Source organism: Harpia harpyja, chromosome 16 (genome assembly GCF_026419915.1).
Source record: "Harpia harpyja isolate bHarHar1 chromosome 16, bHarHar1 primary haplotype, whole genome shotgun sequence".
In the NCBI taxonomy this organism is placed as follows: Eukaryota; Metazoa; Chordata; class Aves; order Accipitriformes; family Accipitridae; genus Harpia; species Harpia harpyja.
Genome location: NC_068955.1, coordinates 17,250,754 through 17,379,844, shown reverse-complemented (window position 1 = coordinate 17,379,844; position 129,091 = coordinate 17,250,754). Strand labels below are relative to the sequence as shown.

The following is a 129,091-nucleotide window of genomic DNA, read 5'->3' as shown; positions in this document are numbered from 1 at the left end:
TCTTTATCAGGACTGTGGACACCATTAAACATCTTAACAGCTTTGGCTTTCATTCATTAAAAAATAAGGTATGCTGCTTCTTTTTTGCTTCTATAGTTACACAAGTATATGTCTCAAGATGGGCAATGTTCAGTTAATGGGATTACTCACATACTTAATAGGAGCTTCACTACTTTGAAAGATTGGACAAAAATAACCTTTTAGTATGGCAAATTCCAAGACTCTCCAGTCTTCCTACCTTGGAAGTCCTGCCCTCTGGGTTTGGGGTTTTAGATGGGAAAAAGGCTGTTCTGCTTTTAGAGGAGAGACTGGAAACATGAAGTACCATACAAAGTTCTGAATAAACTGAAAGAAAAACTAAAATGTAAGAAGTTAAATGCATGCTAGAAGTTGTGTTCATACTGCTGATATCAAACAGATATATGATCTTGGCTCAGAAAAGAAAATGCAGAGGGAGGTCATGAAGTCCATGCGATCATGAAATAAAGCTGGGGAAGTGGGGTGGGGGCAGGAGTAGATGTTTAAAGTACCTATCCACACTTTGTAGTCATCCTGCAAGATGAGAGAAAATTCCCTTCTCATTTCTCTCCACAGGATGAGAGAGTCATGACTGGCCTCACCAGCTGTGCTTCTGGCTCATTTTAAATTCACACTACGAGGACATATCTCACTTCTGAGACTTTATAGCAATGGCCTCTAAAATGCAGATTGCTGGCTAAATTTAGTTACATGATTAAAAACAAATCTAACTCATCTCTACCCAGCAAACAGAACTGCTGCATTCAAGGTTCAATAGAGGACTTAACTCATCATCTAAAAAAAAAAAAGTCCTAACAAAAAGAAGAAAAAAAAAAAAGAGAAAATCAAAGCACAATTTAGTGATGCCCCTAAAAAAAGCAGGATGCATAAAAGATTATAACCAGCTATGGAAAACTATCTGCAAATGCATCCTAGTATACCGTAGGGTTTTTGTTCTGTACTTCTGCAAATAAATTCTGCACTGTGCTACTACAGCAGTATGAGTCATACACTTATACTGACATTCTATATTTATATCTCCATGCCCTTCTGCACTGTTATATGCTTTCTTCCATATAGGCCTCCCTAACCTGGAATTTCCTTTCTCCTGCAGTTCAGGATCTCTTCCTCTAACATTGCCCAGAAAACTGAATAGATATTTCTTTCTAAGCACTTATTCTATTCTTTCTGGACACCATTTTGAAAAGCAACATCCTTGAACTATTATAATACAAGGGCATATGCTTTTATTTGTTCACAATTATTTTCTTGTGTGTTATTTCCTACTCTTTGTCTGTAAACAGTCTGCTCAGGCATTTATCCCCTTTGAGGCAAGGCTTGGGTTTTGTTTCATTAGACTTAACACAGTACAGTGCTACAGAAAATTTTATTCGGAGATTACAAATTACAATATATCCATGTTTTCTAGATCATTTTATGAAAAACATTACCTATAGCTCCAATCTTGCAAATATTAGTGTGAATCTGCCTAATTTGGAGAATGCAAGTGATCCTGATACTCTCAATATCCCATTGCCATCTAAGCCTATTTAAGAAGGAACAGGCATCTGTCTACAAGAGATAAGCAAAGTGAAGGTAATTAAGTTCCCAGTGCTAATATTTACCTTGTCAAAATACTTGAGGGCATGCTGTGGAAAGACAGACACAGAAATATCACAAGAAATGCTCTGGAATGGCAGTCTGAAGAAGAACTGGGCTTTTTTGCTGTTGTCCACAAGATGCATTCCCAAGAATAAATATTCAGAGACCATTTGCACAGAGGATTTCACTAGATAACAAGCCTCAGACATGCATGATTCTGAAAAGTCACAATACCTACAAAGAAGTAGGAAGCATTATAAAAACAAGAGCATTAGATGACCAATCCTGGGACTTGGTAAGTGGCTTTAACTTCTCAGCAGCTCCAGAAGCAGCCAAGTTCTACATCCAATGGAGTTCTACCCTAACTATGAGCTGTTTCTTAAGAAACAAAGTACATAGAACAGAACAGTATCACAACACCAACGATGGCACCTCCAGAGCCTCCCAGGAGATCACCCTCGCTTGTTCAGAGTCAGAACCATTAGAACAGCAACTACAATTGACTAAGACAGAGTGGGCTGTTCACCTCAAATAACGAGCAGCTGTAACTGCAGCATTCTCACTGACAGGAGGAACAAACAGTCTAGAAGAGGATAGGAAGGAAAATTCATGCCCTTTGAAGTCAAGAGATGAATAATTAGCAATAAGGCAATGTATTCCCTCTGGATTATTATTCCCATTCTTCCCTACCCCCAAGAAAGACTGAGTTTAAGGAGAGGAGCGGGGGGGAGAACCCACACAAGATTCCACCACGAACCATGTATGGGCAAGATTCTTAAACATCAAGGAGACTGCAGGTAGAGAGGGGACAAAGGTGTAAATACTTGCGTAATAGGGAAAGTATCTAAATGCCATTTATCCCCCCCAAAAATTCCATCATCTACAAGAGCATGTTATCCAGCTAGCAGAGTTCCCTTTGACTCCTGCCTTCTTGTTCCAGCTCAGACCTCTGACTCATTAGAATCCACATATTAAGAGACTGTGAGATGTTTTCAGCATTTCAGAGCTACAGGACACAGAGCAAGGCAAAAGTTTAGATCTGGAAGTCTAAAAATTCAGAAACATTTTAGAAATGTTACTACCTATGTAAACTACAATGCAAATCGCACCTGTAAAGAAATCTGAAATTCCCTGCGAAGAGGGAATTATACTATAGTGAGGTTTACTTCTGATGTCTACCAAATGAAGCAATAGCTGTCCACAACCACCTCTGTATAGCTATAGCATCTGTATTTGCTTGCAGTGCCAGCACATCTATGTTTACAGATTACCTAAGTATGTACATGAACAGGGTTGTAATGTAAGTATTGATGTTCTATGCTGCCTGTTATTAAGAGGGGTTTAGGTTTGAAAGTGAGAGAGGGGAGAAATAAGAAGAGAACTTTTCTCCTTGGGAGTAAGGAGGGAGCAGCAATGAAGATAAGAACCAAAAAGCTCCTGGCTCTTCATGGCCTTCTTTTCCCTGACACTAAAAGGATGTTGATTGAAAGAAGCAGTTACCCCTCCCATTCATGCTTCACAGAATACAATAAGATAGGACAGCTTGTAAAGATACCATGAGTTTTCTCCTGCTCGACAGCAGGTGGCCACATGGGGAAGAGTCATTTCTTTGCTCAGAAGTGAAAAGCTTAAAAATCAGACACTCAGAAAAACAATTTTTACGTGTCAAGTTTGTGTCTACAGAGGATCAGTTCACTGCAAGGACCTGAATCCCAAGGGCATGGGGTGACCTGATTTTGACAAATACTGCTCCAACACGGCTCTGGTGGATTAGAGAAACTTTAAATAACTACCCTAGATTTTTAAATCTCATACATCAGCAGTTCATTATGTTTCAACTATTAGCTTCTGCCTGTGTGCATGCCCATGGTGTTTTGGGTTTGTTTGGTGGGGTTTTTTTAATCTCTAGCAAAGTGAGCAAGCAAGAGGAGACAAGCACAAAAGGATTTAACATCCTCCTTAGTATTACGTGACTCGTCAGGATGATTCTTCAAACCAGATGAACTTCTAGTAATCCATGCTGCCAGCCTTATATTGTCCCCATCGCCTGACCTTCTCTTCTAGCAGTTTTATGCTCCATTTTCTTTAAATGAACTGCTTCAGCTCTAGTCAGCTGTGTCGCTAGCAGGCGCAAGCCAGAAAGGAAACTTTTGTGTACAGGCAAATTCCTACAAAACAACCATCATCTGTTACAAGGGTCTAAAACCCAAGATGAGAAATGCCAAACTGATTTTCAGTTGGCTTACTATTTTGGGGTGAAAAGGACAAGGAGGAAGACATATGCTTAAAGGAGTTTCTGTATATATACTTTGGGCAGCTTTGTAAAGGTAAGTTTTTTAGAAATTCTAGAAAAATAAATTTCCTATATTCATGATAGATAGATCTTAGCAAAACTGACATAAAGCACTGTCCCTGAATAGATCTTTGTCTTCACAATGTTTGGTACTTTTTTTTTTTTTTTTTTAAATTAAATGACACTGAGTACAAGTGAGAATGCATTACCTAAGGACACGCCACCCTCCTAGGGTTTCTCTTCTGCATGAATCAGATGCTAATACCTTCTTATCATCCAGCTCTTGGTCCCAAAAAAGGTAACTTATAACTATTGTGATTATTTTATTCTTATTACATACTGTGTTCCTCGTAATACTGGACAGGGAAGAAAGCAGACCTGAACCAAACAAGCTCTTAAATCCAGCAGAACATCCCCAAAACCTAAATTGCATCCTAAGGGACATAGATAAATGCAATTCCCCTTCATCTGCAGATCTCAGTCTCAGCTGTTTGGGATCCACACAGAATATATGTACCTACACTGAGAGACAGTCTTTGCATTGAAGTTGAAATAGGAACTACAAAAAACAGAGCGAGTTGCACCTGAGTTTTCAACTACCATGCCACAAACCGGGCTTGAAATAGCTCTTTCTATTCCTATACAAAAGAGGACTTAAACACCACAAGCGTGCAAAAAAGTTTGCAAACTCCCTCTTCAAAATTTTCCTTGAGGTAGGAATGATTTGTTTATTCTTCAGTGCCATTGAGACTGAGCCTCGCTTACCAACAAGAGCTTGCTGCACAGCCACCAGAGGCCAGCTCTGGGTCATGCCTCTCTGAGTAGGGACATCCAGTGCCTACTGACAGCTGTTCCTGTTCAGTGGACTTCCTCAAGTTTGTTGGTTTGGCCCTCTTTAGCTTTTGGTTGCAAGCTTCTCAAGGTAGCAGGTTAAATCTTGCTACATGGTGTTAGTACCCTCACAGTCTGTGAGGGTGATGCTTCCATGCATATAATTATTAAAAAAAAAAAAAAAAAAAAAGTATCCAAAATATACTGCCAAAAAGAAAACTGCTTTGGAGATCAACACCAACATAATTCAAAGTTAAACATTCCTACTATATAGTAGGAATTAATCATAAGGTTTGGATTTCAACAATATTTATAAGCAAAGGAATATTTTTCATGGGCCATATTAAAAAATCATTAATCTTTTATTTAAGGAAATCAAGCCACAGAGCAGCACAGGAAAAAAAAAAAAAGAAAGAAAACGGATTTTGCTTAAGGAACACAACAAATGTTAAAGGATATCAGTTGCTAACCACATTTGTGTATGTACTAGACTCAAGTGCTAAAACACAGACGTCAGTTATGGTATTTTCAGAGCACTCAAAAATCCAGCTAAATCAGCTGAATGCTTACAAATACACAAAAATTAAAACCCCACGTGCTAGAAAATACCCCATTGCACATACTTTGTGTTTAGACAGAGATACAACTTCATGTTAGGATAGCACAGAGTCATTCTTAGCACTCAAACATGGACAATGTAACAAGTACACATGGCCAACTGAAATTTTTCATCACAAACTGGTGTTAGATTGTTTTACAGCTCCTCACAACAGGGATAATTTAAAGAATAAAAGCCACCAGTCTAGCTACCACATAAAACAAGTGGATGCACTCTCCTGGCAGATGTCATTATACTTCCCAAGTATCAAAGAAGGGGAAAAAGCCCTTCTACAAGACTACAAATCTGGTACGCAAAATTCACAGCTGTTGATGTATCTCCTGTATCCTATAGTATCTCACCTCAAATCCACTATTTGAAAAGTACCTCAAGGTAACCATGAAAAGAACAAGTCAGATAGGCTTTGTGGGTCTTTTTTTCCTGTTTGTTTTTTGTTTCTTAAGAAAAAGTCTCGAAAGGTACTGTTTTTCAGAAGCACTCAACTGCCACTAAGCTCTTAAAAAGCACATTATCTATGTTCAAATACTAAGATTCATTAGTAAGCATTAAGCCTGAATAATTAATTACTAAACAGGAAATGTAATTTAAAGGCTATGAAAACAAGCATTTAACAGTCTTAAAATGCTGCTAAGGTTAAATGAGATCTCTAGATCAATGCACATACATGCACAGATCATGTACACACAGGCAGCTTCTTTCAAAAGTTGAGCTTGGTAATGCTTACCTTAGTAAACACTTAGCTTAAAATGAAATTATTTGAAAAGGCAATAGCCATTTCTCTCGCACATGTGTCCAAAGACCAACAAAACTAAGAGGGCAGAGTAAATATACATTGTGTTTGGCAATCGATTGCCATACAGATTAGTTCAACTATTATGTAATGATTGGTTTCAGCTTCCAGCCTTTTATTCTATGCAAAGCGACTGCAAAGCACTTCTACCTTACTAAGTATTCGAACTGTTCATCTGAGACCAAGCTATATCCACTTTGCATAACTGCAAAATTTGTGAAGTGCAAATTCTCACCATTTGCCTGTTTCACACCAATTCTTTACACTACTAAGGACTTTGAGTTGCCAAAGTTTCAATCAATCCCATCATCATTCCACTACATGCAACGATGTCATGTGATGTAATAACATTCAACACTCAAAATGAGTTTTTTGCCCTCCCTCAGATCTCCCAGCTGGAAGGGTGTGTAGGGAGGAACCCCCTTACCCAATCTTCCAGTCCATGCTTTTTGCTGAATAACAGAGCCTGATAAAGCAGCATCACTGTGGATAGCTGCTGGGACCCACAGCACATGGGAGTCTAGAAGTTGAATTGAAAGGTGGGAGGCAGAAAGGAGGTGACTCAAGTTACATAGTCTCTGGCACAGTCTGTCAGAACAGCAACCAAACAACAGTGATCTTGTCAGTTACTTATTCCACATTTGGATCTTTCTCTAGTAATACCTATGAATGTGGAACTTGGAGGCAGCTTATGACAGAAGTTAACAGAGCAGTGAATTTTCTCTTGCCTCTACCTTTGCTTCTTTTCAGCTTCACATAGGTGACTTGACAGAGACGTTAGTACAATGTGAATGAAGCGATTTCAGCATGATTCAGGAGAAATGGTTTAACATAACAAAACAGAAATAGTTCAACAAAAGAGCAAGTGGCTCAGTGCCAACAGTTACAGCTACAAGTACACAGAAGAACCAGAAAGACAAGGACACTTATGGTCAAATTCTTCCTCTTCAAAGGAAATTTGTACTAGCTTTGTGCTCTGGTTACACAATAGTTGTGAAAGGGGAGGGGTTTCCAGGAAAATTATCATCATTGCAATTGCAACAGTTTAATTTGCTGTAAGGGAAAAAGAATAAGGGAAAGTAAAAACCCAAGAAATAGCTCATAGCCAACAAGCTGCCCTTCTCAGCCCCCCAAAATTACAACTCTTCTTGCAAATCAGCTCTAGTGGTATAGGATATTGAAAACAGAACAAACACCACATTTACAGGTTTCCTGTATACAAGCACCATAAGAAGGTATCATTTCATAACACAAAAGGAAGCTACCACTGCCAGGAGTCCAGGTGAAAGCCTTTCAGCAGAAACAGAACCCAGATATGGCCCACACATCATAATCAAGAAGATATTTTTTGTTTTCCAATAGGAATGGTAGGGAATACAGACAACCAAAGCCACTGTCACACAAGTAATTACCTTTTTGTGATCAGCTAAGCCTGTCTTCAAATGGCTAGGGATCAGGGTTTCCCTTTTAGCCTTTGAATTCTTTCATAAATACAAGTTAATCTACAATCTACAGTTCTCAGCCTGTTCTTCTTGGTATCCTCCACTGCTTTCTACTGTCCATGTGTTGTCAGTGAGGTCCCATTAGAACTTTCTTCCCTATAATCTTCCACATACTTCCTAATGTATCTGACCTTGTTTATTACATTTGCTAAATATATGGCTAGCCATCAACTGTAGCAATCTAACCACAGAAACAAAAGAAAACAAACAAAAAGTGGGGAAAAAAAAAAGAAAGAAAAAAGAGATTAATGAATCCCTCATCTCACACACTGATGACCTGCACAAAATCTATACCACATGCACATTTTAAAGGTTCATTTTTTCTGAAAGCTTTTTAAAGATCAAAGTTCCTTCAAGTTAGGACAGATACTCACATTACTTAGGTCCACAACAATCACTATTTCCAACAGCAAAAGAGAGGACATGGCACAAAAAAAACCAGCAGAGAAATTCAATACAATATAGTCCCTCTTCCCACACATGTGGTCTATGTTAGAAAAGCCCCAGAGTGCAATGTTGAATGATGACTCATTCTCCAAACTCCTCCCATCATGAAGTACTTACTATAAAAGACACCTGGACAGGACTAAGCAAGCATGAAAGGAAGTCATGGCCAGGATAACCTGGATAAGACTAGCCTTATGCACTGTATCTTCTCCTTCTACTGTGGGAGAGGCATTCTATAGGCTGCCACACACATAAGATAAGCAGAAAAGATCTGCAACATTTGTCACAGCTGTTTTCCTCCTGTTTTATAATTCTTGCTAAAAACACTCAGCATTTATCATGAGCTAAATTTAACAAAAATCCATTTAAATCCTACTCTCCATAGACAATCTGAAGCTCCATTTGCCAATATACTCACAGTATAGCTTACAAGGGGAATTTCAAATATTGAGATAAGTTTCTTTGCCCTTAATGCCAATCACTGATATTTTACAATATTCATTCAAATATCAACACTTCAATCAAAATTAGTGACAGCTTAGCATCTTCCTGACACCTCTCTCTTCACATATAAAAGATATAATATGGCATGGCATGCACAACTATTTACTGACCAACTGAAAGTTACTAAGAACAGGGACAGGCAAAAGAGGGACGGTGACCAAAGAAACAACACAATTACTCAAAAGATGTTGTTAGCAAGCGTCTGTGAAAAATCTTTGCATATGATTAACTCTAAACACTTGATACTAACCTTTCAGAACGTACCTTCAGTTCACATTGAACCTAGCCTCCTCCTCAGCAATCAAACCACAGAAAGAATTTCTTCGAGACTTTTAGTAAAGTCATGTAGAAGTAACTCCCAGCAGGGAGCAGCAGAAATAAGACTGTAGAATCACAAAGCAATATACAGAGACACACACACTCTCTCTAGCTTTGTAAGTTTAAAAATAAAGCCAAGGAATGATGCCAGCCCATGAAGCCAAAGAAAATGCCAATCCCTTCTAGCTATTTACAGCTATCTAGAACTCAAATCCATAGTTTTGAAAATAAAACCCACAGTGCTTTACTGTTCAGTGAGCTAAAAATTCATTAACTTGGTAACAAAAGCTGATACTGTAAAGCATGAAAAAACAAGAGACTGTATAAGCCAGAGCCAGCCCACAGGTTTTGTTTATTCAGTTCTTGTTAAGGGAAGAACAAAATATATAAGAAACATATTTGTGTTGTAAGACAGAACTAAACAAGAGGGGCTGACACACAGAGTAGGATGTAACAGAAGGCTCCCACTGTGCTGGTGAGCCATAGCTGCTGGAGACAAAGTCTGCTGTGCCTCAAGAGAGCACACAGAAGATCCACCACTTACTGAGATCTACCTTCTGGCAGAAAATCTTCCCTGAGATTCAGTGGCAATTTGGCAGTTAAAAGAACAATCTTCTATAGTAGCCCTGGCAAGATCCCACCCCCCTGTCCTCCTCAAAGACAATGTGTTGTAGGATTTGGCTGCTTAAGTGTCATTTGCAGAAACCTTCCATAAATAAACTGTCTGTAAATTTCAGTTCCTTCCTGCTTGAGGAAAGAATTCCCATCAAAACCCTGGGAACAGATAACAGCATAATAAACTTAAGTTGCTGAGGAGTAAGGCTCTTCAGGTCACTAGCTTAGGTTTTCTGGGTTTCCTTGGTTTTTCCTTTCCAGTATAATATACTTGAAAAATTCAAGTTAATTCTTGATTTAGTCTACCAGACTGACCATATCCCTGATCCCATGAACAAAATAAGGTCCAAAACAAGCAAAGCAAGGAGATCTACTCACATGAAAACACACCAAACTTCAACCTCCATAGTACAAAGATAGTACTAACATTTTCTGCAGGCTGATATACCTGCTCAACCTGTCTCAACTGCCAAGGCAAAGTAAAGCACAGCATGTTCTACCAGGTCCCTCAATTAAAATGAAGATGTTTAATCTAGGCAACCCAATAGCACAAGATCACAGAGGAGACAAAGGATCTTGCTGTACCTTGCTGAAGGCAAGAAGGTTAAATGTTGATAAATACTGGGGAAAGGAGGGTGTTGTACCCCAACTCCAGAACTGCCCATTTCCAAAGTTAATTCTTACAAGAGTCTTCCCTTCCACTGAAGGTTCCTTCTTGAGGACTGGCTGAATCTTTATACACCAGGCCTCACAAAACCCTCAAAGTTGGGGCTATGGAGACACAGACTGGGCCATCCTTGAACAAGAAGTAGGAAAAGTGATGCCAGGAACAGGAAAACAGAGCTTCCACAAGGCACTGATGCTTTTCATTCTTGGCTGTTTTTCCCAAGCACCTATAAAAAGACTGATGCCATGGAATTTCCTCAACTCAGGGTAGAGGGGAGAGGGAAATCAAGGTTTGTTCCCATCAGCAAAGAGTATAGAGGATTCAAAACAATTGTTCCTATCGGCAAAGCAGACGTGATGACCAAATTGCAACAACAGAAATCGACCTCGTTGGAGCAGAATTCTGGATTACTGAAGGAAATGGTTCAAGGACATGTGAGGAATCTGGACATCTGCCTTCAAAGCTCTCAAAAGGGCAAGACTAACCTAAAGAGGCACTCCTTCCAGTGAGGACGTTCCTTCCTCAAACAGGAAGAAAAAGGTATCATAGGGCTGCCCAAACTGTAGTGCTTGAGAACAAAAAAAAATGTTTGTGCACAAATTCATTAGCTTTACTGTGTCTTCCTCAAAGTTTTTGCATTAATGGGATGATTCATGACTGGAAAGGAACTTTCTGCCAAAAGAAAAGATTCCTTTCATATAAATTACTTAACAAAAGTCAACTCTCCACATTGATGTATTCACAGAAAATAAATAGCAAATTGCCACAAATTTCTAGAACACTTTATAGTTTATACACATGTATTTTGCAAAGCCTAAGTACTTATTTACCTATGTGTCTCTATGGAAAAAACGTAAAATAAATCCAATTCAGAATATGAACTCAACATACATAAGATTAAGCTACGTTAAAGACCTTGAACTGTCTTAAACACTAATTCCACACCTGTAAAATTTTACATGTATCCATACAATGTCAAGTGAATGCTCCTTTTTACTTTATGTATGTGCTCTCCCAGACACCTTTCAATTTTCAGAGTATCCACAGGGTGGAAACTTGCCACAAATTTCACCCCAAATCCTGGAAGAGCTAGTACATTCCCTGTCCCCCAGCAGGTCACCAGACAGGAACAGATCTCCCAAGTAACATACTACCCAGTTCCCATTAACCCCTACTTCAGCGGCTTGTACAAACTTCACTTAAACATAACTGTCATGAAAGTTGAAACAGCAATGAGATGGATGTGTGATGTAACAAGAAGCCAGCTTTGAAAACAATACAGAATATAAGGCAATTTCCATATGAATCTAGAATCTTAATCTTGTTATTGCACACTAAATTTCCCACAGATCCCATATTAACTTCTGCAAAGCTTTAATTCCTGAATTTTGGTCCCCAAGCTTGTGCATTTCCTTCCCTCCCCTTTCCATGCTCTATGCTTTATAATCAAATGCAAGACCTTCAAGACAGGCCCTGAAGTTTTAAAATTTGCCAGCCAAAACCAGCTGCATCTAAAGTCTTTTTCTTAATGTAACCAAAAGTTCCACTATCAGTCAGATCATGAGATGCATATGTTGTAAACCAACCATATCACCAGTGTAAACTCAGAAAGTGATGACAACTGAAAACACATTCAATACATGCACTAAAAACTTATTTCATGATCTACTTATTCTCTCTCAAGCTTCACAGTTTTCAGGGGCCAAAGTTATATTCTGCACATTCTAACTTCAGCAATTTTGGTACTTAATAGACCTTCCCACTTGGGTCCTGTAAGTGCTCCTAAAACACCCCAGACCAAATACAAAAAGTGCTACAAGGGCTTAATGCTGGCAACATTTTCCTGTTAGATTCCATTCATTATCTCAATTCAGGCTTCAGCTTGTCTCTCTCTTGTTCACTTTGCCATTTTTCTTTTTTGTCTTAAGCTGGAGTCTCAGCATTGGAACAAACTATCAACAACAGAGGCGAACCTTCCACTTTCTCAAAGTATCCTAGCAGAGCTGCCAAATCTGCTTGGACTCAAGTGAAAAGAATACCGGCCCACTCATCCCGGTATATGTGCAAACTGGGTGACTACAGTGGTTCCAGTGGCACTCTAATTCAGTCACTGGACCTGCAACCTAAAAAAAGAAAAAACAAAAAAAACACCCTACCATCAGGTGAATGTTTTCTAGAGGTTACATTTCTGTCGAGCAAAAATTACTGGGCTTAACACTGGGACATAGAGGTGGAATTCAACAGCACACTTTGGAATAACTCATAAGATCTCCCGTGGCAGCTATTTCTGCTGCTAATTTCTATGCATCTTCAACTGACATTCTTTGTTGCTTTTTCTTATAGTGCACAACAATGACCATTTATTACGACAGCAAGGAACGTAACAGGAAGGCTCTGAAGCATAAGCTCCCATTGCTTCATAACATCAAGCTACAGCATCATAAGAAGCAGGTAAGAACAACCATACACCACAAAACCACAGAAAAGCAAGCGCATTTACCAGATTTTAGTTAGAGTTTACTTAGCCCAAGATAGATGGACAAATGCTTTTCTTTCTTAAACAGTCATTTTGCAGGTTCTGCTTCAAAGGGGTTCAGGGTTTTCTATCAATTTGCAGTTTTTTATTTAGCTCATTTCTAGTATTTTACCTGTTTTACCAAAACCCAGCATCCTACCAAATGAAATACAGCTACCTTACATTAAAAAGAATGTCAGGGGCTCCAGTTTCAAACTGTTTGAGTGTCAGCTATAGTGCCTAAAAAGAGGAAAGGAAAGTCCCCATAAAACAGATGCCTTACTGGTATCACAGATAAGCATTTAAAAAAAAAAATATATATATATATATCTATCATCAGTATTTGCTGTCCTAGGGAGCTGCTGAAAAATTCAAGGCAAAGTAAGTATGCGTTCCCATATGAGGAAGGCTGCCAGTCTTGATTGAAAAGAAAACGGGAAAGGACCTCTAGTGGGCTGAAACTGCACTCCCCGGGTGCCAGACAGCAACCTCCTTCCACTTCACCTCCCTGCACTTACACCACAGCTACTGCTTCACTTGCCAGCAAAGCCTGATAGTTTTACCTAGTGACTGGCATCAGAGAAAGCACGTACTTATAAGCGCAATTACAGCAGTAAGCCTCCTTTTCAGGCTAGCTAATTAGAAACATTCCCTTGGTCTGCTCTCAGTGTTTGGAGGGACGCATTTTCATTTGCTTCAGAAAAAAATGGAAATCGGTTCTATTTTACCATGTAGGTCACTAACATGTCAGACCACTTCAGAGTGGTTTTGTGTGGCCTAAAGGACATAACATCAGGGACAATCAAAGACACACAAATTCAGATGCACATCTGGAATGAGGATTCAGAATATTAGTCAGACTGTCAAGGCATTTTGTTCTTCCAACACTTTTTAGCTGTAAGCAGTTCTGCACAGGCAGCAGAAATACCATTTAAACTGCATTTTTAAGGTAACTCCAGGGTAAAAGAGCTTGCAATTCTTTATCTGAGCTCAAACAAGGCATAATTTCATGTGACGGTACATGAAAAATAGATCAGTGAACGTATTCAGAATACTTAGATAATAAAGCAGGTCAGATTAAGAAAGCTTATTTATTAGGCATCCCAGCTAAAAAGAAAATAACTCTTTTGAATTGAAGTTCATGATTCACCTCTAAGTCTTTAAAAGCCTTCTCTTGCTATATTTAGGTTTGTCTTCAAGTCAGATCAGTTCTATCATTTCCCAAAGTAGACTAATTTACATCTTCAGCGTTATAGGCCACAACTTAGCTCTCTTTTAAATGATCCAGGCAATAACTTCTCTTTCAGCAATTGCCCTCAAAGGGTTTGTATCAACTTGAGAAAGACCATGAATTAAAGTTGACATTGTTAAGCAGAGCGATGCAAGACAGCTGCTCATTATTATTCAAAAATATCACCACCTATACTGCAGTGGTGCTCCTTGTGCCATTAAGCAGCATGCTGGAAAGGAAGCAAACCATTTTACAGAGCAGTTGCCTGAAGAGCATAATACTTGCACTTGGAGTCTAAGGCCAGAAGAATGCATCTGGTCTGTCCTTCACATAGAGCAATAACAGTACTGCCCTGTCATAATTGAAAAGCATGCCTGAAAGTCACTTGATACAAGCATTCATGCAGAAAATAACAACTAAACCAAAGACACTAACAAGTTCATCTCTTACCACCAGAGACCTGATCAAAAAGCAACCAGGGTCTCTCAACCTTAATCTTTTTGGACCAACCATCATCGACTAGGACCATCACTAGTAGCAGAATAAAATAACTTATTTTGAAAGAGTACTGGTGGTGCCACAAAGCCTAATTGTGTTTCTCTCCTCTGTAGAAATCAGTAACCAAGGCAGAAAAAGAGTTGTCTGTCTTGAAGGATTTTGTGAGTGATTTTACAGAAAGATTGCATACAATGGAAATAGTCCAAAAGAAACCTCTATGATTAAAAAGAATAAAGAATTGGAGCTGACAAGGATCATTTAAGGATGAGAATGAAAAACACAACATCCTATGAAAACATTGCTTAACGTCTTTAAGTCAAGCAATTAATTTCTCAGGAATTAATTTCTTGAATCTGAACTCTTTATGACAGAAACAGCAAATGAAAAGAGAGTTGACAAACTCTTAAGAGAAATGACAGGAAACAGGACTTTCAAAACAGTCACTGAAAGAGGTAGAATATAACATATGAAAGAGATGTGGGTATTATAGTGATTTCAGATGCAATTAAAATCCCTTTTAAGGACAGAGTGGGGAAGAAATGAAAAAAAAGTTGTGTGTTTTGCTTTAGGTTACAATGCAAAATTCTGCCAACAGCATGAAGGAAAAACTAAGTGAGTCTTTTAAAACAGGCTAGTTTATATAAGAGGGAAAGCTTAATACAGAAGAAGCAAATATTTATGCCGTGTTCCTTCTTTTCTGATAACAAAGTTGGTAACTTGCTTGGACTCACTTTTAAAGTGTCAAACCCCTGCATCCATGAAACTGCCCACTATTCCTCCAGATGGTTGCTTTTAACAACATCACTGTCTCATTTACTTTTCAGTGTTCCATTAGTTCTGCAGTCAAGCACTGTTCATCTGGCAAATAAAGATCAAAATGTCATTTTGAAACAGCAGAATTTGTGAATTTCTGCATGAACAGAGTGTCCAGCTTTTATCCACCCAGTTTCTTCCTATGTCTATCCAATGAGAAAAGTTTTAATTTACTGCCAAGACAGCTGCAGTTATGAATGTTTTATTATTACTACTCTGACCAGGATTAATGTCCTGGGGAAAAAAAAAAAACCACAAACATAACTCTAAGTATTTGTAATGGCCTCTTAAAATTCCACTACCTTCTGTGGAAAACACATGATTTCAAATACAGTACCATAAATGTTGAACTATTAAATTTTGCATTATGGTTGGACTATTAATTAGAAAAAACTTATCCATTCTTTCATGGAGCAAAATCCCTATACACTGCAATGTCTTTCCAAAGTATGTTCCTACCTTCCACAATGAACAGAGAGAAGCATCATCCTACAATATCCCTTCCTTGCATTTTCCTGTGTCCAAAAATCACTCTATTTTGCTTCCTTTCCACTAATTGTGGAACTCTCCAGAGTAAAGTGAGCAGGAATTGTTTATATCGGTGGTCTCCAAAGTGGAGTGCATGCAGCCCAGGGGATGCACAAGACAATCCACTGGAGGGCAGGAAGAAAATAATAAATTAATTAATTAACATTTTAATTTATTAATAAATTAATAATGGTTTTAATTTAGTTAATAAAATAATAATTTAAGTAGTGTTTATTTCATCTTTATCTCATCCTTTTTAAAGTTTCGATTGTGCATGTTTTAGAGCTTGCGCAACACTACAGTAGTACATGTCTATAATTTATAAATAAATAAGTATAAATATATTGGGAGTGGGTTCTTAAAAAAAATAATTTTACTGATGGGGCTGCACAATCAATAAAGTTTGGAGACAGCTGGTTTATGTGACTTCAGCACCAGGAAACTGAAGCAGCATTTCCTCCTTTGCCAGAAGGAGGTAAAAATAATGGAGGAAGAACGGCACACAGGGAAAAGTTTTCAAGTGGGCTGCATTTTTCAGTTACTTAGTTGCAAGTTTAATCACAGGCAGGGAGTGATTTTTCAGAAACAGCTAAGTGCTCATCTAACACTATGTCTAGTAGTTGAGCAACCCTTGAAAATCCCATGAGATTCTGATTGGCATCTAGAGGCTGCCAAAGGCCATTCAAAATCTTATTCTGGATGACTTAGGTTCAGGTCCATTGACTTTCAAAGAGATTTAAAATCTAAATACATAAAATTCAGTTTCAGCAATAACTTATGCCACTGCATCACTTGGCCAGTTTTCTAATGCAGATGTAAAGTCAGCCTATTTTTATTTAAATTACTTTCAAACACTCATGACAAAAAAAATCTCTGCTAGTCACTTGACACACTTTTTTTTCTTCTTCTTAAAAATCACCTACTAAAACAGTCACTTCATTTCTGTGATGGCCACAGATAAGTATCAATTAAGTGAAACTTTAAAGTTACTAAAACTTTGGACAAGTTTTACTTAGTGGGTATGCATTATTAAGAAATAGTGAAGCAAGGCAAACCATGTTGTCAAGACTCTCTTTTTAAAAATTAGGTTATCCTGACTAATGTCTTTTTTTCAACCATTTCTGTTCCAGTGAAAATGACGCTAAGCACTTTATTCAATAATTACACATTTTGAGATAAATTCCTTTACTCCACCTGAAAAGTTTCCAAGCAGCACGTAGCATTGATTACAGCTCTGAAATTTTCAGTATAGCATCCTCTAAAAATCAGAGTTCAAATATTTCTTTTAAATAGCTAAGAGTGCAGCTAGAGTAATGCAGTTTTTCTACATGACATTTCTCTCATGTACTTTGATGTCAAACAATGAATGCTATGAAACAAAACACTTAACCAATTTGTTTTTCTAGTCATGCATCGCATCCCTCCAAATTCTAGCACCAAGAGTTCACAGTATACGGTAATTAAAACAGACACTTTTCTCACAGAGCAAGGGACACGACTGCATAACTGTTTCAGGATTTACAGCACCAATTTAATAGAACATTTCAGCACATGCTGACCTTTGGGCATCTAAGAACTCCATTTAAATAAAACTACCCATGCTGAAGGCCAAGCACTCTTTGAACCAGTCCCCATAATTACAGAACCCAGTAAATACCAGTAACAGATCTGTGGTCCCTTCTGCAGTTTTCCTAACAAACAGGTTGTATCCTGACAGACCACTAGGCTCTTCCATCCCCAATGTGACTCTCGGAAAAACGCTTTCACCTGCTCTTCATTTCCTCACCAGGCAGTTTATACAAGGCAAAAGCAGAAATGCATGTATGCTACCCCTGCCAATATAACTCTGGCTGTTCTGTTTGTTCTTTGGAAGACTTTCATCCTCCTGTTAGTCTTAACTATCACACCACACTGTGCAACAGAAGCAAATAGCACAGACTGTTCACACGTGAACACCACAAAACAGTTTCAGATGTCTGTCTTACCTTTCTATCTCGTCTACCTTCCCCTCCTGCTTTTGTGTTTCACAACAGAACAACAATACAAGTGCATTCAGATGACCTTAATCAGATCAACCATCCTTTAACGCATGAATGTCATTACTGCATAACCTTCCTCTTATCTCTCCCTAGGAAAGAATCTAACCTTACAGCCCTCTGCATGTGGCAAGCTTTCACACTGTCCTCACTGGAAAGGTTCCCAGGAAGGTACAGCTTCAACATTAAATCTTCTTCCATTCCATCTTCAGGGGATGCTCTTCAAATTTAATGATGCCTTTTTTTACCTGTCTTTTCGAAACATTTTCTGGGTTTGACCACAAACACACACACATACAAGCCAGCTTATTTTAATTTATTGACTTTCTTCTGAACACATGATTTTATTTGTCCTTAAAACACTTTACTAAAGAAAAGCAGCACAAAAAGCTAGGCTCACTCAAAGTACAGGAAGGTTAGAACAGTTGTGCAAAGCCATGTAATTTATTTCACTTACTGCAATGAGACCATGTCTTCTCAGATGGGATGGCAGAACCAGAGGTTTCTTGGCTATGCCTGTTCTTAAGATCCTCAGCTAACACTCAGGTAAGCTGGGAATGGTACATGTCTATCCCGCATGCCTTTCAGACAGACACTTGCTAGGATTATCTTCCCCTCTGCCTAATTCCTGTGCCCTGAATGAGAGTTTTGCCCATATCTTCCTGCCAAATATAGTCATGTATCTTGGAAGCTGCAGCCATATTTTCCTGCATCTCTATTTTCTGAAGTAAGTTTTCCACCTTCTTTTCTCTCCAAAGAAGATGTCATAACTCACCCAGTAGAATGATCTTTAGAAGCTCATACGTATGCTGGTATACCAGCAACCTGATGATGCAGAGAGGCTGCATCCCTCCAGTGTGTACATGCAGATGCTACTGCATTTATGAAAATGCTATGCCCTCCGATCTATAAGCACAATACTACTTCAGGGACAGAAGCCAAAGGATGTCTGTCCTCACCATTTTCAGGAGACAACCGCTGCTCAGGTGAAACTGCAAAACTCTGCATCCAACCAGTATCAGTGAGAAAGAACACTGCATGCAATAAAGACAATTTACTGCTTTGGTCCCAGAAGTTACTGTTTTTTAGACATCCTACCTGTTCGTGCCACCAAGTGGGTCCAGCCACTCCAAACTGCTCCAATCTTTTCATGTGAGAAAAACTCAGTCTCAATCTTCTTGGGCTCCGCAATAAAGATCTCTTTGCTCACTAGCTGCCCATGTTTGTTGCTACCCCAGACATACAGGTGTCCTTCATCTACAATAGACAGAGAGGTAACATTTGTTGAAAAGTGATATACATAGAACACCACCAGACACAGGCTCTGTCTCAACTCAGTGATGCTGAGGAAAGAATAACATTTCATTCAATTTCTGTGTTCACTGTATGCTTTTTCCTACCATTCTTTACCACATGTGCGCACAGTGTAACTAGGATATCACAAATTTGCAAGGGCCTTAACAACACAGCCTGGTTTTTGAGGGCTACATGACTCCCTGAAACAACCAGAGCTTTAAGGTCAAACTGCCTAGACCTCATTTCTACTGTGAGCCTCTCAAAGATGACAAAGATGTTTACAGCAAAGGCTAATTTTTATTAGAAAACTAACCGCAGTAGTCAACTTCTCCAAGAAAAAAAAAAAAATCAAAGTATCTTGGGGACACTCACTGAGCAGTCCCACTCAGTCCACTCTGTTCTTACAGGCGAGCTTTTACCTCCACCCCAAAGCTTTGATTTAGTCCAGTAAATAACTTTCTGATTTGCAGCAAATAATTTAACTCCTCTCCAGTACCTGGGACTCTTCAAAGCCTGGCTGGCTGCTCCTGCTCTGGATTACAGTCTCCCAGCCTCTCTACGAGAGCTACAGGCTCCTAGCTCTGCTCCTGCCTTCTTCAGCTTGAGCAAATTCAGTAAATCCCCCAAAGCAGAGACAGTCTAATGCTCCTTGTCTCACCTTGCACAGTCATTTCCTGAAGTAATTGGACACATAGCTGTGAACATACAGCTAAAGCAGGTACCACCCACCACAAGGCAAAATTAAAATCATGCCTCAAAACAATGCTAGACAACTAGTGAGAGTCCTCTGTAAATAACCACTGGTCTTCCCCACCCCTTTTCCAGAATAGACATTTGTGCAAGTGCACAGTCCAGGATTACACCCACAGGGATAATTATCTTTACAGAAACATCCACATTGCTTCATATGTTTCACTGGTGCAAGCTGGAGTTGCTCACAGCCTAACAACCAATTGACAGTAACAAGATGACTGTGGAAATGAGTCCTTCTGCAGATATTACATATCATTAGTTTCATCTTTTCACCATAAAATCATTCCGCCCAGGTGCTAGGCCTCCGCATCAAAACAAAAAAACAAAACAAAAAAAAAAAAAAAACCAACCCACAAGAAACACTTAACAGAACATGAGCTGCATCAGGCCTCCCTAAGTCCTTTGCCACCCTGTACAAGCTGCAAGCATAAGAAATAAATCTTGCACACATGAAGTACGTGATCATGGGCCCAGAAAGACTGGAAGCCATATCATTTCCAACATGGAATTGTCAGAGCACACGTCCACAACACTCAAGGCTTCTGAAGTCTCAGGTCAGCACCAAACTCTTTAAAAGCAGCATGATAGGAGTAAATCTTTCAGAGGGAATAAAAGAAAAAGTAGGACTTAGGCTACAACTTATTTAGTGATCACAGTTTGGTAACAGTAACAGAAGGAATGAGCCAGGAGAATTCCACTGTACTACTGCTGTTGAAAAACAAGAGCAAAGGGCTGGGGGAAGCCAGTACTCGTTAAGTTACACATTATTGACAGTCATCTGCAGGACTTCCCATGTTCCTCATTAAAACAACACAACTGAAATGGAGAAACAAATCAAGCAATTGTTTTATTCGAATTCTCCACTAAAATTGATAAATTCTTTCCCAGAGTGAAGTACATACACCTTCTGGAGAGAAAAAAGAGGTCACGGAAACAGTTTGTTTCAACAAAGAAAAACATTATGGTCATTCATGTTTCCACAACTAAATGCACTGCCTCTGTCACCTCCTTTTCTTCTTCAGGAGGTGCATTTGCTTTATCCTGGGAAATGTCATATGCTCAACCCTCACCTCATTTCTTGAGTAGGCTTTAACAAAAACTTAAATACTAAGACTTAGCACCATATTCCCATCATTGGAGGGTTCAGGCCGGTTTGGATACAGGTAGACTACCATCCTTTTTTAAAGGAACTGCCATTCATGTTTTCAACAACCCACTTCAACAGCTGTGTCAAAAACCTGCCTGATTGTAGGTGTTTGGTATCCTACCAGCAGGTGGCTCATGAAAGAGAGCCAAAGAAAATTGCATCACAGTGTGACAGATTCCTAGAAGAAAATCTCCATTTAAATACTACACCCTGAAGTAGTATCTTTACTATATCAAGTATCTTTAAAATAAAAAGTATATTTTAAGCAATAACGAGTATCTTGCAGGATGAAGGACAGCAATAGCATCATATTATTAAAATCTTTGGCACTTATTTTGTTAATCTAGGTCCCCCTGCTGCCAAGTAGACTGCTCTCTTAAATAAAAAGCAAAAGCATGAAAGAATAATCTGTTCACACCCTAAATACAGAGTGCTAATTAGCTAAAGTAGGTTCTGTTTGTCCTTACAGTTCTTCTTCACTAATCGCATATACACTTTGCATCTCAGAATTCAATATAATTTACATCTTGGAGCATCCCCCCATACAACTAAATCTCTGTAGATCTGCATAAGCAAATACTCCAGTGCTCCCTTAATGATGACAGAGGTACCAGATGGCTGCATATTTGCTAAGAACTTGTTCCTATAGTTTGGCAAAGACTTGTCTTCGTAAGGTTCAATATATTTTCCACAGTTCAAAACTGTAAGATTACAGCACGAAGAGCTATTCTGTTTCCCCTTCTCCCAGTCTGCCAAGAAAAAAAAAAAACCACTTTATTAGACTTTCATTACTGGATACTTAATACTCCAGCATGGGAGCACTGCCTGAAGATCAAAGAACAAATGGCAGACATTATGGAAGTGCCTAAGTGATTAAAGCAACTTCCTACTGCTTTAAATAAGCCTTGTGCTCTTACGTTACCTCACACAGATCTGCACAGTTATATTAGAGCCACCTAAGATAACTCCAGACCATCGCACATCCCTGCACAGCACAGCCCCATGCAGAGGCATTAGCTCACATAGCAGAAGCAGGATAGCCACTGGTTCCAGCACCCAACCATCCAGAGTTACCCAATGGGGCATCATCCTGCAGCTCCAGAGACTTACCCAACCATGTGCTTCCACAAATCCTTTCAGAGTGTCTAACCATTAAAAAGCCCAGACCCTTACTTAGTCATAATGGCTAAGTCTCACCTGACCCCAAGAAAAAACACATGTAATTCAGAAAATTCAAAACCTGAATGCAGCTCTTAAAAAAAAGATAGTTCTCAGAATCTAAAACTATTACAAAACAATTAACCAGCACTAACAGGCCAGATCAAATTTTACCAGTCTAACCAAAATTGACAGATGTTTCCAAAGCACAAAAACCTTTATAGGCCGAGACAAGGAATTTCACTTTTGTACCTAAGGCCTACCTGTGAGTGACACCGAATGATAGGAGCTTGCAGCAACTGTCTTCACCTTTACATCTTCCAGGCCTAGAGAAAAATTAGTCTCATAAAATTTGTACAGCAGGTATAATTTCATGCATAAACATGGATACAAGAGTAACAGGATGATGATAAATTTTGTAAAACCCTCTGCTTTTGGGCCATAGACATTGCAAGACTATCCTTTTCTCCCATAGATTATGATCTTGTACGCTCATTCTATCCTTCAGATACTGCACTACATGTTTATAATACCAAGTGGCTTTATAATAAAAGGATGCTACATATCACTCCAAATTATATTTCTGCTCTATCCACCTTTACAAAGGAATCAGATTCCTAGATTACCTGGTATTTCACAGGGTTCTTTTGCTGTCAGGAACAGGGGAAGGATTTTTCCTTGGTTTGCACGCTTTGCCCAAGACGCCATGCCAGTTCCCCACTGAAGCACCAAACCACTCTCTTTCCAGAGTAAACACAAATAGAAGAGATTAACACACATCAACCAACAACAAAATCACTTAACTCATTAATTAGTTTTAAAGGTACATTCACTTCATTTTAACTGATTCAAATTACACTTTAAAAGATCTTTATGCCAGAAACATATGGATAACCCTGGTGAAGTCATCAAGCAACAAACAGTTGCAATTTAATTATACAGGTAAGAAAACTAAGAAGATACTAAGCAACCTGCATCAGCTCTGAGGCCTATATTAGGACATTATTGAGGACTCAGTAACAGAAGTCCCATAGCTGTAGCACCTCCAGAAGGGATACAGTTTACTTATTACTATAAGTTCATTGCACTTTCTCTGCCCTTTCCTTCTCTTCATGCTAATTTGTTTGTGCAGTCCAGCGCACACTGAGGGAGTGAAGTCACTTGTCTTCTCCTCAGGAGCTTTCAAAGACTTGACCTAGCTCTGAAACAAGATGTTCACCGAATGCAGAGCTCAGGGAAGTTTAATTCCCAGTATTCTTACAAGCACCAGAGGTCCCACTCTTCTTCCAAGCATCTCCTTTGCATCTTCAGCTAGACTCCACTACCTGGAATCCATACTAAAGTTCATGCAAAACTAAACCAAATAAAAGAGCACATATAGTTTGTTGTTCCTCAATTTTAATACAACCATGCCACTTGGAAGGTTTACAGTTAGTCCGTGAACAAACTCAAAGTCTCTAAGAGCAGCAGGAGAAATATTTAGACGTTATGACCCTCTCAAGTATACACACAGCAGACAGTGGGAGAAAAGAGTCAGAGGACCAGGTTTTTGAAGGTGTGTGAGTGAAATCAACTCCAATTATATCCTTTCCCTCCTCCCTCAAGAAAAGAAACGTTTCATTCTTGTGATTTTTCCAGGTGTCAATTTCAATTCCATCATTAAAAAAGCCACATGTCATGTGCAGTTCCATTTTGAAACATCTTATACAAACCTAAATCCATTACTTTTCATATTATAACAAATTCAAAATCCTAAGAAGATATTTTGATTGACCAGAAATATTTTTTCCACAAAAAGGCTACATTTATATTCTGTTTCAGAATAGGAGAAAAGAAATCAGTAAGTTTTCCACCCATCAGAAAATTAACTTGTTAATAAACTCACTCTGAGTTCTTGGAGAACAGTTCTTCACCACCAGTTTCCAGCAAGATGTTTCTAGCATATTTATTATTTATGTTAATTTTTACCAAAATCTTAGTAGAAGACTTACAGGAGTATTTTCCCTGTGATATTTAAAATAAACAGAAGCTAAAATAAATTTCATCTTCTTTCCCTCTCTCTCCCCCTCCAAGCTATTAAAACTCCATTTTCATTTGTTACTGAAATGATATTAAAATTATGACATATTTACCTGTAGCAGCAAGGGCATGTCTCAGTCCTGCAGCAACATCGACCACCTTCTCTTTGAGAGACTACTCAAATAAAAGAAAAATATATTTTAGTTGCTTTTTGCATTCAGTGCCTCTGAAAGCAAAATACACCAAACGGACAGAAGTAGAACACTATGAAAATAGTTCTCACAATTCCAGCCTGCATGTCACAATGCATACCAACATTTTGTATCATAAAGGAAGTAAATTTTGGCCAACAAAAATTAGTGGAAACATCTTCAAAAAAAAAAAAAAATCAAGCAAAGCAACTGGATGTACAGCTTTGTGGCAATAAATAAAAAGCCACAGTCAAAATCTTCACATGAAAGAAGGAACCTTGGCGATACAAATATGTTTATTTCTTAATTTTAACTCAGTGTTCCTCAAGAATTACACCAAAACCTCCACAGCAAATACCAGCAACAAGCAGTAACAATTTCCATCAAGCTGTTCAGTCTAACCAAGTTCTGCAGTCACAAACAATACTACTGATAGTACCACCTATACCACTGAAGGTTGCCCAACATGATCATCCAAAGACAACTATATCACCAAGTCATGCGTGCATAAAATTAGTGAGTTAAGTTTTGTCCTGGTTTCAGCTGGGATAGAGTTAATTGTCTTCCTAGTAGCTGGTACAGTGCTATGTTTTGAGTTCAATATGCGAAGAATGTTGATAACACTGATGTTTGCAGTTGTTGCTCAGTAGTGTTTATTCTAAAGTCAAGGATTTTTCAGCTTCTCAAGCCCAGCCAGCGAGAAAGCTGGAGGGGCACAAGAAGTTGGCACAGGACACAGCCAGGGCACCTGACCCAAACTGGCCAATGGGGTATTCCAGACCATGTGACGTCCCATCTAGTATAGGAACTGGGGGGAGTGGGGGCGGGGAATCGCCGCTCGCGGACTAGCTGGGTGTCGGTCGGCGGGTGGTGAGCAATTGCACTGCGCATCATTTGTACATTCCAATCCTTTTATTATTACTGTTGTCATTTTATCAGTGTTATCATTATTAGTTTCTTCTTTTCTGTTCTATTAAACCATTCTTATCTCAACCCACGAGTTTTACTTCTTTCACCAATTTTCTCCCCCACCCCACTGGGTGGGGGGGGAGTGAGTGAGAGGCTGCATGGTGCTTAGTTGCTGGCTGGGGTTAAACCAAGACAAGTTTGCACAAGGTACTTCGATTCTGGCACTTCTCCACTTCCAAGTACTCTGCGAATTTATTATTCTTCTTACAGATGTAACACTACTTAAAATAGATGGCATCAAGCCCAAGCATTTAACAGGATACAAACCAAAAGAGAAAATATTCCAGATGAATGAATGGTCTACATGGTCAGGGAGGTGACAGATTCAGATTAGCACTGTCAATGCTACCATTTTGAAGGCACCATACTGGAATGATGTTCCCAGGAAACACCAAGGATACAGAAACATCAGGTGAGTTAATCCCTGTTCACTAGGGGTTACCTAGGGAATCAGCTGTCCTTCTTCTCCTACATTAAGAAAGCAACAAAGGAGTATCTGGCATAAGCCATGAGGCTAAATTTCTTGTCTGAGAATCCTTCCTGCTCTGAAGTTATTGCTTTCATTAGACATGACAGGTCATGTGGATGGAAGAGTTTCATTAGTGTTCTCCAAACAAGAAACTACAGTGTAAATTAGGGATTAATTAGAATTCCTGTGAGAAGTTTATTTAAACTGTTAGGCTTATAGCCAACAACAGGAAACTTTTGTGATGTTACAAAAGTCTCAGTATCTACCTGTCAAAACATTTTAAAGCAATTAATCTGGAGCTATTCTGAGCTCCCCACCAACACTCAGCAGCACCTCACCTGCAAATATCACCATAGACTTCCACACGACTTACAGGAACAACATGAGTCAGAGTCCAGCCTTCAGCATTTACAACTGAAGGTACTGAACAACAGAGAAATTGCCATCTAACTTTTGCATCCTATTTCCTTGGAAGCTCATATTGTTTGGTAAATACTGGAGGTTAGATAAGAAGCAAGTCAGTGTATTTGTCAGGTCCTTTACATGTAAAAGTAAAAATCACTTTAATCTCAAAAGTGATAAAATAAAAGTTTATTCCCTCAGGTCTAGTTTTCCTACAGCTACATACTTTCTCAAACTACTATTATTTCAGGGGTGACCAAACTTACTTTTATCTAATTGTTTTTACAGCCAAGAAATAATACTATAGTCCTCATTTCAGGGGAAGAAACTCTGACAGTTATAAATACGCTCAAAAAAGCAACATACCTAAAAAACAGACCTGCTGCACAAAAAGCACAAGAGCAATAGATGAAAAGAATTGTGATAGCTAACTTTGTTGAACTCCATCATGCAGGTTTTTTTTTTTAGGGGTGGATTATTGTTGGTTTGGTTTGTTTTGCTTTGAACTATTAAGCACAAACCTCCAACAAGGTATAGTGAAGGCACATACTCTTCACATAGCAAAACATATCTAGTATCTTACAAACTTGAGGCAAAGCTTCAGTTGGAGTAAATTTGCTGTTTCACTACCTTTAGTATCACTTTATATCATATGAGCATCAGACTCATTCTGCAGATGTTATCAAACTACATTACGAAATGTTATAATACCTAGTGAAATAGATGACTTTCTGTTAGAAGTGGGCAACTTCTTCATACAACAAGAAAAGCAGCCTTAGCTTCTCATTTCTGGGTCAATGACCATCTTTGGTCCTTTACTTTGTTTACTGTAACAGGGTCTATAGAAGAGTCTGGCTTAAAGCCCACTGAGGTCAGACAACCTTTTAAGTTGTTGGAAGCAATATAAAGTACAGAGCTCTAAAGCACAATTCCTTTTAAATCTTTACCTCAATCTTTTGTGGAATCAAGCACGGACCTGAAATTTGAGGAACTCCTAATTGTCCAAAAGAGTTAGACCCACAGGATAGAACTAGGCCAGATCCTGCAAAATGAAGTGTTAGAGCCCAATCAGTAAATCCATGAGCAAAACCAAAGCACTGTAACATTCTAACAAGCAAAATATCACAGACGAGTAGCTCAAAAAAGGACCTAACACATCCCATTCCAAAGCCCCTGAGGCCATAGGCTTCTGGTCTTACACACCATGTTCAGTGAAGGTCTGAAGTTCACTGGGATACAAGGAACATGGAGCAATTTAGTTTGCAAGGCAAGTAGCTTAAAACCTGTGAGGGCCGGTGCATTGCACAAGCAATAGCAATGTGGAACTTTCAGCGTGTTCTCTACATCAAGATATTTCTTCAGCTCTTAAGAGAGATAGATTTACCTACTAATATGATTGTAAAATCCCAGCCACAGGCAACTTGTTTTACACAAAAGCCAGACAGGACAGTGCACAAAGTAAAACGCAGTACATCCTCTGTATGATTCAATCCCAACTGCCCATCTTTGTTATGGCCACATACAAAGAGTTCTCCCGCACCTGGAAGGAAAAACAAAACAAAAAAATCATGTTCCATTTCACAGACTAAAAAGACAAGTGTACATCCATGAGATCCTGTGACAAATAAGGACAGTGATTTTGTGTCATTTTAGGCACTGCAATCAAGCTAAAAAGAAAGATAAACAGTTATTTCTGATGTATCAGAAACATCTCTGAATAAGTACAGTTATGGAGAGTTGTGTTTGTCAAGGGAGACAATCCATACAGTAAGACACAGGCACCTCTCACTAAGATGCATGATGAAGTTTTTTTATCACATTCCCATCTGTCTGTATTCCTTCTTTCCCATAATTAGCCGTGGCATACAGCAGAACCTTTCAAAGACCAGATGCTATCTTCTGCTCCTTACCTTAAAACTTCTCAAGATTGAATAACCTCCAGCTTGACTCCTCCCTCCCACCCACCCCCATCTTCAATACAGAAGAATTGGCTGCTTTGTATGAAAAGCTGTTATATGAAACAAGTTAAGAAACAGTCCTCACATAGCCATAAAGTAACCACACAAGATAAGCAAAACAGGAATTTCCCCAATTTCCCCAAAAAAACGAGTTAATTGGCACAGGAGGGACCTGTTTTGCAACTAAGAATTGTACTTGCTCAGAAACAGAAGCCACAGATAGGTGGCAACACCAAATCAACAGGGAAAACAGAAAAAAAAGTGTTTAGAAGTCATACACTCCTTGCAAGTGCAACGTTTTTACCAGTGATAACTGCAGAATGTCCCCCTCCACCAGTAATGCTTTTAATGTCTTGACATTTGCAGGAAACATCTTTCAGTGACTGAGGTACCAGCACATCCTCTTTATGACCAAGACCAAGCTGTCCATAGCTGTTTGCACCCTTCAAATACACACAGAAAAATAACACATTTTTTTTAAACAGTTAACAAAAATAAAGATACACATCCGCTCCTAAGAGCAAACAAGCTTAGCGGGGACATGTCACAGGTTAACCTGCCAGTATTTGCTCCTGAAAATCCCCAAAAATGGCAACCTTCATTCTTACTGCTGTCACACAGGACCTCCAGAATTACCAGCCAGGACTGTCCTAAATTTGCTGTCATGAAGGCTGCCCTTGCAACCCCAGTATTTTAAGAAACATACTGGAATATATCTTGATAAAACTTTAACTGCAGGCTAACAGTTACTAAGGAGGAAAGCCTCATTATCAGGATGATTACCACCTGTTTAATTTTAACACTAATGATTCCCACTCATCACTAAGATCTCACTCATGCCAATGCTTTCTGGCAGTCCACCTCCAGAACAAGATCGGAAAGACATGCTAGCTTGTTCTGGAACCTAAACAAGTAAAGCAGAAACACTTATTCCTCGTTAACTAAGCCTTTTAACTTAAAGTGGTCAAAATTAAAATATACCAATCATTATAAATTTGTAAGTACAAAACTATAGCCACTAAACTGATCATAGAAAGCAACCACTGACAACACAGTAACATCAGGGAATTTCTTAGCCAATTTAAGCTCTATTAAGCATCCAACAGTTTGGACTGCAACCTTCATTCACAAAGGTGGATTCAGTAACTTTCCTGGCCCACATACTGCAGTAACAGCAACACTCAACACCCACATTGCTCCCAGCTGGTGATCCCCAGGGGAGACTTGCCCTACCTCACCCATGCTCCTCCTGCCTATCTGCTCTCCATTTGCTCCCCCCACCCCTAGATGCAGCAACCAGTGTATTTAGCCCACATTTAGCGACACTTTGTACCTACAGAAACAACGACATTTTAGACAAAAGCAGCAGGCTGCTCGCCTCAGCCCATAGTTAACAGGTAGATGAGATGTCAGGATCCGAGCTCAACAGGCAGATCAAGTTGTTGTCTCACAGTCACTACTAGTGGCAGACAGTTTTAGAGCCCGCTACTACTCAACAGATGTAATTCTTTTTAGAAGGCCTGTCACAAGCTCTCATTTTAGCCTGTAACTTGCAATGAATTTTCAAGTCTTCAAAACCAGGCAAGCTGAGATAAGGTGCAGAAAGAAAACAGCTGCCTGAGGAACCGAGAGCCACACATGTCTGTCCCTGCGCTAACATACCTATCTTCATTTACCCTTCCAAGGCTGATGGGTTACTGCCAAACATGACCACCGCAGAGCAAAACGAGCTAACAAGGAAAAGAAATACCCACTTAGTGGCTCTTGGACCTTCTTTGCTCCTCAGGTAAAATCACGGTTCTGATGAACCACAAAAAAAAAAAAAGTCTTATTTCTTCGGAAGAGCTCAGGATTTCACCCCAGGTTACGCACTTAAAGCGAAACGCGCTTCCACCCGCCTCCCACGCCTGGGTGGCGGCAGCAGGTGAGCAACGCCCCGGCCCCGCGGGGCCCAAACCAAGGCACAGCTCAGCCCCGGCGGGACGCCCCTGGGCGGGAGGAAGCCGCGGGGCTACAAGCCGTCAGCTTCCCGGCTTTCGCGCGAAGCGGCAAAGAGCCGATGAACTGCGATGAGGGCGACTCACCACAACTCTACCACAGCATTTTTATTTTTTCGGGGAGGGGGGGAACCCTGGCCCGCCCTTCCCCAGGGAAGCGAGGCGAGGGCCGCCGGCAGCGCACACGGCCCCGGCCCCCCCGAGCCCCGAGCAGCCGGGCTCCGCGTCCCGCCTGTCGCCCCCTGAGGGGGCCGCGCCTCCATCTCGCGGCCGCGGAGCAGAAGGAGGCCCCAGCTCCCCCCGGCCTCCCTCGCCGCGCCGTGCCCACTCACCCACGCGAAGAGCACGGGCTCCATGGCACAGCGGCCCCTAGCCCTTCCCGCCGCGCCGCAGGCCGGGGAGGAAGAGGCGGGCCGGGGCCGGGCTGCGGCGGGGCCCCGCCTCACCCCGATACGCCGCGCACCGCGGGGGGGTGTCTGTGGGGAGCGCGGCCGTGAGCCCAGGGCGGCCCTTGGGCGAACGTCGGCCTTCGCCTGACGGGGTCCGTCCTGTCAGGGGCGGGAAGGGCGCGGAGCACCGGTTGACCCGCTGAAAGCCCTCGGGAGCGTCTGGGGGGGGGGCGGCTATGGCAAAGAGCTGCCCGTCCTGATGGCCTCCCCCGGCCGCCAGTTACCTGTACTCCACCGGCAAGCTCCAGCTCTGGCTGCCGCTTTCACGAAAAACTCCCCAAAAGCCCAAGCGCCCGGTCCTGCCGGCGCTGACAGAGCCCTACGGATGGCGGGACGAGTACCCGCCGGGGTCAGGGCCTGTGGAACTCCTCCTCAACACTCACCCGTTCCAACAGGGGAAAAAAGACGAAGCCTTTAAAAAATGAGGGGAAAACAAGTCACTCCTCAGGTAAATATGTGCAGTTCTGAATGGAATTAAATCACACACATGGAATACCTGAACCACAGCACAAAACATACAAACCCTTGGTCAGAAGTGAGTGCTTCGTGTTTATTGCTACAGTGCTGAAGTAAAGGGGTTTTTGCTTTTAATAATTACCAACAAGTCATTTATTTCATTGACATTTAAAGCCTCCACGATAGTTTAAAATATTTAAATTATTACTGTTCTACATAGCCAGAAGGTTTGGATGTGTGAAGCCAAACATACGTGTTGCTAACGCCATGGAAATGCATCTGCTCTGTATTACTTTTAGCAGTTTACTTAATTTTTTGCTACACAAGTGCAAATAAAAATACAATTGCTGTTTTTCCAAAATATTCAAAATTAGGTGCTGATTTATCAAGTATAAAGTTTCCTACTTGAAATGTATACATAGTTCAAACAGAGTTGAAGTAACACATCTATATTTCAACAACACAACACCAACATTTTTAAAAATGCAGCTGAATATTAACTGTTATCACAGAAGACTACAAAATAGATCCTCCCTTACTACTCACTCATAAGAAGGTTTCTTCTTTAGAAAGACCAAGCTCCTAAAATCTATTATAAAGTGTAATGTAAGCCATAAATGTTGTAGAACATATTTCTAGGTCTTAAATGTTCTTTAAGAAAAAAAAGTTATAGTAGGTTATAGTCACAGAAAAAATGATCTAGACTTGATTTAAACAGTGAACATACTTGGAAAGATTGGGCCAGTGATTGCTTATGGAACAGATGTGGCCTGCTAGAAAGTATATGAAATTCAAACTGATTTTCAAGCAGAGAGGTTAATGGAAGTCCTTTCAAGTTCTCAAAATCCTGGACTAGCATCTCCAGTGTATTTAAGATTTCAGACCATTTTTCCAGCAACCTTCACAGCTGCAAATTCTGGATTTCCTAACAAGCTCTGCCTATGAAGAATCAGTGCCTAGGGTGCTATTAAATACACTCTGCACATCACAGATCTTCCATTCAAATGTATCATATCCTGTACACATATTCATTTCATTAGCAGGGTTGGCAGAAAGAGCAGCCAGCACAGCTTTGTACAGCTATGCAGGATGCTTGAAACTATGGAGCTCTGAAAATGGTGAAGTTTGCTACTATGCAATACAGACAATTCAGCAGGACACTGCTTCCAAACGCTTGTACAGTGCTCCTTGGAATTAGATACACTTTACACTACAAGGTAGTTTGTTGCATTCATAGCCACAGAATTCCTATGAAATGCTTGGGCCTTTCAATTATCATTTGCTTGATAGGGAATGAAGGTGTTCAGGCCTAGAAAAGAAGAAACAAAATATATCTTTGTGCAGCTTATGCAGGTCAGTAAAGTGACCGAGCAATCAATGGAATACTTATTCTTACAAAAAGCAGACTAGACTATGAACTTTGGCTGTTATTTTAAACTTTGGGGTTATTTTAGAACCTATGAAACTCTTTTGAATATTAAATTGTAATTTGGAAATGGTTTTAGGCTTTGTGCTAAGGCAGTACCTGATGGCTTGCTATATTTTTTGCTAAATTAATTCAATCAGGAAAAAGGCAAATGGTATTTCTGTAAGGAAAGGTCTTCCCTCAGGTGCAATATCAAGGACAGCAACAAAAACCCTGCCTCTGAGCTGACAGCAAATCTCTTAAAATAAACAGAATTAGGATTTCATGCAACAGCCCTGTATCTCTGCACTATACTAGAAGCACGCCAAACAGCACATTTGCAATTCTTTGGGGGCAAGAATGATCCCTTTGAAAGCAAGATTTGACCCCTCAATTTCATCATGGTGAACCTCCAGCTATTTGTGTCCTGATGCCTGTATTGTAATCATTCAATTTTTAAACTTGGTAGCACAGACTTAGAAGCACTGATTACTATAGCTTCTACGCTATGAAGTGTGCAATGCTATAAAATCAGTAGCATAGACTACTAGAGTCAGAAACAGACATTTCCCTGTGGTGAATTATTCCATTATTGCCTCATAAGCCACCTTCTGCAGCACCTGATCCCAGCCCTGATCCACAGTCTAGCAATTTCTCTACTGCCCCACCAGCTTCTCAAAGGCAACTCCAGGCCTTTTTTATCCAAGGGAGATGGAGGAATACATTCTGCAGGGGACTTCACACAGAGAAACAAGATAAAGTTATTATCCTTATGGGCCATTCACTCTTCCATTTGTAAAGGAGAGAGTTCTGCATACAACACATTACATGCCTAGAAAGAAATCAGTAGGGAAAAGAAAAGACTGGCCAAGTGCACCACACTGCTTGACAGGGGTGTTAAACTTCCAGCTGCTTCCCCATCTTGCTGAGGGCATCGCTGACAATGTCCAGCTCATGACGTAGTTCATTCACCACACTGGCAATGCTCTTCATGTCTTTCAGGATCTGCACACTTTGAGTATATGGATTGTACTTCACACCAAACGGGCGCTTGATGGTTTTTGCAAACTCTCTATTCAAGTAAAAAAGAGAGTGAGTTATAAACAAAACACAAATGCATCCTCTGTATGCAGTCAGTATCAATAACCACTTTGCCAAATTACTTACTTTCTTTAAAATGGTTGTAATTGTTATATAGTTCATCACCTTTCCCACCCAGTGCATGGAAGACCAAGCAAATACTAATCTCAGTTTTCCAACCCCATGAAAGATAATTATAAAACTGTGATAAGAATGAAAGGGTTTGGTGCTGCTACTGAGAGATGCTTGAAATCAAACCTGCTTTTATAAAACAGGGACAAAAATCTGTACCTCATCTTTTCCTTTGCTTCTTCAAAACTTTCAGAAACAAAGTAAACCTCCTGGAAAGTTGTAATGAGGCATTCTTGCTTGCAGGTGACCTTTGGATCAAAAGGCTTGACTTTGGCACTGCCAGAGAGTGAGTGCTGGTAACATAATACGTTATCATGCGTCAGAAGAACATCACCACCCAAAGAATCCATGAGGAAGATGGCATGAGGTAGAGTGAATAAAAAAAAGATTAAGTGAGGCCATATTTAGTGCATTGCTGCTTAAAATTTTTATCTGCAGATGAACAGTGGTTAAAGCTTAACAAACGGAATAACTGAACAGTCATATTCTGCCAATTTGGGTCAAAAAAGGGATACCTCAGACACAAGGCTCATGTGTAAACAAGAGCAATATTTTCAGAATCTGGTTAAACCAGCAGAGCTTTATTCTGAAAATAGTTACTTGGAACCTAATGTTAAGAAATACCAGTCATCTAATGCTTCCTGTGAGACATGGGAGCTGCTCAGCATATATCCAAAAGCAGACTGTCCAGTAATTATTCCCACAGTGAATTTGCTTGAAGTCTAGTAGGTATCTAGGAGTTTTCAAAAGAAATTATACTTCATAAAAAACAGGGCAAAACAGTGACAATAATCACATACAAACAAAGAAAAGATACAAATAAGCAGTAGACATCTTACCTTGAGCTCACTAATCGAAGAGAGCAAGCCAGCCCCATAAACTCGTAGCTGTCCCTCTTGCTTGCACAAGCCAAACTCTACAGTGAAGAAGTAGCACTGAAACAGAGAAGGGCGTAAAATAATTCAGCATTCAGCAAAGATGCCGTAGTGAACTAGATGGGGGCATTTCTATTTGTAGTAGTGTCAAACAGTTGCAAATGTCAGACAGTCATCTCTTGGTTATCCTTCTCAGATATTTAAAGAGGACGGAAGCCAGAAAGAAAGGGTGAAAAACCACAGGATGGCATGTTTCTCATAAGAAAGATTGATATTATAGATTACCCAGCTAGGCTAGAAGCTGTTAATGTCAGTAGGAACATTGAGAGGTAAATCTGTTTTGAGAAATATTGTCACAACAGGACAGCTTCAGCTTAAAAGAAACACTGGATAGGGAGGAGCTCTGTGAGTGAGTGAAAACATCAGCCCACTACAGTTTGTTTCTCATTTGCTTAGTGGCTTGTAAAATTAAAGATGTTTAGTTTGCTGGATTTCAGGATTTCTGCAGGTATAGGTGAAGAATGCTATTTTCACAGATGGCTTAGTTCTGCTCCCACTGAAGGTAGTAGAAAATTTACCACTAGCTACACCAGGTGCAGGAAAAAAAATTCCTGCAAACCAGTTCTTTCATAACTGGCATCAATTATTTTTCATCTAAATTTAATTTTCATCTTCAAATATTTTTGCCAAAGCATCCAGAAACTGATATCCAGGAAATAAGATTAATTTATATTATGTGAATTTCTTGGCTGAAAAGTATCTAAGTGCTAGTGCTCACCACACTCAGTGAAAACACCGTATCATTTCAATTCATTCTACACATTAAAGAAATGGATTACTCTTAAAATCATTGAATCATGTTCCCAGAAGTAAGAAGATTTTGTCTGGAAGAAACAGACCATAGAATTTCCATCTGGAAGAAGTGATCTACCACCAGAAGTTGCACCCTTACTTGACAGCCAAGTGAAGAAAAATACCAATCATATCAACCCTAAAATATATCTTTTTTCCTAGCATGGAAAATTGTTATATGCTCTAAAAGCCAAGGACCAGTGAAACACATAGGTCTAGCAGCTGGCGTGGCTAATTTTGACATGATTTTCCAAATGTATTCAATGGAGTAGAATCAGCCTAGTAAGCTTTCAGTGGGATCACGAGGGACTCAAACACTCACTGTTGCCAGTTTTTGGACAGCCTCATCTGATGCCCCAAGTGATGCAAGACCAATTTCCTGAGAGAACTGAGCAAAACTGGGTTCAGCCAAAAGCGGGACATGGCCTAGGAGCTCGTGGCAGGTATCACTGGAAAAAGAAAACAAAGAAATCTCATGATCTGTCTTTGTGGTAGAGTGAAAAAGTAGCACCACTGAACAGATGCAAAGTCTTGTGTTAAACTATTTAATATCCAAAAGACAGAAAAGTGTCAATCGTGTCTGGCTGAAACCAACTGAGCACATCATACTAACTCTACATAAATACATAAGCTCAGATTTTCAAATGAAGCTGTCTAAAATTAAGATCCAAGCTCCACATTTGTGAGGCAATTGAATATTAAACTAACTCTGCACACAATGACATCTGTGAGAGCTCTCCAATAACATGCTGTATTTTGAAAATCCTGTACTTATGAAGGTGGTACTTGAGCATGCTAAAACTTCATTACATTCAGCATGAAGGCTGAGTCTTCAGCACCTTAAAAATAAGTTTTCTTGCTGGTGTTCTTGAACAGCTTATCAGTAGCTTGGCTCTGGGCAGTGAGATTCAAAACTCACTCGCTCTCAAATTCTACCCCAAGATTAAATGACTCACGGCTCTGGTGTATAGAGAGGGTCCGAGCTGTGTCTAACATATTGAGTGCAGTGAAAAACTCTGAATGCTAATCCTGCCAAGAAGTCTCTGGGTGACAGATATCCAGCAACGGGGCGAATGGTGAAACCCGTGCGCTCTGAAAAGGAACGGAGAAATTGTACATTAATTTAGCGTAGAACTGCACAATGTTGTTACCTTTCCTGCTACAACTAGGGTAAAAGCCTTGGCTCAAGAGCACGTAGGAAAATTAGGCACAGTTCAAAAAATTAGGCCTAAGCTTGAGAATGACCAACATTTAGCAGAAATGTCGCTACCTCTGTGTCAGTGGATTTCCTACAATTTCATGCCTAGAGCCAACACAATACAACTAGGTATGTCTTTAGCCAAACCTAACAGTCTCTTCAGAAGTAGCATTGCCCCTCAAATGTCACTCTTTGTATAAAGCCTCTTAAAGGACCGGAATGAATACAAGCAAAAATGACCAAGGTTGTTTTCTTGTGCCTACAAAATAGCAGTGTGATTTGCAATGGACCTTAGTTCCTTTTTGTGTAAGAAAATTAGCACGTTACCTTTCAGGAAGCGGGACACATCTTCCAGCTGAGGGATATTGTCCTCCCTGTACCCACAGTATTTGGTAAGCAAGGGTAAGTTTTTAAGGTACTCTTTGCAGGCATGAGTTGGGTAAAGCCTGTTAAGCTCTCGGTACACAGTCCCCCAAGTCTTGATCTCCTCCTCTGTGAATTCAATCTTGGGAATTGGGTCACCACTACAAGGAGAAGAGGAAGAAAGGACATTCCTTGGTAAATGGTTAATAATGGATGACTCATTTACCTACTATTATTATTTAAAATCTATACAGGTGTAACACCTGGTCAGGGCACATTAGGCACTGTCAAATACAGAGTGAGATCTGGTCTATACCCTGGAAATCTTTTAGTCTAAGGGCTTGCTCTCTTTTCCACCTAAATCAACTGACAGGGATCTTTGCATTGTCCTCACTGGAGCCTGAAATCTTCCATTCTGTAAAGGGTTTCTTAGGTGTCTAATGCTGAGAGTAACATTTAAAATACCTGCATAACCTTTGCACCTTCAGGAGCTGAAAACACATCCTTTTCCCTGTTGGACTTCCCTGTCTGCAATTACTTTCTATTATCTTGTTGATTTGTTTTAGAAAAAAAGAATTCCTTAAATTAACACCACATTGTGTGGAAGCAGCTAAATGTACACATTAGGTAAAAATCATACTTCTATGCAGAGGAGACAAGCGTCTGTCTGAAAATATTAATTGTAGTCCATCTTTCTTATTTAGCCCTCAGGATCTTGATTAAAATGGATTATAGCAAGGGTGTGACCTAAAGCCCACTGAAAGCAATGGGAGTGTTACACTGAGCTTCCACTGCCAGCCAGGTAACCAGCATGGCAGATGCTTTCCCAAAGGAACCTCTGTTAGCCACACATTAACAATAACTGGCTCTGTGCTGTGGTAACCAGTTGCATTAATACCCAGTGCAACAGAGCTCTAGATACCCACCATTTCTAGGTCATTTCCAACTGAGGAACTTGGCATCTAAATTCGAGCAGGCAACAGCAACATGAAAATCATGTTTAGAAAGAATTTACGGCACTGGGCTATGAAACTCTTACTGCTTTAAGAGCTCCCTCCCCCAAGCAACATCTCTAAAGACAGAAGCTCTTCAAGTTTCTTTTCACAGAAAACTTCTTATCTACACATCACATGCACTAGTTTGAGCCAGGAAAGAAAATTCAAGTATTAACATTTGCCCAAAGAGTTTACAGTCAGTGGTCAGTGGGCTTTATATTGGGTTTTGCCTCCCCTCCCTCTCCTTTGCAAAGGACACCAGTCTGCCCTAGTCAAGCCAGTATGCCCTGGCACAGGCAGCTGTGCAACATGCGTTGTCCACCCTCTTCCTTTGTTGCACCCATTTCCAGAGAATCGGGGAGGGACTGCAGAGTCCAAATGCACCATGCTGCAGGAAGCCCATGCTGGCATCGCTGCCCATCTGAGGATCAGCACTGCCGCAGATGCCATAATGACCAAGCAACCACGGCCCCAAACTGATCAGAGGCCCAGGAAGCTCTAAGATGGCCTAGATCTACCTTTTAATCCTGTCTTACATCTCCCTTCTTTTTACCCCTCCAGCTCCAATTCCCGAGCCAAGCATATCTTGGCAAGATCCGAGCCCAGGGAAGGTGAGCCCCTGCCAGTCCACTCTGCTATTATTTCAAGGCACCCAGAAGGCTTATTCTGGAAGAAGTCAAGCTTACTGTTTGTAGTTCATAGCCAGGTCTGCAAAATACTTTCGCCTCTTGCGATAGACATTGTCTTTGAAACCCTGGCAGGGGGAAGGAGAAAAACAAAGTTAAATGAGTTTCCAGGCTGTTGTAAATAATTTAAAACAAGACACTTGAAAGTTCTTCAGTTGGGAAATACAAAAGTATGCTGTGTAAGAATGAGAGGGCAGGGCAGGAACATCATAGCTGTAGTCTGAAATGTTTAGTAACTGTGAACTAAGCAAATACTGCAATTCAAAGTAAGAATCAGCAGTTTTATGCATGTAACTATTTATTCAGTAGACAAGAATTCAGTTTAGTCATATCAGTATTTATACAAACTTTGTTACTTGCTTGATTATTCTAAATTACAGAACAAATTGCCCATTTGCACTGCCCAAGTACCATTTGTCTGGTCCAATTATAGTAAGGAAGAAAAAAAGAAGAGAAATGAAGCCTGCCTCACAACAGTTTTTTTGTTTGGTTGGGTTTTTTGTTTGTTTTTTCAGTTTGCATGCAACCACTCAGGACCCAGACCAGGAGTCCTCGCACAAGTAAGCCTTGCAGAAAAGCACAGGAGCTGAATTCAGCGGTGGCCTTGCCTGAACTAGGAAAAAGACATGAAACCCCCAAGAGAAGGTGCTCAGACCCACAGAGGCACCATTGAGGGGAAGGAGAGGGAGGAGGAAAAGCTGCAATTTTTTTAAAGTAAACTCCACAGAGTATGTTTTCAGTAAGGATTGGGTGTAGGGAGGAAAAAATACTTACTGGATGGTCAGCATCCAAATCGGACCCGTACATCAGCACTCGGTTTGCACACTTATCCAAATCTGAGATCTTCTTTGGAAACCAGGGAACATTCTCCATGTCTAGGAAATGCATGGAATCCACAAAGTTATTAATAACGCCAAGCATGCTGAGGGAGGAAACGCTACTTTCAAGTATGGCTATGGCGGTTACAAGCGCAATCTATAAATTAAAAGGGCATGAATAAGACAAGGGAGTCCACTGCCTATCTGGCACCAGCCTACAGCTCACACTTCCTCCTCTGTCACTGCCACAGCCTGCCTACAGAGTACAGCCAGCTTCAAAGTGTCCAGGGGAGGAAACGGTTAATATGGGTTTTCTGTGGCCCTTAACTGTTATTACTGTTAGAATAGCACCTAGAGGCTGTCACTGAGACAAGACCTCCTTGTGCACACTGCTGTGGATCTTCTAGAGTACAAAGTGTGCAAAGGAGTAGATTTGCAAAGTGATTTGCCTGTGGTCCCTGGGCAGAGTGGGAGCAGGTTTGAGTCCTCCCATCCTGCTTTACTGACCATGGGAAATAAACATCGCTCTGTGGTTATGTACTTCAGAAGCATCCAGCTCTGCTGAGGGGTTTGTGGGTGAAGAGGAAGAGAAGGAGGCCCTACAGCCTTAGAGAGACACTTCATTACAGTTTTGCTACTGACTACTTTTTTTTTTTTTTTTTTAGCCTCAGAGAGTTTTTAACCAAGCTCTTGAGCGGTTAATACATTGGTTTTCTGCCCTGATGCTCTTCAATTTTCTTAAGAAGGACAGGGGGAGTGTTTAGATTGAAATTGCCCTTACTTAGGGCTAAAGTAAGACATTTTTATCCAAGAACACCAGATCTCACCTTCCCCTAGCTACGCCTAGCCAAGCACAGTGGCTGAGAAATACATGGGACCGACTTCCTGCTGCCCTGAACTTTAGGCATCTCTTTAAATAGAAGCAAAGGTAAACAGGATGTTAAGCATCCTAAAGTTAAAAGGCACTCTTTCACACTAATATAAGTAACAGGTTATGATGAAAAGTGGTTAAAAAAAAAAAAATTTAACTCAAGAGCTACATGAGGAAATTGCAGAATCCATCTCTCACTTTCACCAGTGTCTGAACTGAACTGAGATCTGTTAGTATTATACCTCTGTCATCATGGTGTACAGTCCCTAGGCAAGCCCTGTATTCAGACTGTGCCTACATGCCAGCCTGCTTTGGCCTGCGTGGGTGCAGGGACTCCCATTGATGCCAGTTGGGCTGCACTGAGAAGGGATGGGAGCACAGATAACGGACATGCAATTTGCACCAGCCTGAAACAGTCTGTATTCCTAGGTGACGCCAGCCAACGCAGCCCTGTTCATATCAACCAAACTGCACTCATTCACAACACAGAAGCATAAACCTGGTAGCTGCTGATTGAAAACACTACAGAAATGCAGATGCGGACACCATAAAAAGATTTCAAACCAACACATTGAGAAGTGCATTTTTATCAGAACTGCCTCTTGTACTTACCATCTTCTTGGACATTGAAATGCTCTGTCAGGCTCATAGAGACAACATTGACGTGGGATTTCAGGACCTGAAATATCTCATTCAGTTGTTCCCTGTTACTGTCACAGTCCACAAAGATCTCAAACTCAGAATTTCGTCTCCTGGACTTCCGTGACTCAATGTGTACCAGATTTACATGCTTCTCCTGTTTTGTAAGAAGTAATGTTTTCAAATAGATTGACTAAAACCAGTTGACTAAAAACTAAAATTTGTTTTTCAAACGAATGTTCTACTGCCATGGACTATTCACCACCTTTGCGAAGCTATTTTAGTTAATTGGATCTCTTGACAGCAGTTTGCTTATTGGGGGGGGCAATGATTTGATTTTTAAAAGCCTCCCATTCAGAAGACAATGAAAGAGAACCTGTGTTCTTTCAATTTCATTTGCATTCAGGAAGCACAGAAAGGCACAGTCAGGAGGTTTAAATTCATAGGCCTTTTTCTTTCATCCCTCCCATAGGAAGCTGATTAGTAACTGGGTCTGAGGAAATTCACCAAAATGCCAATCAAGTCACTGTATAATTATCACACAAGCAAGCAAGGGATTTAAAAGCAGTAGTTTTCAGGGTGTAAATTTCACTTTTTTTTTAAGAATTATTTAATCATATGTCCTGTATCAGGAACATAGAGAAAGCCCCAGGCTAAGACATGCAGGGCCAGATGACAGAGCACAGCAGCACTGCACATATTGCTTGCGCAATACCTGCCCAGCAATCGAAGGAGTGCAGCTATGCAATTGCAGTTCCTCTGTCACTCTCAGTCTGGCTATGCAGGGTGACAAGGGCACCAGACTCAACCCAGCGTGGGTCAGCACCCCAAGTGTCTACCTGCCATCGGCAACAGCTTCAGACCCACCTCTTATGTGCAGTAGAAACAATGAGTGCCAATCTTCTTTTCATGAGGGGAAAAGACAAAACTCCCTCAGTCTTTAGTCAGTGCAGATGATACGTTTTGTGAGGATTTTTAGCCAGCTAGCATCTAATTTCCGAGGCATAAATTTGCCTTCGTGGGTAATTTTGGGTGCAAAGTGGGAGCCAGGCCAGGAATCACGTCTTTAATAAATGGATGCAATTAATTCTAGTGTGTTCCAAAACTATCCTTACAATTTAAAAATACAAAGCTACTATAGCAATGCAATTATTACATACCTGAAAGAGTTTTAATGCTTTTACAAGTCCTCCAACTTCATTCTTCAAGGAAAAAATGATGGCTGTTCTTCCTCTTTCAGATGCATGGTATTCATTCTCTTTATTATCTTCAATCATCATGTAATTTGACTTATTTAACTAAATGCAAACAAACAAAAAAATTTTTTTTGTCTGATCAACCACAAAAGGAAAGTTGCCAATTAAGTCATTACACAATAACAGGCATAAAGTTAAGCACACATAGAATCTGTGAGAGCTGAGGATGAAATACTGAGATTTCATTTTTTCAGTTACGATGATTTTACAGACATCTCTAGTCATTCTCTAGGATGTGGAAAATGTTTTCAAAGCATAGTTTATAATTAGCGTTAGTATTTCGGAAGGGGGGAGCTATAAGACATCAGCAGAAATAATAAGTTGAACAAAATACTTGTTAGCAAATTCAATGAACATTGGTAAAGGGAAGAATCCAAAACCCACTGGATATAGGTAGGAAAAGATGGATCAGGATTTAGCCGATCAGAACTGAAAAATCATTGCCTTTCTCTCACTACATAACTGTAAAGCACTGCTTTTACAGAGAAAGGAGTTAAAATGTTACGCTGACCAGAATCTGTTGACTATAGAGACAGGCCCGCTCTGATCAACCCCAGCAAAGCTATTCCATCTGTCAGGTCCCCCAATTCACATGCCAAACCCCTATCATAATCACCCAAATCACACACTAAAAAATTTTTCAGACAACCAACACTGTAGGACCACGTGGTTTTGTACCTTACTAGTGATCACACTCCTGACTATGTTGAAATTGGTGGGTATCACATACCATATTCTTAGCTACATGTAGCCAGGCCATAAATAGAGATAATATCAGAACAATTAAGAATGAGGAAAATGCAAAGTAAAGAAGAAATACAAGGCTTAAAAGCAGAGGCTGTGTTTCATACGTCTTCAAATCTTGCAAAAAGAAACAAAAAAGGTGAGGTTTCTAAAGGAACCAGTGAGAAAGAGGAGAGGAACAATGAAGGCACATTATTGCTATTTGGAATTATTTTTTGATCTGACACAGCTTTTAAAGATATGACTATCTGGTGACATTTTTGGGAATGGAAAGAGCAAAAATGAAAATGCAATCAAAACACAGCAGTTCCATTGATTGCCTTCTACAGTCTCTCCAGCTTTAACCTCTTTAAAATGGATAATGCTGAACAGCTAAATATTTCTATCTATAATAGATAAGTTTAAAAATAAAAAACAGATTTTACCTGTCCGCTATCAAAACATTCCCATTTACCTTTCAGATCAAGAAGGTAATCTGCCTAACAAAATAATGAAATTAGTTTCATTTTAAATTGAGTATTTTACAACAAGGCACATGTTTCGTGCTGCTCTAAGAAACGTTTCAAGCAGGTTACTGGATGTGAGCTCTTTGGGGTGCTGAAGCGGTAACCCATGGAAGAGGTCTTGCTCCAAGCCCACTGATGCTAATGGAAATGTCTGGATTTCTGACTGGGTCCCCACCTCTAACAAGTTGTCACTATATGATGAGCCTAGACAGCAGTGTGAGTCCATCACACTGTTTCTGATCCAGTAAAGCCACTGATCTCCATCAGCCTGAGTCCAGACATCAAATTCTTTGCTGAAAGTGGGGGACAGGGCCCAATCCAGGTTCTGCTGAGCAGCCTGCAGGTTTCGCAGCTCACTTCAGCGAGTGTCAGATCAGGATCACAAGAGCCAGGAACAGGCACTGAGCAAGGGTACTCCAAGCAGAAAAGAAAAAGCTAATAACTCCACAGTTACATATAGATTATTGGCTGTTTTCTCAAGTGCAGAGATCACCATTTGTGTGAGCCAAATCCTATTCAGACAATACTTCTACAGAAGAAGCTGGATGCAAAGAAGTCTCCATTACAAATAGAGTTAGATGACAGTCTTTGAAGGCAAAAACTGTTGGGCTGGTTTATATGTACAGTTTAAACGCAGCATGTTGGCTTGATTCCACATTCAGCATCATTGACTTAAGACAAGATCAGCTCATGAGATTTGGCATAGTTGCATGCAATATTATAAGGTGTACAGCTAGGACAAACTACATGCATTGAACACGTTCTTATTTTGTATTTTGCTAGTTCAACTAACATTGTGTTTAGGATCAGCTGACAATATTTATAGAGTAATATGTTTAAGAGACCAATGAATAAAATACAACAAAATACAGTGTGTTCTTACATCAAGTTCTAAAAATGACCTCTAATTTAGGAATTTGAAAAAGCTGCAGAAAAGAAATTCAGATGCCTACAATGCCAAACACACACCACTTACGTCTTTAACCCTAAACCACCATTAATCTTTGGCTTTTGATTAAAAAATGGACTGAAAACAGGTCTGTGTTAATGCAGCAACCATTTTAGTGCAAGACAACAAGTGATAATGGTAATGCAAAAACAATTCCTCTCCTCCAACAGCTGCACCTTCACTTTCATTTTATTCTGTATCAGTAACTCAGCTGTAATCCAATCTGACACTCTTCCTTTGCATGGTAACACATTTGAGCTTTTTGGAGGGTGAGGGGGGGAATTAATATTGCATTGATGCTTGTTATTAATGATGCAAATTATTAACTGATTTGCCATGAACCTGACTCAAGTCCTAATGAAACTACACAAGCACAAGAATGCTCTAACACCCTTATTTAGATAGATATCTAGGCGTCTTCTGGTTAAAGATCGCTCCTTTTGGAGCCCATAGCAATTACCTTCCCTTTCTTCCCCTCCCCAAAGAATATTCTCTGCGAGATAGATATTTGAGGGTGTATATTTTGTGCTTTAGTTCTTTATATTAATGGATAGTCAAGATTTAAAATTATCCAAATATACTCATCTAAAGGAAATTACATTTTAAAGCCATAAATAAAGACCAAAAAATCTTTTCCAAAAATGTATTTGATACAGATTGCCATTAATTGTACTTGATAAAAAGTCTCAACAGGCGTTTTATATCCTCCTCCCTCTTTAAGTAGCTGCTTACTTCCTCACTGTCCTTCTGACACACTTCTTAGTAGGGAAAGATGAAGACATCTCATGAGTGACCATGACTAGATGTCACATTACAGGGGAATTTTTTGGCCACACCAAAGGTCTTCCTTAGATTTAGTTCTCAGACACCAAACTGAAAGCTGTGCTGAATGGTTTATTTCGTTTCCAAAGATCCGAGGGGTATGGCAAAACAATCTTTTGTGAAACTTCACTCCATTACAGTCAGCGTTCTTGTTTTCACAACAAATTTTACTGACTTCATAAACTGCACAGTATCAATAACTGCAGCCAACACATAAGTGCTGGTTTTATCTGGTCTTCTCTGACATACTGAGCATATTCCCACTGTAACATGAAATAATCCAGGAGTGGATTTTTCCAGGAGATGGATACACACAGACACACACACCCCCCCTTTGTCTCCTAAGTGATGATGCACCAGAAGTTACTTTGGTTCTACCTTAATTTCATCTGCTGGCATTTGAATTTTACCACTTTTTTCCCCCCCTTCTGTCCAGAAACGGAAGCATACTCCCTCCCACCCCAAGCCCAGCCGCACCGAGCGCTCCCACCAGTACCAGAGGAGCAGCATCTCAGGGCCACTACCGCTCTCCAAGCAACCGGGGCCAGAAAGCTCCCCTTTTCCCTCCAAACCCACCGCTCCGACAACCGCACGGGCGAGGCGGCAGAGCCGTAACTTCAGAGAAGCACCATTTTTCCCGCAAGCCGGGACCGGGCCCCCTCCCTTCCCTCCCCTTCCCTCCCCTCCCCTCCCTTGCAGCTCTGCTCCCGGGGCCGCTCAGCCCCGAACCGAGCCCGCAGCTCCCCGGTGCCCCGGCCCGGCCCCCCTCACCTGGCCGGGGCCCTCCCGCGGGCCGGGCGCCGCCTCCAGCGAGCCGCCGCGGCGGGGCGCGGGGTGCATGGCCGGGACCGGGACCGATCTCGGCACCGGCGGCCGCTTTATGGAGGGGGCGAGAGCCGCCCCTAATAGCCCTCCGCGGGGGCGGAGGAGCCGGCGGGAGGGAGGGAGGCGGGGGGAAGCGCTGCCCGGCCCAGCTGAGGAAGGGGCTCGTTAACCTTCTTAATAATACCCGCGGAAAGCTAGTTGTTCAAACGCCTTTTGCGGAGCGGGGATGCTCAGATGCAGCCACCAACCGCCCGCCATCTCTGCACCCCAGAAACACCCGCACAAAAGAGGTGCTTTTCCTCCTTGGTCACCCACGCAAGGCAGTCAGAGATGACCGACTTTTTGTGGTAACTTTGTGGGTTTTGCAGCTAACGCGAATTTGCACCCCACAGGGCTGAAGGGAGCGAGCATTTGGACGGAGGGGGCCTGTCTACTTCCACCGTGGCCACACAGCCTCCTCCCAACGCCTGTCCGCTCCTTGCAAATTGATATGTACGCTGCCTGTGTTAAAGGAAGGCATGCTGCATAAGAAATGAGAGGTGGTGAGCGATGGGTCCGAAGCAGAGGGTAAATAGGCAAAGTTGCCTGCAAGGCGATGGCTTAGCTACTGGGAATCAGCGGGCCAGGCAAGGAGCTCCCCTAAATGCTCCACAAGGCTGCTGCCAAAGTGTGTAGTGCAGGTTGTAGTCTCAAAGAGAAACACCACAGATAGGTGTATCGAGTTCTTCACTAAAAGTAACAGTACGTTTGTTGCTGTGAAAATACATTGCAGCACATTACTTCTTTTCTAAAAAACTCCTGCACATACAGGAAGAATTACTACATTTCAGTTAGCAGGAAACAATGTATTTTCATATCTTATGTATAGTTCATTTATTGTCTGTATAGATCTAGACATACATTTATGTTTTAGAAACTATCATGGTTTTTAGACTCCAATAAGCCTAGTCCTCACTGTCTCCTCTCAGGTCAGACTTGGTAACAACATTAAGATAAGGGGATTTGTGCTACACAGCAGGAGAAGCCAAAACATTTCCCAGGAACATAATCCTTTGGAGGCTTTAGGGGCCTGGGGGAGGAGAGATTGATTATTTTGTGTTGGGCATAGGGCTGTCCAAAACCAAAGATTCTGGTCTTTTGTTCAGTTCCTTACAAACCTACCTTTCAGAGAAATGCTCAAAATCACCAATGACTGGTTTTACCCTAATTTACTCAAGCGTCTGAAAAATCTCCAGTATTTTTCTCTTCAGTGGCTAAAATATTGAAACCTTGATTCCAGCTAGATCTCTCAGACACTGGTGTAACACAAATGATAAATTGTACTGATGAAGACAATATGCAGGCTAACATCTAACCAAGGCAGACATGGTCACACTGGTACCAACATCTCCAATGATGTCAGTATCTTCCATCTTCCTAGAAGACATTGAACTTTAAACAATCCTCTTTCTAAGAGGACTGAGGGTAACTAGCTCTGCCCTTCAGACACAGCACGGAATTGAAAGAGTACGGCTATAAGTGATGACATAGCTGGAAAAGCCAGTTTGTTCCAGTTTGCTAATGGCATATATTTTGTGATGAGATGCTTCAATTTTCCCTTCATAAAGAAAATGCAGTATTTATTCACTCTATGCCTTAGCTCTACAACAGACATTTCACTTCCGTCTTGCAGAATAGATCTCCCCATCAAACAAGCTGACTCAAAAAGCAAACAATTCATAGGATCTTTGCCCAGAATCTTAAGCATATGAGAGCCTGATATTAATAATGAATCCGTGAATATGGGCACAGTAAGATATTTATGATAGAATATGACTAATCTGTCAGTTTTCCCTAGCTCAAATGCAGCAATAAGAACTAACATGTCATTCTCCATATGATTTTTTTTTTTTTAATTACTCACCAGGTAGCCCTCTGGAAGCTCTTCCATTGCAGGTAAGCATCTTTTATTTGGAAATCTGAGCTCAGGCTGGGTTTCCAGTACTTCCTGATAGCAACCAGGTTGAAATTTCCATGCTTTCTTTTCAGTCAAAATGTTGTGCTCAAGTTTGATAACATTTGAAAGAAAACACAAGACACAATTAATTCTCACTCACATTTCCTGAGGCATCAGAAGACAGCTGAGTTCAGGTCACTTTAACTGTGAATGAAGGATTTTTTTTTTTTTTTTTTTTTACTGTTACTTAGATCTACCTTTCCCTCTCCTTCAAAGGGTATAAGCTTTCACAAGATACATTCAGAAAGCCAGTTTATTCTTGGTGTATACATACAGATTATTCTAGTGTTAAGGGGCATGGATGTCCTTCCCTACAGTCCAGACCTGTAAAGATGCTCAAAGAAGAATGAGTCACCCAAGCACTTGTGAAAACCCACTTTGGAGCCTCTCTCCCCAGGAGACAACAGAAGCAGTGGTTTGGTTAGCAGCTACGGGTACATGAAGACACGAAGCATGGGGAAGGGCACAGGACAGTCCTAGGGGCCACACCAAGACACAAGATGGTGAAGCCGAGCTCAGCAGAAGCACACAAGCTTCACAGACCACAAGAACCACAGAGGGGATATAAACTGAGCTGCCAGCTATGCCAGATTTAAGGGCACTTCCTACCTCCAAGGCCCCAGTCTGATAAACAGACAGGAGCATCCCTGCCTCCCATCCTCGCCCTGTCATTTCCAATTTGAGCAGGAGCTTTCTGGGATACTGGTCATCCCTCTCCTCATACCTAACACTGCAGAGCACACGGTCAGCTTGGCCTATAACTGCTGATACAATGCAAGCAGTAAAGTAACAGCAAAGGAAATTTAACCTAATATTAAATTAATTAGTTACATAAAGAGATAACCAGGGTGCCCAGAATTTTGGGGAGCAGATTGAAGCTGATTCACTGGTTTAGTAAGAAGTGCTTGTTCACCACAGCCAATGCCTTGTAGTCTGAAAGAGCAGAACCACAAAGCATGAACTGACTTGATTATAGCCTGTAATCACTGGGTGCTCACTGGAGCCTGCTCTGCTCCTCTCCACGCAAGGTTTCCAGCTCCTGTGAATCTGCAGATGGTTTTATAGGAGAACTGTTTAAAAGGTTTGATCCAAAAGCTGAATCTTCACAGTTTTAAGGTTGCAGGGTTTCAGAAAACCATCACTCTGTCACAAGCACAACTGCTGCTTTGGGTTTTCACAGACGGCGGGACTCTTCTACCTTCTCCCAAAACTTGGCAGCATATCCTACCATTTAAGAATGGTGGCTTGGGCTCCTCACCACAGAAAAGAGCAATATGGCACAGCAAAACTACTAGCAGTCAGGTATGGAGTGCAATGTAAACAGGACAGCAACATGCACAGGTGCTACTCCACTCATCCTGGGATGAGGCGGCACAAGCAAAGACTGACCCAGAAAATGTCTGAATTGTCACAGAGTTGGTCTGCAGGAGCACTAAGGCAGAGAGAGGCCAAAAGTTTTCAGTGGGATGTCAGCAGTCTACACAGACCCTGAGGTGGGAAGGAGTTGTGAAGGACAAGGAGACAACCTGGGGCATTGACACCATAGGGAAACAGGCCTCTCCTTATCTCATGAGAGATAAGGCAATACAGTGATTTTTTTTTTTTTTTTTTTAAAAGCCCACAGGAGATTTCTCACATATAGCCTCTCCTACAGACAAAGCCCTCCAGACAGATAATCAGCACCTGAGGATCAACTACAGGTCTGACCCTGATCAAAAGTGGGTCAAGCTGATCACACGTTTTGCAAGACAGCGCTTTGCCACGTGTGGCTGCTGCAAAACCTGTTGCATTGGCACAGAGCATCTGTGATAGCACTCACCACAAAGGCTATGAGAGCTGGCTTTCAATTACATTATTGCCTCATAATTCCTCATTAAATGAATCCTCCTCTTCTCAGTAGTCTTCAGATGCAAGTGAGAGGGTGGTGTCAGACTGAGAAGTCCCATATTTTCTGGGCCGTAGCTCCAGGAATGTCAAGTGGCTCCAGAAGAGGCCACAACTTTAATACTGTTTCCCAGCTGCTAACTCAGAGATGACTCTTCTCCTCTAGGTTTTTTTTTTTGGGGGGGGTCTGTTTTGTTCTTCAAAGCAGGAACTTGACAGCAGAGTTTGCAACCAGACAGTGGTGCTGACACTTCTGGGTACACATTTCTAGATAAATGTTCCAGGAATTTTTAGGCTGAAAAGTATTAAAAACAAACTGTCACACCTCCAGATCTTCCCCTCCCTAGAGAGCCCCACAGTAAAGGGACTCACTTTCCACTGTCTGTGAAACAGAACAACATAAACCTTCTGCCCTACGTCTCCTTTTCATCCCATTCTGAGAAAGTTTGCTGTCCACGGATCATAGGTAAACTCAACTAACCTGGCACATAGCACAAGTCTTGTATCCACCAACACTTTGAGGAAGCTGGTCTGGGGAGGGGGTGGTGCAGAGGGGAAGACAGAAAAAAGAAAAATCAATGTAGTACAGGGGCTCCCACGTGCTCCAGTGCTGGGGGAGAGACAGAGTCAGAGGGTGATTTTGTTCAACTGGCGACAACTGATGAGGCAAGAACCATGGAAAGGCAGGTTGGGAACGATCCACAGGGATATTAATCTTCTGCTGAAAGATAAGATTATCTACCTGAACACAGCAAGACTGAAGGAGAGAATCAGTCAGCCCTAAAGTCTTCTCATTCCCGTCAAGGTCGTCAGTGTGAATTACCCCTTCTCCCCGCATGGTAGGAGAAAGTGCTCTAATCTCCAATGAAGTAATTTCACAACATCACTTTGGGATAAAAACCTCCTCGGCCATACCTTGGACTTCATTTGGCCCAGCCATCTGCCTTTCCAACCAGGAGCATTTGCCTAAGGCAATGTGGCGCCTTAAAGCTTTTCCAGAAAAAGATATGAAGTGTTAAATCCCTGAAAAAAACAGGTTTAGTACGACTTAATACTAAGTCCACTCTAATCATAATTACCTTCTCCAGAACAGACTACTGCAAATTCTAATCACAGCCTTCTGCCTTTCTGTTAATTAACTGCTGCAGACAAGTTATGCCTTTAAGAATCACATGGCACTCAGGCAAGCACTATGGAAGTTGCAGGGAAGAGTGAAGATGAACATCATGGACCCGTTTGAAACAGCTTGTTTTCCAGTATAGGTTTTACAGATCTTCCTCATATTCTGCTTGTGTTTTATGGATGCCCTCATATACTGATGCCTGAAAAACTGCTGGTCTGAAAATCTGACTCATTTTCTTCTATTGATTTTTAATATTTATGAAGCATTGATCATAACAACACCTAAGCAGCAGCACTTGCTTCCATTCACTTTCTAATCTTTATTCTCCCAACCTTTGACTTCTGTCACTTAAAGGAGTTAACCTATCATTGTGGTTTAGGTCATTTACCTAAATGTTGGGAGTTAAACAGCTCCAAATCCAAAAGCTTTTCAAATTTTCTAAAAATGTATGGATCTGAAATCCCTGGCTTTCAACAAGGGAATTCTTCCATTTGCTCCCTTATTCTGTGAACAATCGTTCTTCCAACAAACACTTCCCAGGCCAATTCACCCAACCTTTCACCAGCGTGAGGCTACGACAGTGTCATGTGCTGTGCTCAGAGCAACCACCAAGAAAGGTCTTGAAGTCTTGGTGCAATAACTCAGCTACTGGGAAGGGGACCGCATCCCCATGAAGGTGGTTTAGCAGTCAGTTAACTCTCCGTGTTACTGAATAGTTGTTGAATAATAAAGCATTTGATTCATAAGCAGTTAATAAGCAACAAAGGAAAAGGGGGAATTTAAATTACTCAATTATTGAAAACACTTACAAATATCTTTTTCCAATAAAAACTGCAAGAACCAATCAGGCAAATTACCCACTCGGTGTGATTCAGCCATCTGTAGTATCGATAGCCTTTAAGCACCCTTATTTTGAAAAGCCAGAGATGCTGTGTAAATCTACTGAAGAACATCTAGCCAACAGACCATTCACTGTTTGTATATTTGCTTTGGACTGTTTAAAGAAATAAAATTAGCCCTTTCATCTGAGGCAGGTAATATTTTTCTTTTCATAAAAGCTAAATAAAATCATGACTGACATGAGTTACATGCTGCTCTGAGCAAACAAGGTATAGTTTTTCCTAACAACATTTTTGCAAGCTTTTTATGAAAGGTTAGTTAAGACACTGCTGGGGCAAGGGTGAAACCACGCTCTGATTTATTTTCACCAGCAAATATGATACCACAAATTTAATATCAGCTACATTTCAAACAAACAGAACTGTTGTCTGATTGGGAACCAAAGTCCTGAACGAGCTCTCTGCTCCAACTACTCTGGAGTTAGTGGGTACAGAAGTGCCAATTACAGCTTGCTTTTTTTTTTTTTTCTTATCTGCTCAGCGTTGGCCAAGTCACCTCAAGTTAAATCTGCAGGAAGCAACAGAGCTCTGGTTCTGCATCAGTTGGCAAAAATTCCCCATGTTACTACAGCAAACAGGATTTAGCCCAGAAACAACAATCAACCAGGGGTGGGGAAAGCCAAGTAGAAAACTTGACAAACTGATCTACATACTGCCTGGAAATACAGTGCAGCTTAGAGAGGACAAGGAAATACTGCATTTCCATTAGCACAACCTGAGTCTTACAAATGCTGTTCTGCTTGGGCTTGTGCACCAATCCTGCTCTCCTGGCAGGATGGTCAAATGACTACCCGGACGGTAAAGCAGAAGGGTCAGGCACTCACATCCCTCCTGCAGGATTTGGCAGCCCTGCTCACAGCTGCTGGTGCGAAGATGACAGCCAGGCAGGTGGGCAGTACTGCTGCGCCTGAGCAAGGGGAGCAGGGCAAGCCTGGGGGTGGCACCCAGGTGCAGCCAACAGATCTCCAGACAAGTGTGTAGTGGCAAGCAGGTCTGAGGTCAAGATGGGAAGCCAAGTCAGCAAGCTGGGATCAGCAAGGGACATCACCAGGCTCAGCACCCCTGCTGCACAGCTCAGGCAAGGGTGAAGGGGAGGCTCACAGCTGTTTTCACAGCTGTCTGAGCCGAGGTTACACAGCTGCACAGCACCAATCCTGGCCATCAGCCCCAAAGCCCTGGCAAGGGGAGAGAGGCTGAGAAGCAACTTGGTGCTGAGGGCTCTGGCACCAAAGCTGCCATTGCTATGACCTGCAGAGAGCTCAAAGTACTGGGTGCAAAATGCTTAACCTGAATATGAAAGACAAAGCATCCAAAAAGAGGAGAACAGTGTCTGAGAGCCATAGGCAACCTCAGCCACCAGCACTGAAAATAGCCACTCTTAGCATTCAGATTAACATGAGATCCAAAGCCAGGGATTGCTTCTGACCAGGTCCCGATGCTTCTCCATCCCTTAAGCAGAAAGTGTAGCAGAAGTGGACTCCACTCATTAAGGAACCACCCTGCTAGCACTATCTCTACTACATTATCATTTCTATTTAAAAATCTCAATAATTATCCAGTTCTTTCACATCATAGGCAAACACAAAGCAAAATAGTCAAATGCATAAATAAGCCTGCTGATAAGAGAAGTGACTGAGTGTTAACCTAGCCTGCTGGCCTAATTAGTAAACAGCAGCATAATTTGCATTCAAAGTGAGGTGGAACAAGCTAACAAAGGAGAAAGCTTTGTACTTGCTAATGGTATGAGTAAGCACAGTTCAGAAAGCGATTCAGCAGACTTTGATCCACTTAGAAAGGAGAACAAGAGCTCTTTAGGCACGTCTGACAACACAGCCTTACCATGATGTGCGCCAGTAACCAGCCTCTGCCATATTCATATTCATTTAGGAAGTTTATCTGACGTTAGATTTGTTGAACATAAGAAGCAGAAAGACCGTGTTCTATATATTTCATACACCTTAAAAATAGCAAGGCCAAGGGAAATCAAGAGCTGACTCTAAGGTCCAAATAATCACAGAAGACATCACGTCTGCCTGTTACAGCAGGGTTTTTGTAGCCGTTTCACCTCCTTGCTGTAAATGATCAGCCTTTCTGAAACAGTGGATGTGGCCAGATTTTTCATTCCTAGCTGATCTGTTATGTTCCATCAGTGTTTCAAAGTGAAATGAGCTTGGAGGACCATCTCAGTCTGCGGACTCTAGACACCCCCATCCGCTGAAATCCGGGTGTTCTCACAGCAAAACAGACTATTGCGGGCAGATTCTGGTCTAGACACTGACACCGACCACTGGTCAGCATTAACAAAGAAAATTAAATCACAGTTACTTTCTGCTGTAACAATGAAAACCAGCAAGCAATGTAAACACATCAGTTCACAGTAGGGACTTTAAACACACCCAGCAACTGTAAAATATTCAGCCTCAGAGCTGTAAAACATGTAATTTCCAAGACTGGCAAAAGCTGTTCATCTCGCCATGTTCTCATGACAGACGTTTTTCCCCCTCAGTTTCTTTTATCTTATTAGATTTTAGCTCCCATTATAGTTAAGACAATTTTGCAATGGGGCAAAATTAATTAGTTTGCATCAAAGAAAGCCTCCTTGAAACGTAACACTAATGAGTTTTATCTGCCTGATTAGAGGGCTTTGCTTTTAGTAACACTTGGTGCAAATTTTTGTTTCGGAGAAATACAACATTATAAGAATATTCAAGGCTAAAAGCATTAGCTAAACAGTAACCAGGATAATGGATAAAGCATTAGGGTGGTAAACTGTGAGCAGACGTATAACTGAATATTGACAAGACAACGCAAGCGTAGACCAGAACAGGTTACTGAAGATTTAACAAAGATGTGTTTGTGCAAGCAGAGCTGGGTACAACTTGCAACAGTATATTTAGTGAACTAACGCTACACCTCCTGTCTATTCACAATGCTTTTAGGAATTACATGGAAAAGAGCTAGGAATGGGAAAAGAGAGTACTTGTTTTTAGAAAGAAAAGATGGAAAAAAAGTTCATTCTGGATGAGTCAAACTAATTCTTTATATCTGGCAAACTACCTGGACAAAATATTTGCTGATTTTTAAATCTGTTTTTAGTCAAGAACAAATAGTGTTTAATCAACTTTGGTTTTGATGGATGGGAGAATTGCTCCAGAGGACAAAGGGGATTAAATAGATTTAGTATTTCTTGCTTTTATAAAGCTTTTTCACCCCACCCACTTTCTCTTACCCTATTAGTACAAACAATTAAGAAAATATGGTCTAGAATTAATTTCCTGATAGGCAGATACAAATTCACCTGAAAAATCACATGGTAAAAGTAGTTACCAGAGATTTGCTGGTAAATTGGGCATAGCACACCATTAATGACATCTGCATAGACACATGCTGTGTCATTTGCAAATGACAAACACATGACATAAGCGCATGTAGTAGATTATAAGGGAACTGTCCTGTGATTACATCTCCCTCCATAAACCTCTCCAGCACATACACAAGACTAGAGATGAAGACGCGGTGTTAGGAGAGGGCAGGCCTAAGCTGCTGCCAGGAACAGCTCCATTTGAGAGGGAGAAAGCCCACGTTTGGACAAGGATGTGCTTTTACACAACGCTCTCTATCTGTGTCCAGAGAAAGAAATCACTTGAAATTTGTGACTATGCTCTCAAAAACACACAGGCAGACAGTTGAGCAGTACAACTGAACAGGCAGTCACTTCTGGCTGGCAGAAAACACTTAATCCAGCTCTGCTGCTGAATCGCATCACAAGGCACCAGGGGGTTGTGCAGCTTAAGGCGGTTAAATACAAAAAGCCCCCAGATAAGCTGAGAACTGAATTCAAACCTCTTTTATCTCTTTCCTCTGTTTTGATAAGGTTTCAACTCGAACATTAAGACTTTTTGTCAAAATTATCTTGACCTGCAATGAGTAACACTGAAACCTTGACGTTTTTATCCTTTTGCCAACCTAAACCAGGAATTTAAATAAAAACTCCCCTCATTTCAAACACCCATGCGTCTTCTTCCTCTGATGCCATGCACATACTGCACCTGTGCATAATATTTCTCCTGCTGGCCTTCTGCAACAGGTCAACAAAAACAACAAAGATGACTGCACCTGTTATTCATAAGCTTTTTGTTATCTCTTGGAAGAAGCAAAAGGGCCCAGAGCATATGCGGGAGGGGAAAAGCTTTGTTTAATTTAATTAAGTTCACTTCTTTCAAGTCCAAGTAAACTCAGGGATCAGCAGAATGACTGGTTAATTAAATCATGGCAGCAGTTCCTTTACCCTCTAAGGGCAACCACATCATGCTGTGTCACGTTCAGTGGGTTCTTCCAAAAAAAGCATGCTCAGCCTTTGCACTATGGACCAAAAATAAGTCTACTACATGGGGGTACTGCAGTATTAAGAGCTCTTCTATTGCAAAAGACGACAGCTGTGGAGTAGCACTGTGATTATTTTTAACACTTCCATCTTGAGGGCTGGCTCCAGATCCGCTGTTGAAGGTTAGCAATAACGTTGCAATAAAAGATCTGATTCTGATCATTAAGTTCACCACTGAGAGCATTGCTCAAAAGGGATGCGAGCAGGGTGGGCTCCAAGAGGCACTTGCACAGATCCTGCCCTTACCCACCTGCTCTGGCATCCAGAAAGGCCGGAGAAGCAGGAAGGCTGCAAGAAGTTTGCCTCTCGGGGCTACACCTGGCTGCTCTTGCTGGGTTTGTCTCTTGTACCCATAAACACATGCACTGTGCAGGAATGGGCCTGAGCAACTCCAACCCCACTGCAGAACAACTCCATGCCAGTGTCTTCTGCATCTATCTCCCACCCCCTTTTAGGAGTTGGCAAAACCTCTCCAAGAGGAGGAAAAGGACAAATCTTCCCTTCATTCAGGCTTGGGACTTTCCCATGTGAACAGCTCAGATTGCACGGTGCCAATACGTTTAGGTCCCTCGAAGACTCTCCTTGGACCTACATCATTTGCCAGCTCATAGACAATCTCCCATGTTTCTTTTTATCCCCTCATAAATGTCTTCCATCTAAAGAGCTCACAAAGCTGGAGTCCTTCCTTGCTCTTCCATGTTTTCACCATTCATTTTTCCCTGTCCTGTTACTCCAGCCTTCTCCTTCCATCCAGCCTTCTTCCATTCAGCCATTCCGGTGGCCTCAACCCAAATGACAAAATGGAGTTATTTCGCAGTTTTGTTTATTCCCATCTAAGCTGAAGTGTTTCTCCTTCCTTTCTGCTCTCTTTAACTCATTAAATCAAAATCTTTACTAATCAGGCTAGCGTAAATTCAGAATGTCTTCCCATGGTTCCTGTGCCCAGCCTTCCTCCCTGACTAATGAGGAAACTCTCTGATGTTGAATAAAAGAGTTTGTGCATTACAGAGAATTTTTAATGGAAAATAAAACCTTCTGATATCACTGGCTAATTACAATTTGCTGCACTAAAATACAACACTGTGGCTATATTGCAGGGCAGGATAAAAGCGTGCATGTATTTTCCTGTGTGTCTCAATATCCTCCTATTGACAGAAGATAGGATGACTGGTCTACAACTGGAGGCCAGGAAATGATTTCTGTGATTTCATTAGAGTAATTGACAAAAGTGTTTCCTGTCTATGTAAGGTTAACAGATGGCTTGTTAAAGTTACAACTTCTTTAAACAGAGCTGTCAAAAAACGATGTGCATGACAACAAAAATAATATTGACACAAGCTCATTGCAAAATTAAAATGGAGTTTGCATAACCTAAAGCACAGAATAAATAACTGCCACCATTGCAACACAAAATATCAAGGTGCATTTGCTTTTCTAAGGTTTCCTTGGAAATTGGATGGAGGGACATAAATTGGGGAAGTGTCAACAACATGGGACTTTGGTTATTACAGGCACAGACATGCAGTCGGTCACCATGCCTACTCCACAAGTATGAGGTAACTACCATGGATGTATGAGCATGTTACATCGAGGCTTGGATTTTAAACAGAATATATTACACAGAATTTTTAATTTTGGGTAAATATGTTTTCGTATAAAAATGCTGAAGTCAAACTCAAGATTGTAGATTTGTACTCATACTGACTGCTATTGCAGACTGAGCAGGATTTTGTTTTCCTCCAGTAAAAACAGGCAGGCATCAAGCAGGCCCCTTGCCCTCAATACCTAACTAGTTACCAAAAGCAGAAGTACGCCGCAGCCTGCTGTGCTCATCTCAGACCAATGTGCAACACTAGCATCGACCCCGTAGGACTCTACTTTCACATCCCACCTCTGGCAGGTTCCCGACCCATACAAGGCAAGGGCATGCCACACCTGAAACTGCCTCACCTCCATTGTGAAACGGCTCCCTCATACTTCAGCCTGCCAGCAAAAACAGGGTGGGTGTGTAAATAATAATTAAAAAAATAATAAAATTAAATCAAGCAATACTAGTTTGCCCACCTGCTGTGGTTTTTACAACCTCACCTTCACCTTAAACTTGTCTCATTTCCATGAGACCAGGAAAAACTACAAAGGAGATTCAGCTTTGAAAATAAAAACTTTTTTGATAGGTGACCGCAGATTAGCTATTCCACCTGGACAGATCTAGAATGCTAACATTGTTACCAATATTTAATACTTTTCTCCTTCGACATCACACTTAGTCGCTATTTATCCCCTTTGTCATAATTCTTCCAGGTTTTTTCCTGTTTTCTTTCATTCTCCAGTATCCTTTCTTCATCTCTTTTCTTTCTCTAGTGTTACTGCCTTACTCCTCTTCACAGCATCCCACCACCGCTACCTTTTCAAGCATTCTTTTTTGCATTAGTCTTTATATAAAATTCAGCTCTCAAACTTTTCTGAGACATCATTAAGGCATGCAGCTAACTCCCAAAGACCTGAACTGGAAGAAAGAAAGAAACCAGAACCCCAGTGGGTTTTCCCTGTGTTTGTTCATTTTCTTCACAATAACTCAGAAGCAAACCTTTTGTCTTACCAAGCTTAGATGTCAGCTCCTTGCATTATAAAACCATTTTTTTGGAAAAGAGGTAAATAATTGAATCAGGGAGGCAAATAAAAGGAGGAATAGGAGCAACATTTCCCATTGCAAAACCTCTGTTCATAGCTATTGGAAATAACCTGGTTTATTTTACCAACTTTGTGATGTCAGGTTCACTTAGCACACGCCTTGTCGGCTCCGACTGAGGGGCACACTAACTGCATGACTGACGCACACAGGGAGCAAACACACAGCTGCTCCCGCTTTTGTTTATCTTCCCATGAAGGATTTTTGAGAAATCGTGTAATATTACAGCAGACTGGTCCTTGCCCCAGGTGTAGCAGGTTCTTCCTTTCTCATTGAGTTTGGCAGAGCACATGAATTTCATCATCATCCAGAACAAAAAAAATAAGTAAACAGCAAGCATTAAAAAGGAAAAAAAATGGACAACATTTAATCTTGAGGAAAAAATAAAGGACATATCAAGGAACTGCCGTGACCAAGAGATTCTGCTCTAGAAACAAAAGCAAATTCTTGAGTGAAAAAGATAACAGAGATACTGCTGCTTTTAAGTCTCAGGAACAGCCAAAATAAGGTTTGTGGGAAAGAGCAGATTTTCAAAACCAACAAACAAAACCACAGTAACATATCCATACCTTTTCATGCCAGTGTAATAACTATGAAGGTGGTTAACTTACAAATAAAGATTGGGGGTTTGGGGTTTTTGGGGGGTTTTTCCATGCAGCTTAGTTACAGCGAAAGGTAGTTACAACAGGTCAATCCTAGCAACACATAATCTCACCGAAAAAGGAATCACCATAGCAGTTACAAGAAAATATGAACTAAAAAAGTAATGACAGAAAATTAAGTGACCTGAATATGGAAAAGCATAGAAAAGAACTTCCTAGCATATTAGGTTTCCTGGTTTAGTCCACCAGAAAGGACAGGTTTGTGACATGAATATTAGGCAAGCATTAGGATATCAACAGCAGCAACAATCTCCTCGCACTGTCAAGGGAGCAGATGAAGCATTCCAGTATCATTTTTTTTTTCCCCCACATATCAAATTTCTTTGGGTTTATGGTGCTTTGCCCCACCAGGGAAAAGTTACTATGCAGGAAAAAGATGTCAAATGTACATAAAATGTGAGTCAAGAATGTTAGAAACCTATCTTTGAACGTTGTTACTATTATATGGATCTATTAAGCCTAATTCAAGATAAGGCCTTCCAGTCTGATTTCTACCTTTATTTTCTAGGTGTTCTCATGCCACAGTTCACACCCAGCTCTGTCCAAGCAGGACCGTGTTCCTGTTACTTTAGTTCAATGCTTCCGATACCCACTTCTTGTTCAGAGCTCTGCCCAAAGCAGTGACAAGTACTTCTCATTTCTCCCCAAAGGAGGATGTTATGGAGGTAATCAGATCTTTGGTCTGGAAGAAAGCTGCTCACCTGCTTGTACAGATAGATAACCATTCTGAATCAACTAGCCCAGAGAGATCTGGCTTGCCAGTCCGTGTCAAAGCATGGCTAGGAGAGGGAACAAAAAAAGCCCCCAACAACCAAAAAACCAAACACCCCCTCCCCACCCCCCCTCCAAAACCCAACACCATCAAAAAAAACGGACACAAGATGTTCACAAAGCACAGCCTAAGGGAGATCCCTGCTGGCAAGATGATAAAATACAGGCACACCATTTCCAAACACATCATTCACCTGCTATCACAAATAGTTTCTTCCACATCTGAATTCCAAAAACATTGCACATTCACCTCCCATTCAGTTGGACACCAGCCTCTTGCTCCTGAAGACAGCGCTGCCCCACCCGTGCAGCACAGATAGCACAAGAGCAGCTCTTTGCGGGGGCAAAGGGGGAATTCGGTCTCCATTTCACCATGTTTATCAAGGATAAACATTCCCGGCATACTGGAATTATCATTCTGCTGAAGCGAGGCTGATGAACCCATTTCTACAGCTGCTTCTACTGCAGAAGAGCGGGAGGACGGGACCCAGTTGGTTTCCCACTTATTGACATCAGTCATTTTTTCTACCACATGACAGGCTTTAGATACCATTCCACTTAGGCAATAATTTTATCAGGTAAATGATTTATCTCACCTACTCATTGTAATTAGTAATACCACATTTAACAATTAATCACCCAATACTGGATATTTGTGCACTGAAAAGAAGAAGGAACAAAATAAAACAACAGATCTTGTCTCAGCTTTTTTGTACATTAAACAACTACTGCAAAATTTCAACAACTGCAACAAATTTCAAGAGACACAAACCAGAAATAACTCTTAACTATGGTGGACTATCATAAAGATACTTATGATACACCTGGGGACAAACTAAGCTCAGAAAACTGTTAACGACTGGATGAGAGACACATAAACTTCCAGACCATAAAAATGACTACGCAAAGAAAGCAAGAGAGAGTTAAAATGAATATCCAATGAAGGACAACATATTTTACAGGAAATTAGCATCATAAAGAGGTTCAATTTTCCTCTTACAAATGACACATTTGAGAGTAACAGACATTTCCAGTGACTCAGAAAACAAATTTAATTGCCCCTTAGAATGAAGGAAAGCGTACAGTTTTTTTTTTTAAAAAGAAATTTTATTACAAATCTGTAGGTTTAAGAAAATAGCCCAAAATTGTCAAAGTAGTATGAAAAATGCTGTCATCCTATTCACAGTTACCAGTCTTCTCCAATAAACACAACATACAAAAATTGATAGAAACCGTGGCAATTCTTTTCGGTGACACAAGTCAGATACTTGTAATTCTAAATCCCCTCCCAACAACTAAGATGCTGCTGGCAGCCCAAGGGAATGACTAAATTACACTATTTTTGAAAACTGGAAGTTTGGATGAAAAGGCTATATACATATACACATACTGGATTTTACCACATGTACAGGTAACTCAGGGCAAACAAAACATGGCCCAGCACAATACTTAAAGTCTATAAAAAGCTGGAGAGCCAGGGCACATGTGTATATGGTATTAAGTTATTCTCTATGCTCTGGTTCCCATTTTTCTTTTACACCTCAAACCTCGTAAAGACCAATTGTTTTGCACTCTCATTTACAGAAACAGTGAAGCTGATGTGTTGCTATACTGTCTTTTCAGACACAGAAAATGTTAGCTGCGCTGCACGCAGGCAGGTGATCTAAAAATGTAATGCAGTTAGAACATAATATAATTGCAAGTGGGATTTTCAGAAGACTGTAGACTGAATTTACTGCAAGCGGCCTAACACCTTAAACTCCTCTGAAAAACTGAGGCTAACATGGCATTTCTAATATCATTCACAGATAATTCGTAAAACACAGGAACGAGGAAAGAACTGTCTGATATATGTTACATTCCTAAACTCAAGTATAGACTGCTTTAAAAAAAGCAGGAAGTTTGCAAGTATGCCACGGATTAAATCCAAACCCGCCCTACAAGTCTAACTCTGGATAACTGGCTGCAATGGTTGGAAGCTGCAGCACAGACCACTGGTAACCATATTCTCAGATCCTTTAGACTGCACAGGACCTAGATGCCGCAACTCAGAGCTGCAATGTAGAAGAGGCTTCAATGTAAGAAGTGTGAAGATTTTAAAGGAGCAGGATGAAACATTTCTGTTACAATACCTGCTGGAGGTACTGATATGATCTAAAAGGGTGGGGGAGAAAAAAAAACCCCAAACAACTCTGCAACTCTGTGTAATTTAACTCTTGTTTTTATCAGGTGCTTGAAGGTCCTTAGGCAGAGGACATCTGGGATTTCCTATAGATCAATCCTCCTTTTGCCAACAGCAACTTGGAAGAAACCAGCATCATGTTAAAAAAACTACTCAGTGCATTTCATTCATTTTGCTGTTTCAACTTAAGTTGAAAAGCACAGAATCAAGAGTTATTCAAAGAAAACTATGCTGCAGAAGAGCAATTAGAAATCAACAGTCTCTCATCACCAGAGCAAACAGGATGGAAGACACAGAATTGAATTTACAGTAATTTCCTTCCCCATACAGACCAGATTAACCCTAGGTTAATCAGGGCTACCTGGAACACTTCTTAAAAGCCACCTGTTGGTAAGGAGGTTGTCTCATTCTCCTGCATTTTCTGAAAAGTTGATTTCTGAAACACTGTAATGAAACAGTCAAAAATCTTCATTCCAAAGAAGGAAAATAGTTCAGGCACATTCTTAGGCGTGAACTTTCAGGCTTGGGAAACGTTTTTCTAGATTGTCAGCAAGTGTCTGATCAGCCTCACGCAGAACTTCAAGGAAACTCTCCACCTGGAAATAAATTGCAAACACACACATGCACAAAAAGTAAAAAAAAAAAAAAACCCAGCCAAAACCAACTTGCATGGAACACAGAATTCTTATACTCGGTATAGGGGGTCTTTCTACTTCTATATCTTCCCACCAACAGCAGCCAGCAGCAGTCACTGCAAAGAATAATGGAGAATGCTCCACAGTAGATACCTCCCTCCTAAACCCCACAATTTCAGTTGGTCTAAATTTTGAAACATTATCGCCTTCCCGAAACTCTTATTTTATTGTTTAAAAGTACACAAAGAAAAGCTCCCTATGAAAAATATTTAGAATAATTATTCTATAAAAATGTACAGGACAAATATTCAGCTAGCATAAATTTGCAGACATCCATTCATTTCGGCACAGTTTGACCCTTATATCTGCTGATGATGTAGGCAAAGCTCTGCTGAAGTAAGCCAGAGGAGACAGACAGGGTACAACTGTTTAGAATGGCATATTGCTCCTGTCTGAGCAATTCTGTCCTATTTCTACATCTGATTCTGAAAGGTCTTGCCACCCACATAGTATTTTTTCAGCTACATTAAAGACCTTGTCAAACGCTCACCGATGCGAAATACAGAGGTAAGAGGTTCTGAAACGCACAGGAACATGTCTGTTCATTTAAATGTCCCTGGTGTAGTCCTTCTAACGTATTTTCCTGGAAAACAAAATGAGAAATACAACTAGCATGTCACAAACAGCTGTCGAAAGAACAAACTCAAAATTGTGCACACAGTGTCTACAGTATGCGCTTCGTTCTCAAAAATGGGTAAAACAACCAGAACTTACAGTTCTCAGAGAATGCCAGATGTAGCTAATACAAAAAGGTGTGAAAGCTCACACATCACAAGTCTCAATCTGAATGCTCCCATAATAAAAAAGTGCAGCTGAGAGAAGTAGTCTATATACTGATATTCTTTCTTTTCCTTAAATAAATTGGTTTTCATTCAAAAGAAATGGCAACATACACCTAGAGAATTTACCATACAGAATCCCGGCCCTGAAGGCACACACCTCGAAAAACCTGTGTCCCCGCCATCTAACACACATGCTGCTACTCACCTTCTGATTGATTCTCTAATGAATTTCCAGTATGCAACTTCACTTGCACAGAAAAATGCCCACATTCGTAGTAATGTCTTTTTTCTTACCTACCGTACAGAAACCCCTTTTAGAATTTTGTTTATTCTTACCTTGGTCAGGTCTTGAAGCATATTAGAAAGTAATTCACAGCAAATATCCTTCAAAATTTTTAAATGGAAATCTTCCTCGTTTACATCGGCCCTTCCAGTCTCTCCTTGTTCAGACTCCTTTGAGTTATCAACAGATCTCCTCCCACAGCCCTCCATGTATTGTAAGATACGAATCAAGCTCCCAATCAGAGGCATATCTAATATAAAGTAACAAGAGAGTGGAAGTTTAACACTGAAAATTTTTCCCCATCCTTTCAAGGTATTAGAATTTTGAAACACACCACAAGATTTTATACAAAAGCTATAGGAATCTATATCTTGACAGTGTTGTGTTTTGTCATTCAAAGACTGTTTTAAAGAAGCAAGTGGAAACATAATAGAAACCGAAACCATTTTTTCTGCAAGCTAACCTGTATCTATAAAAACTATATACCACGGGTAAGGAATATGAGAAGGAAAATGTCTCTAGCAGTAACTCAGAGAGGCTAGTATGTTAAATTTGCATCCAGATAATCCTACCTGATGAACCAAACCAACACATCTTTTTGTGAAGAAAAAAACCCAAAACCAAACCAACAAAACAAAAGAAAACAGAAAAAAGCACGACTTGCTTTTCCTCATCTTGGTATATTCTTGTTCTGTCTGTGAAGCAAAGATAGCAGACAGCACGGACAAAATAGAGGCCAATACAGTCTTCTGCTCCTGCACAATAATCGGTGGATCATCTGGCTGGCAAAGTTCATGGCAAACGAGGTCATAAAGCAAACTCCAAGTCTCTTTTCCTCCATCAGGAGCCTGCACTTGAGAAAGAAAGAAAGAGAACCCACCAACCCAACAAATTTAATCTAGGTACATGAATTATTTTTCTCCCCATTAAATATCTGATGATCTACAAGTTACTGCCGTTCTTGGTCCCACTGTACATAGCAATTCAAGTGTCTTACCAATAGCCTGAATACCCTCATCCACTGTGGTCAGGAGCTGCAAAATATGCATATAAACATCAAGTCCTTCTGGATTATCTGATCTGCACAGAACAAACAAAAAACCAAAGACAAATTAAAGATCTGATTACTGAGTTTATATTCTGTGTGTTTTGGACACACAGAAGACTATCAGCAATCACTGCCATTCTCTCTGCTAACAAACTAGTTGACTCATTTCAAATTATAACTACAGGAAAATGTATTCTAGTGATCTGTCAAACTATGCAGCTCCCAGTGAAATCAAGATGTCCACACACAGGCCTTAACAAGGTTATAAGGAGTCTCCCCAGCCATGAAACCAAAAAGAAATCTCACATACCGGACTTGTTTGGCTGCTTCAAGTATACAGGGCACAATCTTAAAATCTGGAAGTTCTTCAGGGGAATCATCTACAGATGGTCCCACAGACCGACAAGTGCCATTTTTAATCCAGTTTAACATTAGCTCTTCATCTAGATCAAAGAGTTTGTCCACTACTTCACCTACTTTTACCAGCAATTCAACTGCACAAGAAAGAATGTATAAATTTCAACAAAAATAAAAACCAAGAGCAAAAATTAGCTCACAACATGCTAATATATAAAAGTATTCAGAGTAAATTCAGTGCTGAAATATATTAGTTTTGTTCATGACCTACTCATGATGTTTAATTCCTTTTTGCTGCATAGCTCAGGCAAAGAGCTTGATAAACAGGAATTCTATGAAAGATCACTGACATCTTCTACCTTATCATGCCATTTATGAAGCAGGAACTTGATTCTGCAAAGAGACTTCATGTTCCTGAAAAGTTGCAACTTCTGCTTCTGAAGTAAAACTTTTCCAAGATTTGTGCCTAAATATGCAGGTTTCTGCTAATCTTACACCTGCCAATCTGCATTTTACTTAAGTAGATCTGTGATTTCAACTGGATGGAGCAGGATTTCTGAGGATTGTCATTAAAAAAACACAACCAAATTGAAAAAGCTAAATTATTAGGATTCCTAGACAAATGGTAACTGCTGTTACAATTGAGTTGGACGCTATTCAAAGTATTTTCGTTATTAGGTGCTTAGTGTGGTTTCTGCTAAATTAGTGCTAAGATTGATTTGTGTACCACTGACTGCATACCCAAAGGCTGTGCAGTATTCAGCTGCCATTCTGTGCTTGTTTTGGATGGGATAGAGTTAATTTTCTTCATAGTAGCTGGTATGGGGCTGCGCTTTGGATTTGTGCTGAAAACAGTGTTGATAACACAGGGATGTTTTCGTTATTGCTGAGCAGCGCTTACACAGAGTCAAGGCCTCTTCTGCTTCTCACCCCACCCCACCAGCGAGCAGGTTGGGGGGGCACAAGAATTTGGGAGAGGACACAGCCGGGACAGCTGACCCCAACTGACCCAAGGGATATCCCAGACCATACATTGTCATGCTCAGCATGTAAACCTGGGGAAGAAGGAGGGAGGGGGGGACATTTGGGGTGATGGCCTTTGTGTTCGCAAGTAACCACTACACGCGATGGAGCCCTGCTGTCCTGGAGATGGCTGAACACCTGCCTGCTGATGGTAAGTGGTGAATGAATTCCTTGCTTTGCTTTGCTTCCGTGCGTGGCTTTTGCTTTACTTATTAAACTGCCTTTATCTCAGCCCACGAGTTTTCTCACTTTTACTCTTCTGATTCTCTCCCCCATCCCACCAGAAGGGGAATGAGCAAGCGGCTGTGTGGTGCTCAGTTGCTGGCTGAGGTTAAACCATGACACATTCAGAGTAACTGAATCATTCCTCCAGTTCACATTCCACAAGTATGGTAGTTTAAAAAAATGGAAAATACCTATCTGATTTGAAAAAAGAATTTAAATGAGGTTTTGTTTCAATGATCAAAAATGACACGTGTATATCCCTGAATGAGGACTATGTCATTTCCTTTACTGTGCCAAATAACAATTTCTTCTATTAGACTTATTTTGATTCCCCCACAGAGCTTTCTTCTTCCTCTATGGGTGCTTTTATGGTTGGTTTTATATATATTTATAAACCTGCAAAGGCAGGACAAGTTTATTTTGGTGTCCTTTAAATTCATGAGGTTTACTTTACCTTAAAGAAATTCTGTACTCCCAATTGAAAATATTTGTCTTTGAAATTGCATACTTAAGTTCTTTTTTTTTTCTGCAAACACCCACTAACTCCCAGCTTGTTTTGGCAACTTACCATTTGTAGAGCTGGACATGATAAAGCAAACACAGTCATACACAGAAGGGTTCTCTCGGATTCTCTCAACCCAGACATTGGCCACCTCAGGCTGGGAGAGGCAAGTTAACAACAACCTAGAAAAGAATTGCCCATTTAACAAATTAGAAGCCAATTCATTCATTTTAGCTGTACAAGTGTAAATCCAAAATAATGAGAATGATGTGACAGAAACAGAAATACAGCAAATAGATTCCAGAACAATGTGGAAATGATAAAAGGATAGGATGAGAGGATAATAAAATAGTGAGCCCGCTTGTCAACTTTCTTCCCAGGCAACTACACTAATAATGCATTGATTTCTGAGATATCCTACCTGCTTGTCTCCAGAAGAGTTGGGGAGTCTGAATCACACAAGCGTTGCAATAACACTTGGCTTTAAGGAGGAAATGTAAGATAAAAGTTAATAAAAATCTATCTTTGTTTAAAAAAAAAATTCTAAAAAGGTTAATTCCATAGCTGCAGCCATGTTTGAGATTAAAACCAGCTTTTCCTGACTGTGCATGCATTTCCAGTGTTCAAGATTGCCAAACTTAGAAATTAAAGATTCAGGAACTTGACTGGTGATTAAAAACAAAAATAAATAGCAGTCTGTATCCTTTTTTTTTCCTTCACTGAACACTTGCCACACAAATACAGTCAGCCAAAAAGGTGTGAATGAAGATGAGGCATGGCAGGCAAACTTAGTTCCTTCTGTAACATGTATTTCATGATTGTGAGCTCAGAAAAGCAGTACTCATGCATGTATAAAGCACATATACACTTACCCAAGATTCTCATCTTTACTGATGGACATGCATATGTCTTGGAAACAGGCCATATTTCCTAATATTCCCACACAGATTTCCTGAGAAGTCAAAACACAGCATAATGAGGCAACTGCAACGCAGTTCACGATTTTATTTCCACAGCCATAAGACAAAAGTAAGAAAGGTTCAAAGATATTTTTCAGTTTGATTTCCAAGTTCTTATGACCCACCAATTTCAAGACAGAGATACAGATTTTTCTACAGGATGCTATTAGACTAGCCTAAAATATACTCATGACAGGTACTATTCAGATATTTAGGTGTTAAGGTGTTCCATAAAAGCAAATACATCTTGAAATCAACTTTGCTTGCATATTCTATGTACACCATTTTGAAGCTAACCTGGCATCCCTATTATTAAAGCAATAAAGAGTCCTAAGAACAAAAATATCACCACGTAAGTGCAACCCTCACAGATATTCACTTCCTCCCATAAGAAAAAGGTCTTAATACAAGCTTCCAGCAAACCCATTTTCTGATTGCAGAGATAAAAAAAAAAACCAACACCCAACTAAAAGCAGTGCATCCAATTAGAATATTCATGCCTAGACAATCATTAAAAGGATGCACACTTCTATACAGGGGACCACAAAAGCACTGAAGTACCTGTGGGTGACTGGTGCTAACACAGAATGTCCTAGGGATCATTCATTTTCAGCAATTTAAAGTTGGATATCAACTCTCACCACTCAAGGTTATTTTCTTAATTATTAACATGCTATTACCTCTGCTAAATTACAGCTGACACTCTAGCAGACGCTATTTCAAGAAACTAGCTGTGATGACCAATTCGCACTCGCTTCCAAATTTTGGTTGTACTTTCAAAACACAAAGTACTGAACTTTCAAAGCCCTACATGCCTCTACTCATCTCCTGAAGTAAAGCGTCTGGTAACTTCAGAGAAAGGGGAGTTGTACCAAGACTGAATACCTTTGAAAACCCTATCTTAAATCCTATAGTATGCTGTGTAATACAAGCTGCAACACAATGACATCAAAACAAAGGGAGAAAAAAAAAAATGTATTAAGTATTGGTGTCTAACAGTTCCTAACCTCTAAGATTACTTTTTGTATTGGGTTTGCATGGCAAGGTTTTGGTAGCAGGGGGGCTACAGGGGTGGCTTCTATGAGAAGCTGCTAGAAGCTTCCCCTATGTCTGATAGAGCCAATGCCAGCCAGCTCCAAGATGGACCTGCTGCTGGCCAAGGCCGAGCCCATCAGCGACAGTGGCAGCACCTCTGGGATAACATATTTAAGACAGGGAAAAAGTTGCTGTGGAACAGAAACTGCAGCTGGAGAGAAGAGTGAGAACATGTGAGAGAAACAACCCTGCAGACACCCTTGCAAGGTCAGTGCAGAAGGAGGGGGAGGAGGTGCTCCAGGCGCCAGAGCAGAGATTCCCCTGCAGCCCGTGGGGAAGACCATGGTGAGGCAGGCTGTCCCCCTGCAGCCCAGGGAGGTCCACAGTGGAGCAGATATCTGCCTGCAGTCCGGGGAGGACCCCACGCTGCAGCAGGTGGATGCCAAAAGGAGGCTGTGACCCCGTGGGAAGCCCACACTGGAGCAGGCTCCTGGCAGGACCTGTGGCCCCATGGAGAAAGGAGCCCACACTGGAGCAGGTTTGCTGGCAGGACTTGTGACCCTGTGGAAGGGACCCACGCTGGAGCAGTTTGTGAAGAACTGCAGCCCGTGGGAAGGACTCATGTTGGAGAAGTGCGTGCAGAACTGTCTCCCGTGGGAGGGACCCCACACTGTAGCAGGGGAAGAGAGCGAGGAGGAAGGAGCAGCAGAGACATGTGATGAACTGACCACAACCCCCATTCCCTGTTCACCTGTGCCGCTGGGCGGGGAGGAGGTAGAGAATTTGGGAGTGAAGCTGTGCCTGGGAAGAAGGGAGGGGTGGGGGGAATGTGTTTTAAGATTTGGTTTTATTTCTCATTACCCTACTCTGATTTGATTGGTAATAAATTAAATTAATTTCCCCAAGTCGAGTCTGTTTTGCCCATGATGGTAATTGGTGAGTGATCTCCCTGTCCTTACCTCGACCCACGAGCCTTTCATTGCATTTTCTCTCCCCTGTCCAGTTGAGGAGCAGAGAGATAGACTGGCTTGGTGGGCACCTGGCATCCAGCCAGGGTCAACCCATGGCACTTTTCTAGGTCTGACTTAAAAAATTCATGACAATTTCTCAGTAATCATGAAACAAATAATGAAAAAAAGGTCAGTCTTCACAGGTTTTTATAACAAGCCTTATAACTACATTCAATAAACTTAGTCCTTCATCAGTAATGACATATATCAGCTTCAGCATCGCTGAAATACTTACTGGTTAGACCGTATTAAAAACACTGCAAAAAAGCATTTTAAACTTTGATTTTTCATTTTCTCCTTGTTTCCCTAATGTATTCAAACATGCAATGGGAGGAGGAGGGAGATAGGTGCAAATGCATGTACAGAGCTATTTACTATTGCTATTAATATGGGACAGCTTTTTGACAGCCCATACTTACAGTAAGGCGAGGGCATTTTGACTTGGCAAAAACTCCCATGAATATATCAGGGGCATTGAACTCCTGAAGAAATAAAGCAACATCCTGTGGAGAAAGTGCATGGAGAAGTAAATGGACTTCTACAATTTCCAAATGCAAAATCAAACCTTTTCTCACAGCACAAGGACTCGGTCAAAGAGATGTCAAACTCACTACAAGAGATCAGTTATTTCCCAACAGTTAATACCAATAATCCTTGCTTTTCAATGTGAGAAGATCAGCAAGCCCCTATGGTGATTCAGGATGCCAGTGATTTGCTATACAATGAGCCAAAAAGTCACATTTAGTTTCTTCTGCTCTCTCTCAACAGAGGGTCAGAGGTGCTAAGTCAGAATTCAGCAAGTATCATGTTTTCAGACAGTGACATCACCCAGACATACAAAAAGAAACAAGGGAAAGGATTATCATTAGCACTTGATCAGACCATACAGAAGAGGAAACCTCCTCCTCATTTTACCACATTAAACCACAAAATTAGTTCTCTGTTTGGGAGTAAAGGACACATCTTCCATGTTTATTTGAAACATCTAAACAAAGAGCCAGGGAATAAAATAATAATTAAACCAAAAAAAATCTCTTACTTGAGAATTTGTTCCAGCATTTGAGAATGTTGAGAAAAAGACCAAAAAGCTATGTTACATTGCCATTGTGAGCCTGTAGCTAAAGTTTAAAAGGTTGTTATCTATCAGAGAAAACTACGCTTACCAGCAGGATGCATTACAATTGCTAGAGGGAAAAAAGCCTGTTAAGAAATGACACCAGTATTATCTCCATAATCAAACTGCTGAAGATACAGCCTATGCACCTGAGTTAATTTCAGCTACAGCTAAGGTGCTGTCTTCTAATAACTCTGAGCTTCAGTTCAACCCCTGCACATAATACAGAAAGCCAACAGGTGTGAATATGGCCCCATTTATGCCAGCTGACCCTAAAAACCAGCACAACAGGATCCATTAGACACCTGGAGGGAAGGTCGGGCAGACCACCTTGTTTCTTTCACATTCGCACACAGCTCTGCTTTACATCCTCAAACAGCAGCACAGAGCCCAGCAGCTAGGACACAATAAAAGCCCTGTTTTTGCAAACTAGTGCTGGGCTTAAGAGAGCACACAACTTACTTGCTCGTCTTGAAAAGCAGCCTTCATGATGAGCCTGCTTGATGCCAATTCACCACAACTGCCCTGCCTAATGACTCACAGCGTGCTGCCAGCCAAACCAGAGAATAATCAACAGTCGAAATCAGAAAGCTGACCGAGCCCACGTAATTCTGTGCCTTCTCCCACTTCCAGAAGGCTTCTGACCGAACGCCGAGGGCAGAAGCCAGCCGTAGCTGTGGACCACCCTTGACGTCTGCCCATCGCTCCTACCTCGTCCATCGACATGTCCCACACTTTGCAAATGTCATTCTCCATCTCTTCATCCAGCTCCGTCTGGATTCCCCCGGGACTCACGGTGGGCTCCGTCTTCTCGGGGCTAATGACCTGAGAGAAAACGGGGGTGGGGGCGCACACGGGGGGACGGCAGTACGTGAGCTACGAGCATACGACAGAGAAACGCCATGAAACATTAACAACGACCCATCGCTTCAGTCACGGTGCAAAAAAACCCCACACAACCAGGAAACCGGCGTGTCGTGTGTGTGTCTGCCCCGGTAACGGCCGCACCGCACCCGCGAGGCGCTGACCGTTACCGGGCCCGCCGGCCTCTTCCCTCACGGCGCCCCCGCTCCCCCAGGCCCGCACCTCGATGAGGCGGGTGAGGATGCTGAACAGCCAGTGCTTGCTGTACACCGTGTTCCCCACCGCGTCGCCCTCCTCCTCCTCCGCCTCGCTGGAAGGCGGCGAGGGGTTACGGTCCATGGCGGCCCGCCACAACCGCGCCGGCGCCAACGAGGCGGCAGCGGCGGCCAGAGCGGCGCCGGGGCGGCGCCCCGCAGCGCCCCCTGCCGGGGCGGGTCGCCGCGCCGGGAGAACCCCCCCCCAACAGTCGGGGCGGGGCCCTCGCCGGCCCTCAGCGCCCGGCCCGGGACGCGGCCGCCGCCGCCTCCTCCGCGGAAAGCGGCCCCCGAGGCTGCCGGGGAAGCCGAGGCAGACCCCTCGCCCCTCGGCAGCGCCGGTGGCCCCCGTGACGCCCTGACACCGGCCCGCAGGGACGCGCACGGGGAGCGCGCCCACCCGCCAGGGCGTCCCGCTCCCCTTGAAGCCGGCGCTGGGAGTTGAGGTCCCCACCCAGAAGGAAGGGAGGCGAGCCAGCAGGCAGCGGTTTACGGGAGGATTTCTTTATTGGGCTGCACAGAGGAGGTGTAACAGGGGAGCAGAGATGGCCTCCCGGGGGGCAGTGCTAGTATTTGCTGGGGAGGCCCGCAGGTCTGTAGCGGTTGGGATCCCCGCCGCTTCTGCCCCACTCATTCGCCTCTTGGTCAGCTCGGGTGTCTTCCGCGCCTCTGCCACTCACGTCGCTTTGCCATTTTTCCCGGGCATCGCTAAGAGGAAGAAAAAAGGCCACCTGAACCAACTGGCATTTAACTCCACTTTGCATCGATTTCCTCTCTCATGTAAAACTAGCTTTTCCACAGGACTTCTCAAAGCGAGATGCAAGCGCATATTCAGTCCTTTTCCGAGAACCATAGTGGAATCCATAACTGCTGTGTCAGGAAATGAACCAGCAAGGAAGCAGTTCCTTCTCGCCAGAAATGCAGAGGTGAGGAATCTGCCTTCCCGGGAGGACAAGATGAAAGGCTCAAGCTCATGTGGGAGGAGAGGCACCATTCCTATAGAGACAGCCTGTTCAGACATTAACTGCTTCCCCTCCCCTCCACTGTCCTTCTAGGTCAAAAGCTGAGTACAAGTCAAAAAGGACTTCACTCTGACTGGAATGCCTGGATCCCTAGTAACTCACTGTTAACAAGCCAAATACAGTCCATTACCTGATCACTTTGGCTGCCCAAGCACCGCCAGGTCCTCTTTGGGCAGCATCATAATTCCCACGAGCATGGAAATATTTGTCGGCCCCTTTATAATTTGCCTCGCGCATGTCCTGGTATGCTCTGAGCATATCCCATGCCCCTGAAGAAAGCAGAGAAACAGAGATGATGTTGACTTTAAAGAGTCATCAGTTAAGTCCATTTCAGCCGGGAGCTGAAAGGCCCAGTAACACAGAGAGGCACTTCTCCACATCAGCCTTTGCACAGGGGCGTGCCCACGGAAAGGGCCTGCGGGGCCTGATCAAGGCCGTCTTCCAGCAGCAGAAACCAGCGGGGTCCCTAATGTGGAGCTGCGGACCTCCCACCTCTGAGGACTGTGTCCCTTGACTGCCAGTAACCTGTGCTCAGGGAGGGGGCTCCTGAGAGAAAGACCTGCAGTAACAGCAGCTTACCTCCCACTGCATCCCGGACAAATTTTCCACCTCGGACTAGTAGTGGCTTCTCAGCACTTGTGCACAGAATAAAGGAGAGCAACATGAGGCAGACACAGAGCCTCATGGTTCCCCGCCCAAGCCTGACACGGAGCTGTGAGACAGACAATTAGAGAGATGAGCAGTTCTGGAGCACCTTTGAGAGACTGTTGCCATAGCATCCATCACACCCATAGCTGTGCCTGGACAGCTGCCCCAGCGCTGATGGCTAGCCCAGGAACCCACTTCTCCCCTCACAAGGAGAGATGCCCTCTGTGCGACCACAAGCTCAGCTAAGGACTCCGCAACAGAGGCAGATGGACATGAGAAACTTGCATTTTAGCATTCCCTGCTGCTCCTGTCATGAATACAGAGAAGCCCCCCCATGCTAAAGCATTAGTCCTGTTCCTGAATACCAGCTAAAAACACAGCATATAGCTCACAAATTCAGAATATCACTCACCACTGCAGAAAGGCAAGGCCAAAGGAGGGGAGCTTGTCTTGTGTGCTCTCAGACTCAGGGAGGATATTTATAAGCAATTCAAACCCCTCAAAAGAGGAAATTGGAAAGGATACCCGTGGCTGGGAATTCCCCACAACCACCCCACTTCCAAAACTGAAATCATTACAGTAAGCCTGTCCTTGTCATTACTGTAAGTTCATAGCTCCTGTTACACAATTTTTTAAAAAGTATGTGGTGCTTCTTCAGCTGTCCACAGGACTATTTGCTCCTCATAACAAGCAGGATGAGAAACTGCCTTGAAGACTGATGTGTTCTGTGTGGTTGAAATGTTACAGTTGACTTAAGGGTGACACTTTTGTTCGGCTCTTGTGCTGGACAGAGCTCGGAGGAGAAGGTGCCTGATCATCTGCACTGTACGTTGAAGCACAAGGTCAGGTCTGTGTTTGTGCACGAGTGGTCAGCTGCATTACCACAATGGCTGCAGGAACCGCTAAGCGAAATTCCCATGCGTGCTGGGATGAAAAGATGGATCCCAGAGTTGATAGAATGGAAAACGTGAAATGTTGCTTTTAACTCCACCGCAAAACAAACTGCAGGCACCTATGTCCCTGCTGATAATGCTTCAAGATAGCACACACACACACACCACCATACAGAAGGCCTGAATGGTTCGTCCTGCCTTTGCTTGCTCTCACAGATCCTTCTCGAGGGGCTTCCAGCCATCCTGCTGCAACACTGGCTCAGTGGGGCTCAGGTGGGCTAAACTAAGGAAGTTTTGATGCAGCAGTAAACATTTTATCTAAGGGGAAGTTCAGATCCATACAGCCACAACTCTGCTAGATTTTAAGATTGATATTTTAACTGTCAGGCTCTATTGGCATGGTTCACAGTTTGAGTATCCACTGTGCTCTCTCTGCTTAGGAGCCTGCTTGCTTCCCTTGGTTAACAACTCACACAACTGTTTCCACTGCAGAAAGCTCTGGGTTTGAGGGCAGTTGCACTGTAGAATGAATGTGCAGAAACATCCCCCCATTGTGTGGTCTCATACATGATTTAACAAGTCTAAGAGAACTTCTTTAAATTCTCTGCAGAAGAGGTATGTGTAGTAGCCCCCGTCACAACTCTATCACTTTAAACAATTAGCTGCTGGAGCCAAAGGGCAGAGGCACGAGGTAAAAGAGGTGCAATAACAAACAGCTAATAAAGCGCCAGCAGCTAACTTCCTTGGGCATCACTAGACTTCAGACAATAATTTAGCTTAGGGGAAGAAGAAACACTTTCCACAGACAGGCCTGGAGCGGCAGGACAGATATTCTCTAGTATACTGTATCTCTGAATGGAACGATTTGAGACGAGAATCTAAACGCCAACCCAATGGACAAGGAAACCTTGCAAAAAGCAGGCAGCCAGGCACATAATTTTGTCCCCTGCCACCCGGAAACCTGATACTTAGCAGTGTAACAGCTCAGTTACAGCAGAGACTGGAAGGCTGTGGTTTGCTGCAACTCTGTTCACATTCTAGTGATGACTTATGCCCTTACAGTACGTCAGCTCAAGTGCCTTCTCTGCTGGCCGCAAGTAGCCCTGTCTGTCTCTTTTTGGTTTTGATTTAAAAAAAACAAAAACAAACTGGAAAATTATACCTGTAAGTTGGGGTACAGGCTCACTAACGCATGTGCCATTTTGGCCAGGGATCTAGAATAGAGCATTGCCTTCGGAACTGACTTAAGGAACTTTTCCCTACAAAAGCTTAAACATTTTGGACCATAGAGGATATTTCTGAGTTTTCCGATTTGGCCTGATGTGTTTCACATTCTCTCCAAACCAAAATTTTCTGCAAAGAGCACAAACACAAGGATAATTGCAAGAAGGTAGGTGCTGGAGGGGATCTTTAGAAGATCTTGGATTGCATCCTCCTGACCTGTCTCCAACAAGGAGGGCAGCAGCAGTGACAACAATGCTAGAGCTTCCTACAGTAACTGAGATAAAGCACCAGCTTTGTGCTTCAGCAAATAACAGCCTGAGTACTGCTTGTCCATAGCCTCTTTGCCTGCTTTCCAGGTCACAGCTCTTGGCCCACAGAAACAAGCTGCAGCCAAAACCGTTGCTTTTGCAACACAAATAGGCAAGCTGCCTCTGAGCATGTAGAAGGGTTTGAATGGAATATTCCTTTCTGGCCCAGCACTAAAACAGAGCATGCATGTGCACACTGGGTAAACATAACACATATAGGGGCACCTAGGAGACCCTTTTCTAGGTTTGTAAAGCAACCTCAAACTGTTTGCCCTTTAACTATCTACAAATGTAAGCTACATTCTGCAAACATTCTGCAATGTAGGTATTTTGCAATCTAAAAAAATCTCAGCTTGAGAAAGGGGACGAGGTGAATTCCCAGCTCAGGCACAGTAATAGATGTAGTCACCCCTTACTCTGGGAAGTAACAGCACCTTATCCAAGTTTACATGGGCAATAATTCACTTCAGGAGTTTTGCCATGCTGCTGTATGGAATATTTACTAGCATTGGCCTCAGGTTTGTAGACATGTAGACCAACTGCAAACTTGGCCCCTCTTCAAGAAGCAGTTTGCATATGCAGATATTTATTTTAAATAAAATTTATTTCACCAGAGGTTTTGATGATAATTCTAATGGTGAAATAATGTTTTGAAGCAGTTATGAGGCTTTTAGATATTTGGGGGGGTCGGGAGGGGGTGGGGGAGACCACCAACAACAAACCCAACACTGCTTCTACTTAATATTGCTCCAGGCAAAGCCCCCTTCATTCATCTCTGCTCTTCAAGGGTCCCCTCCACCAACAGTCACCAAAACCAAAGATGAGCTGCAGCTCATCTGCTCCAGCAGAGGCTGGATTAAAATATCAGCAGTGTATGCTTAGCTGGCTGACAAGAGCCAGTAGGGGCTGTAGCTTTAGGATGAGGGCATTGCTCTGTACAACCATAACTTCTAAATAGAAGACCATTTCATTTCGCAGTCCCCTCACTTACCCATATGAGATGAAAACATGTGCATCAAGAATAGGAAACAGTGATTTTCCAACTCTTCTTCAGAGTAAATTCTTACTCTTTATTGGCAGCCAAGTTAGTTGAAATCAACACAAGCTCACTTTAGACACCAAATTTGAACAAACGCTTCCCATTATGTTAGCTATAGGACCGTTCTGACACAGAGTTAAAAAAAACCCCTCTGAATGCAAAGTGTATGATTTATTGTAAAAAAAAAAAACCAAACAAACCCAAAAGCCCCAACCCTCACTCAAAGTTAACCAAGTGTACAAAAACCCCACAGAAGTAAGAAGGAGATTGCTGTGTACACAAAATACACAGAGCAAATAAAGCGGAACCTTAGAGACAAGCCAGGTACATTCTTGGAAAGCCAGCCAACTTCCTCTAAGGAGGACAACACAAGTACTCAGCTAAGCTTTACTACATTCACACGCTTGTAACAGAGTTAGTTAAACACAACAGCCACTGAGCTCACTTGGCAGGTAGGAGAACAGGCACCAATATCTGATTTGTTTAACCTCACCACACACTGCAGGTGCCTGGCTCCTATTCCAAGTCTTACAGTAAGAGCATGGAGTGTTTCCAACAGAAGGATCTGTGGCCTTCTGTTAAAAATGAGAGAGTCTTGACAGCAAAGAGGGCGAAAACTAGAAGCCTAAAAAGAAACTTGTTCAAAGATGTATTAAGTGCAGAAAGAGTGCTGGTACAAAGCATAGTTCTGTAAATGAGAAATAAAATCCAAGTGATTTTATAGACCTTCATATTCTAGCAGATACTTAAAAAGACTTCTTGACAGCATCCATCTAAAAATACTTATCCAAACCTTCAGCTTTTAGAAAGGTTATTTTAATAAGACATGCAGTCCTCTCACTTTCCAAAATGTCAAAATTCATTGTGGAATTACCAAAGTTTACCCAGACTTTAGTAAAACCTTTGACAAACACTGTTTCCCACAGCATTCTCCTGGAGACACTGGCTGCTCGTGGCTTGGATTGGCATACTCTTCACTGGGTAAAAAACTCACTGGATGGCCAGACCCAAAGAGTTGTGGTGAATGGAATTAAATCCAATTGGCAGCCGGTCACAAGTGGTGTTCCCCAGGGCTCAGTACTGGGGCCAGTTCTGTTTAATATCTTCATCAATGATCTGGATGAGGGGATCGAGTGCACCCTCAGTAAGTTTGCAGATGACACCAGGTTGGGTGGGAGGGTGGATCTGCTTGAGGGTAGGAAGGCTCTACAGAGGGATCTGGACAGGCTGGATCGATGGGCCGAGGCCAATTGTATGAGGTTCAACAAGGCCCAGTGCCGGGTCCTGCACCGGGTCACGGCAACCCCATGCAGCGCTACAGGCTTGGGGAAGAGTGGCTGGAAAGCTGCCCAGCAGAGAAAGACCTGGGGGTGCTGGTTGACAGCTGGCTGAATGTGAGCCAGCAGTGTGCCCAGGTGGCCAAGAAGGCCAATCGCATCCTGGCCTGTATCAGAAATAGTGTGGCCAGCAGGAGCAGGGAAGTGACTGTTCCCCTGTACTCAGTACTGGTGAGGCTGCACCTGGAATACCGTGTTCAGTGTTGGGCCCCTCACTACAAGAAAAACATTGAGGTGCTGGAGTGTGTCCAGAGAAGGGCAACCAAGTTGGTGAGGGGCCTGGAGCACAAGTCTTATGAGGAGCGGCTGAGGGAGCTGGGGCTGTTTAGCCTGGAGAAGAGGAGGCTGAGGGGAGACCTTATCGCTCTCTACAACTACCTGAAAGGAGGTTGTAGCGAGGTGGGTGCTGGTCTCTTCTGTCAGGTGGCTGGAGATAGGAAATGGCCTGAAGTCGCGGCAGGGGAGGTTTAGGTTGGATATTAGGAAAAATTTCTTTACTGAGAGGGTTGTCAAACATTGCAACAGGCTGCCCAGGCAAGTGGTTGAATCACCATCCCTGGAGGTATTTAAGAGACATGTAGACATGGTGCTTAGGGACGTGGTTTAGTGGTGGACTTGGCAGTGTTAGGTTTACAGTTGGACTTGGACATCTTAAGGGTCTTTTCCAACATAAATAATTCTATGATTCTAATTCCGCTGTCCTGAGGTTTGTTGAAATATCACAACTGATGTCTACACTCATGTTGCACAAACAGTTATGGGCAATTTAGAAATACCATGCTTATAGTTTAACAGCGAGTTCATTTAACAAGTTCTTCTGTTAATCAGCATTCTTAACTATTAATCCAGTCTGGAAAAATATTTCCCTCCCATTTTAAGACTTAACTCAATAAATGCATTTCAAATGGGCAAGACCAGTCCATACAATTTAAGAGAAAGAAAAAAAGGTATCATAATAAGCACTTCTACAGTAACTTGAGAAGGTCAATGTCATTTACAGGAAAATTAAACAAGTATGGGCTTAGATATTTCCAAGGAATTGCTTCTCATGTTTGCAAACAAACAAAAAATTCTATACACCTTAATACAATACTTAGGGGCTCATATCCTTAACACTTAAGTTATATAGACTCAGAAAATAAATTCAGGAATTTTCACCTCAGAAATCTGTGAGCTTAATTTTAAGATAAATACTGGATTGTTTTGGTTTAAGTTCTACAGTTCAAAACTCATCTCCAAAGGAATACAGAAGAACTGTCAACAGTTCCCCGTCAGATACCTGCCAGATGGAGACTGGCTTAATATAATTGAACTTTTAGACAGGAGTTAATCTCTTTAAGAGCCTGTTCAGTTTAGGAGGCACTTTAATATACAATCATTACAGTAAAAAAAGTTCCCAAAGTTTTCCAAGTTGTTTTCTATGCTTGCTGAGACCACAAAAACCGGTCACACCTTTCCAACATGGACTGAATCAGCGCTCTGCAATTAAAGCAAAGGGGAGGGGGGGGAGGGAAAAAAAAAAAAGTCAAACAGTAACAAAAGCTAACAACAGAAAGACAGAGTTTTGGTTTGCTTTTTAAAGCAAAGTTTGTAAAAAAGTGATTTTGTTTCAGAAGTAACATCATGACATCACCCACCATGCATGCCTTCTCTAGAAGGGATAGGCAAGATCAGAGTTTGTGCAGGACTCAGCAAGACAGATATCTCCTTCAGAGAATCTCCTTCACATACATTTTTCATGTATGATTTCCTGTTTCCTCATTTTCCATTTTAAAATGCCTATATTGCACAATACATAGCTCTTAAGTAATAGAAAAGCTTTCAGATGAGTTTAAAATCCGAAGTAAAAATGTGAAGTATTTTACCTTTTTGTTAACTGAAAAGAAAGTTTAAAGCACCAAGAAGATCCAAAATGAATACTGTGGATCTTCTGTTGACATGTCATCTTACCTTTGCCTTTTCTCAGCAATTCTCAGTATCTCACAGACACTAGTAAATCTCTCAGACAATTCTCGCGTCAAGCCACACTCCTGCAAGAGAGGCAAGGCACGATTTGGGCCGATGGCCTTTGCCAGTAAGAGAGCTACATTTTCCACAGTGATGCAGTCTGGGCAGCTCGGGCTACCATTGCTGACAGCATTCCCATTCTGTGAGCCATGGTGGTGGAAAGCTGTGCTGTGATTTTGTGCAAGATGCAGAAGAAACTTCCATTCTTCTGTGGTCTCTGGAATGGAACCTAGATGTAAAAAGATTTTGTTACATTACTTGTAAGATAAGGATAATTCTAAGCCTACTATTTTAAATACAACTGTACTTAAAAGGGAAGCTAGCTATTCTGTTTTTCTCTGTGAAGATTTAAGAAAACCAAGCATTATCAACAAGCAAATTGTGTACAGAAGTGTACTACCTTGACTGACTCAGTGTAAAGAATCAGTGATGAACTACACACGAAGCTTCACAATAGTTCAGTATTTAAGGTTTTGGATTAAGTCAAGAGACAAAGAATTGTTTTGTCCATCTTAGGGCTACTGAGAATTTTCTTCTAAGCTTTGCCATGTGACACAATGCTTTGCTCGTCGTAACTTTGTGTGTCTGCATGTGTAGTGGGGGCAGTTTTGTGCTGTGCAAGGAGGCTTGCTATTCCTCTATCTACAACACCAAGTTTAGCTTTTACTCCCAACTGATAAACAACTCTACATTCCTGAACTTTTAAGCATTTTCTAGCACAACTGATTTCACAAAACACAGTGTGAAGATACAAGAGTATAACATCCATTTACATGTTTCAAATATGCTGCACTACACACAGTTAATGCTACCAAAACACTTCAAAAAAATAAAAGTTCAACTCAACTTTGGACAAATCAGTATATAATAAGGGCAGTTCCTATATTACAGAAGTATGTTTACACAGCTTAAGACTCACTAACCATCTTCTCCATTCAACAGGCTCAAATCATCCAAATGAGCAATATTAGTAAAGGCTTCTAGTCTTCTATCCAGCTCCAGACAGAGAAAAAGATATCCAGGCCAAAATCTTGAATAAGAGAGTAAAGATTTCCAGGAATCAAATACTCAGTCTAAATTAAAGTCAACAACAATTAAATGCTTGTTTAAATATCCGTGAAGACAGAAGCAACTGAATTTCTTGAATGCTAGAAATCACTGCAGAGTGGGGACACAGGGACTACCCTTAACCAAAAGGGGTATTTGGTACACTAAATTGGACACTCATCAATATTCATCCTCAGAATAGGGAAGCTTTTTAAATAAAGCCTGTCCAAGTAAGGAGCAGATGGGTCGTTTTCATTTGTACCTTTTTGGGGTCAGAATACCAGCTAACCAAGTGTCAAGAATTACCAAGTTTTCTTCTTACCCATGTGATTTACAGATGTCAGCCATCTTCTCTTTTGTAACAAAATCAGCTGGGAGTTTAATCAAAAGCAGAATGAGCTGGCTGTAGCCCCAAGTAAACAAATGCGATCGTGGCCTAGAAGATGAAAAATTCAGTTTTAAAGCACTAATGATTTTCTTCAGAACATTCTGTTCTCTCTACAAGAAAGGCAGGTATATGAAAAGAGAGAAGAAAAAACAAATGAAACACTGTGTGTAGTCTCAGTAGGGCAATCACTCTGAAAAGCATTACAGATAAAGTTATTTAGTCCTTTGGTTGCTTCTGCTGAACTCCGCAACATGCAAAATGCTCCAAGGATTCAGTGACATCCAAACTGTCATACAAAAGCTAAGCCAAAAGCCTGCAGACCTGTTAAAAGCTTTTTGCTGCACTCAGGACCTTGGGTGAAACCCTACTTTACCTGGGATTTCCTTCCGCATCCACAGTATTTGCTCTTTGTGGTGCATCATGAGAAACTGCCAAGCACAACCAATCCAGCCGTACAGATTCAGGCTGCAGAAGAGATCTAAGGAGAGATGACCTAGAAAACAAAACACAGAAAAAACCTACCAGTTTTAAATATACCAGATATGGAGAAGCAGAGATCGTGTGTGGACAAAAAAAAAAGAGAAGTGTAAAATTAAATATGGATAAGCCTAGAATGATTTATGTTTCTAGAAGCTGAGGGGACCACAGAAAACCATCAGGTTTGCAGGTTGGATTCCCACAGGTTTTTTTGTTTTGTTTTGGTTTTTTAAATGCTGTCTAACCTTCGTATACTGAACTGCAGGCACAGGAACAAAAATAGTCAGTTCCACTGAAAGTATTATTTAGAAAAAACCTTTTAAAAGTAGCATCTAATCTAACAAAAAACCCAGTCTGAGACCAAATAAAACTGGCAGAATGAATTGGAATCTGATGCTAAAGAATCTGCTAAAAGCAGACAGATACAGAAGCAGTTAAACAAAGTCCCCAAAAGCCAAAACCAAAAAAACCCCACACAGCTACAGGAGGAAGAGAACAGACAGATGAAAAAGATTCTATATTCCCTTTACCTTTTATCCTCTGGCTTTGATTTCACCAGACTATCTAAATATGCTAAAAAGTGAGCTGGATCATTCCTGCAAAGCTGTTTGATATCAGAAGGTAAAATAGAGGGGTGGAACTTGATCAAGGGCCGAAGAGCTGTTTCCCCAAATTTTTCATAAAGCCTGGAGAAAGAAGATAAAAGCTATCGTCAGTACCAAACAGCAAAATTATCATTTTTCCAAGATCTCTTGCAAGTTCAAGATAGTACTGAAAGGTGATGTCTTTAAAAGATTCCCAGAAAGCTTCATGAAACGTTAAGTGAACCAATTCCTGCTAGCAAGTTAACAACACTGAAAAAGAGGAAAAAAAAAAAAAGGACTTGGCTACAAACCTTTGAGCATGTACCAGTAACAGTGGGCTATCATCCCAAGGCCCCAGGTCATGCAGCTGTTTCAGTATTTTCAACATATCTTCATTTTCCATTGCTAAAGCCACTGGACTATGACAAGTTAGTTCTGAAATAAATCAGCGCACAAGTTACAAGATATGAGTTACAAGATATGGGCAGGTTTTTTTTCTTAACACACACATAGCTGGTGTTAAGTGTAAGACAAAAGTTATCACTACTTTCATGGAACTCTCTAGCTAAGAGTACTAACAAGTGAACAGATCCTACTTGTTAATTTCATAGAAATCAACACCACTAATCTGCACTTACAGCAAATTACAGCAATAAAATGACACAATTAAGGCATGGAATAATATTCTTGATATATTTTCCTTTTCTTTAGACTTCTGAGGAGGTAATTTTTCTATGATGTGAAAAAAGATAGCACACTGCAGGACATATGGCTTGCCGAATATAATGCAGATCTGCATCAGTTCTCATATATTACAGTTTGCTTCTATTAACAAATAAAAACTTCAGCTTGGACACTGACTTCGCAGAATGTAGAATTCAACACAAACCTCGATCCTGATGAAATGTGGGTATTAATCTACAGGCACAAATGCAGTCCAACTAAGGACAAACTGGGAATGCGTACATTACTTTCACTGCAAAGGCTCTCAGAATCCAAATAGCAAACAGATTCCCACGAACCCAAATACCAGATACCAACCCTCAAAGCAAGATTCTGTTGTTTGGCTACTCTCTGTTGGCACCAAATCAATCCTAAGACTTTAACTCAGTCTAAAAAGAAATGCGTAAAGCAGAAGCTGAATGCAGAGAACAGATGAAGTTCTGTTTTCCAATATAATCAGGAAGCTTTGGTTCAATAAGGCTAAAGAGGCAAAAATATTAGAAGGGATTTCTGTGGAAAAAGGAAGTCTGAAGCGATCACAAGCCACTCATTTGCATGGAACCATCTACTCCATTCAGTTTTGTTTCACATTAACCACATTTCTCTACAAGTCAAATCTTCTGTTTCCAGTGCACATACTGAAGCCCCTCCCCTAGCTTTTGCCTTGTTTCTATAGACATATGATTCTAATTAAGATGCTTTTGCTCTTTGAAGCACATATAGTTGTTTTTAAATAGATCTGGTATGAAATCAGTACAGTGTTCAACCAATAAGCTCCATATAAATTAAAAGATTCAGAATTGCAAAGTGGGGGGAGGGGAGGAACAGTCTCTCCAAGGAGCCAGCAGTTCTTCAGAAGTTAGCCTTTGGGGAGAAGACAAACAACCAAACAATCCAAAACTGGAACAAAAACTCCCACACACCAACAATCCTCCCCCTCCCACACTACACCTGCAGAAGGAAAATTTGCAGCCAGAAATGGGAGTGTCTTCAAGCCTTTTTCTTTTTTCTCCCAAACAGTCTTACTCTCAGTTTACTAGTAATAAAATTTTCATTAGTTACCTTTCAATCCTGCAATGTATGTTTCCCATACATTAGGACTGGTTGCATACATGGTTATAATATACTGCTTTAGTCTTTTTAAATCCAAAAGAAAGAAGTAGCTTCGCATAAACCTACAAGCCAAGGTCCACGAAGCTGCTGGCAGCAGACTTCCATCAGAGCTTTCCTCAGCATCACCATTTCCACAAGAAAATACACGCAGCTCAAAACACAGTGTTGTCAACTCAATGAGATCTTTCTGAACATCTGGCTCTACAACACACGGAGGAGACACTTGAAAGCCGCAGTCCAAAGGTCCCTTCAGATCCGTACTATTTTCACACTTGGTTTTGCTTACACAGGTTTCATCAGTATTTCCCTTTTCAGTGCAGTCTTCCAAGATACTACTCTGTTCTTTGTCTACTGGGTCTCCATCAGCTGGATCCAGTTGTAGGTTTTCCTCCAGGACTGCCCTCTGTTCTTCAGCACTCACAGTCTCACTTTTCTTAGTGGAGGAAGCAGAATGCTCTTTGCTGCCAAACGTTCCTTCTAGATAGACAATCCATTCCTGTAAAACCCTTCTCATGCACTGTGGTTCTAACAAAACCAGGGGATCCTGGAGTTTGGCTCTGCAGCATAAAAAAAGGAGTTTGCTAAGTTGCCTAACAGTTATAAGATGCCACAAGTGAAGAAGTATATATGTTTCATGTAACTCAAAGTATACACCTAAACTTGACTAGTCAGTTGGTTTTTTGTAGTTTTGAGTGCATCAAACAATTTAGGCTACTTATGCTGTCTACATTTGATATTAGTACATTCTGAGGTCCCCAAGATTTCCTTCAGAATGGATTTTTGTTTGTTAGGTGGTTTGGGGTTTTTTTTAAACTATGCTTGCAGTTAGGACAAAAAGATAACACTAGAGTACCTAAATAAGCTTTTGGTGGGTATTGCTTGGTTTTTAAATAGGGGAAACAAATCATTGACCAAATGATATCCTTTCAGATCATGTTAACAGACGCGCAGAGCATTACTCTTGCATGTATGTAATAAAAAAAAAAATTTTTTTTAAAAATCAATCATTTTTCTACCAAAGCCCAATATATCTATACACTAAAAAGTTTCCCTGCTTACATAGCTTCTGCTGTTGCAGCCTTGAGACCTCTTAGATGGTCCTCCTCTGGAAGCTGGCAGCTCTGTGGTTCTAACCTAGAAAAATACATTAATTTCAGTCTTATCTGAAGTATTATCTTTAATAATTTAAGGGAGGATTTCCTCAAAAATTTCCTCAAATTTGGAAGGAAACAACATTAATTCCTTTATTAAAAAAATACAAAGCTTTCATTTCTAAAGAAGGAACAGCTCAACAGAAATTATGGATGAATTGGGCATGAAGAGTAACCAATAATACTATTTTTCTAGCCTTCTATAATGGCTTCTACTCCACCTACAGTAGATTTCTGCAGGTACTGAATAAAAATCAGCATCATGCCACTATATGAAAGTTAGTCCAAAATGGTAAATTAGCAAAACATTGGAATATGAAGTAACTTAACTCTGTATTAATTAGACAACCATTAAAGAAGTTAAATGTTTTATAGCTACCATTATTAAAAAAAAAACCAAACCAAAAAAACAACACAAAACAAAACCCACAAAACCCACAAACGCAACCCACACAAACCAAAAACAAAAAGAAAGATGTTTTTAGGGAGATAAAAGTGTTTACTCCCCACTCAGAAAGGACAGGAAATTAACTGTTGGGACTCATGTCCATACCTATAATGAGCATCACAGATAACACTGCATAAGAGTTGCTGAATACACCACATTCTTGCCCTTCAGTCATTACAGCACTGTAGAGACTACATGCTCCACCACCCAAAAGTGCTCAGTGCCCAATCAGCTTCTAGAAAAGGAGTCAGGGCGAACCAGTGAAACCCACCATAGTAATGAAAGCAGCTAGAAAAACCTAATGCTGAGCAACTCGTTCTACTTGAAACAGTAGTTTTTCTTTAGGTTGCTATCCTCAGAACATTCAGCAAATGCAATTGCTAAGAAAACATTTTATACTCACTCTTTCTCTTCCTGGGGAGAAGCTACCAGATTAACAGTCAACTCCTGCAGCTCCTCGTCATCCTTTACTTCTTGCCTCCCTCTAGTATCAGGACTTATATGTAGTGTGCCAATCTTCTCAGTAGTTTTGCGTACAAAGCTGGAAACACTAGGAGTCAGAAGTTCAAACATTTACAATTGGAAGTTCAAAACTGAACAAAGCAAGCACTTTCTTTCCATTCCAACCATGATTTCAGAAAACTTAATAATCTGAAGAACTCTTGAGAAAAGGATGAGAGCAGCAATGGCCAACAAGAACAAAACTCACTAAGCAGCTGCTCAAAATTCATACTTCAGTCATGGTCCATACTTTCAGCACAGAATAAAAACCTGAAGTATTTAAGACTTGGGTTTTTTGCTGCTGGAGAAACAGGATCGCATACTAACATTAGTGCTTAGATTTTGACATATATTTGTATGCAAATAAATGCAGATTGGCTACACTGCATTTTAAAGCTTATAAACAAAAAGCATCATTAGGAAATTATGTCTCTCTTGGTCATAAGAAACAGTTTTACAATACTTCAAATTAGTTCTTCAGATTACAAAGCTCACAAAAAAAGTCCTTTTCACATCATCAGTCCCTATCCCTTCAGATACTGTATTCAAAAGAAAGCCCAGTAAACATACCAAATCCCAGCTATTTCTACCACTGGCATGAAGAGAACTATGTCATCAAGAGTTGAACAGAAAAATCAGCTTCTTGCTTTCTGGCCAAGAACTAGTTTAAGAGCATCAAGAAAAAAAAAAACCCAACCCTTTTACTTGCTTGCCAGAGAACATGGCATCTTTTACTATACCAGGGTATAGCAAAAGTTGAAGGTTGCTGCAGAAGAGAGAAAGGATTCAAATGTAGCAAAACAATTGGATTTTAACGTATAGAAGGATTAAAGGTAAACTTTTAAAAATTAACTGTAAATATGATAGTATTTTATTTAATTATAAATTGAATATAGTGAATACTTGAAAATTTAGTCCTCATTACTAGTAATAACTGTTTCTACTAATAAAGTCCTAAAAACTGCTTATGGTTTAGAAAAAATTCAAAACATTGCATGTACTTCCGAAGGTTATTCTGAGATCCTCACACTATCGATATCAGCTACAATTTTTTGTTGCAGGACATAATTCACATACCTAAGTAATCAAGGGATGGCTACGCAATTTTTCAGACCATCGTTAAGGGCCAGCAACATTTTAGCTAAGGAACTAACATACATAAGGTTTTTTTCAAGTTTTTTATGTTATGTATTTAACACCATCTCCTTTATATTTGTGTCCCCCCCCCCCCCGCTTTTTAAAGCGACTTTTAAAATAGAAATTTATTTTCCACGTAAAACAGACACTACCATATTTACTTGCACCAGTTACAAGCTACCATTATTCCATAAACACTTTGGGAATTGATTAGATTCACTGAAAGGTGTGTGCAGGGTAATGGCAGACCACGTGGTATACTTAGCAAGTGTGTTTTAGCAGTATCTAGCATCCTTTGAATATTTTAATGTTTGCTCCCAAGCAACATAGGAAGCCTTCACTCATTCTTCAGAAACCTAAGTACCAGGAAAGAAAAATCCCCAAACAATATTCACGAAGTTTGCTTTGAATACAAACCACAACCACAGTTCAGAGGGTAATGTTAAACATTCTTAGACATTTAAACATTCTTAGCCATTTAAAAACTGAGGTTGAAATCTTGGCTCCACTGAAGTTAACAGCAGCTCTTTGTATCTTCATTAGAGTCAAGATGGAAGCTTTAAATTGTCTAGCAAACTTGACTGCATCTCCCGTGTTTCAGTTCAGATGTTACATTTTTGCAGAACAGAGTATGAACTAAACCAGACGATGCTACAAATTCAGAGGACAGAAAAAAGGGAAAGATGTAATGGATGAGTGAACCTGCTTGAAGTTTTACCTTTCTTTGACAGCTTGGAGAGAGACGAGAGGAGATGGGGAACGAAATGACAAAGGAATACTGAATGGGAGAAATGTCTCATTCCGGTCAGCCTCAACTGTCACAGATGCATGAGATACACTGTCTAACAAATGGAATTGAAATAAAGAGTCATGAAATACTGGCCCGGCAAAAATGGAACAATGAAACAAACTGAAAGTCACTAATTCATTAACGGACAACTGGCATGCAATATTTTCCTACTTAATATTCAAGAATGTGGGGAACCAGAAAAGCGCTACTTGGTTTTCAAGGGCCATTTTATTACTGACTTTGAACCTAGTAGGCCCGCTTTGTTAATAGTCTTTTGGCTCTATAACAAGGCAAATGATAATCAACAACCGCATGAAAACTATCTTCTAAAAGTAGACTTACAGTCCATTTAGGAGACAAAAATCTTGATTTAATCCACTAACAGTTACTTAAACACCTAGAAAAATTTAAGTATTGTGGCATACATCAATTCACATTGCATGATTTCCTAAAACCTAAGTCACATATGAACATACAGAGACACATAAGCCATGGTTAAGGTATAGAGCACCCTTTTATTTGAATGGACTTAAAAGTACAATTGAGTCCATAGCTCTCTAGCTTTTGGTAAGAATCACAGGAAATATAGAATCACTGACTATTTCCTTTTCAGTCTTACATCCCTAACAGTATCTACAATGTGTTTTGATTAATCATTTCCTGGTACAAACACAGACTGTATCTTCGAGTGATGGAAATAAGAAAAAAAGGATCCTTTTCATTAAGGATGACACTGCATTTTGCAACAGTCAGCACTATCTGCACTGTTGAGAGGAAAAGATAGCTACTCCATTACAGAAATTCTACCATCAGAATCTGCAGTCTCTCTAGATAGTGCCTAAAGGTCACAACTGATTTTACAATTGCTTGTAAATAAGGCTGCTTTTGTTCATTATGCAGATTAGAAACCTAAAAACTTATGACATCTTACGTAAATGTGAGCAGGGAAACACTAAGTCCATTTCTCTTAAATACCAAATCAAGTACACATGCTTCAAGAAGCATCTAGAACTTCTCTACTTTGAAATAATCAGCAAATTTGCTATCTCTTGTGGAACAGATAGAACTTTTCTATCTTCTAACATTCAAAAACTATGTCCCTTCATTTTAGAGTTTTAATATCAGAAATAATACACTTCCTTTCAAGTTTTCTCACTTGTTTTTATGGTGATGTAGGTAAAGAGGCACATGTAACCCTAAGTGCTACAAACAGCATGTAGCTTATTCAGCAGGACAACACTACTGACAAGTAGGGGAGTAAATACTGATTTCTCTACTCTCCCTCCCCATTGTGGCTTTCCCCCAACAAAGCATCCAAATTCTCTCCATCCTCAACTGGCATCTACTCTCTGCAAAAGCTAAAAAGCAGCCTTTTTACTGGAAAGCCTCTTTACCATACCTGGAACTAAGCCAGCTCCTCATCATCCCTGGTTTCTGCATCCCCTCCCAATCCCAACCAGAGCAGAGAACAAGACACCATTATTGTCTCACTCTAGCTTTCATCTAGTGACAGATACTTGTTAGGAAATAACAAAAGCTCCCTGGATGGTCTAAATGTTAGTTACTAACAATTCTATCATCCCTATGCTAATGTATACACGTGTAAGAGGTGATCCCCTGTACAAATGAAACTCTGCAAGAAAGTTAAGAACACTTGTCATAAGCCTACTGTTTTCCCTGAAAAAATATAAAGACAGAGCCAAGATTAAGAAATTCTTTCCTGGAAAAAATATTACTGGAAGGATAGTGGCAGCAAACAAATCTCATTTGAAGCTCAATTAACACTGGTATAGTCAGCTGAGAGAATCATAGTATTAATGCTGAATTGCACATGGAGGGGTCGGGGGGAAATTGAGTGAAGTCCTAGCTTGGTAAAAGCCCTCTGGACCTTTTGTTTTGTTTCTCTGGGTTTTTGTTTGCTTTTAAGCTTGGATATCTGTGGAGCCAGCATTTTACCCCAATGTTTCAGGAAGGAGTTGGAGTGGAAGGTGGGGTGACTGTGTTCCCATTGATCAAATTAGAGGATTTAATCATGGATAACTTGATAGTGGAAAATAAGAGCACAGAGCCAACCCAATTGAATTCTTGTAGAATAAATAGAAATTGCATCCAAATAATGTATTTTCATTAAGAAACATTACCAAGTTCTACTTGCTCATCTTCCTGGTGTGCAGGAAATTCTTTAAGTCTCTCATCTTCTGAGAATGTTTGACTGTGGAGAGAACATGAATCTTCATCTGACTGACTGCCTCTTCGACTGATAACACGATATATTCCAGAGTCTAAGACACTGAAGCTTTCCTGTCAGACAAGGGAGAGGAGTTAGATGTTGAGTGGTAGTTCCTTGTTAAACTTCCTGCAATTAACTCAAATAACCATACCCACACAAATAACCTCACAGCACTTCATATTTCACCGTCTGGAAAAACCCTACAGGACAGCATATTTTTGACATATCCAGAATGGAGGAGTACACAGATGCCAATAAGTGTGCAGTCCAGTGACTTTATAAAGATGTGTAAGCTGCAATTGCTTTTAGGAAAGCAGCCTGCGGAACAACAGGTGTACTTAGTACAAGACAAAAAGCATCCCTTTAGTCCTGCATCTGAGACTGTCAGCCCTTTGTACCTGTGTATCCAGGAGTCCGTATTCTTTTTGCTGGTTAACCAGCAAAACACCCAGCTAGCACAATTACAGACGCTGCAAAACTGTTTAGTTCCAGGACACACGTACATTCTTTTGCTCATGGTTAGTCTATGTAGCTTACTTGCCCATCTGCTAATGAAGAAAAACTTGTCTACCACACCAAGATGGAATTTACATTACTTTGGTTTTTGAACTTTACTTTTTAAACATTGTTAGAGTGAAAACAGTAACTGATATTGCATTAACTATGAAGTATTTCCCCTTTCTTGAAAAGCTGCTGGGAAGGCAAGACAATACCAAGCAGCTGTACGTGTAGAAGAATATTAGCAATATGCTTTGATTTTTTTTTCCTTAGAGCTTTCTGCTTAAGCTTAGAGTGAGACAATTTTTTAAATAGGGCTAGGATAGTTCTGAGCATTTGGACATCCAGTTTTCACCACATAAAACTAGAGTTACAATCAAGATGACCTTTACTGAAGCATGTTAAGACACTAAACTCAGCTGTGGAGAAAGCCTTCTTCATATCAATCTTTGTCCACATCTCAACCATTAGCCAGAAAATAATATGGAAAAAAGGCAGAGGTCTGAGAGCTTAAAGAATGCAAGTAGTAGTATTTTATACCTCTCTACACCACCTAATTTTAGAACATAGCATTATCAGCTGTAGTAGGCATGGTAAAAATGAAAGCCTCATCTTCAAAGTGAGCATCAAGGTGATTTTAAGTCATAAAGATAAAATCTGCAGGTAACAGTTTTGGCACTACCAATACACGTACATGCGATGAAATACTGCTCCTTCTACTACTGCACGCAGAATCTAGAGGTTCCAACTTTGAAATTAATTCTTCCAGTTGCATAATGAGATCTGGTTGGGTTGAGGCATCCAGCTGAGACTTCAAGTGCTCCAGCTTGTCTAGAGGCAAATTTTTTCTTGCCTAAAAGTACACAGTGAAACAGAAGCATTATTATTTCTAAAGCACATGTGAAAAGCAAAAGGTACCATATATACAGGCTAATTTTCATCCTAGAAGTATAGTGTCAGAATACTTTTCAAAAACTCCAAGAATACGAATCTCAGAAACCGATGGAACTTAACGGAAGAGGGGGACAGGAAACAGAGTGAAGTTGCATTGCACATTTACAAAGGGGTATTTACTTACTTTGCTAGAAATAACTGAATTTTGGAAGAGACAACAGACCCTGGCAGCAATGGTCCAGAACCCTCTTCTTATCAGACGCTCTATGCAGCGGTCTACCAGCAGAAGGGAGAGGTGTGCCACTTTTCCATTTGTATGCAGACAGAACAACTCACTTTTGTAAACTGCAATATCCTGAATATCTGCAAAACCAGATGCACAGAAATATCTAAAGGACTGAACTCATTAGTCAATGTTCCATTCTGTTCCTGAAAGAAGGTGAAAACATATTTCGCCCAACTGCAAATGTGTGCAAAAGCCTAATACACTGTAGCACAAGTGGCATAGGGAAAACGAATGCTGAAGAGTGCTAAGCTAGCATCTCACAACTATAAAGCACAGTTAAAGTATCAAAACTTTCCAGAGTTGTATTTCTAGAAAGCATTCAAAGAGTACACTAAAGTCAGTGAAAAGTCCCCCTTTCCTCTGAAGGGGGATGAAAAACTAAAGACTGATAAAGATGAGAAATACATCATGGTTAGCTTTGAAACAGAAGTAAAACATTTGCTAGTAGAAAAACTTTGACCTTTCAGCAGTTTTCAAATGCAATACCTATGCTATATGCAAACACTCCATGACAAAGGCATTGGAAACTTAACACCAAAAGCAGTGGAGAGAAGGGAAAGAAAAAGACTGACAATGACTAACCATTCCAGGACTATGCCTGTAACCATACACACAAACCCGTTTATGAGGGTTCACTCCTCTGCCAAATAAGTACATTCCCTGGCTCCAATTTAGACAGGTGTTAGAAAAAACAGGTTTTAAGCTTTCAGCAGCCAGATTATCCTTCACAGGACACCTGACAATAAACCTGAATAAACAGAAATGAGGAAAGGATACTACTGGTTTTACCTCACTAATACTGCAGGTTACTACCTCTTACTATTTGATTACTGTATTTTAAGATTCACTCCACACCACGTTTTGTTTCTCAAGCATGTTTTCAGAATTATGGAGAGAAGGGTTGGCTGGAGGAGGCAGGGAGAGGGTTAATATTCAAGGATATACCTGACAGATGACAAGGAATAAGTTTTCTGATCAATGTTCCACAATCCAGCTGCAGAAATTGAGCTTGAAAAGGCTCCACGTTAGGCAAGGACTTCAGGAGTGACAAATGTAATAGACAATATCACAAAGCAAAGATTCTTAAAGTTTACCTTTTACTTCACTCCAGAGTAAGACTTGAACACTTTGGGGAAGAAAAATATAAATGCCTCTTTCTGTCCAGGTCATTACACAGTGCTCACTGCAAGCAAAGCAGAGGTTAACGGTTCAACAGTCAATTGTGGTAGTAACTGTAAAATATGCAGGGATAGCATTGGCTTAAGTACAGCAAGAAGCAAGACAGCTGTTTAGCATGACACTTGGAAAATTCTTATGTAAGAAGATGAAGTTGGTAATATAAATTAAGAGAATATACAACTTTTTTATTTTTAAGTCTACTTTATCAACAGGAAGCTATGCTGACAAATACTCACGTCAAATACAGTAGCTTGGGGAAAGATAAAGATTGTGGAGAGCAGCTGGAACTAGTATAATGAGGATCCAGCCTATAAAGTAAAATTATTATCCATTACAAGCATAACTACAATAATATCACTTTCTTAATATAGTATTCTTAACCCTGTAAATACAAGGCTGGCTTAAATAAACACAGTCTTACAACAGCAGCGTTCATTGTGCTAGTCACACAGACATACCTGCAGAATCAAGGTTTTGGCATTTTTGATAACTACTGGCTTGTGTTATCAGAGGAGAACGTATTAAGATGACAACTAGGATTAATGGTTGACTGCACTAGGAGTTTATTTAATCTTCTCAGCATTAATGCAGTTCTTTTCAGCTAGTCTAGAAGTCCCAAGCAAATTTATCACTGATAACACTCATGTTTCTACCTGAGAGTAACAACAGGGAGAGGCGGTGAGGACAGCAGCTGCTTGAACTGATGTGTGCTTTGCACTTCCCCATCAAAGTTCACCTCCCACATCCTTGAGCCAGGTCGAGCACAATATATTAATGGCTGCTGATTGCCACTGTTTTTTCCAACAGGGAAGAAACATGCTCCGAATTCTCCATCTCTCTCTTTATTACCAATTTTCCAGAACTTCTCTCTAGTGGAAAACAACATACTCGTTAAGGCAGAATTAATAAAGGCTCTAATTAATTTTATGGGGTTTTTTAAGAATAAAAATACTAAATCCTAGTTGCTGAATTGGTTTTGGTGCTTAAAAAAAAATCTGTAATGAATATTATAAAGCTTGCATAAAGCTTAGAAAAGACAGGGTGCAGAAATATTCATTATTTTAAATGAATGCTCAGATCATGAAGGTGGGTTTTTTTCAGCACAACCAGTCAGTCAACCTGGTGATAGGAAGGTGATGGTGCAAATGGTCCCAGAAACCATTTCCAATCACTAGAAAGATAAGATGGTGATTATTAATAGTCACCATGGATTTATGAAGGGGAAATAATAGTCCTCTACAACAGAATGACTGGCTTGATAGATGAGAGGAGAGCAGTGGATATTGTTTATCTTGACTTCAGTAAGGCTTTTGACACTGCCCCTGCTAACATCTTCACAGACAAACTCAGGAAGCACAGATTAGATAAACAGACATTGATAAATGCAAAGTCCTGCACTGGGGGAAGAATAACTCCAGGCACCAGTACAGGCCAACTGATTAGAAAACAGCTTTGTAGAGAAGGACCTGGGGGACCTGCTGAACAAGCTGACCACGAGCCAGCAACGCCCCTTTTGGCAAAGGCAGCCAACAGCCTCCTGGGCTGCATTACAAAGAGTGTTGCCAGCAGGTCAAAGGAGATGATCTTTCCCCTCTTCTCGGCACTGGTGAGATGCATCTGGAATGCTGGGTCCAGTTCCAGGCTCCCCAGTGCAAGAGATACAGGGACATACTGGATCAAGTCCAGCGATGGGCCACAAAGACAACTAAGGGATTGTAGCACCTGTCTTACAAGAAGAGGCGAAGAGAGCTGGGCTGGTCAGTCTGGAACAGAGAAGGCTCAGGGGGAGAACTCATCCAATCCCATATGTATAAAAATCTAATGGGGGAGTAAAGAAGACAGAGCCAGACTACTCTCAGTGGTGCCCAGTGAAAGGACAAGAGGCAATAGGCAAAAATGGAAATACAGGAAATTCCATTGCAACGTAAGAAAAAGCTCTGTTATTGTGAGGATGTTGAACCACTGGCAAACATTGCCCAGAGAGCTTGTGGAGTCTCCAACCTTGGAGATGCTCAAAACCTAACTGGACACAATCCCACACAATCTACTCTACCCGGCTCTGCTCTGAGCAGGAAAATTGGACTGGATGATCTCCAGACGTCACTTCAGAAACTCTGTGTGACTCCGTAAAGTCCAACATTTTACAAGTAAAATATAACTTGCCTCTCAGTATCACACAAGTAAGTGCGTGTAAGTGAAGATATGAGCAGTCTTCCATCCAAATAATCAAGCTGAACAACCCGAGAATCTACAGTGGTTATAATCTGAACAGGAAACATCACAAAAGTAGCAGCAGCCTACAGTTCGGAAGGAAAAAAAAAAAAAAGAAAGAAAACACACTGGTCCTCAGTTCAAAGTAAAGACTATTTCATGAAGTTAAAATTGCAAAATTGAGAAAAGACTTATGCTACGAATACACTGTGTAAGACTGAGCTGTTCCTTTCTTGTCTCTCCTTTACAAAACAAGGTTTCAATGCTTAAGAGGCATAAAAGTCTAAATCCTCTTTTTCCAAAACCATTATTGAAGGTTTAAGAAAAAAAAAAAATCATATCCCTGTAGCATCCTGACATTTCTTTATAAAGAGTGTTTTCTGTAACATTAAGAGGGATTTTTATTCTTGCTTTTGCAAGCTTTGTGCTTTTGTCAGTTCTCTTGATTGTCCCCACAGGTACTTTCAGCCAGCAAACAGTTTTATGGAGACAGACCTGAGAGATTATTTGATTTAAAAAAAAAAAACAAAAACAAAAAACAAACTTCCATCAGATTTAGGTGGTTTACATAAACTCACTTTCTCTATTACCCTGCAGCAAATTACCCAAATACTATTTATTATACAAATGTCTCAGTTTGCATGGGTGGCAGAACAACACAGACTTCTTACTCATAAGACACTACAGCGAACTGCACTCAAATTTTCTAGCAGACAGTCACCATTTTTGACAACTTAGAACTGTTTTCTTTGTTAGGAACATGACAAAGTGCATTACATGAGAGAGTCAACAGTCCAATTCCTTTAAGAGGCATGAGCAGACACATATTTCATGGGCCTTGCCCGTCTCTCCTTCCTTTTCTCTCTCTCTTTCCATAGTTGAATTTTTTGGTCTTTCTTTAAATGCAACAGTTTTGCTACTTTTAAGTCAATTTTCCATCAAAATCTTTCATGAGGGCTAGAAAGGACCTGGAGGAACACACCTATTTCCAGGTTATGCTCCTTCTTACAAATTAAAAGGAGAAGGAAAGGACCTAGTAATGGTAAAGCTTAAAGAACACTCAAGGGCTAGAAATCAGGCTGGTATCATTAACATGCATGTCCTTTGCACAAAACGTAACAGATGTAAGCCTGACGTCCACCTACCATTCATTTTAACTAATCCACATCTTTAAGGATGAGAGTAGCCAGACAGAGCCAAGCAAAATCAGACTCTGGGATTGCCCTTTCTCAGGCCAACAGCTGAGCTGAGGACTAAAACACACAGCTGAACCTCTAGCTGGAGTCTAAGGAATCCAACAGGCTCAGAAACACCAAGACACTGGACTTGGATACTTGTAAATTCCAAGAGGAAGAAGCTCGGCCAGTTTTTAATTCTGTACATTTGAAAGCATTTTTATGTTGCATTACTAAAATAGCTAAAAGAAGAGTTGAGGGAAGTTCACGGATTAGGATTGCTATTGTTGTCTCAAGAGACTGGTTCTTCATCCCAACAGTCAAAGCTACCAGAACTTCATCAGCTGGCAACACTTCCTCTGTTCTACTTTATTAAAACAAACAAAAAGATTCCACACATCATCCCCTGTGAACCTCCTCGTCTCAAACAAAGTATGTGACATTTTACCTTCCCTTGTTTTGATGTGTTAATCTTGATGGCTGATACTTTTCCCACATGATCTCCTACAAAAACACGAAGGGCAGCTGTATCCCAACATAGAGCTGTGACTTTTCTGCCCTTATGCTCAGAGGAAACGTAAATCCGTTCTGGCTTCCCACGACGTTCCTGATTCAGCTCCCAGACCACTACAAGACCTTGGCTACAAAAATTAAAAAAGAAAATACAATTTGATAATAAGTCTTCTCATGTTTTATCAGTGATAAAGATGCATTATTCTAAAGAAACAGAAAATCTAAGCAAAGTAGTACATCTCAGAGCTGGTTGTGTTTGAGGTTGCATGCTTTCAAGAAGTGTCACATTCTTAATTCTGAAGAAGTGTCCTTCCTTGCATTACAATGCATCAGCAGCTTTGTTTGGAAGGGTACTCTCGCATTTACTGGAATTGCCAGTGAGGATGCGGAAAAATAAGCATTTAAATGGATCTTAAACAATGTAAGTGGTATTAACTATCAATCTCACTCTGCCAAGTTAATGAAGACACTCCTTTTGATGCTGAAAGGTCTCAGAGACATTTATCATTATAACTTCACATGCATTAATTAGCTCTCCCATAGATGTTCTGTTACAGAAATAACACTTATTCTGGAACAATTATTCCAGAAAAAAAGTTAAGCAAACTGTCTGTGCAGAGAATTATTCTGTAGGGGCCTCTACCAGCTAATTCCCCACCCTGCTCCAAGTTCTCAGCAGATGTCCAAGTCTGAAACATAGAAGCTACTTAAAAATATTTATCCAGCATTCAGGTTTGCGAGTACATCACTCACCTGGTGGCAACAGCAACATAGTCTTCATCATGCAAACAACAGGCAACCCGGGAAACGGCACCTTCCTGAAAGCAAGTATGGGAGTAAGTGCAGGTAAAAGTTGTTCTTGTACTGCCTTTACCACTATCCAACTTTTATCTTTAAGACATAAACCAGATTCATGTCAACAGTTGCTACCACTTTGCTGTGATGTGGTGGTTTGTTTTTTTTTTTGTTGTTTGGGTTTTGTTTGCAAACACTGAACTTACTCTAAAAAGATGCAGCTGACAACAACATGACAACATCAAGAGAAATGATTGCAGTTCATTCTCTGATTTGGAAAACAGAGAAAAGAGTCTCCTGTCCTCACACCTATGGAAGTTGTTTTGCCAGAACCAAGCGAGATGCTCCCAACCTTAGAAAAAATGGCTGCATTCATGTTATGGTGGGAGCAGCGGTGACTCCCAGGAAAGATCATCTGGCTGTAGAAACAAGAATCCCTGTTCCATGACCTCTTTCAGCAAAAGCAAGCCAGCCTATCTTTTCTTTGCTTATCCAGGTAGTTCATAGTTTGGACATCCAAACGTGGGTAGTTACCTACACATGAATTGCTCTGATTTCATATTCAAAGTTTTCTTCTAATTCTTAAATATTCAAGGTGACTTTGTTGCTGCTGTTAAAAGTCGGAATTTGAAAAACAAGAGGTCTGACCCTCTCAAGTAACTTCTTTCACACCTCATGAAATCTATTACACCACACGCTCTGGGGACACACTCCAGTATCACAACCTTTTTTAAACGGAGCAGTCCAAAACTTCACCTTATTTGGACAATTCAGCAAGCTGAAAATGGCTGTTGACTCTTAACAAAAATTAACTTGAAACAATGTCTCTTTCCCGATCCCGCTTTCCCCGGAAATTTTTTTTATAGAATTCTTTACCCTTACCTTATGAGTGAGAAAGAGTCTTTGCTTCCAACCATCTTTCTGTATAAGGTTCAGTCCTCCTCCTGAACTGCCTAGAGCTAGCCATCTCTTTGACACACCTATACATGTGCACTGAAGGAATAAAAATCATAATGCACAACGAGGCTGCTAGTAAGTACTAATAACAGTACCGTTTCCTTGCATTATTATGTTATTTTTTTAAAGGCTTCATTGTTTGCCAGCTCTGCGTACCACTCCTGAAACACTGGCAGCACAGTCATCAAAGATATTAGAATAGCACTCCCTGTGGTTGGAGCAAACAGTGTAAGACAGCAACCATGTAAGGCTGTATTATTTACCCCACAGCTGCGTTAAGAAAACACACACACAGAGTAATAGGACCCTTTGTTTTCACTACTACTTCTTCCCAAAGTGTTCCCCCCCCATAAGCTAGCATGCACACACCCAAAAAGAATGAGATGAATCCTGTGGGTTAATCAGATAATAAACCAAATACGGTCATTATTTGAACTTAAAAACAAACAAAAAAAACAACCAAACACCACAAACTCACCTTCAGACGACTAGAATCCAGCCTGAGCGCAGAAAGCAACGGATCCAAACATTCAAACTCTGCCAACACATGGTTGTAAGAGTCCGGAATTATTGGCACAGAGGCCATTGATGTACATGACTAGCGCTACTCACTCATGGGTGCATTACAGCTTCAGATTTTAGCTGTACCTGCCAAAAATAAAGTTCTTGATTAGTTCACTTTTTAGTATTACATCTGTTTTTCTGTTTTTAAAGAAACACCGAACGTCTTCCTGTTCAAACGGCATCAGGTTTAAGTTTGCCAAAAAGGCCTAAGGGCTGCAAAATTAGACCCTTGCTTCATTTACGAGAAGTTTTTGTTGAAGTTCACTTCAGAAAACTTAACCTATCAGAGACCAACCTTAGAAATATTTAAACTGTAGCTATAAGATATATTTACATCCACCTGTGAAACAAGTTCTGTCAGCCTATGGAAAAAGCCTTGTTTCATGGTAAAACGTACTTCCCTCCATAACACGCACCCTTGACTTGGTGTCAAGGAAAAAACATTTAGCATTGGCATTTTATGCCTACATCACCTTCTCCTCCAAAACTAAATTTAAGGAATATTATCCTCAACGGATACCAAATTTATAATTACCTGCATTTGTGCATTTTTTTGTGTGTGTAAACATGTATAAACTATCCTTTCCACAGTACTTCCTTTCCAACATACAAGATAGATAAGACAGAGTGAAAATGAAGAACTAGTTACCGAAGCTGCAACCTCATATATTTCTCCTAAACAGCACATACTTTAAAATAATTTCTTCTTGAGGAATTTTTGAAGTTTAGACCTGTATGTTGCTTAAAAAAAACACTTGCTACACTTCATAACCAAGCCTCTGAATTTCTAAACAACGTTTAGTATGCAATCCCATGAATTAAAGAACTCCCTCCCAGAAATACCATAATGTGAAACTTTACAGTTCCTTACAAGAAAAGTGAACGCTTACTCTCAGCAGGCACTCGGAAAAGGGAAGATACGCATTTAGCCAGAGAGACTGAAAATTATTTCTTCAAAATCTCAAAAGCGTCTTAAAAAGCTTGTATTATGGGATTTGAGGACGACTAGACCATCTCTGATGGCTAAAAAAGGACTGTTTTGTTCTGGATTAGAGTACTTGGTCCAGAAAGACACCCTACTGCCTGTTTCACACAGCCTGTCGTAAGGAAGGTCGCAGACGACCTCCATCAAGCAAAGCCAGCCTGAGATTTTAAATCCTTCCTTGGAACGCTGCTCTCGGAAACCAGCAACCTCCTCCGTGTCCGACCTACCTCTGAGCACACGCTGCCCGTTTACCAGCCTCCAGCCTGAGAAAAGAGCTACGAGCCCCCCTTATTTTCTCTCAGGTACACGGAGTAAAGCAAAGTATCGCCAAAGCTCGGGAGAACCCCCCCAGCTCCTTCAGACACAGCTGCCCGCGGAAAGCAGGCGGGCAGGGGACGCCTCAGACCCAGCCCCCGAGGGCCGCCGCCGCGCGGACCGGGGCTCCGAACGCCCGCGGGGCGCAGAGGAGCGAGGCCAGCGCCAGAGAACGAAGGCTTCCCGCGCCGTGAGGCGCTCCGAAAGCAGCGGCTGAGAGCGCCGGCCGGGAACCGGGGCGCAGGAAGTCACGGGGACGACAGCGACTCCCCGGGGCCGAGCCGGTCTCCCTCCCGCAGGCACCCACCCGACTGCCCCGGCGGCGGCGCCACAGCCCCGGCAGGCGTACAGCCAGGAAGCGACGCTTTGCCCGCGCCTTACCCGCGCTCCCCGCTCGCTGCCGCCCGCCGCCTGCGCTGCCGGCACCGCCCCCAAACAGCGCCACACGTGACCCGCCGGAGGGGCGGGGCGGGGCGGTGGCCTGCGACCGGTCCGTGCTGCGTCACGCCGGGCGCGCCCGTGCGGGAGGAAGCTGCGTCACGCGCGCCCGCCTGCCCCGGCCACGTGACGCTGACGCGCGGCGCCCCCTCCCGCCGCGGGCCGTTGCCGAGGGGAGGCCCCTCCCCCGCAGCGCGGTGGCGGAGGGGCCGCCGACCTGGGAGCGGAGCACCGGGCCGCTGGGGCCGATGGCGGGGGACGAGTGGCGCCCGCGTACCGGGGGGCCGGGTGACGGCGGGGGGCTCGGGGGGGGGCGGAGGGCCGGGCGCGGCGGGGAGGGGGGGGGGCGGCGGCGCTGTTTACCGCCCCGTCACTCCCCCCTCCGCCCGCTACTGTCATGGCGACGGGGGAGGGGCCGTCACGTGAGCGGGGAGGGGGCGGGAGGGGAGCCGGCCCGCGCCACGTGACCGCAGGGGACGCGCCGTGCGGCCTGTTCCCCTGTCACGTGACGCGGGCTCCTTCCCCCCGCCCTCCCAGCACCCCGCCGCTTGTTCCGGTCACGTGCCCGCCCCCTGCCCGCCCCATGGCCCCGGCGGCGGCGGTGGCGGCGGCCCGACCCCCGTAGCGCCCGCTCCCGCCCCGGGCCCCTCTCGCGCGGCCCGCTGGCAGCGGCCAGCACGCCGGCCCGGAGCAGGTCCCCGCCACCACCCGCACGGTAAGGAGCCCGCCAGCGTGGGGGACGGGGCGGCGGCGGCACCGCCGGGCACTCTTGCCTGTGCCTGTGGCGGGGGGGGGAGGGCAGCGGGGCCCGATCCGCCTCCCAGCCGCGGCTGCCCCGGCGGTTCCCTCCCCGGCTGCGGCGGGGCAGCGTCTGCCGGGGCGCGCCGCGGCGGGCCCGGTGCCGCGGCGGCCTTTGGCCTCCCGCTCTTCCTCCCTGCCCGCTCCCGGCGGCGGCGGCGGTCTGGCCGGGCCGGGGGTGCCGTGAGGGAAGGGACCGGGAGGGGCGGCGGTGGCAGCCGCCGGTCTGCGCCTCCCGGGGAGGGGGGGCGGCGGGAAGGTGGCAGCGCCGCGCCGGCGGGATCGTGGCCGGGGGGCGGGCAGCGGGGCTTCACCCGAGCGCCTGGTCGCGGGCGACAGACAAAGAGGTGCCCGAGCCCCGGACCCCGGGCCGCCGGCGCCCTTCTGCCGGGGACGCCAGAAGGCGGAGGGACCCCACCGTGCCCCGCTTCGCCGCAGGCAGAAGTGCTGGAGGAAGCGCGGGTGCTGGGCCGCGGAGGAAGGCCGCGGACCGCGGATGCCCTCAGCTCGCCGGTGGCCGAGACAAACGGCCCTTCTCTCGCCTCCGCGGCCCGCTGAGCCGTGTTCGTCTGACAGCTCCGCTGCTGCCCCTCGGGGTGCCGCTCTGCCGGCTGCCGGCCGCACCCGGAGGCCTCCGGGCTGTGGGGCCGAACCGCCGGGGCCCGGCTGCGTGCCCGTGCCGCTGCGGTTCGGTGTGGGCCGTTAGCGTAGACGTTCCGCTGTTCCCTGCGGGGAGCGGAAAGCTAGCAGCAAGGCCTGCGTCAGATCTGTCAGGGCTCGCCTGGCAGCCCGTGCCTACCCTAACCAAGTCAGGATTATTAAAATGCGTAAAGGTTTCCTTTACTTCTGTTCAGAACTCGACAAAACCACATGGGAGGACACTGGAGTGACATGCTGGTAATGGAGAGCATTCAGAACAGGTGTTGTAAGGAACAGAAAAGACAGGTACTTGGTTTTAAAAGTGGTTAGGAAGAGTCGCTGCGTTAGAGGAAGGATAGCTGTTGGAATTTGACAGCGTTTCCAGAAGCTGCATTCACTGCCACAGAGCTGGGGGGCGGGGAGTATAGGTGGATAAGCAAACAGGACCTTTTTTCTTGTTTTATGCTGACACTGAAGCTTCTTGATAGACCTTGCCAGTTGTAAACGGCAGCTGAAATTAACATCCTCAAGACAGGCTTGATGACAAGTCATACCCTGTGGGGTAGGACTGCTGTTTGATCCAAGTGCTTTTCAGAACTATTAACTGTCACTTCAAAAGCTCTACTGCTGGAGAATTTAAAATAAACTGTGTTTGACCTTCCTATTCTGGAAGATACTTAAACCAGAGAAAGGTCTGTCTTCCAAAGTCTGCAGCTGAAGAACTCTAATGCTGCTTCTTTTAGCAGCAGATTAAAATTATCACTTAAAGCTGTAAAATAACAGAATTTCTCCATATGCATGTTGCAGTTCTTGCTCCTTTCAGCAGCAGTGTCATCATCCGCAGTACTGATTCCTGGAAACTTCACTTGTCAAATATAGAGGTTATGAGGTTTGGGCAGGCGTGAATAGATCATTGATGGCTCTCACCCTTCTGTATAGTAAGCCTTAAGTGTCCAAAAAGAAAAGAAAATGACTGGTGTACTGTGTGTGCTTAGCAAGGATGGAGCCTTCCCCTCTGCAGTCGGTAGGAGACCATCCTCATGCTTTTCTAGCAGCCAGGCGAGATTTCTATTTTACAATTTTTCCTGTACATCTTGTAACAAGAAGCCATATTGTTTTCATTAGTGAAAGATGATGACTTTCCTAAATCTTGATTTTTATTTTTTTTTTTTTTTATCCTTTCTGATGTATGGTTCAAAAGACATCTCGGGGTTTTCTCCATTTTGGGTAATGCTTACTGTGCTTATGAGTTGTATCATCCTACTGCCACCGTAAATTACTGCATGGAAAAGGAAGCACAGCAAAGACATAAATAAGAACAGCAGTAAGCTAGTGTGTTCGGCCTCCCAGAAGGTAGAATGAGCCACTTGTGGGATAATCGTGCATTCACAGATTGCACACTGCAGGGTACTGTGCTAGAAGCGCCATGGTTGTAAAGGAGAAGTTGCTAGCTGCTGATTGTTTTCTTCCGTAGTTGAAAGACTGGTTGTAGGTGGGCGCAATAGCATGGTAGAAAAGCAGTGCAACTTGCATCAGAATGAGCCTGACTATGAAAATGCTTTCTTTTTTCTTTTTGTTCAGTACAGGTTTAATTCCTTTGCATTCTGTGGTTTTGTCTCTACTGCATTGGATAATAATGACCTTAAAGGACTGTAAAGTAACAAAGGGAGAAAAAAGCCCAGATCCTTAGTCTTGCATATGTTGAGGTTTCTGGTCTATTAAGAGTCTGGCCAGATGCCTTTTTCCGCTAAGGATAAGGTGCTGATGAGAGACTACAGACCTGCAACAGGAAACTCTACATAAAATGGTAGTGTGAATAGCACTGAAAGAGAATAATGCTGCTGTGGAGACTGTAATGGATTATGCTAGGAAACGGTCCTGAAATCATGCCATGCAGTTTTCTTTGAGAGAGAAGTATTAGCAGGGCTGCTCTGAATGTGGCACAGTGTGTTCTAGTGACTGCTGCAATGGTGCTGATGTGAAACCCCACGTTCAGCTCAGCATCACTGAAGTCTTTGGCAAAGCTTTGGATGACTGAAATGATGAAGGAGCGAAGCTTAAGTGCAGAGCCCTTTTGCTGTTACATCTTTCCATTTAGTATTTTACTTAACTCATTTCAGAGATGGGCTTGTCAGGCTTTTGCTGAAGAGAATGCTATGCTACTGTCCAGACTGTGAGAGTAAAATATCCTATCTTGCTGCTGTTTTTTTTTTAAAGAAAATAGAAGAAGTATCTGAACTTAAGTGCTTAGAATTATCACTTTGTGATACCTACTAGTAGTGCGATAGCTGATACAGGTTGCTGTTGGAAGTTTGATGTGGGCCCCAGCAAATATTACAGGTATTCCAAAGAACATGAAACATGCACGTCAGCATTTGAAAATACTATTTTACATAGCAGTAGTAAAGTTTATGATGTACAAAATACAGCAATCAGACAGACTAAACATTTACAGTGAACATACCAAAGATGTAAATTTTTGACAGGTGTAGGACAGTACGTTAATAGAATGTAGTCATACTTGCGGTGTCCTTAACCTCTTGAGAAATTTAAGGCTGTAGGGTGAACCTGTGGAGAGGAAAGATAGTGACTGCTGGGGAGAAGAATGCAGGAAGTATCAAAAGGCTTGTTGATGTGAGACTGGTGACAAAATCACCATTGTGTTAAAGTAGGTCTAACATTAGTCCCTTGGACTTTGGGGGAGACAGATAGGAAACTGGCCAGCTGGAATCAAGTGTACAAAACATTGTTCAAGCGTTGGGCAGAAACCACCACAGTAAGAACTGGAGTGCAACTGGGCTACCTTATCTTTAGCACAGAGAACTGAAAATCCATGATTTTTCACATACCTTGTATCCTTCCCTTTTCTGAAACAACTTAACATCTGCCATTCACACTGAAGAAGGGAATTGCTGCCAAATGCCAGAGGAGATTTGGAATGTATGTCATTGCTCAGCTTCAGTATTCTTCTGAACTTGAAAAACCAGTAAAGGAACATTAAAAGAGGAAAATTTGGTTATCAGTTTAAATGTAAGATTTGCGGGTCTTTTATTGGAGCAAAAGCAGTATCGGCAATATGATTAGATTAATTATTTAGGTAGCCAGCAGCATCTTGTTTAAATTTGCTGATTGCACTGACAGAGGGAAGCATGTTTATCTGGGATGTTTCAAAAATTATGTAGGCATTAACAAGTAAATGTGGGTTGTAATACTTTGATATAGATAGGAGTAGTGGAAGAGTTACAGCAAAAATAATTATACTAATCAGCTCAACTGTATGTTTTTAATAGCTCCTTATAGCCGCAATGGCAACGTCATCTGAAGAAGTGTTACTGATTGTAAAGAAGGTACGTCAGAAGAAGCAGGATGGAGCTCTCTACCTTATGGCTGAAAGGATAGCATGGGCACCTGAAGGCAAAGACCGATTCACAGTCAGCCATATGTATGCAGACATAAAATGTAAGTCAACGCTTTTCGTATTCCAGCTTCAGTAAGCAGTATTTCAATAAACATTTAAATACAACCCAAAGTTTATTTGCCATAAAACACTAGTAGGTAAGTTAGGAATGTTGCAAGGGTCTGGAGCTTTGACTAGGTTATTCTATGTAGCAGCAGAGATTGGGACCATGGTGAAGTATCACCAGTTTATTAAGGATGCTACTGCAGAACTTCTGAAGTCTTCAGATGTTTAAGTTATACTGCATTTACTATTAACTTTTGATAAACTTCTGCAATAAATTGAACAGAAAAATAATCTATGCCATATGCTTGTGGAGGGAAAGGTGGGAGGGGGGTTGAGGAAGAGTATAGGATTTTCAGGGTCTAACACAGAAACTATCTGGCATGTCATCTGTTAAAATATGCATCTAAAGCTGTTTCAGTTTTCATATAAAATGAACCTCACTGTTTTATTTTCATCCAACCGACCATAGCTTCAGAAGTGCTAGCTTCTGTAGTTTGGCCTAACTGGTAACATTCCGAATAAGCATTTCCTGTTGCAATAGCAGAGTACTTGCATGTCAAAACTGAACAGTAAATGTCTATAGCATGCTGTCTTTCTGGCTCCAATTAGCCCTTATATTCCATGTGCTGCAATGCCAAAGAAGGAATAAAAAGAAAGTTGTATGCGTCACTTGGTAAAGGTTTAGCGATTATTGCTGTTTAAAGTCACGTACAAGTACTGTAGCATGATCAAAGGTGTGTGTGATGAATCAGAACTAATATGCTGTTTTCTTAAATACGAATGTGATAAGGAGTTTAAAAGCTCTGTTCACGTATAATAATCAACTTTGTGAAGGTTTTATTTAGCTATTTGCTTACACTTAAGCAGCTTATATTTTAAATATTTACATATATAGTCATTGAAGTCTTAATGTAGATGAAAGATGCTTGGTTTTGTCATCTAAAATAAAAAAAGGGGGGGTGGTATTTGTAAATTTGTAATAGAGATGATGATTTAGTGGTGACATCTGGTTCCTGTCTCCCATTTGCACTGGAGAAAGGGATAAGATTCAAAGTTAAGTTGGTGCCATTTGCAGCGCTACACTGAAGTCAATATAGCACAACAGTCTGTAAACGTAGTTGTTCTAGCCTCTGCTCCCTCTGGTTATGAGAAAGGAAGCAGGAGTTAGGTTTTTCTTATGAGTCATGAGGGTGTAATAGCACCTTGGAGGCATTGGTGATCAACTTTGGGAGTACTAGTGGCTAAATGCGCTTACCACACTACTTGAAACCAGCATACCTTTGCTGTCAACAGACATGCTGTTACTCCACCCGGCATCTGCTTTCTTACAGCTTTTCTTCTGTGGGAACTGGTCCAGCTGGAAAAACAAAAGGGAGTTACTTTTCAGTGGATCAGTTCCTTGGTTCGGCTTGCTGCACAAATGCTAACACTTGTACAAGAAAGCCAGCACGAAGAAGTGGAAAGGGGGAGTGTGGTTGTCATCTTTCAGCAGCAGCCTGGATTGGTACCAGGTTAAAGTGCCCAGGTGATGACAGTCTAATTTGCAGCGGTTTTCTAATGGAGGATGTGGGGAATGCAAAGATGGATCAGAGCTCCTGAGCAGTAGCTGAAGGATACTGAGCAATAGGCTACTGGTGTCCATGTCTTGTGTTTTAGAGAGAACAAGGTGCAGGGTTCAAGCTAATTTAAGGGGAAGTCTGTCTGTTCCACTTTCATGGCTGAAATTCACACAAAGGATAATGGTATTTAATTGGATGATGAGCATAACTGCTTATAAGCAAATACTCTAGGGAAGAGAGTTTCTTGTATAAGCTTACTGTCTGTTGCTAATTAATACTCTCTGTATAATCTAGGCCAGAAAATCAGTCCAGAAGGTAAAGCTAAAATTCAGCTTCAGCTAGTATTGCATGCAGGGGACACAACCAACTTTCACTTCTCCAATGAAAGCACAGCAGTGAAGGAGCGAGATGCGGTAAAGGATCTTCTTCAACAACTGTTGCCTAAGTTCAAAAGGAAAGCTAATAAAGAACTTGAGGAGAAGAACAGGTAAAGGGAAAGGAGCCTTAAAGTTTTTTGGGTTGGGTTTTTTTTTTTTAATTGCTACCTAACTATAGTGTATTTCTGCTAAGTTGTTGTTAGTGCAACATCGTTAGTGATACAGCATTTGTTTCCCTAGTAAAAATCTCTCTGCTTTCAATTTAGAGGCAGTTCCTTGAGACTTACATAACTGTAACATGTTGAGACTATACTTGCATTCTCAGTGACATGTTCCTGAGGTGTAAAGGCAGCCAGCCCGGCTGCCACCCAGTCTTTGTTATTCATGGCTATGAGATGAAAGCACCCAACTGGCAGTCTGTCTCTTTAGTCTCCTTAAGTATATATGTATCAGTTAGAAAAGCTGCTTGAAATATTTTTTTTTTCTTTTCCAGAAGTTCTCACCTTCCTTGATTTGTGATTTTTTTATTCCCCCTCCCTGTATAACTTCTTCCCCCTCAAATCTTCTTTCCTGGTGTTTTATATACTCTACTAAATTGCTAGGTATTTTCATGCATCTCACTTGAGATGCAGTAGTTTGTTATTTGGCATACAGGATGTCTATTCTAAAAAATGTTTTGAGAAGATGTTCAGGACCTAAGTCCTTTTCCCAAAAGGGCTTTTAAGATACACTTCCTTTCCTTTAAAATGTCTGTGTCGAACCAGTCCTTGTGGCCATAGAGCACCCTTCTCTGCGTCTCCCCATATGAGTTTCACTTGATTCTAGCATCTGCTGTGAATCCTGTATTTGCTAGTTTCCGTTTCCAAAGACTGTTCTAGCTTTGAACTTAGGTAAGTTAAAGCTAGATTTTTCAAAACATAGGAGCATTGCCTCGTTGGGCAGATCAGATCTTTACAAGGAGATTTCCCAGCAGAAAGGCAAGAGCCCTTCTTTGTGCTGGAGCTCTGACACAGCCAGGATTAACTGGTTCCAGTACTGCAGCGACCACTAGGGTCTACAGCAGTGTAGACAGCTTTGGTGCTATTACCCTACTAGTTTCCTTATGCTGCGTGCCTCATTTCTAACAGTATTAATACTGAGTACATGGGCAGTCTTGGCTCTGAATCTTTGTACCCTTAAATGGAGTTTTACAGTATTATGCCATGTGGCATTAAGAGCTTTTCTAGTTACAGAAAAGCCAGAATCTCTGCACATACTCATAGTCTGTTCTTCTGATGATTAGACGTCCGAGTCTAGTAATGGGGCTTCATTAGCTTAATTTGCAACAGATGAGGCAAAAACGTTTCAACCTGTTCTGGAAGGGTACTACATCCAGAGTCCCTGTAGCATTTCCTCCATTTATTGATATGTGGAGGTCAGGTATGTATGAAAATTCCAAGTTTTAATGAAATAATTAGAATAACACTGCTTCCTGCTGCACTAATTTGTAAGAATTGCCACTAATCCATATTTGTACCAATAAGAAAAACTGGAAAAACCTTGGTGGTTAAAACATAATAGGGATGTCCTGCCACAAAGTTTTCACTTCCATCTCATCCTACTTCATCTTTAGAGCAGCTGCAGACTTTCATTCAGTCCAGATTGCAGTTTATCCATGTTCTTCCCTAGACCACACACTATGTATTTCTAAGATTCCTTTTTTGTTGTTGTTGTTTGCAAATGATAAGACCCTGAGGTACATGGTAAAGATTGTTGAGGTTGATTGTGAACATATATGCACATTTCCCTGAAAATAGCCTAGTGGGTTTCAGATCAGGTACACAGCTGTATGAAAAGCTGCTTAAACATGAATTAACTGAAGTTTCAGGTGCATGCATTCTTTGCATTTTGGATAGTAAGGGTGATAATACTTGGATGATAACGTTCATAAACATTATTCCCTGGTGGAAGTAGTGACAGTGAATGTTTCTGTAGCGCTTGTGCTGCATGTGATAGTTAAGTGCTGAAGATCCTACTGTCACCAACAGAAATATAAATGAACAAACAACTCAGGGTAATATGTGTTTTAAGGTATGTTATGCCACACATATTCTATAATGTGTACTCTTGCACTAGAATAGAGACCTGTAACTACTGAATTTTAAGATCTTAAACACGAATTGGATAGTGCTGAAATCTCTCTCCCTGCGCTTACCCCCCACCACCTGCCACTGACCTTTGTTATGGAAGTTCAAGAAAATTCGTTGTGCTTTTACAGTTCAGGAGACTCCAGTTCTGGATGTGCGAAGCCACAAGAGCACCACAGAATATTTTAGGACAAGATGTTAATTCCACAGTAATTTTTTCTTAGGCATTACTGTTTTCTAGCATTTAATACTATTCCTTAAACTTTTTTTTAGTCCTTTCTTAAGTCTTTGGAGACAAATACAGCTATTGAGGTTGGTTGTTTACACAATCTTGTCAAGAAATGCACAGCATTTTGAAAGAAAAGTTGGTTTCTGTTCCTTTTGTGAACTCATGTTAGTTATGGAAATCTTAGTGATTTATTCTGCAGTGTTTCAATTCTATTCAATACATTCTTTTACCAGAATGCTGCAAGAAGATCCTGTTTTGTTTCAGCTCTATAAAGACCTTGTTGTGAGCCAAGTAATCAGTGCTGAAGAATTCTGGGCCAACCGTTTAAGCCTGAATGCAGGGGATAATTCTGCAGCACCTAGTAAGCAGGATGTGGGCATCTCTGCAGCATTTCTGGTATGTTGAACCTCTTTCTTAAAGGATTTTAGAGCAAACAAATTGGGGAAAGTAAGAGTTCTGCTCGTGTATTTCTCATACGCTTTAATGTTGTTCTTTCCCGGTTCCTCAACTTAACATCTTTCTGCATGTTAGTTAGACTATTGCAAGTGTAAAAGAGAAAAGAAAAAAAAGAGTAAAGGTTTTACACAAGTCTGCCACCTCCAGATTTTGTCAATTTAAGGTGCTCAATTTGAACTTTAAATTGACAATAGGCAGATATTGTTTATACTGCTGCTCTGCCTTCTGTAAAACAGGAATAATGGTGAACTTGGAGTCACTAGATTACAGTGTATTAACTCAATAAGTTAAAGAGTATCTGCTGCAGCATTGACATGCATAAATGAAGCTGCAAAGACTTTCCACACAAAAGGTTTTATTCCCTCCCCCATTTTTTTAAACCAGTACATGCTTTCAGCTACTTGAAGAACAACCGTATATCTGAAAGCTTGTTTTCTCTCTCTCTTACCCCAACTTTGTTACATTACCCATTTGTAGAAACCATGCCTCAGTAATCCCAATGCAGTCTAAAAGTAATCTAGATACAATCTTCAGATTCCTCCCACAGATACATGTTTCTACTTCTGCAACAAAATTCATACAGATTATGACTCTTCTGCTGGAATCCCATTTCCACCTTTGTAATGGCTGTGCACACGTCAAGGGTTTGGGAGGGAAAGAGGAGGTGGGAGTTGGTTTATGACTTAGCTGCTGTACAAACACTTGTTTTTTCCCCCTAGAAATACCCAAATCAGTTACTGAATGAACTAGATTGCTCTGATTTCCTGTCTCCCATTATTCTTACACCTTAACGTTAAAAAAAGCCAAACAACCCAAACCTTCAAAACTGAAGCTTTCTTAAAATAACTGGTTGTGTTTGTGTACTCTGCATTTGTGAGGAAGACGACTTCAGATATTTGTGTGTCCTAGTTCAAGTTAAAATAACTATATGGCTCTACTCAGAATGAGTGTTTCTCTATAGGAAGAGGGTGGTACAAAAACTAGAATTTAGGTGTACAGCAAAAGGAAGAAAAGAAGGCAGTATATGCAATCATGTACTTTTTCCTGTTACTGAGAATTGGACTGAGTGCTTGCTTGCTCCAGAGCTTCCTGAAGAGATCATTGAGATCTAACTTGCAAGTTCTGACTAATGCTTACTCTCAATTTTTAAATTCAATGTTATTTGTCAATTATACTGAGATGCTTTTAGTGTATAAGGAAATGAGGTGTAAGAGCCATAAATCTTTTTTTGTCACTTCATTATCATCACTGATTATTCACTAGCTGAATTGTTGAATGAACAACAAAAGATTAGGCATTACAGTAAACTTGCCTATTTTTACTTTGAAACAAGGAGGTATTAAACTAAGCATACCATTCTTTTGACTGATGGAGTGGTCTTTGCTTTTTGTCTTCTAAAGCTTACAGTCTACTTGTTGAATCATCCCTTAAGTGGCAAGTATAATAAAGTAATTACTGCATGCTCTTTCATTTCTCATTCTAAAAATACCTATTTATGATCAAATACACTATGGATTATTGGAGGAAGAAGATTATTTTATCTGCAGCAGAATTTGATTACAAGATGCCAGGTTTTTTCCTTCTACAGTTAAAGAAAGCATTCAGACATGACTGGTTTTCCTCCCTGTATGCTCTTTCTTAGGCTGATGTACGGCCTCAAACAGATGGCTGCAATGGTCTGAGGTATAATTTGACTTCAGATATCATTGAATCCATATTTCGAACATATCCTGCAGGTAAGAATAGAGCTTTATATAACAAATACATGCATTTAAGATTAGTTTCTTACTATGGGAAGACTAGAAAGTTAGTCTGAGCCTGGAAGTATGAGGGACTGTATCTTCAGTCTTCTGGATGATTCTCCCTGCCTCGTTTGAGGGATGGGAAGAAGCATGTGTTAAAACATGCTTTTGAAATGAAAATTTGATTTCGTTAAATGATAACACTTTAACTTGTTGCCTTAAAAAAAATAAATGTCAAGTTGTGAATAGATATTTGTTTCCCATGATACTCCTACTCAGCATTGCAGTTAATTGTTATTTTTCAAGAAATCACCTTTGGGAGGAAAAGAATCTGATTTCCATCGTTCCCCTGCGCTATATTGAAACTGGCACTCGTTCATTTTGGCCCGTAGTTAAAAAGACTAGATCCATTCTGAGAATAACTAGAACTCCAGCAAATCAGACTTCTTGTGTCTCTGCAATTCAAATTAGAATATTCAGACCACTGTTACTTGCATTTCTTTTCAAAGCATTAGCTAGCATTGCAGGGCATAAGACAGTACCTGTTTGCTCATGCTTAGCTACTGCATTCCCTTACAATTAATCAGCATGAATTAAGGCAGTATTAGACAGGAAGCAAGCAAGGAAATTTTAACATAAAATATCATATTAAGATTTGCAGAACAGTTTATAATCATTATAGATTTTGTTCACAGTAAAAATGAAATATGCAGAAAATGTTCCACATAACATGACGGAGAAGGAATTCTGGACACGATTTTTTCAGTCTCATTATTTCCATCGGGACAGGCTCAATACAGGCTCAAAAGACCTCTTTGCAGAATGTGCCAAACTGGATGAAAAAGGTAAGCTTTTTGACTTTGTTTCTGCAGTAGGCTGCTACAGTCTTAGCTACATCATAGAGTGTAACACTCAAGAGGTATATCTTTTCTTCTGTTCGTTTACTGGGCATCTTGCTTGTCAAACTGTAAAGCGAAAGCTACAGATTGTCATTGAAAGTTAGCTATAGCTTTGCTGTTCTTAGCATGTTTCATAGTGAGTGCATTTCTTGAAACAAATTAGCCTTTAGAAACTGGTGGCACTAGAAATAAGCTTTATTACAACTCATGCAACAGTAAATCTGTGATAAATTCCATAACATGCTACCATGCTAGATTGATTATGCTGTGCCATCAGTTACTATGGAATAATTTTGTTTACATAAGGTTCGTTTTATGGTATGTGCACAACTTACAACAGGTATAGCTTTTGTTATAGATCAGGGTTTAGTAATAGACAAATATGGATCTTGTTTAAGATTTTCCAGAGGAGTTGCCATCCCTGTTCTCTGTCAGCCTTTTTAATGTGAAATCTTAAAATATTATCTGACTTAAGTTTTTATTGGATTTTTGAGGTAGGTTTGTGATGATACAGAAATGTGGAGAGTTGAGATCACTTAACACTATTCCTTAATATGTATTCTGACTAATGAAAGCATTCTATTAGGAATCCACAACCCTTCATAAGTAAAAGCTATCACCAGATACAAATTACCATTCTACCCAAGACAGGGCAGCAAAACAGTGCCAAAATTAGAAGAAACACACAATTAAGGCTTCCCAGTTCCCACAAATACAACTAATATAATTGCATCTTCAATTCTTTTTTTTTTTTTTTTACCAGAGAGTATTCAGTGATGTGTAGAAGTTGGTGAAAACTGTGCTAATTAGTAGGATGATCTTTTACAATAACTTTTCAAGTTTGTTGCTTATTTTAAATGGAACTTTGAAAAGGGTTGAAAGTTTTAGTCACAGTGATACTTGGGCATCTGCAGAACTTTTGTCTTCTCCTTTCAAAGGTTAAATATAATCTAATAATCCCACAATTATTTCTAGTTGTTTAAATACATTTTTTCATGGTTTTTTCTTTGTTTCATACAGGGTTAAAAACAATCGTGTCTCAAGGAGTAAAAAACCCCCTGATAGATTTAACCGCTTTGGAAGATAAAACATTAGATGAAGTAAGTAGTTGGCAAAAAAACCCACCAACCCCCCACCTTTAGTTTCATTTAAGGAGAAAGTGGGTCCTTCTCCTGTTAAAATAACTACAAATGCTAATTATAAAACACATCACTTACTAGGTTGCTGCAATGGTTGGGTAGTCAACATTTATACAGTTGTATGTGTGTAAAGAAATGGAGACTGTGCCCATGGACCTGTATGCCTCAGATGTCTGCCTTAGTGTGCTGGGTATAAAAGCAGGACTTGCCTTTTTGTAAAGAATAATTATTATTTCACTTCGATGGCTTTTTTGTCTAAAGTGGACTCTCTAGTTTCTTCCTACCTTTTAGAAGCTGTGACAATGTACAGAAGTGTAGCATAAAACAGGAAAAAGTCTTTGCATTTGTTCTCACTTTGAACATTGCTATTTATTTGATTCAGCTTAATTTTAAGGACACTTTATACAGTTTTCTTGGTTTAGCTTTAAATACCATGTTTTGCTAAAAATATGACTAACTTGAACTATTACCTGCCTCCAAGTACAAATTAAAACAGTTGTTATAAATGGTGTACCATAATGTGAAATAACTTAAAGATGCACTTTTCTGCAGTTGATTTAACTTAAACTTTTGAGTTGTCATTAATAATGCTGTCCATTTCTAAGTTTGGTAGGTTTTGGGGGGTTTTTTTGTAAGAGTTGTACAAAGCTAACAGTCTGAAACTGGACTAGGAGTTTAGGATGGGTATGTTCAAAGTGCTATGCTAACTGCCCTAGTTTGCTTTTGAGGCAGGTTAACTGCAAGCATGAAACTGCACATGGTGTAAAGTGAGTTGCCTTCAGCCACTTGGTAACTGGGGAACACTGCCAACATTAAGGCTTGAGGTTTTTTGAATTCCTAGTGGCTATCACATCCTCCTGACAGGTGTCACTTAGCCTGTGGGCTGCTGGTGTCCCACAAGATATTAAAAAGAGGTCAGTAAAACAATAGCTAGCTCTTACTTGCCATCAATGCTTGTCTGTTTTGTACAGGCAATCCTTAAATTTTTTTTAAGCTAGTTCTGTTTTTACTTATAACAGAGCATGATCTTATTAGACTATCTGTTTAAGAATTTTTTCTCTCAAACACCTCTAAACTGCCAAGTGTTAGCAGAATCAAATACTCTATGGAGATTTTTTGAAGTACAAAAGGTGATGGTGGGGCAAGGTAGGAAAATACTGCTTCAGATGATGATGCAGTATCACTCAGTAGAGTTCAGAGGAGGTGGCATGCAGGCTTCTTGACTCAGTGGAAAACAGAGAATCATCCTTCTAGTTTTGGGGCAGGAGGTAGCTAATGTTGTTTTCTTTGTAGGGCTATGGTGTTGCTTCTGTGGCCTCTACATCAAATGCCTCAAAATCTGCTAGAGAAAGTAGCAACGCTGCCATTATAAAACGCTTTAATCATCATAGTGCCATGGTCCTTGCAGCTGGCCTCAGGAAACAGTAAGTTTCAATGTTCTGTAAAAGCTTTTTGTAACAAATTTTAAGGACTTTCCAAAACAAAAATACATTTTCAGTTACTCATCCAACTTTTAATTTTTATGAATGAAGTATTTAGAAATGAAAATACCTTTAGGTTCCATTTTACTTTATAAAAGTTCTTCAGAGCTGTCTGAGATGACAAATGCTATTTTTAGATGAGTTATCGTACAAAGAGGATTAAAAAAGGAAAGGATATTTCTGCCTTAGTTCTCTAGACCTGGTGAAGGCTGCAGAATTAGTATTCTCTTTGCTCTGTGGAGGTGAAGTCTGGTGCAGGGAGTTCCTATGGCCTGCCTTCCGGGAGCAGGTCTGCTGGGGCTTCCTGTAGTGGGGTGCATGGATATAAGTAAACGAGGAAGCAGAAGAACAGTGTGGCATGGGTGGATCAGATGAAAGATTCCTCCAGTGCAGTACTGTGCCCCTGACCAAAAAAAAGTATCAGGTGGTTATGTGTATTTACAGTGAACTTCACAAAAGAAACTTCCTAAAAGAGGCATGAAATGGGTTTGATGTGAAGTCTGCTGTACAACTGGTTTATAGGCAACCACCAAAGGATTACTACTCTACACAAATCCTACAGACCTTACCTGTTAGAGATCTTAATTAAATACTTTCTTCTGTGTAGCTGTGTTCCCTCATGTTCTTCTGTCTTGCACAAATTGAACACTGGACCTTAAATGATCTCTTCTGGCCAATGTGTGTTTCTGTTTCTCAGTTCAGGAAGAGACAAAACAATAGCTCTCATTCTGAAACAGAATCTCAGGGCTCCCATAGCTCTGCTAATACCTGGTTGGCATAAGTGTGTATGCAAAGTGTTTCTAATTTAGTCATTATTTTGTTGTGTCCCACTTGCATTGTTGGCACACTACTATTTCTGAAGAGAGGGAGAAGCACCCTCCCCTGCTGTTGAATTTCCCCTGTGACAAACAGGGTTATTTGAGAAGTTGGTTCCTTCTATCTAGATCAACTGCTAGAAATGAAGACATAAGGGGAAAAAAGTTGACATACAGTATGTGAACATGCATATAAAATTTTTGAAACAAATGTATTTACTTTGTCTCTAGCTTGTATCTTAAGTTTCCTGTGAGGTGAATTCTTCTTAATGCTGTTTCTCTATTTTAAGAGAAGCACAAAATGACCATTACAGTGAGACCAGCAGTACGGATGGAAACTCCAGGGATTCAGATTTCTTTCAGCCACCAATGAAAAAGGTATAAAGTTAGCTGATGCAATTCTAACTGATTGGAACTGGAAGCTCTGTCTCTCAAAAGATTGCTGAAGGTTCCTTACTTGTTTTATGATGCATCTAAAGTGATACTTATTTAGCTTTGCTTAGAAGTATGTAGAATAAGAACCTGAGGGCCTATAAGAAGCTTTGTACTTCTGTTAGTAAACACAAATAAATTACACCTTGAAGTATTGCTCTGTTTCTCTCTTCAGGAGCACCCAACGAAAGTAAAAAAAATTCCAACGTGATTCTGATTGGACCCAGAAATCTGGTTCTTCCCATTCAGTGCAGTTCTATTTTTGCAGCTCCCCCCCTTTTTTTTTCCAAATGCCTGAAAACTTCTAGGGAACATCCATCTGAAAGGGATATTGGTGTTCAAGCACTAATATTAACCTATCAAGTGTATTGTTTTTAGAGGGGATGATTAAACTGGCACATAGCAGCCTTCATCTTAAGGTCAGAAGCTGAAGTGAGGTTAAACTGAAAGCATAGTAACACCTGGTGCACTGAAGTACAGGGCAGTGGCCTGTTTTAGACTAACTGCAGCAGCTCACAAAGTGGAAAAGGGTATACTGTAATTGCTACAAAACTGAATTCAATACTCTTGCTAGAGTTGACAGCCTAAGTAGAAAATGCCAAGGGGACTCAAAACCTGCGTATATTGTGAGAAAAGGTTGTAGAATACATGTGTTGTTAAATGTTGAGGTAGTCAACAGCTTTGACTTTCCTGAAAGCTGCAATTTTTACTGGGGAGAAAACACTATACCAAGACTAGACATGATGAAGAGAGGAGTGAAAGAATAGCATGAGAGTAGGAGACTTCGGAAGTAGTTTTCTCATTGTACAAAGTCTGATATCACTGTGCTGTTATCTCTCGCCGCTAATGCTCTAGCTCTACTGTCACCAGACAGCTTGGGTAATTATGGTTTTAGTCTTGCACTACTGTACGCCAGCCATTAAATAATTACTATTTCTGCTGATTTGGAGATACGTGGACATAAATAGAGAGCACAAAGAATGATCTATGTATAGCAGAACATTTTTTGGAAGTGGTAGGGACTGCACATTTTGGCCAAAACCTGCAGAAAAAGCGGTAGTGCCAAGACTTCCAAATTGCACACTTCAAACAATATTGGGCACTACTCCCTCTGGAGGGTAGACATGAACTATTCCATACTTTCATTTTCTTTAAGGTTTTAGTAACTCTTCTGCTCAAACTCAGTGAACTGGAAAAAAGCACTAGATGCATCAAATTGTGTCCTCATTAGTAATGTGTATAATTATTTGGCTTATTTTAGGTGAAACTCCAGGAGTCCATTGAATATGAAGATTTAGCAAAGAATAATAGCATTAAAACTATTGCACTAAACTTAAAGAAGTCTGATAGGTAAGTTAACAAAATATGCATGGCTATTTCAGCATATTCAATCTAGCAGGTCTCTCATTACAGCCTGCACAGAATCAGCTGATTTAGTCTCTACTGTGCCACACTCAAGTGTGTTTAGGCTAAGTTTAGAAACCTAATATGAACTTCCGCATAAACCAGCTTCCAAGTAATTCGCATATAAATTTGTATTTTGATTTCATCTTGCTTTTCAGCAAATTAAGTCTCTGCAAGGGCTTTGACGTGTAATTTCTGTGAAAGTCTAGCAGACCTATATTCACAGGTCAGCACTTTGTTGCAGCTTACAGTGGAAAAATGTACATGTTACATGTGAAAATATATACGATTTCAAGGAAAATCCACTCCCAGGCAAAAAAAGTGCAGTTGAGATAGTTTGGACTGCTCACTGGTCTAGTGTTTTTCTAGTAATAGTCCTCTTGTTTTCTAGACTTTTGAGTTTGAGAACCATAGATGTAAATTCAGAAGAGGAGTGATACCACAGGAAAGAGAACAGTTCGAAACATGCACCTAACTTCATTTAGCTTAGTTTCAAGGCAAAGTGGTGTGAATTTCTCCATTCTAATGATATTCCCAGAACTAGTTGGCACAGATAGCTTTTCATGAGCAAAATGATGCTCACCAATTCAACAATAGAAGCTCTTCTCTTACTTTGAGAATACCATACCATCCCTAACCCAACCTCTTCCCATGTGGCAATGTAGTTTACCTTGTCAATAAATAAGATTAAGATACTAGCGTCAACAGTTGCAAAGCATCTAAAATTGGAAACATTTGAAGAATGGTCCACTGAGTTTGGCCTCTGTTTTACCAACACTCAACTAATACACTTTTCCTTTTCTCACCTCACAGGTATTATCATGGTCCAACTCCAATTCAATCACAGCAATATGCAACCAGTCAGGATATAATTAATTCTTTTCATAGTATTAGGCAAGAAATGGAAACATATGTACCCAAACTAACTCAGGTATGGAAGAATACTCAAAAAAAATCCCTTCTTGATGTTAGCATCTTGCTTTCTATATAATTTTGTGTCTCATGTCTACTGGAATTTTAATTTTTCAGGGTAAACTTAATTATCTTCAATAGTTTTATGTTATTCAATTTATTTTACAATTTTAGGTGATACCTTTTGAGCTATCGTGTTTAAAATCCACACAATAGGAAACTGAGTCATTGCTGATACTCAGAGTTATATTCCATTGTTACCATGTTCTTTTGAGGAAATGGTAAAGGTGTGAAGTAGTAAAGCAGGGCAGTCATGCAACATGAAGCAAAGGCCAATATTATTGATATCCCCGCCCTGAAATTTAGGATGTAACAGTCTTAGGAGGTCACAGTAAGCAGGTTTATATCTGAATGGGTCTTTTGCTCCTAAATGCACTTAGGCAGGATGTAGATCTCACTGTGGGCTGCACAGAAGCTCTGTCCTGGCAACTGGAGGTCAGCATAGCCATGTAGCCAATCTCCCCAGCCAGCATCTGAACTTCCTCTGTTAGTAAACCTAGGTTTGGTCCTAAATAAAGCAGCCATAACTGTGAATGTGTCACATTTCAGTATAGTAATTCTCTGTCTCATTTTAAAGTAGCTGCACAGCCAGTTCGTGTACTAGGTAAAGAAAAGGTTTGTTTAACTAATTGGAGAGCTTTCACTGAAAATGTGAGCTATAGCACTTCGAAGTCACTGTGTCTAATTCTGGAGACGAGCAGACTCTTCATTAGAACTTCCATTGTATCTGCTCAACTGTATCTTTGCCATTGGACTTCAACTATAACTTATTTTAAAAATATTTTTTTGGAAAGACTGATCTAAAATATTTGTTCCCTCTCTCCCTTCAGGTTCTTTCAAGTGGTGATGCTACTAGCACTATTGCAGTCCTATCACCTGGAGGAGCACTTATGCAGGGTGGAACACAGCAAGCCATAAACCGTAAGGATTTAGGATGTATAATACTTTAATCGTATTTTATGGCATTATACAGCAGTACCTGGCTTGCTGTTTCATCTCCCTCTTAGAATATGTTACAGTGATAAAGGAAATTATGGAAACATGTAGCTGGAGTAATACTGGGTTACAGCAACAAAAGAAAAGCAACAACCCAGCCACACCATGAGGGTGGTACTGGCTACACCAGTGCTGATGCAAGTGAATGAGAGAAAATGTTACAGAGCAAGTGATGAAGGATGCACTTGATACAAAGTCCTCTTACAGATAATGGGTTTTGCTTGTTCGGCATTTCTCTTTTCTGATTTTTCTTTTCCTGGATTATAGAAAATAAAGGCATACTCTGGGAAAGCTCTAACGAGGTGAGGTCTAGATAATTGTCTGGAACTAGGTTTTTTGCAGCCTGCATTTAAGATCCACAGCTTGCTGTGAAACAGGACAACTTTCTTGTAGACTGCAAGGGCAAAACAGACAACCCCTCTTTCTCACATCTCCATTCATCTCCCTTTTGTCACATTTCTGCCAGTCTGATTTCCTTTCTCTTTAGTCTCACAGCAGATGAACCCCTATTCACACAAGGCAGGGTTTATAACAGTTTTCCAGTTTAACTTGTGTTACTTGGTCTGAAGGCAGCAGAAACTAATTCAGACAGCTGAAAAAGGAAGTATGAGTTTTTTTATGGTACTGAAAGAAAGGAGTCAGCAAGCAGTAGTGAGGCTTTCTTACCCATCCCAGTTGGCATACTAGGTGCTGCACTCCACATTTTTTTTTTTTTTTTTAAAAACAGCCTCATCCTAGAGTTCACTGTTCAGTTCACTGTGCTCCTGTCATTTGCAATGACTGCTTGTGCTTTTTGTCTTTGGTTTTAATGATTGTGGTTCCTTCCCTGCTCTTGAACCCCGTCGCCCCTTCTTCTTTAATAGTATCTGGAGTACAGTTCCTTGTTCCTGCCTGAATTTTTCATCTTCCACATGCTGTGACTGTATTGTCATTGCCAGCATAAGGGAAAGGGAAAAGCTTGCAGTATCCACCACGCAGTATTTAGCACTGTGCTGTGAAGAGAGCAAGGTGCTGGTCGCAGAAGCAGTACTGCCACACTGTTAGAACAATACAAATATACTGCTTCTAATCCTGGATTAAGTTTTGTGTCCATTCTTTGCTTGGCATAGATCTCCCTATATAATATACAAGCTTCTTCCAAGTATATAGCCATAAATAGCAGCTGACCTGATCTAATACTGCTGATAGTTCTACTTCGGGTGTGAGGCACCTCATTGTTCCCTCCCAGCCAACCTTTCTGTGATTCTAGTAGAAATGTATATTGCTGAACTCCTTCATTAGCCTTATATTCACATTTTTCATATGATAGTTCTGAGTGATGTGACAAAATCTTTTTCCTGTTGCAGAGATGGTGCCAAACGACATTCAGTCTGAACTAAAACATTTGTATGTGGCAGTAGGGGAACTGCTACGACACTTCTGGTCCTGCTTTCCTGTTAACACGCCATTCCTAGAAGAAAAGGTAAGGCAGAGCTTCCTAGTGTGGCCGTGATTATGATGTGGCCAGATCATGGTTTAGAATGACTGTCATTAACTTGAAGTATAGAACTAATACACATGCTTTAAATCAGTGCAGCGCTTACTCATGCCTAGAACTGAAGGTCACAAAACAATGTAAAACATTACTTTTTTCAGCAGTTCTGCTGGTGCTATTGGTTAAAAGCATCCTTATCCCTGCACACCTGTTAGCCCTTGTCAGGCAGAGTTGCTCTAAGCTAGTTTCAAACAGAATGGTCAGCTGTATTCCACGTGCAGATTTCTCACTGCCAGTTTAAAACACACAAACTAAAGCCTCCCTTCCCCAACTCTAAGACATAACCTCCGCAGCGACAGTTAAAAGAAAGTTTTCCTTACTCTTACACCTATTGCAAAAATCACTCAGTCACAGCTTCAAAACATACAGTGCTTTGTAGAACAAAATTGCCTTCAAGAAGAGATGTCTGTCTACAATCAGGTATATGATTGTAACTATTTTTCTTTTGCTGTTCTTTCTTTTGACCTCACACGGATCACAAATATAAAAGTCTGTGTGCAGATGTGTTAGATTTTCTGCTGCAAAATGTGGCCTGAAAATCCATGGCACAGTCTTTGCTTGAAGGAAAAAAAAAAGTTTTTGTGAATATCTTACCTATAGTATTTACTGACAAAGTAATAATGATCACAGGGGCACACTGCACTTTCAGTCATACTGCACTTGCCTCAAAAATAAATACGTACTCAAGAATTGTTAGAGACTGATATTTTAACAACTTTTCTTCCTCAAACTATACATACTTAAAGTAGCCCCCAGAATTAGTTATAAGGTGTTTTGTTGGAGAACAGTTTGTTAAAGGAAATGAGACTTCCATGCAAGTGATTATAATATTGGTTTCTCTCTCTCTCAGGTTGTGAAAATGAGGAGCAACCTGGAAAGATTTCAGGTTACAAAGCTCTGCCCATTCCAAGAAAAGATTCGGAGACAGTATTTAAGCACAAATGTAAGGGGAAAATACTCTTTAACTTTAATGATGTGGGTGCATATTAATAATAAGAATCGTAATTATCAGAGGATGGTAGCTTTGTTACTTCTTATCCTAGGGGACTGTAAGTTTTTTGTTAACTAGGAAATGGGCAGAGAGAAATTGGGTGCACAGTTAAGCATGTCTTCTCTCCCTGTATAACTTGCTGAGTAATACCAGTATATGTCAAGAACCATAATTTGAAATTACCCAAGTGAAACAATAAAAAAGGGGAAGTCATGTTTCATTTTTCACTTCCACCATGAAGTAGAACTTTAGCAACTTCAAAACTGTCTCCCACCATGCCAGACTTGAAGTAGTCACAGACTAAATACTGGAACAGGCGGCACAATCAAGTGTCACTTCCCTGTGACCTTCTCAGCTTAGTAGCTCTCTGAACTGCTCCCTCTACAGATACTTTGCAGTAGAGCCTCAAGGTCCTTTTTATCTGGCATACCTCTTTGATTTTAGTGAGATTACTCTTAGTGAATAAAATGAGGAATCCAACTGAGTAGCTGGTCAAAGGGAGGGGAGGGGATCTGTTTTCCAGTAGCTGGGACATTTTTTTTCCCTTTAATGTTTCAGTTGATAAGTCATATAGAAGAGATGCTGCAGACGGCCTACAATAAGTTCCATACATGGCAGTCCCGGCGTATGCTGAAGAAGACGTGAAAATGCATGCTGTACAGGTTTGAGAGCAAAATCTGCAATAGGTATAGGAGTACAACCTAGCATACGTGCAGATCTTATAGTTGTTGCAGGAAGACCTGCAAGCTGTGGACTTCTGGAAATGATGTTAACTGAACTTGCACATTTTTGAAAAAGAACTTGAGATTAAACTTGAAAACTAGGGAGAAAAAAAACAAGGAAGAACCAAAACAGAAGAGCTGAGACGCAAAAATATTTAAAAAGACACTGTTTACTGCAGTTACTCAGGAACTGCTTTTGATTTGCATAAAGAGCTGCTTTCAGAAATAAAAAATTTAAAGAGGTTGTATTAATAAAATCTGTCTAATTTTTTTTTTTTTTAAGAAATGTATGGCACAGGGTAGAACTCAAAAGTTTTTCTTCACTGGATTCTGACATTTTATTGAATTCTGTTTGTACTTTCTGCAACAGTTTAACAATTATATTTTAAAATATAGCTGAGACTGGTTTTGCTTCAAACATCTGGGAGAGCGTAGCTGTCGGAAGACAAGCTTCTGCCATATGTTTCCCCACCAATTGGAAGCAAGAGACATTGCACTGAAAGCTGTTTATGGTCTGGGGTCCCTAAAGGCACATGGGGGCAAACTTTTGCCTGAAGTCTTGGATTTTTATGCAGAATTTTTTCAGCCATCAGTTTTGCATGTTTTCCTTTGAGTGGAAGTGTGTGCTACTGCAATTTTTTTTTTACAGTGGCATTTGTTCTGAGGAGAGAATGCATTTTTAAAAATGAAGTTAAATAAAGTTTCTTACAAAATAAGTCATTTATTTTCAATTCTTAGACATTTTTTATTTCTTCTCCTAAATCTGTTTTCCTTCACTCTTCCCTTTTGACTGTTACACTATTTTTGGCGAATTGATAATCATTGCAAAGAGAAAAATGTGTTATTTCCACAATGTCCATAGATATTGGGAATCTGTGCCATACTTTGTTCCAAATAGAATCAGTTGACAGTTTAAGACCAACTCGTCGTGTATTAAATGTGACTTAAATGCAAAGTAAACCTGTTTTCTATAATATATGCAGTTTAATGACATCCTTGTATTTTGTTGTCATCTTGACTGTACTAAAGCCTAGCGTGGGCTACTGAACTTTTTTACTTCTGACTAAATGTGACTGTTAGATTATAAGATGCATTTACTACAAAGACAAATCAGTGACAATATGTATTCAAAGCAAGCACAGCAGTGTTCAGTACGGCAGAAGAAACTCCCATTAGCCTGCATGATGGCTTAATACTAGATTTTGCCACCATTGGTATGATGCTAAAAACTGATAGTATGATGTTGGTTGGATAATTCTTGCAAATTCCTACAGAAGAGAGGATGTATTTGTATAGCCAAGTCTGTGCTCGTTCTGCGCTGCTGCTCCATTTATGCAAGAGGGGTTTTTTTCTTTAACTGATGCGTGGAAGTCAGCAGCTTCTTTTTACCCAGTGTTTTTCAATTTTTGTATTATGCTAATATTTTGGTAAAAGCTGAGTTGCAGTTAAATGTCACTGTCTGCACCAAAATTCTGTTTGGAAACGTATGCATATTGTTAAGCCTAGTTTCCCTGTCTGCTTTTGCAGATAGATGCATGATACCTGCTCTGTGATGTTAATGTGGTTCTGCTACAAGAAATGACTAGGCTCAACAGGGGAGACACCCATTATTTTTGACAGGGTGAAAATGTCACTAGGAATAAACAAAAACAGATGTACGTACAGCATTTGGGGAATGAGGTGCACATCTTGACAAGAGTTACCTCTTGTGATAAACTGTTTCTCTAAAATTTAGGTTTAGGGTATGGCTTTATTAAGCCTAATCCTCTCGTAAGTGCAGGCGGCTCCCAAAAAGAAAGGGTAGTTTTTTTCTCCCCCATTCCAAAGCATTTGATCTAGCAATTCTGTGGCCAAATTTCAACTGTTTAGTGAAGCTATAACACCTTTCATCATATCAGAGGGCTAGGTTCAAGAAAATATGTCTGATTTATATTCTAACTGTGCCTGAAGCTATGAACAACGCATTTGAGTATTAGACTGCACTGAGACTTCATTCAAAAAAAATCATAAACAGGAGAGTTTTGAGTATGGAATGAATTCATTTTTTGTTTGAATCAGTATTTAGTATCCCTGGAAAGACTGAGCAAAATGGCTAGCACAGTGGAAAAGTTTCAGTGCATCACAAGAGCATTTTACAGTTCAAAGGACTGTTGTTTATAATCATTATGGGGGATGGTGTTGCAATAGCTTTAAATTATTATAGCTATATCAGGCTATCAAAACGTACCTTAACAGAACTGGGGGGGAAGAGGACTATGATACTAAATTCAACAGTTTTGCCTAGAGACTGTACAGGCAAGGCTGCTATGCACTTCATATTGCTTTTTCAGGTATTGTGGCAATAAGGCACAGGCCCCTCCTAAAGTAAGGGAGGTAAACTAAATATTCTTTCTTCTACATTGTGTTCCCCTCTTCTGTAGCATGGTCCAAAACCCAGATTCATTCCTTAAGTTTTGAAACTGAATCATCATGCATTATATTACTATTGGAATCTTTATACTGACTTGTATTTTTAATGAGAATTCATAAAACTTGTATCATTGGCATTGATCTAAGATTTGTAGAATAAACCCTACTGAATTCTAAAGTCAAGTCTTCTCTAATGCTTAGGCTGTGTCTTCTGATGTTCAATTAAACCCCAAACAGGCTCCATTCAGGTCTAAATTGAGAGAGCTGTGTAGAGCGCTAGCTCAGCTGTCCCTTCATGGTGGTAGAAGAGGTCAGGAGCAAGTGAGTTACAATACAGTTACTGTCAAATTATTTTATTTTTAGGGGTCAAGAACTTTTTCTGCTGCACAGGGAATCTACACCATTACTAGGGCTACTGCCCCTCTGTTGCTGATCATACAAAAGCCAGTTTAAGTCTCCAGGGATTAGTAGTCTGCTTGTTCCATATATTGATCCAGCAGTTGTTGGTTCAGGAGAGCTGCATATGCTGCTTTGTCAGCCATTCAAATCCAATCTTTGCTAGTAATGGAGAAAGGATAACTTAAAGCAGATATTAACAGAAGTCTGCCTCAGCTTATGTGCAGCCTGTAAATGTCAGCAGATGAAAATATTTAGATGCACCACAAAAAAGGCTGGGCTGTTCCTCTCTCAACAAGAGCTCTACCCCAGTTAAGGACAGGAAGCAACATCTTTCTACTGGAGCCATTCCTACAGGTAGTTTCTTGCACACTCACACAGAGTAGCTCTCTAGACGATGATCTTCAGCTTCCCAATGTGACAAAGCACTGACCGAGGCCCTGTGCTTTCCCAGACGGGTGACTTTCCCCACCACCCCTTTAAGATACTTTTTTACAGCTACAACTATTTTCCCTTATTTATACTGTAACTACATCCTTACAACTTCTGTCATGAGGTATTGTTATCAGCTTGAAAGCTTACCTTATCCTTGCCAAAACTCCTATCAAACAGCTACTTTACTGAGAAAGCCACTTGTGTAAGCAGGGGAGGTGACGACAAGAAAGCTTAAGATCCAGTTTTCCATTATCCATCCTGTTTCCTTTTCTTAAGAGCCCATCCAAGCATCCCTGCTATCTGCAGGCTGTGTATAAAGTGGCTTTGGAGCCTTTGTAGTGCAACACAGTTT

At 41.1% G+C, this 129,091-nt stretch overlaps 6 protein-coding genes and 1 long non-coding RNA gene across 17 annotated transcripts in view; 1 reads left to right on the top strand and 6 right to left on the bottom strand.

Moving 5' to 3' along the window:
• The window catches only part of SERGEF (secretion regulating guanine nucleotide exchange factor), a 175,539-nt gene extending 144,902 nt beyond the window's left edge, over positions 1-30,637 (bottom strand). The window contains 8 exon segments of the mRNA XM_052811578.1: positions 18,926-19,084; positions 22,445-22,507; positions 22,808-22,921; positions 24,314-24,374; positions 27,179-27,273; positions 27,616-27,771; positions 28,494-28,632; positions 30,519-30,637. Of these exon segments, the coding sequence (XP_052667538.1) occupies positions 18,926-19,084; positions 22,445-22,507; positions 22,808-22,921; positions 24,314-24,374; positions 27,179-27,273; positions 27,616-27,771; positions 28,494-28,632; positions 30,519-30,542 (811 nt within the window). The 5' untranslated portion in view covers positions 30,543-30,637.
• A 527-nt stretch (positions 30,638-31,164) lies between these two features.
• On the bottom strand, positions 31,165-46,183 carry TPH1 (tryptophan hydroxylase 1). 2 transcript variants are annotated; one of them, XM_052811576.1, is made up of 11 exons: positions 46,054-46,183; positions 42,166-42,303; positions 40,979-41,162; positions 39,452-39,552; positions 38,678-38,745; positions 36,961-37,157; positions 36,392-36,527; positions 35,758-35,884; positions 34,548-34,643; positions 33,868-34,001; positions 31,165-33,568 (listed from the first exon to the last, which is right to left on the bottom strand). In XM_052811576.1, the coding sequence occupies exons 1-11, from the start codon at positions 46,120-46,122 to the stop codon at positions 33,394-33,396; spliced, it is 1,425 nt and encodes a 474-aa protein (XP_052667536.1). In that variant the 5' UTR covers positions 46,123-46,183; the 3' UTR covers positions 31,165-33,393. The 2 variants fall into 2 exon arrangements, with proteins under 2 accessions (XP_052667536.1, XP_052667537.1); XM_052811577.1 differs by lacking the exons at positions 31,165-33,568; positions 33,868-34,001 and adding an exon at positions 34,011-34,441.
• Positions 46,184-61,243: 15,060 nt separating this feature from the next.
• On the bottom strand, positions 61,244-72,988 carry SAAL1 (serum amyloid A like 1). Its single transcript, XM_052811415.1, has 12 exons — positions 72,817-72,988; positions 72,442-72,555; positions 71,036-71,119; positions 68,485-68,564; positions 68,034-68,093; positions 67,679-67,794; positions 65,816-65,999; positions 65,455-65,537; positions 65,122-65,310; positions 64,511-64,707; positions 63,883-63,975; positions 61,244-63,293 (listed from the first exon to the last, which is right to left on the bottom strand). Exons 1-12 carry the CDS (start codon positions 72,931-72,933, stop codon positions 63,201-63,203), a joined length of 1,410 nt encoding a protein of 469 aa, XP_052667375.1. The 5' UTR covers positions 72,934-72,988; the 3' UTR covers positions 61,244-63,200.
• A 348-nt stretch (positions 72,989-73,336) lies between these two features.
• On the bottom strand, positions 73,337-75,568 carry LOC128152352 (serum amyloid A protein-like). The gene is made up of 4 exons (XM_052810530.1): positions 74,931-75,568; positions 74,450-74,582; positions 74,001-74,139; positions 73,337-73,556 (listed from the first exon to the last, which is right to left on the bottom strand). The coding sequence occupies exons 2-4, from the start codon at positions 74,553-74,555 to the stop codon at positions 73,415-73,417; spliced, it is 387 nt and encodes a 128-aa protein (XP_052666490.1). The 5' UTR covers positions 74,556-74,582; positions 74,931-75,568; the 3' UTR covers positions 73,337-73,414.
• Positions 75,569-80,092: 4,524 nt separating this feature from the next.
• HPS5 (HPS5 biogenesis of lysosomal organelles complex 2 subunit 2) lies at positions 80,093-102,717 on the bottom strand. Of its 6 annotated transcripts, XR_008238621.1 has the most exons (24): positions 102,200-102,356; positions 100,902-101,071; positions 100,349-100,459; positions 99,425-99,489; positions 98,607-98,799; positions 96,932-97,069; positions 95,426-95,637; positions 95,009-95,080; positions 94,688-94,776; positions 93,492-93,670; positions 93,108-93,266; positions 91,827-91,986; positions 89,614-89,737; positions 87,661-87,807; positions 86,718-86,792; positions 85,608-86,215; positions 84,134-84,257; positions 83,769-83,924; positions 83,135-83,254; positions 82,696-82,809; positions 82,250-82,356; positions 81,270-81,555; positions 80,957-81,098; positions 80,093-80,798 (listed from the first exon to the last, which is right to left on the bottom strand). XR_008238621.1 is itself a non-coding variant. In XM_052810510.1 (23 exons), exons 2-23 carry the CDS (start codon positions 101,007-101,009, stop codon positions 80,738-80,740), a joined length of 3,408 nt encoding a protein of 1,135 aa, XP_052666470.1. In that variant the 5' UTR covers positions 101,010-101,071; positions 102,669-102,717; the 3' UTR covers positions 80,093-80,737. The 6 variants fall into 6 exon arrangements, 5 of the variants coding, with proteins under 5 accessions (XP_052666470.1, XP_052666469.1, XP_052666471.1 ...); XM_052810510.1 differs by lacking the exons at positions 80,957-81,098; positions 102,200-102,356 and adding an exon at positions 102,669-102,717; XM_052810509.1 differs by lacking the exon at positions 80,957-81,098 and having other exon boundaries at positions 102,200-102,355.
• A 473-nt stretch (positions 102,718-103,190) lies between these two features.
• On the top strand, positions 103,191-128,086 carry GTF2H1 (general transcription factor IIH subunit 1). 5 transcript variants are annotated; one of them, XM_052810517.1, is made up of 15 exons: positions 103,191-103,440; positions 107,453-107,621; positions 109,479-109,671; positions 112,150-112,312; positions 114,015-114,108; positions 114,810-114,959; positions 116,034-116,113; positions 117,446-117,576; positions 118,739-118,826; positions 120,142-120,230; positions 121,098-121,215; positions 122,087-122,177; positions 123,599-123,714; positions 124,637-124,729; positions 125,336-128,086. In XM_052810517.1, the coding sequence occupies exons 2-15, from the start codon at positions 107,468-107,470 to the stop codon at positions 125,420-125,422; spliced, it is 1,647 nt and encodes a 548-aa protein (XP_052666477.1). In that variant the 5' UTR covers positions 103,191-103,440; positions 107,453-107,467; the 3' UTR covers positions 125,423-128,086. The 5 variants fall into 5 exon arrangements, with proteins under 5 accessions (XP_052666477.1, XP_052666479.1, XP_052666475.1 ...); XM_052810515.1 differs by lacking the exon at positions 103,191-103,440 and adding an exon at positions 104,174-104,468; XM_052810516.1 differs by lacking the exon at positions 103,191-103,440 and adding an exon at positions 106,940-107,102.
• On the bottom strand, positions 106,531-107,100 carry LOC128152353 (uncharacterized). Its single transcript, XR_008238622.1, has 2 exons — positions 107,012-107,100; positions 106,531-106,730 (listed from the first exon to the last, which is right to left on the bottom strand). It is a non-coding gene; the product is annotated as an uncharacterized LOC128152353 (long non-coding RNA).
• Positions 128,087-129,091: the final 1,005 nt, after the last annotated feature.

What these genes read in the sequence shown, in the direction of transcription:
- TPH1 (XM_052811576.1), bottom strand. Translation starts at nt 46,122, where the DNA reads ATGCACCCCGCGCCCCGCCGCGGCGGCTCGCTGGAGGCGGCGCCCGGC. An exon ending in CGCGGGAGGGCCCCGGCCAG is followed by an intron (nt 42,304 to 46,053) that starts GTGAGGGGGGCC and finishes GTTTGCATTTAG; the next exon opens with TTAAATAAGTCAAATTACAT. An exon ending in GAAGCAAAGGAAAAGATGAG is followed by an intron (nt 33,569 to 33,867) that starts GTACAGATTTTT and finishes TTACTTGAATAG; the next exon opens with AGAGTTTGCAAAAACCATCA.
- SAAL1 (XM_052811415.1), bottom strand. Translation starts at nt 72,933, where the DNA reads ATGGACCGTAACCCCTCGCCGCCTTCCAGCGAGGCGGAGGAGGAGGAG. An exon ending in TCCTCACCCGCCTCATCGAG is followed by an intron (nt 72,556 to 72,816) that starts GTGCGGGCCTGG and finishes GTTTTCTCTCAG; the next exon opens with GTCATTAGCCCCGAGAAGAC. An exon ending in TGAGGGTATTCAGGCTATTG is followed by an intron (nt 65,311 to 65,454) that starts GTAAGACACTTG and finishes TTCTTTCTCAAG; the next exon opens with TGCAGGCTCCTGATGGAGGA.
- HPS5 (XM_052810510.1), bottom strand. Translation starts at nt 101,009, where the DNA reads ATGGCCTCTGTGCCAATAATTCCGGACTCTTACAACCATGTGTTGGCA. An exon ending in ACACATCAAAACAAGGGAAG is followed by an intron (nt 97,070 to 98,606) that starts GTAAAATGTCAC and finishes TCCGAACTGTAG; the next exon opens with GCTGCTGCTACTTTTGTGAT. An exon ending in TCAAAGCCAGAGGATAAAAG is followed by an intron (nt 83,255 to 83,768) that starts GTAAAGGGAATA and finishes TTTGTTTTCTAG; the next exon opens with GTCATCTCTCCTTAGATCTC.
- LOC128152352 (XM_052810530.1), bottom strand. Translation starts at nt 74,555, where the DNA reads ATGAGGCTCTGTGTCTGCCTCATGTTGCTCTCCTTTATTCTGTGCACA. An exon ending in TGTCCGGGATGCAGTGGGAG is followed by an intron (nt 74,140 to 74,449) that starts GTAAGCTGCTGT and finishes TGCTTTCTTCAG; the next exon opens with GGGCATGGGATATGCTCAGA. An exon ending in TGGGCAGCCAAAGTGATCAG is followed by an intron (nt 73,557 to 74,000) that starts GTAATGGACTGT and finishes TCTTCCTCTTAG; the next exon opens with CGATGCCCGGGAAAAATGGC.
- GTF2H1 (XM_052810515.1), top strand. Translation starts at nt 104,394, where the DNA reads ATGGGAGGACACTGGAGTGACATGCTGGTAATGGAGAGCATTCAGAAC. An exon ending in ATTTCGAACATATCCTGCAG is followed by an intron (nt 114,109 to 114,809) that starts GTAAGAATAGAG and finishes TTTTGTTCACAG; the next exon opens with TAAAAATGAAATATGCAGAA. An exon ending in AACTTAAAGAAGTCTGATAG is followed by an intron (nt 120,231 to 121,097) that starts GTAAGTTAACAA and finishes CTCACCTCACAG; the next exon opens with GTATTATCATGGTCCAACTC.